The sequence below is a fragment of the Polypterus senegalus genome, chromosome 14 (genome assembly GCF_016835505.1).
Source record: "Polypterus senegalus isolate Bchr_013 chromosome 14, ASM1683550v1, whole genome shotgun sequence".
NCBI classification, from domain to species: Eukaryota; Metazoa; Chordata; class Cladistia; order Polypteriformes; family Polypteridae; genus Polypterus; species Polypterus senegalus.
In genome coordinates, this window is record NC_053167.1 from 143,786,936 (window position 1) to 143,931,114 (window position 144,179).

General features: G+C 41.3%; 2 protein-coding genes across 7 annotated transcripts; both read left to right on the forward strand.

The window, feature by feature from the left end:
* The first annotated feature begins 1,522 nt into the window (after positions 1-1,522).
* Positions 1,523-60,202, forward strand: LOC120514418 (interferon-induced protein 44-like). Of its 2 annotated transcripts, none has more exons than XM_039734785.1 (12): positions 1,523-1,711; positions 10,610-10,693; positions 12,990-13,073; positions 16,947-17,030; positions 24,126-24,224; positions 28,427-28,525; positions 46,510-46,576; positions 49,809-50,007; positions 50,741-50,896; positions 51,268-51,439; positions 56,794-56,894; positions 59,730-60,202. In XM_039734785.1, exons 2-12 carry the CDS (start codon positions 10,651-10,653, stop codon positions 59,910-59,912), a joined length of 1,287 nt encoding a protein of 428 aa, XP_039590719.1. In that variant the 5' UTR covers positions 1,523-1,711; positions 10,610-10,650; the 3' UTR covers positions 59,913-60,202. The 2 variants fall into 2 exon arrangements, with proteins under 2 accessions (XP_039590719.1, XP_039590720.1); XM_039734786.1 differs by having other exon boundaries at positions 1,524-1,711; positions 49,812-50,007.
* A 25,537-nt stretch (positions 60,203-85,739) lies between these two features.
* Positions 85,740-118,976, forward strand: LOC120515000 (interferon-induced protein 44-like). Of its 5 annotated transcripts, none has more exons than XM_039735678.1 (8): positions 85,740-85,758; positions 92,882-92,927; positions 98,343-98,436; positions 106,513-106,702; positions 108,751-108,906; positions 113,882-114,053; positions 116,563-116,663; positions 118,307-118,976. In XM_039735678.1, the coding sequence occupies exons 2-8, from the start codon at positions 92,903-92,905 to the stop codon at positions 118,499-118,501; spliced, it is 933 nt and encodes a 310-aa protein (XP_039591612.1). In that variant the 5' UTR covers positions 85,740-85,758; positions 92,882-92,902; the 3' UTR covers positions 118,502-118,976. The 5 variants fall into 5 exon arrangements, with proteins under 5 accessions (XP_039591612.1, XP_039591608.1, XP_039591609.1 ...); XM_039735674.1 differs by lacking the exon at positions 85,740-85,758 and adding an exon at positions 87,037-87,190; XM_039735675.1 differs by lacking the exon at positions 85,740-85,758 and adding an exon at positions 90,373-90,414.
* The last annotated feature ends 25,203 nt before the right edge of the window (positions 118,977-144,179 follow it).

Here is a 144,179-nt window from a genome sequence, read left to right on the forward strand (position 1 = left end):
AAAAACCCAACAGGTGGCCATGGCCAAGGTCACCATGGATCCATGGACCTTCCAGTGTAAAAAATACCCGAGGAAAGTTCAGTCACGTCTGGGACTGTACAGCCATCTCAAGGCCTAAGAGAAGTGAAAGGAAATTTGTGAAAGTCGAAAAAGGCCTACATTGATGGTGATAATGATTCTAATAGTTATCCTTACCACTGTCCTTGTTAATCCTGTTTAGTTTGACTGGTTAACTTTTTAAAATAAAATGAATATTTAATTTTCTTAGTGATTGTATTTTGAGGATAGGCATTCCCTTGTTTTTACCCAAAGTTTGGACTGTGGTAGAATAATTCATCACAAAGACAAAAAACTAAGTTTTGGGGACCATCCCCATATATTGTTGTCCAGACAATTAGAAAAAAAAAAAGAAGTGATTCAAAGTCTTGGAATACAATGAATGATTTACTAAGACAAAATGGTGGTTATATATTAGAACAAAAACATGTGACAGGAAATGGTTGGCATGGTGTGACGCTGCAACAACGTCAGGCAGATGAGCCGGAAGTGAGGTGATTTGTGGGTGCCAGAAGTGACGTCATCAAGGTTGGCCGGAAGTGACGTCATCGCGGCCATTTTGGAACCCGGAAGTTGCGGGGTTATTTTTCTTCTTGTTTTTTGTTGATGAAAGAGAGTTCAGGTAAGTACCACGTGACAACCCCTTATCTCGTGATGTTTCACTCACCTTTAGGCTCTTTGACTGCCTCCTAATCGCACATGTGTGACAGGACACATTTCAAAAATTAAAATGTGACTCCATGATGTATAATGGCAGCAAAATAATGCCAAGCAGAGTGATGACCCTGTAAAATGGTTTAGCCCGTGTAAAACAATACACAAAATGGCAATGGGTTAGGATGTTGTAATCCTAACTCGTAGTCTATAACCAGAAATAATTTATTACTTGAAGAACATGAACACACTTGATTTGCTTTCCTTTTGAGAATCTGAAAACTTGGACAATCAGGAAATCCATTGGGACAACTTTTATACCCCTTTACGTGTGATGCCACACTGTCTGTGACTACTAAGATCAGCCCAATAACTGCTACATAAATCAGCACAAAATGGTGACAATACCTGTAGAAAACAAAATGGCATTGTGGGAAGACACAACATTAATAAACAACAAAATAACAAATAAATAAATAACACCAGGATTGGGTTTAGCCACTGCAAAAAAACAAACAAACATATAAAGACCAAAAAAAAATGAAAACATAAAGGAACACCGCCAGTCATAACAGGCAACACACAGACGAGGAGCAAACGAAATGTCACTGTGATGGTATCGAAATAAAACTGAAAATGAATAATGCAAATACAGTAACATTAATCTTGAATTAAACAACGAATACAGTAATTGAGGTTATTGTTCAGTGACTTCCTGAGAAATGTGAAACTTATCATAATATGAAACTGAAAGTCAGAAAACAGCCTGAGGCCAGAAACAAACGTCTGTGCCATTTGCTTTCAGCACTAAACCTGATTTGCAAGTGACGCTTTTGAAGCAGAATGTTGTCGTGTTTGTTTGCTGAGCACCAAACTCACACCCTACTCTGGTTACATTAACACGTCAAGGCTCGGCATGAATCGAGTGAAAGCGTCAAAGACACCAACGTGAGTGACAGAGAGTGAGTTTCACGGCTTTAAACAGTTTGGAACAACGTCGGTGAGTAAAGAATGGGCTGCTTGGCTCTGAGGGGTGATGGAGGGGTCTGCTTATTTAATTTTTATGCTGGACAGCAAGATATTGGCAATCTCTGTGTTACGTGTCAAATAGTGACGGGCTTAACATGTTGAATTCTGAGCTCCAGTGCATGTAATAGCTGACAAATATCTCAAGAAATTAAGAGTTGGTCATTTCATCAGCTTTTCTGTATCATTGTGAAAACTGGAAAAAGAATAAAACAAATGATTTTTAAGATGCAACTCTAACTATGTGTGCTAACTCATCAAATTCTTGTAAACTCATTGCTCTTATATTCATTTTTGTTTTTATTAATTCCACATTAACTGAAAGTAGAATTTTCTGAGCATGATGCCTATTTTAATGAAGCAGCAATAACAAAAATGGAGTTAGTGCCTGTTTGTCGCATTTCATTTCTGATCAGCGCAACATTTTCCTTCGCTCTGACTTCCTCCATTTTGTTGTGAGCTCCATGACAGATGATTAGTTAACCTGTGGACTGATTCTTGGCTCTTCTAGCAGCTCATTCAGTTTGCTCTCTTTAGTTTTCTTCATTTCCCTGTCACATATTCAGACTTTTCTTTCTCAACAAAAATGTAACAACTGTAACAGCCTAAATAATGACAACACCTGGAAATTCAGAATGAATATGATAATAAAAATAATGACGGAAACGTTTTCACTTGTTAGAGCTGACTCTGTTACAAAGAACAGGCTTTGATTTGAAGGCTGTAGGATCAGCGGCTGACCTTACACACATACTGTACCTGGCACAGATCGCTTTGATAGGATTCTTTAAGTCCCCTAAGCTTTAACTTTCAATCCCTTCTTCTTTGGGACGCCTTCCTGTTTCAGAGATCAGGTTTTAATTTGTGTCTAATAAACGCAGCAAGAATGTTTTTCAAGTTTAAGCATAAAGAGTGTTTAAATGGACTTTTCTGTGCAGCTATGAACTTGATATGTCACCCCATAATAAAAAATAGATATAAAATATTTGTATGTATCACAAATAAAAGCTTATCAAATTCCAATAAATTCAGCAAGTATACTTTTGAAATGTCTGGGCTGACACTCAAACATTGAAACTGGAAAATAGCAATTTGCTTAATTATGGTGGGAGTGCAATGATAAACTGACCTGCACCCACAGGACTAAACTTGAACACCACAGAGCTTGTAAATGATCACATAACACTTTTATTTCTAAAACAAATTCATCCCATTATCGACATAATATTGCTTAATTAACACTCATATTACTTCTTTTTTTCCATTAAATTTGTGCAGGCCAATTAATGACCCCATTCTCTGGAAAGAGCTGGTTACCCAATGACAGTATATGATATTATATATTATATTATATTATAACAATGTGAATTATATACAAAGGTTTAAACAATTTTGGAAAACATTTTGTGTAACAATTTCAGTGCATTTTCTCTAAAATGACTATATTACTATAATATATTAGTATTACTAAATACTATATTAGGGTGGCATGGTGGTGCAGTGGTAGCGCTGCTGCCTCACAGTTTGGAGACCCGAGTTCTCTTCCCAGGTCCTTCCTGCATGGAGTTTACATGTTCTCCGACAGTCCAAAGACATGCAGGTTAGGTGCATTGGCAATCCTAAATTGTCCCTAGTGTGTGCTTGGTGTGGGTGTGTGTGTGTATGTGTGTGTGCCATGCAGTGGGCTGGTGCCCTGCCCGGTGTTTGTTTCCTGCCTTACACCCTGTGCTGGCTGGGATTGGCTCCAGCAGACCCCCATGACCCTGTAGTTAGGATATAGCGGGTTGGATGGATGGATGGATATTAGTATTACTAAATACTATATTATGGTGGCACTGTGGTACCGCTGCTGCCTCGCAGTTTGGAGCCCTGGGTTTGCTTCCTAGGTCCTTCCTGCATGGAGTTTGCATGTTCTCCGACAGTCCAAAGACATGCAGGTTAGATGCACTGGCGATCCTAAATTGTCCTGCAGTGAGGTGGCGCCCTGCCCAGGGTTTGTTACTGCCTTTAACCCTGTGCTGGCTGGAACTGGCTCCAGCAGACCCCCGTGACCCTGTGTTAGGATATAGCAGTTTGGAGAACTATAACATCTAATTAAACTTAACTGTTTCTAACAAATGCTAACACTTTCTCATTGTCTAATTTGAGCTCTTACAGACCTAATTGTATGAAAGTTAAGTCATTTGTTCTTTTAAATAAACTTTAAAGTTGAAAATGTCAGACAATGTTCGAAGGTCTATGCTGTACAGACATGGGGCGTCATGTATAACGGCGGCATAGAACTCACTATAACATGGCATAAGCACAAAAGCGGGAATGTGCGTAAAAATCCAGATCCAGGAATCTGTGCGTACACAAACTTCCATGTTCTTCCACTACATAAATCCCAATCAGCGTAAAAAGTAACGCACATGCACGCACCTGCTGTCTCACCCCAACTCCTCCAAGAATTACGCCTCTTTGAATATGTAAATTAATATAAATAGCCTTTAAGATCAGCCTTCTTTGAAAAGACAATGGCAAAAGTACAAGGGAAAATAGAAGAATTTCAGAGAATACCAAGTGGAGGAAAAGAAATATGTATTATTTGTTGGTTTAAACAGTGGTATAAACAACAAAAGGAAGTCGATCGAGTGACATAGTGTGTCGGAGAAACTCGAAAGCTCAACTTCACAAAGTCGCACAGTGCCTGAAATAAAAAAAGAAGTTGTCAGATATCAAAGTCACCGTGTAAAGGTGAGTCGTAGCCCACCGTCTGAGTGACATATGAAAGCTTATTAGAGTAGAGAGAAAAAAATAAATAAATAGGCACACAGTGGGAAAAAAGCACAAAATGTCAACTTTAATCTCGAAATTTCCACTTTAATCACGTAGTTTATTTTGTCATTAAAGTAGAACATCATAAACTTCATCTTAAAATCGTTGAATTTACTAGTTTCTCAAATCCCATCGTAACTAAAGTAGTACGTTAAATCTTTGTTTTGTATTTGATATTCTATGTGCTCTATGTGTGTGAATCACTACGTGCTTCTTAAATGGGCTTTCTCTTCCTCCATTACATTTGTGATATTACAGCTCTCTGAATAATTAAAATACTGAGATATATATACGTGATATCTTTTTCATGAGGATTGGAGTTAAAGCATGTTATTAAACATGGGAACACAGTGGCGCAGTGATTGTGCACGACCTTCGATGAATTTATTTTAGCAGTACTGTCTCTTTCAAACGTACTAACCTCCAATTCCTGTCCTTACATTTCTTTCTCCAAATACTCAATCGCCACACAATCAGCTTTGTAATAGATGTTAAGACATCTGTAAGCTTACAATGACGATTCTTCAGAACTTTTAAGGAACACTGAAATATCTTCGTAGTACGTGTTTAATTATTCTGTCCATCTATCCTTCCAGTGTCGCGCCAGCCCAGCAAGAATACAACATGAGGTACGAACAATCTGTGAACTAGCTAGCGCTGCGGCACTGTGTCCTCACATGTTTAATTATTAACAATATAGATTATTTAAATGAAGTTAAAGTTTTATCTTTATAATATAATCAACATATTTTGGTGCATTTCATCTTAAAAATCGTAATATCATCATCATATGTAAATACACAGTTTATAAAGTGGCACAGGTTGTGTAATATTATAACTGTATCACAAGTTTACAGTGAGGTGATTGTACTTATAAGGCCTAACAGTTCTACAAGGAGCACTTGATGGACTGATTGAGTGCATTTAGAGTTCTTGGGATGAAACTGTTTGTGAACCGCAAGGTTCGTATAGAAAAGTCTCTGAAGCATTTTTCCATGGCTGAGGCAGCGTATGCTTGATGCTGTATACCGATAATTCTCTTTCCAATCAGCTACTGCTGTCATTTCCCACTCAGATACAGTGATAGAAATACTCCGAGTGGTGCAATGAGAGTAATATGGAAGAAGATGATCCGCTGTTGCAACACCTAACGGGAGCAGCTGAAAAAAGAAAAAGAAGGTGTAGTGAGAGTAACAACGCTAAAGCAGTTATGGTATTGGAATACTATTCCAATGGCTATTTCCTGGACCATTATATTGTTACAAATTAATTACAATCAGATGCATTACACTAATAAACAATATGTGGTTAATTTCAGTGTATTTATAAAGCCGCATCAGTAATGTGGATCTGAAAAAGAAAGGGAAACCACACAGGAACAGGAGCACTGCTTTGACGTTGGGTGCCTCCAGTCTGCAAAACCGAGCGGAGAACTTGTGTACGACAGGGTATGAGGTACCGTGGAAATGTGCGTAGCTTTATGCCAAGTGTAGGTTTTATACATTGCGATTTGAACGTGGAAACGTTCGTATGCAACATTTCTGTGCGTACGCACCGTTTATACATGAGGCCCCTGTTCTTCACCTCCTTATGTTTTACTAGAATTCTCTGTTCAAGGTGTATCAAAGAAAAAAATTAAATCTGCAGGGGGTCTGAGGCCACGAGATCACCCAGCCCCCTCTAGGCATTCTACCTAACATCAATGACCTCAATCAGTCCTCATGGTATTTAGGGTTCTCATGGAAGAACTTGATGATGATGGTCATGTGAACTTCTGGTCTTTAATCCATCAATGTAGGGACATCATGGTGCTCTGATCAGTTGGTGGTGTTGCAGATCACCACCACAGAAAACCGGAGAAAGAACAGAAGAGAAAGTAGGGGTTAGTATGGATTTTAGAGCCACCATGAATAGTAATGATAATTAATTGAATATACAGAGCATCAGGATTAAACTAAGATGAAGCTATGAGAAAGCCATGTTAAAGTAATGGGTTATTAGCAGTGTTTTAAAGTGTTCCACCATCAGCCTGGCGAATTTCTATCAGTCTGCTATTCCAGATTTGAGGTGCATAACAGCAGAAGGCCACCCGCCTCACCACTTCTTTTAAGTTTAGCTCTTGGAATTCTAAGCAGATAAAGATAAGAGATAAGATAAAAGCCAAGCAGCTTGCGAGAAAGTGGCGCTATAAACCGTCGGTGCCTTCTGTGATCCTGGGAAATGTGAACTCACTACCAAATAAGATCGACGAACTGGCTGTGCTGGTGAAAAATGTCAGAACCTACAGAGAATGCAGCTTGCTGTGTTTTAGTGAAACGTGGCTAACAACTACCATCCCAGATGCTAACGTGGAGCTACCCGGTTTAGCACAGTTAGAGCGGACAGAGACGCAAGTACCTGCGGAAAGAAGAAAGGAGGAGGACTCGCTCTCTATGTCAATACAAAGTGGTGCAACTCAGGACATGTAAACGTTAAAATCTCCACTTGCTGCAGGGACATCGAACTGTTGGCCGTAAGTCTGCGTCCCTATTACTTGCCCAGAGAGTTTGGACACGTGATTGTTGTTATTGTTTACATCCCCCTCAAGCTTAACGCGAGATAGCGAGTGACATCATCCATTCCGCAGTTGCTAAGTTACAAACGCAGCACCCTGAGGCACTTGTGTAATCTGGAGACTTTAACCATGTAACGCTGGACAAAACATTACCTGCCTTCTCCCAGTATGTGGATTGTAACACTCGGGGAAACAGGACTATCGACCTACTGTATGCAAACGTTAAAGACGCATACAGCGCCACCCCGCTGCCTGCGCTTGGGAAAGCAGATCATAACCTGGTTCTGCTTCAGCCTCAATACAAACCAAGAGTGAGGGCGCTACCTACAACTACACGCTCATTCAGGAAGTGGTCCCCTGAGGCAGAGCAGGCTCTGAGAGACTGCTTTGGAACTACAGACTGGGATATATTGCTGGGTCACATAGTGAGAACATTGAAGAGGCTGTTGAATGCACAACTGATTACATCAACTTCTGTATGGACATTGTAGTTCCAGTAAGAACAGTACGCTGCTATGCTAACAACAAGCCATGGATTACAAGTGACATCAAGGGCCTTTTGAACCAGAAGAAAAGGGCTTTTAAAGGTGGTGATCAGCATGAGCTCAAGCGTGCAGAAGGAACTCCTAGTCCAGCTCAGGGCGACGAAAGAGCAGTACAGGAGAAAGCTGGAGCAGAAGTCGCAGTGTGGGATGGGATGAAGATTATCACTGGATGCAGCTCAAAGCGGGGTGCCACCATCGAGACAGACGTGGAGAGAGCAAACCAAATGAACAACTTCTTTAATAGGTTTGATCACCCTAACCCACTCTCACCTCGGAGTACTGCATCCTCCAACCATCCTTCTGCTGATACCAGCATAGGTGAGACATCCCCACCCACAATTACAGCAGCCCAGGTGAGCAGAGAGCTGAAGAGTTTGTGCCAGCAAAGCAGCGCGTCCAGATGGTGTATCGCCACGACTGCTGAAGGCCTGTGCGTTGGAACTGGGGAGTCCTCTACAGCGCATCTTCAACCTGAGCCTGGAACAGGGAGAGTCCCAAGGCTTTGGAAAACATCTTGTATCACCCCTGTCCCAAAGGTATCACGTCCTAGTGAGCTGAATGACTTCCGGCCTGTTGCTCTGACGTCACATCTGATGAAGACCATGGAGCGGCTGCTGCTTCACCACCTGAGGCCACAGGTCCGCCATGCCCTCGACCCTCTGCAGTTCGCATACCAGGAGAAGGTGGGAGTGGAGGATGCCATCATCTATATGCTACACGGATCCCTCTCCCACCTGGACAGAGGCAGTGGTGCTGTAAGAATTATGTTTTGGACTTCTCTAGCACCTTCAACACCATCCAACCTCTGCTCCTTAGGGACAAGCTGACTGAGATGGGAGTAGACTCACACCTGGTGGCATGGATTGTGGACTATCTTACAGACAGACCTCAATATGTGCTCTTGGGAACTGCAGGTCTGACATTGTGTCAGCAGCACAGGAGCCAGGGGACTGTACTTTCTCCGTCCTGTTCAATCTATATACATCAGACTTCCAATATGACTGAGTCCTGCCACGTGCAAAAGTTCGCTGATGACACTGCTATTGTGGGCTGCATCAGGAGTGGGCAGGAGGAGGAGTACAGGAAGCTAATCAAAGACTTTGTTAAATGGTGCGACTCAAACCACTTACACCTTAACACCAGCAAGACCAAGGAGCTGGTGGTGGATTTTAGGAGGCCCAGGCCCCTCATGGACCCTGTGATCATCAGAGGTGACTGTGTGCAGAGGGTGCAGACCTATAAATATCTGGGAGTGCAGCTGGATGACAAATTGGACTGGACTGCCAATACTGATGCTCTGTGTAAGAAAGGTCAGAGCAGACTATACTTCTTAGAAGGTTGGTCCTTCAACATCTGCAATAAGATGCTGCAGATGTTCTACCAGACGGTTGTGGCGAGTGCCCTCTTCTACGCAGTGGTGTGCTGGGGTGGCAGCATAAAGATGAAAGACGCCTCACGCCTGGACAAACTTGTTAAGAAGGCAGGCTCTATTGTAGGAGTAAAGTTGGACAGTTTAACATCTGTGGCAAAGCAACGGGCATTAACTGTCAATCATGAAGAATCCACCGCATCCACTGAACAGGATCATCTCCAGGCAGAGGAGCAACTTCAGTGACAGACTGAGCAGATCGTTCCTCCCCCACACTATGCGACTCTTCAATTCCGCCCGGGGGTGTAAATGCTAACATTACTCAAAGTTATTGTCTGCTTTTACATGCATTTTTATTAATATTTAATTTAATATTTTTTTGTATCAGTATACTGCTGCTGGATTATGTGAATTTCCCCTTGGGATTAATAAAGTATCTATCTATCTATCTATCTATCTATCTATCTATCTATCTATCTATCTATCTATCTATCTATCTATCTATCTATCTATGTACGTGAGAACCAGTTTAACTAGGCACTTCATGGCAACTGATGTGAGTGCCACTGGCCTGAAGTCATTTAGGGTGGATGTGTCCGGTCTTTTGGGGACTGGTATGATGGTGGAGGATTTAAAAATACGGGGGACTACTGCCTGGGATAATGACAGGTTGAAGATGTCAACATACACACCAGCTAGTTGTTCCCCACAGGCCTTCAGAACTCTGGGAGGAACTCCATCAGGTCCCACAGCCTTGTGGGGGTTCACCTTCTTCAGAGCTTTCAGGACCTGCATGTGTGTCACCTGAAAAACAGTATCCGTGGGGTCACAGGGGGCCTTTGAGGGTGTGTCTGTGTTCATCCTGTCGAACCTGGCATAGAAGGTGTTAAGGCTGTCTGGAAGGGTGGCATCTCGGGGGTCTATGGTTGTTTTTATAGTAATCTTATTGTGTCCCACACTAATCTACACTCTACGGGTGACAGCAGGGCCTTCAGCTCCAAAGCACCCAGACTTTGGAATGACATTCCGAAATTAATGAGATCAGCCGACTCCATTCATCCTTTTATAAAACAACTTAAAACTCATCTCTTTAGGAAGGCTTTTAACTTAACTTCACATTCTGCCCTTTCTTTCAGTTTACTTCTCTGTCCAGGTGCTCAGGATAATTTGTGTGTCTGTTATATCATTATATATATTATATATTATCATTATATCTTTTAGTATTGAATTTAGTATTTTACTCGGGTTTATTGTCCTTTATTCTATTTAATACTTTGCTATTTGTTTCATGGGTCTATTCAGGAAAACATTTGTATCCAATGTTACATATACCCTGCTTCTTTTTTTTTCTAAGACTAATGCCTTGAGCATGGGAAAGGCGCTATATAAATAAAATCTATTATTATTATTATTATTATTATTATTATTATTATTATTATTATTATTATTATATCTCATCTGCTTGTATTTCGTAAAGGTTATATTTTTCCATTGTGTTGTACTCATTGTCTGTTGTTTTTATTATACTTTTGTCCTGAGTCTACTAAAGACATCACCATATTGTGATTTTCTCTAAATTTACTTTAGCATCTCAAGAAGCTGGTGACAATCCTTGCAACACTGTGGACATGGCAAATAAGCCCCATCATAGACGCCCATCTCAAATTGCACGTAAGAATTTAATTTTACTATGTAGATCTTAAACTTCCAGAAGTATGCAATATTACACTTAACATTATAAAGCCTGTCAGCCTTTCAGTTTATTCTGAGCTTTCTTGGCCAGATTGTGCATAATGTTTGTATTGTAAGTTTTACCAGCATTTGGGACTTTGTTGTCATCATCTCCATCATTCTCAAGAAAATGAAGAGACTCAGAATGAAATGCTGGTGCAGCCCAACTTCTACCTGCATTCCCATTGAAATTCTGTGATACACGGAGACCTACAGTGTGGGACTAAATTTAAGAGTATGTGAGAGGACCTGGAGGTTTAGACTTTATTACAATGTTTGGGAGCAAGTGGTTAGAGTATAGATGGAACTCTGTAATCATTTGTATATATATATATATATATATATATATATATATATATATATATATATATATATATATATATATATATATATATATATATATATATAGTGGAACATGGCCCGGACACAGACAGACGGACATCGTTTTGTCACCCAACACACACATTTATTATATACAATATTTACAGTTAATTCATGCACAACCCAGTGCCTCCAGCACCGATCCCCCAAAGTCCAGGCCTCACTCTCCAGTGCCTTTCTTCTGGCCGCCTCCACTCCGCTCTCTCTCGTCTCTCGTCCTCTTCCACCCGACTCTTCACTCCGAATGAAGGGAGGCGGCCCCTTTTATACCACCCTGGATGGGCTTCAGCTGCTTCCCGGCACTCCTCCACAGACACGCCCCTGTGTGGCGGAAGTGCCGGCTGCGCACCCAGAAGCCCTCCGGGTGTCCCCAGTCTTCTTCCCCCAGCACTTCCTGGTGTTGGTGCTGAGGTCCAGGGTTCTCCAGGCACCGGGGTGCCCCCTGGCGGTGGCCAATGGCCCCTACAGGGTTGGGCTTCCAAGCCCTCTACCCGTGGCCCCCAACACAACCAGGGCGGTCTCCCCCTCGTGGTCTGGGTCTGGGTCCTCCTTGGTGTCCCGGCAGGGTACTGCCACAACATATATAGTTACAGAGGATATAGTTATATATTACTACAGTTACTACTTTAATTTATTATCACTGTTTTACTAAATATTGAATGAATGTAGTCTGCTCATTAGAGCCAAACTACTTGCCTAAGTTTCTAGACGCAGTTGGCACTTCCCTACCAACTAATACTAATGAAATCTTTTTCTTCCGCTAATGTAAATCCCAAAGTCAACTTAGCTCTGACCACTGTACTTTTCAAGCAGGGCAAGGACTCAAAAGAGTGTCTCATTTTGCTGTATTCTTTGATGAACGATGATGACAAGTTACTTGTAAAACTCTTGGCAGGATAACACCAGCAAGTTTTACCAAGCTGTGATCAGTCTGATTTCACCTGGGCATGACAAGCTGCAGACGGTATTAGACGTCTTGTGCATATTGTAGATGCAGCACCTTTGGCTCCTCTTGTACACAGACATTACCTGACCCGTAGAAGATGATTTGCTGTGGGCTGACCTTAGATCTGTTCTGCTCTCTTTATCCAAATAGGGATCTAGAAACTGTGGCAGAAAATGTTAACCAAAGAAGACTCTTGAGCCATCATTGTATGTGAAATTCAAATGGCCATCCTTTATTTGCACCTAGCGGTGGAGCCACCATGTGCCTTCTTCAAAGTATCATGGCAGCCTAGAGAAATCTAACAGAAAGCTTCCTTTAATCATTTAGGTTCATTTATATAACATATATCAATATATTTTACTTTTCACCCTTCAGCTTTAGGCAAATGGGATACTCCAGAAACACACCTCTGAATTAAAACTTATATAAAGTCCCAAACTAGTTAAACATATTAAATGTCTAATGTATAAGAAATAAGACTTTTCATATGTAAAGTGTTTTCACACAGCAAACACAAAGTTAAATGTTACATATGATCTCCAAATGATTTTCAAATAAAAAAGTGTGCTGGTAAAAATGAAGTCTGGATGTCATCATTTAACAGGAAGTTTTAAGCTCTTATTTTTTGATCCTTACAGAACCTTTCTTCATATGTTTGAATGCCCCACTATTGCTCCCCTTTAGTCTAAAGATGCTACCTTTATGTTGTCAGTCCTGGGTCAGTTTTTAGCTACTAAACTGCATGAGTGAAGTAGACATGTTCTTCTTGTATATATCTTATCTACTTTGTATTTCATTACGGTTATGATTCATTTATCCTTTGTGTTGTACTCATTGTTTGTATTATACTTCTGTCCTGAGTCTAGGAAAGACATCACCATATAGGAATTTTCTCTTAATATTTTTCAGCATCTCAAGAAGATGGAGACGATTCTAGCAACACTGTGAAAGTGGCATTTAAACGTCCTTTTAACAGCGTAACTGTATTTACATGTAAGAATTAAATTTTACTATGTACATATGACAACATGATGTTAAACTTCAGACGTATGCAGTATTACACTTAACATTATAAAGATTGTTATCTTTGCAGTTTCTTCTAAGCTTCTTGTCCATCTTATGTATAATGTCAGTATTGTACGATTTACCAGCATTTGGGTCTTTGCTGTCATCATCCCTTATCATTCTCAAGAAAACAAAGAGACTCGAAATGAAATGCTGATGAGGCCCAAATTCCCCCTTCAAACAGAGGTCCACATTCCCCTGGAAGTTCTGTGACACACACAGGCTTTACAGTGTGGGACCAATTTAAGAGTATGTGAGAGGACCTGGATGTGTAGGCTTTATTACTATGTTTGGGAGTGAGTGTTTAGAGTATAGATGGAACTCTGTGAAAATTCTCATATATATATATATATATGTTTATACAGGATATAGATATATATATATATGACTATAGTTACTACTTTAATTTATCATCACTGTTGTAATAAAAACTGGGAGATACTAATGGGCCTCAAGTTATAATGTGTTACTCACGTAATAATGATGCAATAGAAATTAAATAAATACAGTGCATACCTTGATAGATGTGTAAATGACTGAATCACATTCAGTGTTGGAAATGGTCGCTGTCTTCTTCCAAACACAGATCGACACGCTGCTCCATACTAGGAAAACATTGTAGGGGTGATGGCAGCAATTTCCCATTCAGTGTTTCACTGTAATTGTTCCAGTGTACGAGGCATGTTCTTGTACACTTTTACTTTCAGTGTTCCCCATAGGAAGAAATCCAGAGGTGACAGGTCCTGGGAAAGAGGTGGCCATTGTCCCTTTGAAACTGACAGAAAAACAATTCAATTTGTGCCATGCTGCAAGCTGATGTGTGACAGGTTGTCCCATCTTGCTGGAAATAATCTTCACTGATCCATTTATCCAGGAATACTTGGGCGTGTGATGGATGAGAAAGAAGATTTTGGAGTGAGTTGGATGAAGTGATGAGCAGTGTACCCAAGGGACAGAAAGTGGTGATTGTAGTGGATTTCATTGGACATGTTGTTGAAGGGAACAGAGGAGACGAGGAGGTGATGGGTAGGTATGGTGTCAAGGAGAGGAATGATGAAGGTCAGAGGATAGTGGATTTTGCCAAAAGGATAGACATGGCTGTGGTAAATACGTATTTTAAGAAGAGGGAGGAACATAGGGTGACGTACAAGAGTGGAGGAAGATGCACACAGGTAGATGACATCTGATGAAGAAGAGTTGATCTGAAGGAGACTGAAGACTGCAAAGTGGTGGCAGGGGAAAGTGTAGTTAAGCAGCATAGGATGGTGGTCTGTAGGATGATGTTGGGGGTCAAGAAGAGGAAGAGAGTGAGGGCAGAGCCAAGGATCAAATGGTGGAAGTTGAAAAAGGAAGACTGCAAGGTGGAGTTTAGGGAGGAGGAGGTGAGACAGGCACTGGGTGGCAGTGAAGAGTCACCAGACAGCTGGGAAACTACAGCAGATGTAGTAAGGGTGACAGCAAGAAGGGTGCTTAGCGTGACATCTGGACAGATGAAGGAGGAAAAGGAAACCTGGTGGTGGAATGAGGAAATACAGGAGAGTATACAGAGGATGAGGATGGCGAAGAAGAAGTGGGATAGTCAGAGAGATGCAGAAAGTAGACAAGAGTACAAGGAGATAAGGCGCAAGGTGAAGAAAGAGGTGGTAAAGGCTAAAGAAAAGGCGTATGATGAATTGTATGAGAGGTTGGACACTAAGGAGGGAGAAAAGGACTGGTGGGCTACAGAGGGACCGAGCTGGGAAAGATGAGCAGCAGGTTAGGGTGATAAAGGATAAAGATAGAAACGTACTCACAAGTGAGGAGAGTGTGTTGAGAAGATGAAAAGAGTACTTTGAGAGGCTGATGAATGAAGAGAACGAGAGAGTGAAGAGGTTTGATGATGTGGAGATAGTGAATCAGGATGTACAACGGATTAGCAAGGAGGAAGTAAGGACAGCAATGAAGAGGATGAAGAATGGAAAGGCTGTTGGTCCAGATGACATACCTGTGGAAGCATGGAGGTGATTAGGAGAGATAGCAGTGGAGTTTTTAACCAGATTGTTTAGAGGTGGAGGTGGGATTACATCAGGGATGGTGATGGACAGGTTGACAGAAGAGATTAGACGGGAGTCCCCTTGGACTGTGATGTTTGCTGATGACATTGTGATCTGTAGTGATAGTAGATAGCAGGTTGAGGAGACCCTAGAGAGGTGGAGATATGCTCTGGAGAGGAGAGGAATGAAGGTCAGTAGGACCACCAAGACAGAATACATGTGTGTAAAGGAGAGTGAGGTCAGTGGAATGGTGAGGATTCAGGGAGTAGAGTTGGCGAAGGTGGATGAGTTTAAATACTTAGGATCAACAGTACAGAGTAATAAGAATTGTGGAAGAGAAGTGAAGAAGAGAGTGCAGGAAAGGTGGAGTGGGTGGAGAAGAGTGTCAGGAGTGATTTGTGACAGACGGGTATCAGCAAGAGTGAAAGGGAAGGTCTATAGGACAGTAGTGAGACCAGCTATGTTATATGGGTTGGAGACAGTGACAATGACCAGAAAGCAGGAGACAAAGCTGGAGGTGGCAGAGTTAAAGATGCTAAGATTTGCACTGGGTGTGACGAGGATGGACAGGATTAGAAATGAGTACATTAGAGGGAAGAGGAAAAGAGGAAGGCCTAAGAGGAGGTTTATGGATGTGGTGAGAGAGAACATGCAGGTGATGGGTGTTAAAGAACAAGATGCAGAGCACAGAAAGATACAGAAGAGGATAATCTGCTGTGGTAACTACTAACGGGAACAGCCGAAAGAAGAAGAAGACTGTGATTTTAATTTCTTTGGGATTGCTTCATTTTAAAGGCAGTAATACATCATAACTCAGGGCCTGCCAATTAGAATCAACTTGTATTAAATGAACGTAGTCTGCTCATCAGGGCCAAACTGCTTGCCTGAGATTCTAGATGTAGCTGGCACTTCCCTAATATTAATGGAATCTTTTTCTTCTGCTAATGTAAATCCCAAGGTAAACTTAGCTCTGATCACTGTACTTTTCAAGCAGGGCAAGGACTCAAAAGAGTGTCTAATTTTGCTGTATTCTTTGATGAACGACGATGCCAAGTTACTTGCAAAACTCTTGGCAGTCTGAGTTCGCCTGAACATGCCAAGCTGCAGACAAGGCTACGAGACCACCCGCCCAGCACCCACTGGGCATTCTACCTAACATCAATGTTCTCAATCAGTCCTCATGGTTTTCAGGCTTCACGTGAAAGAATTTGATGATGATGGTCATGTGGACATGTGGGGTGCTGCCTCCAATCCACCAATGTAGGGACTCTATGGCGCTCTGATCAGGTGGTGGTGGCACAGATCGCCTCCACAGAAAACCGGAAAAAGAACAGCAGAGAAGAGTAGGGGTTAGTATGGATGACGGAGCCTTAATGAAAATGATAATTCAATGCACATATAGCTTCACAGGGATACACTAAAATGTAGCTATGAGAAAGCCATATTAAAATAATGCTTTTTAAGCAATTTTTAAAGTGCTCCACCATATTAGCCTGGCGGATTTCTTTCAGTAAGCTGTTCCAGATTGTATGTGCATAACAGCAGAAGGCTGCCTCACCACTTCTTTTAAGTTTAGCCATTGGAATTATAAGCAGACACTCAGTTGAAGATCTAAGGTTATGATTTAGAGTGTAAGGTTGTTACAAAGGTTATAAAGGTTGTATTCATCCCTTGTGTTGTACTCATTGTCTGTTGTTTGTATTGTACTTCTGTCATGAGTCTAGAAAAAGAAATAACCATAACGGAATTTTCTCTACATTTATTTCAGCATCTCAAGAAGCAGGAGAAAATTGTAGCAAATTTGTGCCCATGCCATCTAAATGTCCTTGTCATGGCTTAACTCTATTTGCAAGTAAGAATTTAATTCTACTATGTACAGTAAATATGACAACCTTATCTTACACTTCAGAATTATGCAATATTACACTTAACATCATTAGGATTGTTAACCTTGCAGTTTCTTCTAAGCTTTCTTGTTAATCTTATGTATTGTAAGTTTTAATAGCATTTGTGTCTTTGCTGTCATCATCTCCATTATTCTCATGAAAATTAGCAGACTCCGAACAAACTGCTGGCGCAGCCCAATTTCCACCTGCATTCCCATGGAAATTCTGCGTTACACAGATGCTTACAGTGTGGGGCTAAATTTAAGAGTATGTGAGAGAACTTGGATGTTTAGACTTTCTCAGTATATTTGGGAGCAATTGCTTAGAGTTTAGATGGAACTCTGTGATAATTCTTACATATATATATATATATATTTACAGAGGATATAGTTATATTTTACTATGGTTAGTACTTTAATGTATCATCATTGTTTTAATAAATATTAAATGAATGTAGGCTGCTCATCAAGGCCAATGGAGCTACATACAAAATGTAATTGACGCATCTGTCAAGGGCTTGTCCGTCGCTGAGACAACCACAGGTTCGTTGCCTCCCCACATAACATGTATGTCATCCAATGGGTGCTGCAGGGAATATTATAACCTGGCCTGGCCCTGTCCCTGCTCATTTGCTGTGTCTGTGTGTAGTGAAGTGGTAGCTGCCATTTGAATAAATACCCTGACTGTTCCTGTCTTGACAGAATAATAAAGTTGGTTGTCTGGAAGCCATCTTCTCTCATGTGTAGGACAGTGATGCATGCACCACATGGTACCAGGAGTGGGGTCCTGCACTGATGGATTATCAGTAGGCGCATGATGCTCCGCTCCCACCAGAGCCAAATGACAAACACCCCTGCCCGGCCTCATTCCAGAGATGTGCTGGTGAAGATGGCTCCCGCCGATGACCCAGAGTGTTTGCTATTCTGTTTTGAACACATGGCAGCACTGATGCGCTGGGACAGGAGATCCTGGGCAGCTATTTTGGCCCCCTATTTAGCCAGGGAGGCCTTTCAGATCATGTGAAACCTTCCTCCTGAAAGGCTTGATGATTATGACTTCCTGACAAAACAGATCCTCCTCCATACAGCTATGAGCCCTTTGGCCAAGGGACATCAGTTTGGACTGTGGCAGATTAAACTAGATCGGCCCATCCGGAGACAGCTCAAGGACTTATTGGATCTGATCCAAAGCTGGTTTCATGGACACTCCTTTGAGCACACTGTGGAAAAGCTCGTTATTGACACAGTTTTGTCAGAGATAAATGAAGACCTTTGTCATGCGATGCTCCGAAACGATGTCCAGTCACTGCTAGACCTGACGCACAGACTGGAGGGTGCCCAAGCCCTCTGGAAACAGAAGAACGATCCTGACTTGGTACCGACTTCGACCCAGCTGTCATGCCTCTGGCCGATGTCCAACCACCGCAGCTATGGGTCACACCCTTTGCCTTCACCTCGTCCTCTCCTTTCCTCAGAGCAACATCTTCTGCCATGCCCTGCATTGATGTCTCCTGCCCAGACCTGGGCTCCTGGAGTCACGGACGCCATTGCTAGGGGCACAGGAACCAACACCACAGACAGAAGGTGCTGTCATTGGAACTCCACTGTTGAGATCGAATGCAGGTGCTTTACTGTGATCAACCAAGGCATTGGACTTGGGAGTGCCACACTCTGCCTGGACAGCCAATGGAGTTCGGTCTCGCCCTGGTATGCGTGTTGCAGGTTCACCTGGGGTGTTGAAGAAAGACAATTTTAAGATCTCTGTTAAGTTGCGAAACCCCTGCCCTGCGAAACCCCTGACTTGCTCCGGCTGACTCCCTACACAAAGACGGTTTGGGTGAACATTCGCTGTGTTCATGGAGACATTGAAGAATATGAGGTTATTTTACTCCCTCTGAAGTTTGAAGAGAGGAACTTTAAAGTTTGGACTGCTGTTTCAGACACGTCACCCTGCCCTCTTTTAATTGGGAAGAGGAATTCCCTCTTCCCATGCATCCTAGCCACCTGCAGAGCAACTCTGTCTATAGTAGACAGAGAGGAGTTCTCCACTGACAAGGTCGGGCAAGCAGCCGGCTTAAAAATTGAACCTGATTTGTCCAGTGAGGTAGGGGGTCAACCACTCCCCTGATTGTCCGGAAACCACTGGAGGACTCACTCCTTCAACCACCAACAAGCCAGCTAACAGCTATGGACTCTGGAAAAACAATGGCTGAAGAAGAGTAGTGTACTGCGTCGGACACTGGGGAGGCATACAGACACTCCGACAAAGTTTACACACCTTCACAGGGCGACAGCAACCTAGACTTTACATTTAAACAAGCACATGTCGCAAACGATGCTTACTATATGGAGCAGGAGGGTCCGAATTTCAAAACACCACACTTTTTGATTAAGGATTTTTTCTCATATTGGGTGATTTCTGATTGCATAAGGGAAGGGCAGATTGAGCAGTTGGTGGTTCTGAGCGGGCAAAAGGAAGACAGTTTTAAAAGTTGTTCACACCCATGTCTTCAGGGACAAGAAGGCCAAGAAGACAAGGGATTGCATTTCAAAACTCTTTTATTAGTTGAATATGGGCTGAGATGTGGAGCAGTGTTGCAGAGCCTGCCCTGACTACCAAGTTGTTTCCGTACATAGAACTGCCAGGGCTCCACTCTCACCAATGCCTTATTTGGATGTCCCCTTTCAGAGGGTTGGATTAGATATTGTGGGCCCACTCCCCAAAAGTAAGAATGGTTATCAGAACATGCCTGTGTTGGTTGATTATGTTACAAGGTACCCCAAGGTGGCCATTCTGCAGAGGGCCAATGCCCAAGCTGTTGCTAAGGTTCTACCAGAAATATTCATGCATACTGGCATTCCTTGTGAGATTTGAAAACCTTGCATGAAACGATTGAGCACTTCTGCTTATCACTCACAGATGAATGGCCTAACTAAAGCGATGAGGAAGGTGATATGTGAGGAACCGAAGCAGATGCTCGCACTGGGTGATATTCATGAAAGTAAAAGTGAAAAAAAAACCCAGCCACAAGGGATGTACAAACCAGTGTGTTTCTTTGTGCCAGTCCCAAGCCCAGATAAATGGAGAGGGTTATGTCAGGAAGGGCATCCGGTGAAAAACTGAGGTTGAGGCCTGGGTTAACAACGGCTGCCGTTACTACAGTTAGCTAACAGGGTGCTGGCGGAAACTGGGCTACTATTGGCTGAAGAAGGAGAAGAAGAGGGGGGAGACGTAACCAGAGGTAGGAGGAGAGGAAGAAGATAAAGAGAGTGGAACTGAGGGAATGTTTGCAGTATGACTGGTACTGCAAAAAGTTAGCCAAAATAATGGAGAGAAGGAAGGTTGATATATTGTGTGTGTAAGAGACTAAATGGAAGGGGAGTAAGGCTGGGTGGATCAGAGGTGGATTCAAATTGTTCTATCATGGTGTGGATGGGAGGAGAAATGGAGTAGGAGTTATTCTGAAGGAACAGCAGGTCAAGAGTGTTTGGAGGTGAAGAGAGTGTCAGGCAGAGTGAGGATTATGAAGCTGGAAATTGGAGGTGTGATGATGAATGTTGTTAGTGCAAATGCACCGCAACGGGCAGTGCTCTCTCAGTGTTTCGATGACGAGGAACATCCCATCACTTTTCTGAATGTGAGATGACTTCCCAGGGAGTGTAATTACTCCACCACTGAGAAAGAATGTTTGGCTATTAAGTGGGTGGTGGAGATCCTTTCTTACTACTTATGGGGTTGACAGTTTACCCTGGTGACTGACCACACTTCACCTATTGGCTCTACAGACAGAAGGATATAAATGCTTGGCTCACTTGGTGGTTTATTAGCTTGCAGCCATTTACTTTTGATGTTCACCACCATTCTGTGGCTGCGCATGTCAACAAAGCTAAGGGAGGGGATGTGAGAATTTTGAGTTCTTTTGAGATCTTCCCCAATGGGGCTACACACCGAAACGCAATTGACGTGTCTGTTGAGGGCTGCTTGTCCGTCGCTGGGGCAACAGCAGGTTCACAGCCTCCCCGCGTAACACATCATGTTGTCCAATGGATGATGCAGGGAACTTTATGACTCAACCACTGGCCTGACCCAAGCCCTGCTCGTTTGCTGTGTCTGTGTGTAGTGAAGTGGTGGCTACCATTTGAATTAATACTCTGATTGTTCCGGATTGGATTGAAAAATAAAGTTGGTTTGCTTGAAGCCTTTGCACTCAGCATCTTCTCTTGGGTGCAGGACAGTGACTCACGTGTCACAATATATATTTACAGAGCATATTGTTATATATTCCTATAGCTTCTATTTTTATTTATCATCACTGTTTTAATAAATTTTGAATGAACTTTGTCTGCTCATCAGGGCCAAACTGCTTCCCTAAATGTCTAGAAGCAGTTGGCACTTCCCTACCAACTAATGTTAATGAGATCTTTTTCTTCCGCTAATGTAAATCCCAAAGTCAACTTAGCTCTGATCACTGTACTTTGCAAGCAGGGCAAGGACTCAAAAGAGTGTCTCATTTTGCTGTATTCTTTGATGAACAACGATGCCAAGTTAGTTTCAAGAATCTTGGCAGGATAACTCCAGCAAGTTTTACCAAACTGTGATCAGTCTGATTTCACCTGGGCATGACAAGCTGACATTTTGTGCATATTGTAGATGCAGCTCCTTTGGCTCCTCTTGTACACAAACATTATCTGACCCATAGAAGATGATTTGCTGTGGGCTGACCTTAGATCTGTTCTGCTCTCTTTGTCCAAAATAGGGATCTAGAAACTGTGGCAGAAAATGTTAACTAAAGAAAAGTCTTGAGCCATCATCCATCCATCCATCCATTATCCAACCCGCTATATCCTAACTACAGGGTCACGGGGGTCTGCTTGAGCCATCATTGTACAGTATGTGAAATTCAAACCTGGCCATCCTTTATTTGCACCTAGCAATGGAGCTACCATGTGCCTTCTTCAAAGCATTATGGCAGCATGGAGAAATCTAGCAGAAAGCTTCATTTTATAATTTAGGTTCATTTACATAACATATATCAATATATTTTACTTTTCACCAATCAGCTTTAGGCAAATGGGATAGTCCAGAGACACACCTCTGAATTAAGTATTTTATAAAGTCCCAAACTATATACTGTAAGAAATAAGACTTCTCATGTGTAAACTGCTTCACAGAGCAAACACAAAGTTAAATGTTATATATGGTCTCATTTTCTAATATAAAGTGTGCTGCTACAAATGAAGTCTGGGTGTCCTCATTTAACAGGCAGGCCGTTTTAAGCCCTTATTTTTTGTTTTGTACAGAATCTTCCTTTATATGTTTTTTAGAAATCCCCCCTTTTACAGGGGAAAACGTCTTAACAAAGGGAGGTGTTGCAGCAGTGTTCAGCTTTGGTAGATCTGCAAGTAAGAATTCAGTGGAAAGTATGCATCATTACAGCTAAATTATAAAGTTTGCTAAGTTTTCAGTTTCTTCTAAGCTTTCTTGTCTAGCTTGTGCGTAATATAAAAATTGTAAGACTTACCAGTGTTTGTGATTGAAACATGCAAGCACTTCCAAAAACATGCAGAGTCATTTAAAATATCACCCAGCGTCAGATTACCTTGATGACACCAAGGAGGGTATGTGTGTGTGTGGTGTTATGGGTCCACAGCTCGCTGAGCAAAGGCCATTTTTTAAATAATCACCGCTCTCGCGGCTTAGTGAGGGGGCGTTGGGCCATAGCAAGCCACGGGGTGATCTGCAGTGAGGGTGTTTCTCACCGAGTGCACAGGTGAGGAACTGTCCACATCCGTGATTGTTCCCATGGCTAATGTGTGCTGCAGCTGCTATGGCCCCTCACTGTAAAAAAGAAGCGCGAGTCGATCAGGGAGGGGAACAAGAAAAAAAAGAACTAAAAAAAACTAAACGAAAAGGACGGAGGTTACAAGGAGCGAGAGAGCGAGAGAGCGAGCAAGTCGGTGCAAGCGAGAGAGAGAGAGATACACGTGGAGCGTGTGGGTGAGCGAACGAGCGCTTGCGGGCAGCTGCGAGGGCCTGGGTGTTAGGCCTACACCCAGGGGTTGGAGTTGATGTTGCTCCCGCTGAGCGACCAGATAGCGGGAGTGACCAAGGGAAGGCGACTGGCCGCAGAAGGCCGGAAAGGCAGCGGGAGTCGGGAGGCTTGGTCGGGGAATGTCCAATGTGAGCGTCCTGGCCATTGGATTGAACCAAGTCTCGAGTGCCAGACCGAAGCCAGGGATCGGGAGGTCTCCAGTCTCGTGTGTGTGAATGGAAAAGGGCAGCTGCAGAGAGAGCGTCTCGCCTGCTGCAAAGCCTAGTCGGGAGAAACAGGTGAGACGCCATCATAGAAGAAGCACCGAGCTTGGCATTGTCGTTTGTTTTAAAAACTGCTTCCTGTTGAACGTTTTAACCTCTGATTTTAAAGGATTGTTTTTTTATTGTATTTTTTAAACCTCCACGTTTTCTTTTATGGATTATTTATTTATAAGACTTTGAAGCACTGCACTTTATTTGGACACTTTGAACATTTTTGTTTTTGTTGATTTGATTTTTAATAAAAGCACTATGCACCTTTTTGAACCATCCCCTTGCTCAAATGTTGTCTCACTGTCTAGCTCATCGGTGACATTACCGACGGTGTTGGGTTCAAGGGCTCCTGAACAGCGAATGGGAGCATGGAGTTGAGCCCGCATCGTCACAGTGTGGTGCACTCCAGTTACAAAAGGACTTTAACAATACTTTAAGTTTAACCGTAGAACGCACCTTTTTACTGTTTTAGTTATCCTACACAGAAAATTTTCAAGCTCTTTCCTTCTGGAAAATAGAACAAGACTCTTAGCACCCAATGAGGGTCCGTATTTATCCCGAGATCATAAAGCTACTTACAGTAACTGTGTGAGCGGACTAGACGTGTACTTCTTGTATATCTCATCTGCTTTGTATTTCATAAAGGTTATATTTATCATTTCTGTTGTACTCATTGTCTGTTGTTTGTATTATACTTTTGTCCTGAGTCTATGAAAAACATGACCATATTGTGATTTTCTCTAAATTTACTTTAGCATCTCAAGAAACTAGAGACAATCCTCGTAACACAGTGAATGTGGCATCAAAGCCTTCTTCATTCACGTCTCCTTGTCACCGCCCATCTGCAAATCCACGTAAGAATTTAATTCTATTATGATCTAAGATCTTAAACTTCAGAAGTATACTAAGACTATAATGTTTAACTTCACATGTATTTAGTATTACACTTAACATTATAAAGATCGTCAACCTTGCAGTTTCTTCTAAGTTTTCTTGTCCATCTTATGCATAATGTCTGTATTGTTAGATTTACCAGAGTTTGGGTCTTTCCTGTCATCATCTCCATCTTTATCATGAAATGAAGAGACTCAGAACAAAATGCTGGTGTAGCCCAACTTCCACCTTCAAACAGAGGTCCGCATTCCCATGGAAGTTCTGTGATACACACAGGCTTTACAGTGTGGGACCAATTTAAGAGAATGTGAGAGGACCTGGACGTGTAGACTTTATTACTATGTTTGGGAGCGAGTGGTTAGAGTATAGAAGGAACTCTGTGATCATTTTATATTTGAATAAATATATATATATACATACGCACAGTATATATATATATATATATATATATATATATTGTGAACGATAGGGGGCGCCCTCGCTCCCTTGAACCCCTGTCCACGACTCCAGACACCAGGTAAAAGTCCTCAAGTTGACTTTATTTTGTCGCCACAGTGCACAAAGCACACTCTCCACCACAATACTCATATAAATCACCATAAATCAATAATACACAATCCTCCAGCTCCCAGACGCGTTGCCACCCTTCCACCCAGCTCAGCTCACCCTCTGGGAGCTCCCACAGTCCTTTTATAATCCCTGACCCGGAAGTGTTCTCAATCCCCAGTCCATGTGATCCTCAATCACTTCTGGGTCAGATAAAAGTTCTTTTCTTCAACCCGGAAGTCCGTCGCTCTTCCTATGACGAACCTCCGGGTCACAGGGCACGAAGAAGCCCTCGGTCCTCCCTGCAGCTCCCTCCTGTGGCCCCCACGGCATCCAGCAGGGCTTTGCATAACAACTCCATTGTCCATGATGCCCTGCTGGTCTTCTGGGGACCTCCATGCTGCAAGGAGGGCTCCACCTGGCGGCTTGGGGGTATTGGCCGGGATAAATGGCCGGCCATCCTTCACAATATATATATATATACAGGGTGACACAGACAAATGGGAACTTTTGAAATGCGTAGTGGCAGCCATGTACAGTTGGCAGCACTGCGGAACAGGGATCTTGAGCTGTAAACAATCTCGCCATTTAGTAATCATGGATCAGTGGAACGGTCAACAGCATGCTTTCGCCATAAAATGTTTTACAAAAACAAAGATAGTTTGGAAGGTGACATTCCCTGGCCCTCAAGATCACCGGATTTGTCCGTTTGTGATTTTTTTCTTGTGGGGCTACCTTAAGAGTTGGGTCTACACGACTCGGCCAAGGACACTGAATAAATTCAAACAAAGAATTGAAGACGAAATTCGTGGTATCCCAGCTGAGATGTTGCAGCGATCAATGGGGAACCTCAACAGCAGATTGGAAGAATGCATACATACAGGAGGACGCCATCTACAGGACGTAATTTTCAGACATTGATAATTTGGATTACTGTCTCTTAAAAGGCAAGTTGTAGTGGTTCAATCGCTGTCAATAAAAGTGTCACCCTGTATATGTGTCACCCTGTATATATATATATATATATATATATATATATATATATATATATATATATATATATATATATATATATATATATATATATATATATACACATATTACTGTAAAAGAAACACAAACAAGCATAAAGGTTTGGGTTTTTTTCGGCCCCGTATACTGTAAGTTCTTTGGTCAGTTTCGCTTCTCATAAGCACAACAACAGACAACAATGAAATGCGTACAGGGACAATTTATGGGGTGGGACTGGAAACTGGCAGATGGAATGCTGGTAAAGAACCGTGGTGATGGATGGGAGTCATGATGTCATCAGAAAGGGGCAAGAGGGAAGGAATGCAGAAGTGGTTGCACGTTGTTAGGGAGTCTGGGTAAATTCAAGGCAGTGGTGCTTCGGTCTTTCTGTGGAAATAAAGAAAGAGAGGTTTGTACCCCGACTTTGTCCCCTGGCACGATATACTACATTGCTCATTGGGTCTTTAAGTGGCTCCCTATGCACGTGTGCGTGACAGTATATACACAGTATATATATTTATACACAATATAGTTACATATTACTATAGTATTACTATAGTTACTATTTTATCATCACTGTTTAAATAAATTTTGAATGAATGTAGTTTGCTCATCAGAGGCAAACTGCTTGCCTAAGTTTCTAGGAGCAGTTGGCACTTCTCTACCAACTAATATTAATGAAATCTCTTTCTTCTGCTAATGTAAATGCCACAGTCAACTTAGCTCTGATCACTGTACGTTTCAAGCAGGGCAAGGACTCAAAAGAGAATCTAATTTTGCTGTATTCTTTAATGAACGACGATGCCAAGTTAATTTCAAGACTCTTGGCAGGATAACTCCAGCAAGTTTTACCAAGCTGTGATCAGTCTGATTTCACCTGGGCATGCTAAGCTGCAGACAGTATTAGACATCTTGTGCATATTGTAGATGCAGCACCTTTGGCTCCTCTTGTACACAGACATTACCTGACCCATAGAAGATGATTTGTTATGGGGTTGACCTTAGATCTGTTCTGCTGTCTTTGTCCAAATAGAGATCTAGAAACTGTGGCAGAAAATGTTAACTAAAGAAGACTCTTGAGCCATCATTGTATGTGAAATTCAAATGTGGCTATCCTTTATTTGTACCTAGCAGTGGAGCCAGCATGTGCCTTCTTCAAAGCATTATGGCAGCATGGAGAAATCTAACAGAAATCCTCCGTTAATCATTTAGGTTCATTTACATAACACATATCAATATATTTTACTTTTCACCAATTCGTCAGTCAGTTAGTTATCCACTTTCTAACCTGCGTTGTCCTGAACAGGGTTCCGGGAGTCTGTTGGAGCCAATGCCATCTAGCACGGGGCACAAGGCAGGAACAAACACTGGACAGGGTGCCAGTCCATCACAAGGTGAACACAAACACATGTCCCAGTCACACACTAGGGCCAATTTAGGAGATCCAGTTCATCTAAAATGAATTTCTTTGGATTGTGGGAGGAAACTGGAGCAGCCTGAGCAAAGCCATGTGGACATGGGGAGAACATGCACACAGGAAGGACTCAGGTCATGAACTCTGGTCTCCTTACTGCAACATCTTAGCATGATCACTGCACCACCATGCTGCCCTTTACACCAATCAGCTTTAGACAAATGGGATAGTCCAGAAACACACCTCTGAACTGAGTATTTTATAAAGTCCCAAACTAGTTAAACATAATAAAAGCCCTATATATAAGAAATAAGACTTCTCATGTGTAAAATGCTTCACAGAGCAAACACAAAGTTAAATGTTATATATGATCTCATTTTCTAATATAAAGTGTGCTGCTACAAATGAAGTCTGGGTGTCCTCATTTAACAGGCAGGCCGTTTTAAGCCCTTATTTTTTGTTGCTTACAGAATCTTCCTTTATATGTTGTTTTAGAAATCCTCCCTTTTACTGAGGGAAACGTCTTAACAACGGGAGGTGGTGCAGCAGTGTTCAGCTTTGGTAGCTCTGCAAGTAAAAATTTAATTCTACTCTGTACATATGACAAGAAACCTAAACTTGAATTTGGAAAGTATGCATCATGACACCTCAATTATAAAGTTTGCTAGGTTTGCACTTTCTTCTAAGCGTTTTTGTCCAACTTGTGCGTAATGTAAATATTGTAAGACTTACCAGAGTTTGGGACTGAAACATGAAAGCACTTCCAGCAACATGCAGAGTCCCGAGTGATTTAAAATATCACCCAACGTCAGATTACCTTGAAGACACCAAGGTTGGTATGTGTGTGGGTGCCCTACAATTACAAAAGGACTTTAACATTACTTTAAGTTTAACCTTTGAACACACCTTTTAACTGTTTAATTTATCCTGCACAGAAACTTTTCATATTCTTTCCTTCTGGAAAATAGAACAAGACTCTTAGCACCCAATCCAGGGTCCGTATTTATCCCGTGGTCATAAAGCTACTTACAGTAACTGTGTGTACTTCTTGTATATCTCATCTGCTTTGTATTTCGTAAAGGTTATATTTATCATTTCTGTTGTACTCATTGTCTGTTGTTTGTATTATACTTTTGTCCTGAGTCTATGAAAGACATGACCATATTGTGATTTTCTCTAAATTTACTTTAGCATCTCAAGAAACTAGAGACAATCCTCGTAACACAGTGAATGTGGCATCTAAGCCTTCTTCATTCACGTCTCCTTGTCACCGCCCATCTGCAATTCCACGTAAGAATTTAATTCTATTATGATCTAAGATCTTAAACTTCAGAAGTATACTAAGACTATAATGTTTAACTTCACAAGTATTTAGTATTACACTTAACATTATAAAGATCGTCAACCTTGCAGTTTCTAAGTTTTCTCGTCCATATTATGCATAATATCTGTATTGTTAGATTTACCAGAGTTTGGGTCTCTCCTGTCATCATCTCCATCTTTATCATGAAAATGAAGAGACTCAGAACAAAATGCTGGTGTAGCCCAACTTCCACCTTCAAACAGAGGTCCGCATTCCCATGGAAGTTCTGTGATACACACAGGCTTTACAGTGTGGGACCAATTTAAGAGTATGTGAGAGGACCTGGACGTTGAGACTTTATTACTATGTTTGGGAGCGAGTGGTTAGAGTATAAAAGGAACTCTGTGATCATTTTATATATAAATATATATATATACACTTATATACAGGGTGCAGCAAAAATAACTCGAAAAATCACTGTGGGGTCCCCAAAGCAGGCAGAGGGGTGCGGTCTGTTCCGTTAGGTACGGTACATAATAAAGTTTTCAGTCGTCACCATGCCGTGGTCGGGTGAGCATCGAGGCTTTGTAGTGGAGGGTTATTTCAAAAATGGCAAATCTGTAGCTGCGACGCAAAAGGTTTTTCACACGTGGTTCGGTTTACGTGCTAATGAAAGTGTTCCAGACCAGAAAAAGATTTTGCTGTCGGCTCAAAGAGTAAGGGCAACAGGATCTGCACTGAAGAGAAAACCACCCGGACGTCCCAACTAAAGGAGGCTATTCAAGAAGAAATCGAAGGAATTTTGCCCGACTTGTTAGTAAGAGTGATGGAAAACTTCCAAGAATGGCTCCAAATGTGTATCAGCCGTCAAGGCCACCATTTGGACGATATAATTTTTAAAGCTTAAAGTAAAAAAAAAAATTTTTATATCTGCATTTGGGAAATAAAAAGTTTTTGGTGATACCTTGTAGCATTTTTTTTCAATCCCCCTTTGAAATGTGGGAGTTATTTCTGCCGTACCCTGTATATATGCACTGTGACAGATAGGGAGCGCTGTCGTCCCCTTGAACCCTCAGACTAGACGCCAGACACCAGATTAAAGTCCAAAAATTGACTTTATTAAAGCAAATAAGTGCACAAAGCACCATCCTCTCCACAATACTCATTCAATACAATCAATAATCACAATAACAATAATCCTCCACTCCCAGACGTGTTGCCACCCTGCCACCCAGCTTAGCTCCACGACTGGGATCTCCCTCAGTCCTTTTATATTCCCTAACCCAGAAGTGTTTCCGTACGCTCAGTCCATGTGACCTCCTATCATTTCCGGGTCAGATCCAATGTCTTCTTTTCATCCTGGAAGTACATCATGCCTCCTGTCACCGTGACTAAGATGTATTTCCGGGTTATAGGGCACGTAAGAGTGTCTGGGCCTCCCTGCAACATCCTCTGTTGGCCCCCATGGTATCCAGCAGGGCTGTAAAGGAAAACTCCACTGTTCATGAATCCCTGCTGACATTCAGGGAACCTCCATGCTGCAGGGAGGGCTCCACCTGGCAGCCTGGGGGTATTGACCAGGATGACTGGCCGGCCATAGTCCACAACACATATATATATATATATATATATATATATATATATATAGTGACAGTGAGGCTCTTGTCCACCTATCCAACCCTCAGGTACGACTCTAGACACTGGATAAAAGTCCAAGACTTCTTTATTTAATGCCAATAACGTGCACAAAGCACCCTCCACACTACTCATACACTCAATAAACACTACAATAATATTCTCTCCTCCTCGCCCAGACACTTCGTCCCTCTACCTCGCAGCTCAGCTCAGTGTCAGGGCTTCCCCACAATCCTTTGTCAAGGATGCCAGGGGAGACGACCCAGCCTTCAGGGACCGGAAGTGGGCGTGCACCCAACTGGGATCACGTGGGGGCCGCCATCCTGGTTGCTTTGGGGGCCACGGGTAGAGGGCTTGGAAGCCCAACCCTGTAGGGACCCGTGGTCACCGCCAGGGGGGCGCCCCAATGCCTTGGGGACCCTGGACCTCAGCACTTCCGCCACACCAGGAAGTGCTGGGGAAGAAGAAGAGGGACACCCGGAGAGCTTCCGTGAGAAAGTTCCCCAGTGTGGTGGAAATGCCGGGAAACACCTGGAGCTCATCCGGGATCATATAAAAGGGGCCGTCTCGTTTCATTCGACACTGGAGTCGGGTGGAAGCAGGACAATGCAAGAGCAGAGAGTGTGGAGGCGGCCTGAAGAGAAGGCATTGTGTGGCCAGGACTGTATTGGGGTTTGTGTGGCACTTAAAACATTGTAAATATTGTATATAATAAACGTGTGGTGGTGCATATCAACATGTCTGCCTGTCTGTGTCCGGGCCGAGTCCACACCTTTTATACACCCTGACCCGGGTCAGGGTAAACAGTCCTTTTCTTTAACCCGAGAGCACGTCGTTCCTTCCTGTCATGTGACCGTGACGTATTCCCGGGTTATAGGGCACATAAGAGCCCACGAGCCCCCCTACAGCGACTCCCGGTGCCCCCCAAGGTATCCAGCAGGGCTGTGTATAAACACCACATAGTCCATGAGGCCCTGCTGGAATTCGGGGCATGATCCTGCTGTCGGGAGAGCTCCTCCTGGCGGCCTGGGGGAGAGGGCTGGAGCACGAAGCCGGCAGTCCTCCACAATCCCCCCTTAGCGACGACAACTGGACCAGAGCGTCCAGCCCCCCGAGGGACGTCCTCCTCCAGGAGGACACATTAGCCGGGCCTTGGCTGCGTTGTCCATGCCCCCCAGTGAACCTTGGGGTAACGGTGTATCTTCTGTTCCCCCGCTCCCCTGTCCTCCGGGAACAATCTCGCCACTCGTGGCCCGGCTGACGGCAGTTGTAACACCGACGATGTCCTCCTAGTTGTCTCCCTCTGCGAGACCAGAAACATCTTAGAAATTCCGTTAGCGTCATCTCTGCCCCTTTCTCTGCCAAGGAGGGTTTTACAGCCACTTTGCTGCTCTCAGCCCTTTTTTCTGTTATGTCAGAAGACCCATGTTTTATTTTAGGGATCTCCTGCTTAATCTGGGGCTTGTGCTCAGCTTGAGGTTCTCTATTGAAAAGAGAGAGCCTCTTTGCTGTCTGCACACCCGTTGTCCTACGTTTACTAGGAGGTGGCGTCATTAGCACCGCATCGCTCCGATGAACAATACTGATCAGCTGCACCGGTACAATAGGCGCTTTCCTCGGCCCTCCTGTCACCAAAGATAATCTGCACCTAAGATCGGTCAGGGTCTTGAGGTCTGCACCGCTCCGGAAAGCCACGTCACACGCATGCCCTGGTTCGCACTGTGTCCCTTTATGCTCTACGATACGGGCCAGACTCACCTGTAGTCCCGCATTGATCACCCCTGGAGCTTCACAGCCCTGTCGCCGCACAAAGTCCCTCAGACCATTCAACGGTGCTTCGGCCGTCGCTCCCAATTCTTCCACACGTTTCTTCAGCTCCTATAACTCCTGTAAGAAACAGTGTAGGGGCACGAGGTATTCCTCGAGTCCCTGCAAATCCACACAGTTAGTTAATACAGATGGTGGTACTTGCGCTTCCGCCTTTCCCTTATCGTCCGGCCGGGAACCAATGAGCACATCCCTCCCTGGCACGTGTTCAGCTGGGGAGCGTAAAGGCTCTTGGGTTCTGTAGTCCTTCGGGGATCGGCTGGCCATTGTCAGCCAACTGCCTTCCTGCCCTCCTACTGCAACAGAGGACCGCTCAGTCCTCTCCCGCTCTTTGTTGGCTGTTAATTTTGTTGGCGCTGCTTTGCTCGCTTTCCCCTCCCCTTCCAGGAGGCTCGGACCAGTCGGGGAACGGACGACCTCACTGGAGGACTCCGAGCGTCCTTCACCTTCCCGGCATCCACCGTGGGTGACCAGGCTGTTGTCCTTGTATGGGGGCGTCGCTAGCCGTCTCGCGTCCTGGCTTGCTTTCCAGGAAACGCAGCCATCTTGCCGGAACATGTGGTAGGCGTCCGATACACCGCTGATTTTCTGGACGCGGGTGTCTGAAAAACAGGACAAAAAACACCCTGAAACGTCGGCCATTTTCCTTGCACCTACCTCCGGACTAGGCGGTGGAATCCCCGGTCCACCTAGGGAGTCCGACGCACTCGATAGCAGTCCGCGTCCCGACTGTTGTGCCATTCAGGCTCGCTCGGCCCGAATTAGCGCCCGGTCTTCCTCGCTCCCATTCAGGTATGTCCAAGCCCTCTCGGCATCCGTCAGGTGTTGTACCCAGCTGGAACTGACCTTTTTCTTCCCGGACATCTTCCTCATCATTCTCCAAGGTAGAATGCAGCTTGTAGACACAGCACTCTTCGTAGAGATGTTATTGCAGGTCCGTGTAACGAGGCGTGACCCTCCTGGGTTGTCTGCCACACAATATTTAATTTTAATGTGGGTTCCGACCCAAATAGACGGACCGGAATCCTGCCGACTACGCCAGATGTGACAGTGAGGCTCTTGTCCACCTCTCCAACCCTCAGGTATGACTCCATGACACTGGATAAAAGTCCAAGATTTCTTTATTTAATGCCAATAGCGTGCACAAAGCACCCTCCACACTGCTCATACGCTCAATAAACACTACAATAATATTCTCTCCTCCTCACCCAGACACTTCGCCCCTCTACCTCCCAGCTCAGCTCAGTGTCAGGGCTTCCCCACAATCCTTTTATACACCTTGACCCGGAGGTGTTCCTGCCCAATCAGTCCACAGTTCCTTATTCCTTCCAGGTCAGGGTAAACAGTCCTTTTCTTCAACCCGGTAGCACGTCGTTCCTTCCTGTCACGTGACCGTGACGTACTCCCGGGTTATAGGGCACATAAGAGCCCACGAGCTCCCCTACAGCGACTCCCGGTGGCCCCTGTAACAGATGGATCGCCCTATGTTGGGTGCCATTGTGGAAGCTGGCCCGGACACAGACAGGTGGACACGTTCATTTCACCCACAAACATGTTTATTTACAATAGTATCAGTCACAAGTGCACCACAAAACTCCCAAAGTCCCCAAAGTCCTGGCCACACAATGCCTTACTTTCTCTTCTTCAGGCCGCCTCCTTGCCTCCTCCAGCAAGCTCAGTCCACTCCACTCCCGACTCTCGCCTCAAATGAAGGGAGGCGGCCCCTTTAATTATCACCCAGATGTTCCGGCAATCACCTGCCGACACGCCCCTGTGTGGCGGAAGTGCCGGCTGCATCTCCTGAAGCACTCTGGGTGTCCCTGCTCTTCTTCCCCCAGCACTTCCTGGTGTGGCGGAAGTGCTGAGGTCCAGGGCTCCAAAGGCATGGGGGCACCCTCTGGCGGTGACCACGGGCCCCTACAGGGTGGAACTTCAAAGCTCTGTACCGGTGGCCCCCAAAGGAACCAGGGTGGTCGCCCCCAGATGGTCTGGGGAAGGCGCAAGCCCTCCTCCGGTCCTCCTCCACAATATATAAATATATATATATTGTAAAAGAAACACAAAGAAGCATAAAGGTTTGGGTTTTTTCCGGCCCCGTGTACTGTAAGTTCTTTGGTCAGTTTCACTTCCCATAAGCACAACAACAGACAACAATGAAATGCGTACAGGGACAATTAATGGGGTGGGACCAGAAACAGGCAGATGGAATGCTGGGAAGGAACCGTGGTGATGGATTGGAGTCATGATGACATTAGAAGGGGAACAGAGGAAAGGAAGGAATGTGGAAGTGGTTGCACGTTATTAGGGAGTCCGGGTAAATTCAAGGCGGTGGTATTTCTGTGGAAATAAAGAAAAATTTTTACTTCTGTGAAAATTCAGTCTGAAAAGGAGAAAAGATTCATTGTGGCGCATATGCATAACAGTCTATAAAATGCAAGAGAAATCTTCATTCAATACTGCTCACATTTATAAAGGTTCTTCTGACTCCAGCAATATTTATATAAATTATTTTATTTATCTAATGTATGTAAGATTTATAACCGAAGACTGAAGTATTTTCTGTTATTTACACAGAGGCTGCATTAGCATACTGTATAACTGATAAAATTCAAATCTGCGGTAAGTTCACACCATAAAGAGAGAACTAGGAGGATCTAAAGCTTTATTTATCTGAGAAATTCTTGATGCTGAACCAACGTTAGAGGCTGCAGGTTTGGGGGGGGGACACTCCAAAATAGAAAAAGCTTACTTTGAGGAATACAGGCCCAAGTCAGTCTAAAGCTTGTGTGTTTGTCACTCTTCTAAGGACTAGGACAGCACCACCGCACCCAGAGAACCACAATAGCTTATTTAAGGCAGATAAAAGAGTCCACAATGCAAAAGTGCTACAAAAAAGATGTGATGCTCTGCGCAGTGGCACCTTTGCACTGATTGAGACTCTGGGTATCTGGAATCACAACCGAACAACCAGTTTGTGAGACACTGAGACAGAAATAGAATTGATGCTGTAAAACAGAGATTCTGGTTTAATTCCAGATTTGCCAAATATATTTAAAAAATGATGCCTTGTAATTATTATACACAGCTCACTTCAAGAACACAAGAAAATACATAGAAAAAAGTAAAAAATAAGTCCATCCATCTATTATCCAACCCACTATATGCTAACTGCGGGGGTCTGCTGGAGTCAATCCCAGCCAACACAGGGCGCAAGGCAGGAAACAAACCCCGGGCAGGGCACACACACACCAAGCACACACAAACACACACCAGGGAAACTTTAGAATCACCAATACACCTAACCTGAATGTCTTTGGACCGTGGGAGCTCCTGGAGGAAACCCACGCAGACACGGGGAGAACATGCAAACTCCATGCATGGAGGACTCGGGAAGCAAACCCAGTTCTCCTGCGAGGCAGCAGCACTACCACTGCGCCACCGTGCCTCCTGTAAAAAATAAGTGCATGTGCTATATACAATAATTAAAGGGTGAAACAAGAAAATGAGACAAACAAAAAAGTTTACATCCTTCTTCCACTAACACAGTTCATGAAAGACGGACAGAAACCTAGTCAAAAATGAAAAACTGAAAAATACAGCCACCTCAACCACAGCTTCACTCCACAAAAATATACAAAAGGAAGTGAATCTGATGATAGCAATATAAACAAAAGAAAGCAGTTTGGGCTGCAGTTTTACAAGGCCATTCTTTTCCTCTGGACTAATCCACTCGTGTGTCTTCTGGGAACTACCAATCAAGAAAGACATAGAGATGCAGACCTCCAGGTCAGAGTGCAGCTCATGAAGGGGGTAGCCGGGCACTGCTGTGTCTTTGCATTGCCACCGCGTTGTCTCTCATTGAAGCTCTACTTGTCAAAACAGTAGGTAAGTGCAATTACTCAATAAGTAATTGTATTTTTATAGTAATGCTATAAATATCTTTTAAAATCTATACCAGATTAAGTTAATTCAGTGACTTGGCTTGCCACATACAGTTCCTTCCATTTTGTTCTTTTAGAACAGCAAATACAAATAAAATTTATAAGTGTAAAAGTCACTACCTTCTTTGGTATACTAAGCCATCAGACTTAAATCTTTCTTTATGTTGCCTTTCTTCTTCTTCTTGATCATCATATCTGGTATGGAGGCATTCTTTGGCACATGGTTAAGCAGCATTTAAATAGGAATTTTGTTATAATTATTGCAATCTTCTTCTTCTTTCAGCTGCTTCCATTTAGCGGTCACCACAGCAGATCATCCGTCTCCATCAATTCCTGTCTTTTACATCATTTTCTGCCTCTCCGACTGTCCTCTCTTACCACATCCATAAACCTCTTCTTTGGCCTTCTTCTTCTCCTCTTGCCTGGCGGTTCCATCCTCAACATCCTTTCCCCGATGTACCCCTCATCTCTCCCCTGCACTTGCCCAAACCAGAAGAAACATAAGAAATGTGACAAATGAGTGAAGACCATGCAGTTCGTCAAGCCTATTTTTTTTAGCTAGAAGCTAAGCTGTCCTAAAATCTCATCCAGATTTTCTTAAAGGTTGTCAAGATTTCTGCTTCAACTCCATGTCTTGATAGTTTTTTCCCATAGTCCCAAATCTTTTTGCATAAAGAAGTGCTTCCTGACTTCAGCTTTAAATGTACCTCCTCTTAACTTCCACCAATGTCCTCAAGTAAGTGATCACCCTTAAACCAAAAGAATATGCTGGATCTACTTTATCAATGCTTTTGAGGATTTTAAATACCTGAATTTGGTCCCCACACAGTCTCCTCTGCTCAAGACTAAGCAGTTTAATTCTTGGAGAATGTCAGAGTAGGACATGGCCTTTAGTCTTTAGGATGTTCTTGGTTGCTCTCCTCTGCAGAGCTTCAATTGCTATTATGTCTTTCTTATACCGTGGTGACCAGAATTGCACACAATACTCCAGATGTTGTCTCACTAGTGGATTACAAAGTTTGAGCATAACGTCCCTTTACTTAAATTCAGCATTTTATTTGCCTTTTTATTTGCTTAAGTGCATTGCTTAATTGACGAAAATGTTACATCAACATGTACCCCAAAATCCTTTTCAGAGGTTCCTTCCTGTAGCTCAGTGTCTCCCATCTGGTATTTATAATCGATGTTCTTTTTGTGCAAGTGTAGCACTTTGCACTTTTCTACATTAAACTCCATTTTCCGGGTGTTTACTCAGTTCTGAATCATTTTGAATTTTTTTTGCTGCTTCCTCAGTGTTTGCCGTCCCCCCAATTTTAGTGTCATCTGTGAATTTGACAAGTATGCTAACTATACCAGAATCAATGTCATTATTATAAATCAGAAAAGTAATGAGGGTCCAAGGACAGACCCCAAAAGGACTCTACTGATGATCTTGCTCCATGTGGAGAATTCTCTTCTTACCTGTACTCTTTGTCTCCTGCCAGTTAACCAACTAGAGACCCAGTTTTGTAGGTTACCTCTGATGCCTACACCTTCTAGTTTCAGAATTAATCTTTGGTGTAGTCAAGGTAAATTATGTGCTATGATTTGTTTTTGTCAAATATTTTGGTTAACCCTCCAAAAACTCGAAAGGATTGGTTTGGCAGGACCTTCCTCCCATAAACACATGCTGGCTATTATTTAGAATATTATTTTCATTGATGTCATTTTCTAATTTATTCCTTATTATAGTTTCCATAATTTTGTATGGCACAGAAATAAGATTAAATGGTGTGTAATTGCTAGGATCCATCTCATCTTGTCTCATATTTACTTCTGGATGAGGCCATTCCATTTGTTTCTTCCACTGCAAATACTTGAGTGAACTGTTTGTTCAGTTTATTTGTCATTTCCTTCTCATTGTAAATGATTTCTCTCTATTATAAAAAAAAATCCTGGAGAGAAACACAAGGGCGTCGAGATGTATCTTCACATTAAGATCGCGGAAGACATTTAAATGAAACCACAAGATGAAAGAGACTGGCCACAGAGCGTCTTAAACATGAGACTTTGTGCGAAGAGATTGACCCAGGACCGTCTCGCAATGACGTGGAACATGAGATTCTTGCAAGACACGCCGTACTTACAACCAATATCAAATAAGCCAAGAGGCAGCAAAACATTCAGTCGTCTAAAAAATTTGAGCAGACACCATGCATCTATGATATATCATTAATTAAAAAAGAACAAATTGGTATTAGTGGGCTCCTTTCAAAAAAATGTTAGGCGGGTGTGATTAAAACTGTTATGAAAACTCGGGTCGCAAATACGTGAAGGTTGAGAAACGCTGCTATACAGCATAGCTGGTTTGACTACTGTTTTATAGACCTTCCCTTTCACTCTTGCTGTCTTGTTATCATTATTACAATCAATATGGCAATAATCAATAAGGCTAGTGAGTTCAGATATAAACCCTTGACACATATTTTTAGGAAGTCACTGCACACTGGAGAGATTCCGAAGGACTGGAAAATGGAAAATATCATCCCATTATATAAAAAGGGTGACAGGGCAGATCCAAGCAACTATAGGCCAGTAAGATTAACATGAAACATCACAGGAAAATTAATGGAAGGAATTATTAAGGGTAAGATTGAGCAACACATGGCAACGATAGGAGTTATGAGGAGCAGTCAGTGTGGGCTCAGAAGAGGGAGGTCGTGTTTTACTAACATGTTGGAATTCTATGAGGAGGCAACAAAAGGATACAATCAAAGTGGAGCAGAAGATATTATTTATCTGGGCTTTCAGAAAGCATTTGATAAGGTGCCACATGAGAGGTTGGGCATCAAGTTAAAAGAAGTGGGAGTTCAGGGTGATGTTTTTAGATCTGTGCAGAATTGGCTCAGACACAGGAAGCAGAGGGTGATAGTGTGAGGAACCTCATCAGAATTGGGTGATGTTAAAAGTGGTGACCAGCAGGGGTCAGTGCTGGGCCGCTGCTATTTTTAATATCTATAAATGATTTAGATAGGAATATAAGTAACAAGCTGGTTAAGTTTACAGATGATACCAAGATAGGTGGATTAGCAGATAATTTGGAATCCATTATATCATCACAGAAGGACTTGAAGAGCAGACAGGCTTGGGCAGATTTGTGGACGATGAAATTTAATGTCAGTAAATGTAAAGAATTACACATAGGAAGTAAAAATGTTAGGTCTGACTACACAATGGGGGTCTGAACATCAAGAGTCCACCTTATGAGAAGGATTTAGGAGCCTTGACATGTGGAGTACAAGTCACAGGAGGTGACGCTCAGGCTTTATAACACACTGGTGAGGCCTCATCTGGAGTCCTGTGTGCAGTTTTGGTCTCCAGGCTACAAAAAGGACATAGCAGCATTAGAAAAGGTCCAGAGAAGAGCGACTCGGCTGATTCAGGGCTACAGGGGTTGAATTATGAGGAAAGATTAAAAGAGCTGAGCCTTTACAGTTTAAGCAAAAGAAGATTAAGAGGTGACCTGACTGAAGTGTTTAAAATTATGAAGGGAATTAGTCCAGTGGATCGAGACTTGTATTTTAAAATGAGTTCATCAAGAACACGGGAACACAGTTGGAAACTTGTTACGGGTAAATTTTGCACAAGCATTAGGAAGTTTTTCTTTACACAAAGAACGATAGACACTTGGAATAAGCGACCAAGTAGTGTGGTAGACAGTAAGATGTTAGGGACATTCAAAACTCGACTTGATGTTTTCTTAGAAAAAATAAGTGGATAGGACTGGCGAGCTTTGTTGGGCTGAATGGCCTGTTCTCGTCTAGAGTGTTCTAATGTTCTAATCATAAATTCAAGTCCTTTCAAGCAGCCAGGTATAAAGTTCATCAAGCTGAAGAGCCACTGATCACAGTTTTCACCATCAAAGGGCAGGGTTTTCTTTGAGTCATGCAGTGAGTTGCAGGTGTGTTCAGCTAATGATGTTAACTTGGAAGATGAGTCAGGGATATATGTACAACACTGAGGACTGACTACTGCACAAGTCCCACCTTGACGGTGACAAGCAAGGAGCATCTTCAAGGCCATGAGGTTCTGGAGTGTTGCCATTCTTAAGGCTACCATTTCCACAGATATCTCATTCACAGCATTAGCTGTCAGGTTCACTTCAGCTTGTAGAGCTTGGGCCATTTCATTAATCCTCCGGCCGCAGGGTAATGAGGCAGAAGCAGAAAGATGATTTCCATCCCCACGACTCATTCTGGGACTGAATGTATGGTAGGTGCCAAATACCAGAGCTACACTTCTTCAGCAGGGTGTCTGTGGGAGTTTCTGATGACTGTTATGTAAGGGACCACATATGCTAAATAGCAGGTAGCATACCACCCTTTCAGAAGCCATAAATTACCTGGCTAATCACAAACAAAAGTGGCATTGCTTGAAGTAACAGGTGTATCAGTTAGGTGCTTTTATACAGAGATGCTGTGGTTTGCTGGGATTCTTACCCAGCTATGCCTGGAATGTATCTAAAGGTACAGGAATTAGGGGCAGTTCTGGGTGAGAGGCATGGGGAAATTTTAAACAGACCCCAGCAAGGGCTTTGCTTGCTTGGTCTTGTTTCACCCAGTAGTGTGATAAGGCCGCCTCAAAACTAGTTCCAAGAAAGAGATGGGTAGTAATAGTTGGCGGCTCAGTCATTTAGGGGATTGAAGCACAGGCTTGCTCCAGAGACAGAGAGTCTCGCAGGGTGTGTTGCCTTCTGGGTGTGCAGGAGATCTCCCTGGAAGGCTGTTTAGGCTGTTGGCTAGGGTTGGGGTGGATCCAGTTGTCATTCTCCATGTTGGAACAAATGACATACATAAGGTTAGTCCGTCAGTTCTGTGATCCAAATTTGAAAAGTTAGGTGCCAGGATGAGGAGCAGAATGGACAAGGTAGCCTTCTCTGAAGTTCTGTCTGTGCCAAGTGCCAGTCTAGGTAAGACTGAACAGATTGGAAGGCTTAATTTTTGGTTTATGGGGCAGTGGGTCTCCTTTTGGAACAGATGGGACCTGTTCTCCCATGACTAGTTACATCTGAACTGGAGGAGCACCAAGGTATTGGAGAGGTGTATCAGTATGTTAGTCGAGGTTTGTTCGAAAGAGGAAATGGGGGTGCAAGGAGTTTAGGACAGGCCAGTTTTAGAACTATACATGGAGGAACAAACAATAGTGCAAAAATAAAAAAAACATAGTAATGTAAACTCTAACCCAACATTTAAATATAAAAATAAAAGGAGTAAAACATTAAAAATAACTTGTCTTAATGCTTGAAGTATCAAAAATAAAATAAGTGGGTTGGAGTTGTATGTAGCGGAGCTTAATTATAATATTATAACAGTAATGGAAACCTGGCTAAATAACAAAGATGGGGATGAGTATACAGTAACATAGAAGGACACCCATTTATTAGGAAGGACAGACAGAACAGATTTGAGGAATACATTGAGGTAGCCTGGAGACCAAAATTGCACCCAGGACACCAGATGAGGCCTCACCAGTGTGTTATAAAAGTTGAGCAGAACCTCCTGTGACTTGTACTCCACATGTCAAGGCGCTATATAACCTGACATTCTGTTAGCCTTCTTAACGGCTTCTGGACACTGTCGGGAAGTCGATAGCTTAGAGTTCACTACGACTCCTAAATCCTTCTCATAAGGTGGACTTTTGGTTTTCAGACCACTCTGCATGTAATACTTTATATTTACAGATATTAAATGTTTCTACTGTCCAAGTCCACCTGTGATGATTCAATTGATTTTTAATTACCTGCCAATCCACCTAGCTTGGTATCATCTGCAAATTTAACCAGGTTTTTATTTATATTACAATCCATATCATTTATATATATTAAAATAGTAGGGGTTCTTGCAGTGACCCCTACTGGACACCACTCTTAACATCAGCCAATTCTGATAAGGCTCCTCACACCATCACCCTCTGCTTCCTCTGTCTGAGCCAATTCTGCACCCACCTGCACACAACACCCTGAACTCCCACTTCTATTAGTCTGATGCCCAATGTCACAGCAGATGATGTGAGACTCTGATGATGGAAGATGAGTTTTGCCTGTTATTACACACTTTAACAGAACAACAAGGGTCATTTGGAGTGTTAGACCAATTGATCAAAAGCAGAGAAGGAAGAACAAGCGGACCAGGAAGGACCAACATGATGAGCAGATGTATTTCACATGTTTTTGTATATCCTCATTGCATTTTGATGACCAGTTGTGTCATATTTAGCCCTTGATTCATCATTCTGGTACCCATGTAGCCAGCCTCTTCTTGATTACACCATTTTGTACATAGAGCACTGTGCCCAAATTGCTGCATAATTCTAAAAATTTCCATGTGCATCACGCAACAAAAACTCCATGTCTTCAAGTCCAACTTAATTTCTGTCACACAGCTTTTGTGCCCAGTGCAGATGTGTCAAGTGTAAACCAGGCTTAAGAAGGGATGCTCTTAAATAGAAACCACCCAGTGAGTGGGCACCTCCTTTGGTAAGCGGCACAGGAATATGAGTGATTCTCAGGTTTGAAGACAACATTGGATCTGCATGTGCCAAGTAGAAAGTCTCTTCGCTATGTAAGGTGCAAGTAAGCCATACACGTGGAGTGCTATAAAGCAGATCAATCTAATATTCATACACACATCACAACAAACAGAGGGTCATCCATGATAATATGTAATCATAATCAAAATTTTTCCAATATCTTATCTGAATAATTATTTCTTTCTGGAGTATGTGAATTTTTCCTTGTGCTTGTTACCAGGTTGAATGGGGAGGCCTTTGCTTTTTGTTGTGTTCTCCCCATTCCTGTTCATCCTGAAGTTTTCTCTTCCTCCTTGGGGCTTCATGGGTACGGGCTTTTAAAGTGAACCCTTGATTCATTTTTTATTGTGACACAATTTAAAGGGGTTATGAACTTGCACATCTCACCACTTCAGTGTAGTTGTTGCCATTATGATGAATTACACAATTACTTACACACAATAACATTTAGCACTTTGCCCATTGAACAAAATGTGAATATTTAAGAATATTTCATTGTTTCTCTGCTTTCAGAGTTGAGCATTTGAATGTAGAGTAAAGCCAAGCCAAATGACCCCTTTTATTGGCTAACTAAAAAGATTACAATATGCAGGCTTTCGAGGCAACTCAGGCCCCTTCTTCAGGCGAGATGGAATACAGAAACTGGAGTTCCCTGTGTTTATATCCACACACTAGGACAAGAAACAACATTGGTAAATCTTTAAAATGAAAAATCCTAAATGTAAAAATTAATAGATTCCTTCAGGCTAAGATTAATTTAACAAGAGAGAGAAGAACAATGCATATTGTAATCTTTTTAATTAGCCAATAGAAGGTGTCATTTTGCTTGGCTTTTCTCTACATTCATAATGGCTAACACGGTACAACACCCTAGTACTACAGTTAATATTGAGATATTTTTAGTCCAGTCTTGCAGCGAATGCACTGTATGGCAATAAGTTGATAGATCTAAATTTTGAGTATTTTTGTTTTTATGGCATTGTTCGGCTGGCATTTTTTCTTCACCAGTCCTGTTAGCCTAATACCTGGTGACATTAATTGCCTTTCCTTCACTCCCTCATACAAGGTTTACTGGAGTACATGTTCTTAATTGGCCATCCACCAACACTATTGTCACACATCCCATGATCCTGACTCTGTTGTCTTCACTTCCTGCACATATACACCACCAGGTCCACCTCACTCTGCTCACTTGAGGTCAGACGCAACACCATCTGCACTCACTTTCCCCAACTCCGCGAGCTCATCAAACCAGAATTCTTTCCAAGATTTGCATATGTCCATTTATCCAGGCTGCTGGATTTAAGCAGAGGAGTTGCTCTCGTAAGTGTTGCTCTTTAATCACTCCATCATCTCTCTGTCTCTCTTGCTCTCACACACACACACACACAACCACTTCACGTTTTCCTTTCATGGGCAGCTTCTCAGGACAGCTCTGCTCCTTATATCAGTCCGTGGACATGTTTGTCTCTCACTCTCTCTCTCTTTGGTTTGTGTGGCCCCACTAGAATTTTTATGCCAAAAGCAACATTGGTTTAAATATTTTTTGGAGAAAGACACATTGATGCCACTGCCAAAAAGTATTATGTGTAACCTAGAATTTCTTCTCTGATTAATTCTTAAATTTCTTTTTTATCTCGATTTTGTTAATTTTTGATTCTTTGATTATCATTGTTTATGTTAATGTTATTTTGTTTTTATTATTTGCCTAATTATGTATTTTATTTCAGATTTGTCAATTATTTAATTTCTATATTCTTAAATTTGTTCTGCCATGTCCTTTAAATCTTGTGGGGCTATCTGAGAATCTCCATTGAGGGACTGATCCCAGCCCTATAAAGGCTCATGGGAATTGTAGTCCCTCTATGGTACATTGTATGCAGGGGGTGGTTGGTGAGCTCTCCTGTTATTGTTGGTGGTTATTTCTTTGTTTTTTCTGGATTTTTGACATTTTTGCCTCTGATTTAGGATTTTTGCTTTTTTTAGGCAACTCCTTTTAATACTTTGTTATTTTGCTATTTAGTTAATAAATTCTCCTTTTATAAATGTTATTTTTTTGCTTTGCTCTGTACTCACTAGTAGTGTTGTTCAGTGAATTTCGCCACAGCGTTATTTGCAGCAAATTTGCTCCATTCGCATTCTCCCTTGTTCATTGAATTGTTTAATGATAATTCAGCCGGTTTAAGAGATTTTTTTTTTAAACCAGCGTCGAAGCAAGCTCGACATCCCCTCAGGCTGTGACAGTCAATAATGATTAGACCGCCCCTCAGGTATAAAATGGTGATCATTTGAATTACAGACTCTGTGGGACGAGTTATCTGTGCTTGTAGCCAAATGTGCAGGTCGATCTGCCGATCAACTGCCACGTCAATATAAGAGAAGGAGGCTCGTGCCCTATGCATGTGTAATAATTAGCCACTTGCATGGTGCGGCGAGAGTGAAAACAAGCCGTGAAGGATCCTGACACTCCCCGCTCCAAACACAGGAGACTCTATGAAATAATAATAATAATAATAACACAAGATTAATTACTATTTACATGACATTTCTTTCTTTTTGATAGAAGAAAAAGTTCAAAGCATCAGCACTGACAGTTTGGAGAGCCTTCAGTGCGACGTCAAAAAACAGAATGTACCGGTGGCTTCAACCATGACACGCCACTTTGAATTTTCTGCCTTTAAAAGACCTACGTGTTTTTTCTGACCTTTGACTACGATTTCCCCATTTCTGCTTTGTTTTGTTGACACATGTGAATGAGCATCTCTGACTGTGTTCTTTCATTTTTGATCTCACAGAGGCACGGTGGTGCAGTGGTTCGCATTGCTGCAGCACCGTTCAGGTCACTTATTTGACCACAATAATAGGTCCAGTACAAGGGTCATTCAAAAAGTTCCTGCACTTTTATATTTTCGTTTGAAGGTGGGAGCAATTGGTCATGTCTGAGACTAGTTCTGTCTGGCAAGCCAGCTGCCCTTGCAGTTTAGTATAAGGGTTAACCCTAACCCCGTGGTGAAGATGGCTGCGAAACTTATAAATTGCCCCAAAGAGGAACAGCATTCTGTCATACGCTTTTTGTGGGCAGAAGGAGCACAAATTCATCTCCGCATGTGTGCTCAATATGGGGACAAAGTTCTCTCTTGTAGAGTCGTCTATGAGTGGATTGAAATGTTCAAAAATGGCCGTACCAGTGTGATGGATGCAGAGCACTCCAGACGGGAAGAAGATTCATGTGACGATGATGTGACAGCAGTGGTGCATCAGAGAAAAAAAAACGTTTTTTGCTGATGGCATTAAAAAGTTGGTGCAACGCTGGGAAAATTGCATCGTAAAGGAGGGTAACTATGTAGAAAAGTGATGTAATTTGTTTTTGAAATTCTTAATAAATAGAGTTTAGAAAAAGTGAGGAAACTTTTTGAATGTCCCCCGTATATTTGGCAGATGTTTCCCTTTCAGGAACACATTAAAGACGACTGCACCATTATAATCCTGTCAAATCTAGTTCAGTTAGTCCTTCCCCATTGACTTCAATACATTTCACCGGGTTTGGTGATGTTTGCGCGAATATGCAGACACTTCTGTGAAGCGAACACCGTGGAATTCACTCATCACTACTCACTAGGGATTGATGGTGATCACCATTTCGGCTATGTCTGGTGAGTAGATAGATCACTTCAACAAGACCCATGCAGAAGAATTCGACAGCAACTACAGCAAACAAAATTTTAAAATAAAAAAATACTAAAAAAAATGCTGAAAAAATGATTTATTAGCACAATGACAGACCACTGAATATCTAGAAATTCTACTCTTCACATTATGTCTTAACCCTAATTGTCACCTGCATCCTGGTCCATGTATAGCTGAACTGGAGACAACATGACATGCAGTCTGGGCACCTGCCACATGTGTCTGTCAGCCAGAGCTTTGTGTGACGTGATGGTCACTTGACCATGTCAGGCACTCACAGCTAACAGTGACGGTATAATGTGACTCTTTTACAGAACACAAAGAAGTGCCTCACGACCCTTTTCTTGAAAAGCCTTGGAGAAACCAGCATTTCAACACCTTGTGAGTATCTTATTGTCTTTAGAAGGTGATCGGTCTTGTTTAAGAGTGTGGATGAAGACGCAGAGGGCATGTAATGAGGTGCTGTGGTGGCAGAGGAGCCTGCCTGCCTTTATTCCCAGGATGGTGTAACTTGATTCCAAGCACAAGAGCAGCACATTTGGTTTGTCAGCTGACTTTGAAAATGTATTTGAAGTCTAGGAATGCAAAGTTGTATGATGTAGGGAAGAAAACCACAGGCCCAGTTTTGTACCATGAGTCTTTAATCTGTTTTAATTATATACATATATTGTGGAAGTTGACCCGGACACAGACAGGCAGACACGTTCATGTCACCCACAAACACGTTTTATTTACAATATTTATAACAATTGGTCACTCAGACCCAGTCCAAATAGTGCACACAAACCCCAAAGTCACAGTCCTGGCCACAATGCCTTTCTTCGGGCCGCCTCCACAGCTCTCCTGAGCTTCGTCCCTCCTCCTCCCGACTCCAGCCCCGAATGAATGGAGACGGCCCCTTTTATTCAGTACCCGGATGAGCACCAGGTGTTCCCGGCATTCCTCCCTTGGTCACGCCCCAGTGTGGCGGAAGTGCCGGCTGTCCTCCCGGCAGCTCTCCGGGTAACGTCCAAAGTTCTTGGTGTGGCGGAAGTGCTGGGTTAACAGGTCCCCAAGGCATTGGGGCGCCTCCTGGCGGTGACCACAGGCCCTTACAGGGTGGAGCTTCCATGCCCTGTACCCGTGGCCCCAGAGCAACCCGGAAGGCAACCCCCACGTGATCCAGGGTGGGCACAGACCCACATCCGGTCCCTCATGACGTCCCGGCCGGGTCATGGCCCCTGGCATCCCTGACAATATATTTTGTTTTCAAACTGCCTTATGATGGTGTGCTGTCTGAATGGTTCTATGTAACCGTGTTAACTTTACTCTGTGCCAACTGGAGACTTTAGCCTGGTATTAGTGGCCTCATAATGTATTTGGTGTGAAAAGTGGGATCCAAGTACTTGCATTTAAATGGTCATTCTTTTATATTTTCTGTAAAACCAACAACACAAAAAGGAGGCCAACAGTTAGTCTGCAGGCAAGTCAGCTGATGTGACTAACAGAAGGACAACCGAGAAACTGAATCCTTTAAGAGAAGTTGGCTTATGCTGTACATTTAGACTTTGCAATGCAGCACACAGAGTTAGGCCGGGTTTATACTTCACGTGACGCATGCTCCGGCGGATGCTCCTGCTTCACAAGTGTTTTACTGTTTACACTTGCGTGTGTACTTTACATAAATCTGGAAGAATCCACCAGGTGGCAGTGTGAGATATTATAGTGGTGAGAACAGGTTCAGCTTCGCTGTGTTGTGAATTGCCTGGAACATCCATTAAATTCCGATGACACCTTACCACAATATCTCTGAAAAGGATGTACGTTTAATGATTAAATCCACCAATCCAGGGATGTGCCCATTCCAGCAAGCTCTGGGCACGAGGCAGAAACAACCCCTAGACGGGGCATCAACTCATCACAAGGTGAATACAAGCACACACATGCACTGGGCATCATTTTAGTGTCACCAAATCTGCATGTCTTTGGAAGGAAACTGGAGCTCACTGTGGAAACTCCAGACAGGGAATACCAGCGACGTGACTCCCTGAGAGACAGCAGTGCCACCGCTCTGCCACCGTGTCACCCCCATTTGTGTAATTATTGACAGTATTCATTATTTAAATGAAATTAACGATTTATCTGTAAAATGTAACATACATACTTTAATGCATTTCATCATGAAAGTGATATCAAATATAAATCTAAAGATTAAAAATTTGCAGAGAGTTGGAATATCAATATTTAATGTGTTCTGTGTGGTGATCTGTTGCTGCCTGCCACTGCTGTCAGGTCAGGAGGATGTCCCAGAAGCTCATAAAGATTAACAACTGGGATGACGTTTACGACAGTCTGCTTTAATGATAAAGTAAACCGCAAGGTTAAAGTGGCCATTTTGAGATTAAAGACGAAATTTCTACTTTAATCACAAAATACACCTTTTCACCATGTCCTTAATTTTTTTTTCTTTGTGACTGTACATTATTTTGCTCTTATGAAGTTGCAAAAAAAAAAAATGGCACAAAAGATGGTACGTGAGACTTTTAAAATGTATCGTGCCATTACGATGGAGAATATGCGACGCTTAAATATAAAAGCACCACGAATGCATCTGTATGTCGGCATTTTGCTTCACCACATCGAACCATACATTAAACATCGATCCCATAGGACTTTCTGTCACCAGTAGATAGTAAACAGACACTCTGACGTCACATTCCGACTTTTAACACACTGTGCCCTGCGACTTTTTTTGCTGGTACTGCAACTCGCTCATAATTAATTTCTGAGGACCTGCTCAGAGGACACATCAAAATGAACGCTGGAAACGCGTGGCAGTCATGACGCGTGCGCATTCTGAGTGTGAAGTATAAATGAGCCGTTAGGTGGAGTGCAGTAGTTAGCGTACAGTAGAAGTTCACAGATGTAATCAGTATTGGTCATTTATTCAGTCTGTCAAATCTTCAACATGAGGAAAAGCTTTAATAGACTGAATATTTTTTAATACTCCAGCCAGAATTCAGAGTGATAAAAACTGAACTGTTAAGATCAAGAGTCTATAATGTAATTACTTTCAAAGTGTTTTTGCAGATGCAAAAAGCAAAACGTAAAACTTAATTTAATCTCAGAAGTGGACATTTCAAACAACTGCAACAAAGGCTGGAAGAAATAAACTGAGACAATTGTCTAGAGGTGAAAATAACTGAGGTGCAAATTTGAAACAACCAATGAAATCCAGTTGGGAACATAACAGATCTCCTTCAAAGAGTTAGGAATTATATTTCTGAGTAAAAGTAACTATGTATTAAACATAAGATTAATAGTACCATCAGTAACTATAGGCCACACTAACATGTGGGAATGATAAACAAAAGATAAATCAGAAGTGCACAGATACCATGGAAAAATACTGATAATGATGGAAAAAGCAACACAAAAAGGGTCTCTTCCGGTGTGACAGCAGTCAGAGAACGGTCAAGGAGCAGACGACATACTCCTGTGCTTGTGAAGGAACAGCATCTTGAGAATAGCAGATTTTCATTCAACATGACTGGGTGACTTTGAGATGTGAAAACCTTACGTTTTCCTTTGAATTCCCAAATGCTCTCTCTGCTCTTTCTTACTTTGTCACAAGCAGCATAAAGGATGACCTTCTAAAAGACATCCGAAACTACGAGAGTCTGACAGAGTCAGTGGAACAGCCCAGAATCCTCCTGGTCGGGCAGATTGGAGCTGGTAAAAGCAGCTTCTTCAACTCGGTGAACAGCGTCTTCAGAGGTCATGTGATGCTGCAGGCTGCAACTGGGTATGGAGAGACCAGTGTGAGCAAACAAGTAAGTGTGGGGCAGAAGGAAGACGAACACTGTGAAGGTTACATTGGCTGTTGGGACATGTAATGCTAGCCATGTAGTCACTCAGTGTCTTCAGCTCATTTATTTAATGCTGCTGGTCACTTCTGGACCCCGACCCACATCATGTCTCAATGTAGCCCTCATAGAATGCAGGAAGCTCATTATTATTGGACGTGTGAGCTGCCAGTAACGACAAATTTACACTTAATGTGCATTTGAAAAAGATGTCCAAAACTAAACTTCCCATAAGTGGGTTTCACTTACAATTACAATACAATACAATGTATTTTTGTTTAGCCCAAAATCACACAAGAAGTGCCACAATGGGCTCTTGAAAGACACCAGAGGAGGTACTACGTAATGGAGGACAATAGGGGTCACGCTGCAAAGAGAACTGAGCACTCTGGTTAGGCTGCTGCTCTGATCTCATTTAGGACCACAGTTCAAACTCTGCCTCGACTGTGGAAGATTTCACTTCTTCTTGCATCCCTGAGTACTGCTCACCTCTGGCACAGAGGACATGTGGGGTGGCCAGGAACAGGGTGAGGCCGACAAGTGCTGTTCCTGCATTCTCCCACTTCCCACGTGGTCCTTGATTTGCATGGTTATGTCCACTTATAGCTCCCTAGGTCTATAATTTAAATAAGAGGTGAGAGTGTATGTGTCTGAAGACAGGTGGCTTGGCACTCACTGGATTACTTCTTCTCAAATTTAGTACAGGATTTATACAGTTCACGATGGGAAAGGCGGAAGGAGGCTACCATACACCCTTTGTGACACCATGGGCCTGGAAAGCAGTGATGATGACGAAGGGATCCACGTGGAGGACATCATAAGTGTCATTAAAGGCCATGTCCCAGATATGTATGAGGTAAGACTCACCTGTCATGTCACTGACATCAGTCCAAGTACACAAAATAAATCTGAAGCATTTTCTAGAAGAATAAAAAAAACTGATTGAATTCAGCTGTGTGTACAGGGACTGCTTTTGATGCAACAATAAATAAGAGGACTCTCTACTTGCATGTGCCATAGTGCAACTGTGAAGTTAACGTGACCAGTCTAGGATAAGCACTCAAGTGTGAAAATCCTACTGAGAAGCCAACAATTGCATGCCTGTTTTGTGTTACAGTATAAAGACCTGGAAATGACAAACATATACTGTAGGCACCCAGAAAGAACTGTAGATATGTAAGTGAGGGCAAGGAGACTGTCTCATGTTAACTGACCATTTCTCTCCAGTTCAATCCCAAGGCACCAATAACAAGTTACGACAAGCGTTACAGAAAGTACCCCAGTCTGGCTGATAAGGTGCACTGCGTTGTCTTCGTAGTTGAAGCAGACAAAATCAGCTTTGTGGATCAAAATCTGCTCAAGAAGTTTAAGACTATTAAGTCAGAGGTGAACAGAATGGGTGAGTAACCACGTCCTGGAAAAGCATGATGGGACATTAGTCATAAATGAGTCAACTGCGTCAGTAAAGAGAACTATGCATCCTCCCAACGCATTAAATGAAGAGGGCTATTCTGTGGTGCCTTCTAGTGTCACCCTCCATACGCCTCCTTTCCACTGTGTGTAGCGATACGACACCCTGAGTAGTAAGTGAAGTGGTGTGACCCGGTGGCTTTTGTCACTGGCCAGCACAGGGCTTCTCAAACTCGGTCCTGGGGGACGCCTGTGGCTGCAGGTTTTTGTTCCAACCAGATTCCTAATCAGTGACAACACTTGATAGCACTGATCTCATTTAATTAGCTGGGATTATTTATCTTTGATGATTTTTACATTTATAAGAAACTGTGCTATGGATTTAAATGCTTAACTCTCTTTTTATTATATTTCGCCCTTTCTCTGTGCAGTTTGCTCCCTTCATTGAATCTTAATAATGACAATTAAAAACAAGCAGAGCAGAAACCCAAGCAAACAACACTCAATTGTGAAAGGCAGCAACTACTTTAGCGTCAGCTCCACAAAGTAGTAAATAACAGATTAATTAATTAATTAGAACACCTAGAAAAGTTGAATGACAATCAAGATGAAAATACTGTTAAAAAGAAGAGATAAACATTAAATCTTTTATGTGTCTACATATGTTAAAAAAGGAAAAACATTTCATAGAGCGTACTTACTTTTTCACATTTATTTCATGTATATGATTGAATTCACAAATACACCGCTATAAGAATTTTCGTATTATATATGGTGTTTGTATATATATATTCTGTTTTTATATATATACTAGACATTAAGCCCGTTACAATAACGGGCGCTAGAACAGTAGCACATGAACATTAGTAGGAAGAGTCGATATTAAATGGCAAGGACCTTGACCTCATTCTGTTTCTTGTCTTAAATTTTTTTTTTGTCAAAAATATTTTTTCAAGAAGCCTAAAGTAAAATAATAATAAAAATAAAATAGAAACGTACATGACAATACAGTAAGTATAATTAACATTGCCTTAGTGTAAAACTTTGTAGCAATCTGTAAGACACAATATCTGAAGAAGATATTTAGGCCAAATTTTCAATTTTTTTACCTCATGAAATTTTTCTGTACAATTTCATTATAGACAACATTTCTTGTAAAAATTCTGTCTGAGTTTGGCAACAGTTTGCCTTGTTCAGGAATCTCTACAACCTTGAGAACAACATCTGGAAAACTTCTACCTCTTGATAATGCAACATAAAACTGACCGTGGCTGAATGCTGGTTCTGGCAAGTAAATGCCATCTTTTTCTAAGGTTTGCTCTTCTGAGTCTTTCTCTTTTAGTGTTTTTCTGACAGTCATTTTCTTTTTCTTCAATCGATCTATTTGCTCGTATTTTTCTTTGTCTTTCAGCCTTTCTTTTGTTGATGTTTACTTGCTGAGCTGACCGTTCTTCCAGGAGATGTTGCTTATATAGGATTTGATTGTCTGTGTCTTTTGTTCTACTTGACGTGTCCTTTTCTTTTGGCTGGCATGTTGTTAGTAGATACCTCCGTAATATTTTCTCCTACAGTAATACTGGCTTGTATGTGGCTGTAATATGCATCCTTTAATATGTCTTTAATTTTCTCTCACAATAATACTGGTTTGTATTTCCATAAAATGCCTGTAATTTTCTCTGACAGTAATACTGGCTTTGATGTCCGTAATATGACTTTAATTTTCTGTCACAACAGTGGGCAATCAGCAGAGTGTCCCCAGCAACTGATGTAATGTGTGGCGTCTCCCCAGCAAGTATTTTAATCTGTGGGGGCGTGCAACTGATCATTTTGTGTGGCGTCTCCCCAACAACGGATTTTATGTGCGCTGCCGCGACTACCCAATCAGCACTCTCCCCAGCAATGGTCTTCTGTATATCTTATCATGCGCGGCCGTTCACTGCGCGCCCAGCTTCCAGTGTGTGTGCGTCCACGTGCCGAGCGCATGGGCGGGGCACGGTACAATGTGCGGCGCGGCCCGCGCATGCGCACTTCACCAGAAGACACACACACGCACACAGGGGTTTTATTAAAGAGGATATTTATATGGATATACAAAGATATACAAAGCACAAACAACCTTAATGTGCGTATTAATTTGTTGTTTATTCTTCCCAGCGATCTGCTTTTGCCTTTAATATTCTCTCTAAAATTCTTGAGTTTAGATTTGTTTATCTATATAATAAAAGCCCAGTGCCGTGTCCGGGAACACGTTCATTTTGGCTGTATAGCCGCCCCGTAGAAAAGCCCCAGTCCGTCACCTCTCAGAATTCCTGCTGACCCCCCTCCGTTCTTTCCCCATTTGCTTTTATTTTTCCTGTTTCCAAAAATCTTTTCAAAACAAAAGTAAAGAAATAGACAGAGCGTCACGTTAACGTCTTCTCCCCTCTGCCTATTAAATAATGAGTATTTCGAGCCCCGTGTCTGAGTCGGATGGTTCCCCTGGTCACCAATTCGTGTGTGTCACTAGGCCCACTATGCCTTTCCGTCTTCAGCTACCCATGTGCACTTGTACGGAGGAGACCTTACGGAACAATGCTGAAACGAAACGCAACTAAACCCGCTGCTGCGAGAGATGACACATTACAGCGTGATCACGAAGCAAAGAGGCAAAGGCGTGACAGTCGCTCGCATTCACACAGATTAGCTCAACGACGCGTCTCTGCCGCACAACGAAAGGCGACTGAAACCCCTACAGAGAGAGAAGACAGATTACGCCGTGATCGCGAAAGAAAGAGCTAAAAGAGTGCCAATGAGACACCCGACGAGAGGTCCTTACGATTGAGTCCTTCAACTGTGGTCATCCAATGCGCAGCGTAGCGCACGTCAAGTTGCTAGTTGATTAATAACAGGACGGATTTTTGGTTTCAACTCACTGCTCATTTTATGGTCATATATACATTTATAGTAGCCTATAATTTTCCTGTCTGCAGTAATTTTTCCTCATATATTTCTAAAACATTTCCCCATATTTCTGAACATAAAGATTTTTAGCATTCAGTTATTTCTGTTACGGTGTGACACTTTTGCTGACAGACGTTTATGACCTTTTGTGCAATTTAAAATCTTTCAGGTTTCAAATCAGTTGAACTTACAATTGTTTTTTTGTCTTTATTTCTGGCCATGCTTTTGGTTGAGTCATTTCTTAGGTTTGTTTTACGGGTTTTGACAACATTTGCTTATTGACTTTTGGTTCATCTTCTGACTCATTGTAAACATTTTCCCTGCGGTCTGCTGTGTTTCAGCTTTTGGCAGAGCACCTGGTACAAGTTTAACAGTACAATTAACAGGACACGTGTCTTTTAAATTGTCAGAGCCTGATATCTCGACCTGCTGTAATTGTGGGCCTGACTTGGGTGGCCACTCTATTTGTATCAATCAGGTTTCTTCCACAAATGGTAGATACATGTGGAGTCCTAGAAGTTGTCTAGCCTTGTATTTGGTGGTGTCTGCTCATTTCTACATTAAAGATGATCCTCTATTAAAGGTGTGTGTCTTTCTTCTTCATATCTTGGATTGAATGTTTTCTTAACCATCACACCTCCGTATCATCCTCAGTAACTGTTCTTCCAGGGGTGCTGCTATGGTAGTACTCTTTCTGTTGAAGTTCCTTGTTGATTTACATGTTGTAAATTTGCCCCTGGTTATATGCACATTTTTTAAGTGTTTTAATATAAACTTTCCCACTCACCCAAACTTCCTTGTTTGATCTATAATAATAAAAGGCAAAGCCCTCACTGACTGACTCACTGACTGACTCATCACTAATTCTCCAACTTCCCGAATTGGTAGAAGGCTGAAATTTGGCAGGCTCATTCCTTACAGCTTACTTACAAAAGCTGGGCAGGTTTCATTTCAAAATTCTACGCATAATGGTCATAACTGGAACCTATTTTCGTCCATATATACAGCTATAGCCTGCAGCTCGGTCGCCATGTGAGGTGGAGTTGCGTCCACGTCATCACTCCTCCCACGTAATTGAGTGCCTGCCCATATAAGGTAAATATTCGCAGGTGAAGGACTGTGCTTAGCATATTCATAAGTGCAGCTACTGCAGAAATCAGCACGCCTCCCACGTAATTGAGCTAAATATTCGCTACCACACACTTGGTATACGAACAAGCCAGTTTCCCTTTCGGTTTGTACATGTTCAGTCTCTCCGGTGCATTTCCTGTGCAGCGAGCAAGAGAGAGAGCGCGAGACAGCACGACACACACACACACACACAGGCAGTGCGAGAGATGGACGCAGACACACAGTCAGTGCGACAGAGATAGCGCCACACACACACACAGAGGCAGCGCGAGAGAGAGCTGGACGTATTAAGGTAGGAAGGCAGTTAAAGATTGCACTGGTCTTGATTTTGTTTTCACTTCTGTTTCCAGTGATCTGTGCATTGTTGCAATGTTATTTTTCTTGGTGGTTTATTAAATTACGGATTTTTTCAAGTGTTCATTTTCCCCCTGTGCTTAAAACTCATTAAAAAAAGTGCTTTTCACCAGCGGTTGGTAGCGCTATAGCGCGAACTACTGCAGTGTTACTTTTCTCTGTTGTTCAAGGTTTTCTCAGTGTTATTCAATGTTTTTACATTTAGTTTACTATTACGCTGTGCATTCTATGGTATAATTATATTTGTGCTTAAAAAGTAAAAAAAATATATATTTACATACAATTCATATGGTCTGGAACGGATTAATTGTATTTGCATACAATCCTATGGGGGGAAATTGCTTCAGTTCACGCCCAAATCGGTTTACCTCCAAATACGAACCTGATTGAAAGAAATAATGATGATCAAATCCTTGATGACAGCAACACTCATAACAGTGACAAAACAATTATACTGACAATTATGTTACGTTATTTTTAAAATGTTTCCTTTTCTTTTTCATAACTTCTTTAACACACTACCTACTTCTCTGCTGCGAAGCGCGGGTATTTTGCTAGTGTTTAATAAAGTTCACTCAGTGACACAAAATCTTTGACAGTGGGACTGCTTTGCTGTGAGTTATAAAGTAACCAGTTGCCTCAACTCAAATCCAAACACAATTCATTGTGATTTCCTAATTTTGCCTTTGATGTGATCAGATTTATTGTGAGGTTGTTTGGGGCAAATACAGGTAAAAAAAAATCCACATTAGTTAAGGAGAGCTGCCTCAGTCACACCAGAGACAACCACGATGAATCAAACTACTTGAGGAAAGGAAACAATAATGTTAGGATATAACATGAAGTAAGATGGAGATGATGTGAGAAATAGGAGGTAGAAGTAGAGTTTCATAAGAACTTTCTTCTTTTACCCTGCAGGCATTCCTCAGCTTGTGCTCATCACTAAGATAGATGAGGCCTGCCAAGAAGTGTATAAGGACCTTACCAAAGTGTACTGGAGCAATTATCTTCATGAAAAGGTAAGTTGAAGGAAGGAAATAGAAGACAGGATCAAATAAACAAAATAAGAAAATCACACAGTGTCTGCCTCACAAACAATAAAGCAGTAACTGAACCCTTACAAATTCTCAACAATGCCGTCTGTTTTCTAATTGAAGCTTCATCCATGCAAAATTCATTGCGCTGTGATGGTGTAGGTGAGTCTAACCAATCAGGTGGATGATGCCTCCTGTAGGTCTCTGACCACGCGCCCGGCTCTCTCCTCACTTCTACTTTCAGTGCTACTTGCTGTCAAGATGCCAGAACGGTTCATTATCTGATACTGATTAAGTGGTTCTTGTTTTTACTTGTTATTCATTTACACTTAAAGTGACAGGATGCCGGAGGGGTGGAGGAGATGTGCCCTGGTACCGATTTTTAAGAATAAGGGGGATGTGCAGAGCTTTAGTAATTGCAGAGGGATAAAGTTGATGAGCCACAGCATGAAGTTATGGGAAAGAGTAGTGGAAGCTCAGTTAAGAAGGGAGGTGATGGTCAGTGAGCAGCAGTGTGGTTTCATGCCAAGAAATAGCACCAGAGATGCAATGTTTGCTCTGAGGGTGCTGATGGAGAACATTAGAACACTCTAGACGAGAACAGGCCATTCAGCCCAACAAAGCTCACCGGTCCTTTCTAGTTATTTCTTCCAAAAAAACATCAAGTCAAGTTTTGAAAGTCCCTAACATCTTACTGTCCACCACACTACTTGGTCACTTATTCCAAGTGTCTATCGTTCTTTGTGTAAAGAAAAACTTCCTAATGTTTGTGTGAAATTTACCCTATCAGCCTAGTCGCTCTTCTCTGGACCTTCTCTTGTGCTGTTATGTCCTTTTTGTAGCCTGGAGACCCAAACTGCCCCCAGTACTCCAGATGAGGCCCCACCAGTGTGTTATAAAGGTTGAGCAGAACCTCCTGTGACTTGTACTGCACACATCAAGGCGCTATATATCATGACAGTCTGTTAGCCTTCTTAATGGCTTCTGAACAATGTCTGGAAGTCGATAGCTTAGAGGCCACTATGACTCCTAAATCGTTATCATAAGGTGGACTCTTGATTTCACGACCGCACATTGTGTATTCAAACCGAACATTTTTAATTCCTATGTGTAATTCTTTACATTTACTGACATTACATTTTATCGTCCACAAATCTGCTCAAGCCTGTCTGCTGTCCAAGTCCTTCTGTGATGATATAACGGATTCCAAATTATCTGCTAATCCACCTATCTTGGTATCATCTGCAAACTTAACCAGCTTGTTCCTTATATTCCTATCTAAATCTTTTATAAATATTAAAAATAGCAGCAGCCCTAGCACTGCCCCCTGCTGGTCACCACTGTTAACATCAGCCAACTCTGATGAGGTTCCTCACACCATCACCCTCTGTTTCCTGCGTCTGAGCCAATTCTGCTCCCACCTAAAAACATCACCCTGAACTGCCACTTCTTTTAATTTGATACCCAGCCTCTCATGTGGCACCTTATCAAATGCTTCTGAGAAGTATAGAGAAGGCCAGAAGGAGCTGCATTGTGTCTTTGTGGACCTGGAGAAAACGTATGACAGGGTGCCTCAAAGGGAGCTGTGGTATTGTATGAGGAAGTCGGGAGTGGCAGAGAAGTATGTAAGAGTTGTACAGGATATGTACGAGGGAAGTGTGTCTGTGGTGAGGTCTGTGGTTTCAGTGATGGATCCATGCATCATAGAGGTGGGATTACATCAGGGATCGGTTATTAGCCTTTTCTTATTTGCAATAGTGATGGACAGGCTGACAGATAAGATTAGACTGGAGTCGCCGTGGACTATGATGTTTGCTGATGACATTGTGATCTGTATTGAGAGAAGGGAGCAGGCTGAGGAGACCCTGGAAAGGTGGAGATATGAGAGGAGAGGAATGAAGGTCAGTAGGACCACCATGACAGAATACATGGGTGTGAATGAGAGGAACGACAGCAACAAGACAACAAATGATTCACAGTTGTGCTTCTTGAAGAATTACCTTTCTCTGTTAAAGCTGTAAGATACACCTTGTAAAAATGATAAGTCACTTAAACAAGATTGGGAAGATTGTCACCCAACATCCATTGCCTTCTGCAGGTTGTATTTTTAATGCCCTGGGAGTCTCCAGCTGCCTTCCTGACACTTCCTAGACTTGTAAGGTGCAATGAAAACATTCCAGGGGTCGCTGTAATGCAGAGTTCAGCACACGTGTGAACATTTTGCTGTCAATCACCCCTGCAGCCCCACCTGTCTTGAGGGTGATATGCTGACTACTACAATATACTGTCACAAAAGGACAAGAGAAATAATAAGGGTTTTCAGCATCTTCAAGTGGTCCCCATATATCTGAAAACAAAACAATAAAACATTTCACTGAAAACCAAAACAACGTCTTTAGAGACATGAGCCGTAAGCTAGACTGACTGACCCGGCTATGAAGTGTGCAGAGTGGAACAGGTGGGTGCATCTGTGCGGGAGAAAGAAGTGACGTCACTCAGCAGCCCACCGCTGATCGCTGAATGTGGAGGTAGAATGAAATGAATGGCATTAAGTGACAGCACCAGCCCTCTGCAGGGAATTGTATTACTGGTTGACAAGTCCTGAAGTTGTCTCTGAAATGTATATGTTTGACAATGAATATATTTTGTTGTATTCTGTTAATTTGGAAAAAAAAAGTGATTTTCAGGACCTTTTTATCTGGTTCATAATATCACGTTCAACAAAGTTGACGTATATTACAGACTCTAAACACATTTGTATGTGTTCATTATGGTGATGTACTCAATGTCCCTGTAAAGTCATTTTTCTATTTTTTTCAGGTGATTCAGCTGAAACAGATGCTGGGAATGTCTGTCTCTGCTGTCTCCCTGGTTAAGAACTACTCAACAGAGACAGAGATTGACCTGAATGTAGACATTTTGCTCCTGAAGGCCCTACAGCAGATGCTGAGAGCAGCTGATGCCTGCTTTGATGAGATGAAGCTGAAAGGCCTCACTAAGTGAAGCAGCTCTCGATGATCTTATTCTGCAATTGTGTAACAAATTTTCTCCATTCATTCATATTCTAACATTTCTATATTAATCAAAGGGTCGGTTAATTGATAACCCCCAATCCCATCCCATCTGAGGATAGATTTAGGCAAACACACACATACAGTCCAGTTACCCTAAGGCTGTGGCCAAGACCAGGAGAAAATCCACCCAGACATGGAGAGATCATTCAGACTTTAACACCAACAGCATTTATTTCTGTAGCACATTTTCATACAAATGATGGAGCTCAAAGTGCTTTACAAGATGAAGAAAGAAAAAAGAAAAACATAAAAATAAAATTAGACAATACTAACTAACATAGAATATAGTTAGGTCTGATGGCCAGAAGGACAGAAAAAAAAAGTCCAGGGGCTGGAGAAAAAAAAACAAAAACAAAATCTCCATGGGTTCCAAGGCCACAAGACCACCAAGCCCCACCGATAATGAGTTAAACTTGCTACAGCACTCTAAGCCCGTGCACTATACTAAAGAAAGAAAGAAAGAAAGAAAGAAAAACTGAATTTGAGCTATACATGTGGAAATATATCTCCACATGACTGTGTTGCCTCTTATAATCCCATGAATTAGAAATGTGTCAGGGTCAATATTGTGAGGTTTTTCTTGGTGTGTATAATACTCCCTTCCGTCAGGTCTTTACACGCAGAAGTAATTAGTAATTTGTAATGTACTATTTTCTTTGAGTAACTAACACAACTCTGTGTGTAAACAGAAGTCTTTATAATCTAATCAGGTGGCTGCGGCCCTTATGACTGTAGCACCTGAGAGTACTTAACGTTCTTTAGGCCCTGACTGCACTCACACAATTGAAAGTCAACAAACAAGAGGAATAGGAACAAAGGGGGAAAGAAAAGGCACAAAGAAGAAGGCCAAGGCCCAAATGCAATCCTGACTCTACGTTCAAATTTAAAAATATAATTTTTTAGAAATTTAATTTTAAATTAAAATAGAGGTGACGTCATTTGATCCATTGCTATCAGACCTTGAAACACATTGCCCATTCTGTAACATTATGTGAACTTATTTATCATAACAAAATCAATATAAACATTGAAGGTATATTCCACTCACAAAGTATAGTTTTTTATATGTTCCATACTCCACGTGGTGTGTAGTGATGGCCAAGATGTTACTAAGGAAGGTGGCGAAGTAAGCCAATGCTGGACCACATTGCTGGACTTTATCTGTGGATTATGTGACGTGTGTAATGTGAGATGTTTTCACTGATGTTTTTATTTTATTTGCTGTGGTCTGGTGTTTCTTTCTGTAGTCACCCATCTTATCAGGAAGTTTGTTATCTCTGTTCACTATGAAAACATGATATTAAAAACTTTTCTCAGCCATCACTACAAACCAAATGAGCTAAGTAACATACTAAAGTATATTATTCCTTTAAGTAGATTTGTTTCAGAGATATGGCATTTCTCATTGGTCAGGTTAGCTGTTACTTTTAAAGAAATGTAGGAATATCTAATATTTTTATCTTTTAATTTGGATTAGTACTCTCAGTATGCCTTTTAAAGAGCTTTCCTGTTAAATGAAATATTCTCAGCTCATGCCTGTTTATATATTTGCCTTGCTAACTTATGTCTTTCAACTTTCAGAATGTCTCCCATTGGGTTAAACCAAAATGAACTTTTTTCTTCTACTTCGATTCTGGTTTGAGGAACACAACTTTATCTAATGATTCTTCATATACGAGTAGGGGATGTTTGACAGCTCATTTGTATATCTACTTCCAGTCTTGGATTCATTCTTTTATAATAATTAATCTTATAGCAAATCAAAGGTAATCAAGGAACGATTTCGAATGGTTTCATTCTTGGTAAATTTTTAAACTAATTCATTAATGGAAAAGTTTTATTGATGGTGGACAACATGGATGATAATTAAATCTAAAGTATGATTACAATGGTGTGTGGGATCTTTCACAATCTGGAGAAATCTAAAACGTTTACTAAGGGTGTCAATTAAAGTCAGCACATCAACCACGACATTTATTTCTATAGCATATTTTCATATAAATGATGTCACTCAAAGTGCTTTGCAAGATGAAGAAAGAAAAGTTTATAAAAAAGAAAAGTATAAAAATAAGATTAGACAACGCTAAGTAACAAATAATAAAGTAAGGTCCGATGGCCAGGAGGAGAGAAAAAACAAAACAAAACAAAAAAAACTGCAGAGGGCTGGAGTGAAAAAAGCAAAATCTGCAGGAGTTCCAATGCCACGAGACCGTCCAGCGTCCACCAGGTATTCTACCTCACATAAATGATCTCAATCAGTCCTTATGGTTTTCAGGCTTCACGTGGAAGAACTTGATGATGCTGGTCATGTGGACCTCTGGCTTTCAATCCATAAATGAAGGGACTACACGGTGCTTTGATCAGGTGGTGGTGGTGCAAATCACCATAAAAAAAAAAAAACGGAAAAAGAACAGCAGAGAAAGTAGGGGTTACCCAAGAATCATACTGCTTATCATAATTATCTCCTAATGTCAGACATAATTTACAAGAATAAATAAAAACCAATGTAAAAGGTCATTCTGATGACATAGGGGATATAAAAGAGAGTTGACGGGCAGTTTAAAATAAAGCGGGTAAGCGACTGATGTGTAGCAGGTCTCTGCAGCTGTGTGTCACGAGCCAATAATATAACAACCCTTGTAAGCGAAAAGAATGCTGTGCCTGTTTGTTATTCTTCTCCATCATCACGACATCTGCTTAGAAGGAGGAATCAAAGGTGGAGACCATCAAACATCCATGAAACATCATGGTGAGTGGCTCTGGAGCAGCTGTCTTCAGTAACATAAAGGTGGCAGCGTACGTTGGTGGCAGTGTGGTCAGTTGTATTTTATTATATACTATATTTACAGCAGATTCAGGAAGTATTCTGACCCCTTCACTTTCTGCACATCTTTCTCATGTTTTCAGAAAGATTTCTAAATTTACTAAAATTGGAAAATTGAAATCGCATTTTTCCAGGCTGATCTTCTCAAGTGCCATTAGTTTGGATGGGAAGTGTCTGAAAACTGCCAACATCCAGTCTCTCCATGCTTGTTCTATAGGGTTCAAGTCTGGGCTTTAGCTGGGCCACTTAATGACACTCAGAGACTTCTCCCAAAGCCATTCCAGTGCTTTCTTGGCTGTATGCTTTGGGTTGTCATCATGCCGAAAGGCGAACCATCATCCCAGTCGGAGGTGGCATGAACTCTGGAGCATGTTTTCTTCAAGGACCTCTTTGTATTTGGCTGCATTACTTCTTTCCTCAGTTCTGAGCAGTTTCCCTGTTCCTGCACTCCCATAGCATTGACCTTGTCATCACTATGATTCACCATATGGATGGTGTTAGGCAGGTAAGGAGCAGTGCTTGGTCTTCACCTGACATAATGCTTAGAGCTCAGTGGTCTGATCAGACTGGGTCATTGGTGCTTATCTCCTCAGAGCATAAATCTCTGGTCTCATGCTGTCAGGAACTTTACATTTTATTTGGTAAACTCCATGCCAGCTGTTATATCCCTTTTAATCATGAGTGGCTTCCATCTGGCCACTCTACCATAAATGCATGTGTGATGGAGTACTGCTGAGATGGTTGTTCTTTTGACAGGTTCTCTCATCTTTACAATGGCCTTCTAATGCTCTGTTAGATTGACCATCGGGCTCTGGGAGAACTCTCTGATCAAGGACCCTCATGTTCAGTTACTCGGTTTGGCATCGATGGCCAACTACTCTATGAAGAGCCCTGATGGTTCCAAAAGTCTTGCATTTCACATTTATTGAGGTCACTGTGCTCCTGAGAACACTCAAAACTTTAGAAAGGGTTTGTTTCATTTATCCTGATCTATGCCTCGCTATAATTTAATTGCAAAGGTCTACAGAGAGCTCCTTGGACTTTACGGCTTTGTTATTGTCCTTACATGCAGTGTACTTTGTGGGTCCTCTTTGTGGTGCACAAGAACACGCGTGACTTTCTAAAAGCAATCAGGATACACCTGTCCACAATTTGGAGTATCACAGCAAAGACTCTGAATACCTTCTTAAATGAGAGAGGTTGCAGTTTTTGATTTGTAATAAATTTGCCAAAATTTCTGGTCATATATTTTCACTTTTTCATTATAGCTTATTGAGTGTAGATTGATAGGCAAAAAGAGCACATTTATACATTTAATATAAAATCTACAACACATTACAATGTTTAAAAAGTACAAGGGTCTGAATTATTTCTGAATTTGCTGTATTCATTATACTGGCCGGTAGCTTAAGCTTTGTAACAGCACTGACTTTTTTGTATTCTTGCTCAGCATAGTAAACCTTTTGGTTCTTTCATGGCAAGTTAAGCTACACAGAGCTGGAGGATGGCAGATGACAAACTACTATGTGCAACGTGGTGGCATTCAGAACGACGACATTTCAGGTTTTATGTGGATTGACGTCCTCCTGTCTACACTGTTAGTAGTACCTGGATATAACATTTTGAAGTGACTATGGATGTTGCTGCAGTAGCTATGAAGAAGACAAACGTTTTGCCAGCCTGATTAAGTGGTTCAGCTTTTTCATACTTGCAGACTTTAGCACCAGACATGAAGGCCGGCTATGCCTTAATGAAAATGAATTTGAGTACAATTTTTGGACAATTTTAATAGTTATCCATTTTCCAAACTTGCTTGAATGACTCTCCTCATCATACAGCATATGCAAGTATATGCAAAAACGTTAACCACCTTAACGAATGAGGCTTTTCCAGCATATCTATACTAATAAAAGGCAAAGCCCTCACTCACTCACTCACTCACTCACTCACTCACTGACTCATCACTAATTCTCCAACTTCCCGTGTAGGTAGAAGGCTGAAATTTGGCAGGCTCATTCCTTACAGCTTACTTACAAAAGTTGGGCAGATTTCATTTCGAAATTCTACGCCTAACGGTCATAACTGGAAGGTATTTTTCTCCATTAACTGTAATGGAGTTGAGCTGGAAAGACGAGGGGGGGCGGAGATTCGTGTGACATCATCACGCCTCCCACGTAATCACGTGAACTGACTGTCAACGCAGTGCGTAGAAAACCAGGAAGACCTCCAAAAAGCGCTTAAGAAAACATGTATTATAGAATTGAGAAGGCAGCGAAACAATAAGAAGCGAGCGAGTGACATATACTACCATATTCATGAGTGCTGCTACCTCGGAAAGAAAGCACGGTGTAAACCTAAACTTTAAATTAAGTTCATAGACAGGCTACCGCTGGCGTTTGTCATGCCCACAGGTAATGCGGGATACAAGTTTAATGAGAGGACGCAGGATATAAACGAGTTTTGATCACTTTGTAACTAAGTTAAAATTGTAGGTGAAGGGTGTGCTTATGCAAATTCGAGAGACTGTGTTTGTGGGGATTGACAGTTAAGGCGGGTGGGGAGTCACGTCATCATCTCCTCCCATTCACCTCATTTCGCTCTGAGCTGAGCTCAGCTAACGCTGTCTTCCGAAGCAACTTCGTCACACTGCCACCAAATACTCACAGAAAAATCCACAAGTTAATACACACGCTATCTCTAGCGTTTCAACACACTGAATCCTCCAGGCACTACTTACAAAAGGTCACATTGACAATCGTGTTACGTTATTTTTAAAATCTTTCCTTTTCTTAGCACAAGCACAGCTGAGAAGCTTCGATGCATGTGCTCCATAACGTTTTAAAAATAATGCATTTAATCACACTTTGCATTACAAGCAAAGGGAGCTTTTGTCAATGCATGATTTCCTGGTACACGGATTACATTGATCAGCGCATCCCGATTCATTTTACCCTCGCACCACCTTAGTTTGAGAAGAAGTCTGAAAAAATATGAGGTTAACACAGAAAAACAGATCACCAATTCAAGCTTTATGAATAATCGATTCGCCATCAATAATTGTTTTGGTAAAGCCATCCTCCTTCCATTTTATAATTTTTCCGCCACTAGCCATGATTAAATGAACGGTAAAAAGTAAGAGCAAAGCGAGGGTGACTTATTTAGGCAGGCATATATATGACAGCAACACTCATGACAATGTCAATCATGTTACGTTATTATTAAAATGTTTCCTTTTCTTTTCATTACTTCTTTAACACACTACTACTTCGCAGCGTAGCGGGTATTTTGCTATATATATAATATATAAATGACCTCCAAAGAGCACTGAGACTTTTGATATCATGAACGTGTCTGTAAAAACTGGGGTCTCCTGCCCAGCAAAAGTCGAGCAGCCAGCGCGCGTGCATAGCTGTGCCGCCTTTGAGACGCTGACTGCGCTTCTGCTTTAAGTCAAAGTGAGCACTTTTAATTTTTTTCATCCTCCCCCTGCGCTATAGCCCAGACAAGTGCAAACACGGGACCCCTTTTCTACACCACGGCAAAATAATATTAAGGCGATTCACACTTTCTTTTGCACGTATACGATTATGAGATGCTCAGCTCGGATTATGAAGACACGCACACGAGTGGAGGACTGACTGTGCCATCACAGCCGATTAATGGCGGGGACGTCTCACCAGTCTACACAAGACCCACCGCGACTCTCCCCAAAAGGCGATCATAACGTCAGCGAACACATCTCTCTATACTTTATAAAAGAAAAAGGCAACTTTCCTTTCTTTACACCTTTTTTCCTTTTATCCCAAACCAAAGCCTTTCTCTCTTAACACTGCAGAGGACACAAAACTAATTTTCTTTAAATGCCGGTAAGGCACATTACCAGAGGCACAAATTTGAACGTTCACATAGAAAATGTAATTTCAATGTACCTGTACTTCTTAAAACGTTAATGTTTTACTGTTTAATAACTTATAGACTATAATTTATTATTTTTCCCTTGCACTCAGTGACCAAACCTATACACACACATATAGACACATACAAACATACACACAACTATATGTATGTATATATATATACACACACACACACATACATACATACATACATACAACACATATATATATATAATTTGTGTGTGTGTATGTATGTATGTGTGTGTATATATGATGTAGATATGTATGTGTATATATATGTATGTATGTATGTATGTATGTATGTATGTATGTATGTGTGTGTGTGTGTGTATATATATATGACAGCAGCAATCCAAGCTGTGAGAAAACAGTAAAAGGAGGCGTGTCAGACGTTGTGGTACATTTTCTGATGCAGCTGACGAAAACAACTTTGTGACGCTGCCGCCAAATACACAAAACAATTACTTTGACAATCATGTTACATTATTTTTAAAATGTTTCCTTTTCTTTTTCATAACTTCTTTAACACATGACATCGCTGCGAAGCGCGGGTATTTTGCTATATATATATATATATATCACAGCGACACTCATAACAGTGACAAAACAATTACATTGACAATCATGTTACGTTATTTTTTTAATTTTTCCTTTTCTTTTTTGTACCTTCTTTAACACACTACTTCTCCTCTGCGAAGCGCGGGTATTCTGCTAGAACTTTATATATGAAGCAAAACAATGTGAATGTTTTGCAGATTTGTTCCTGGACTTAATTACTCATTTTAACTCAAAATACACAAACACAAAGCAGAGTGCATTGCAAATGAAATCAAATCAATTTTTGTTTGTCACATACACATTATACATGCAGTGCTATTTGTGGTGAAATGCTTTAATTACTCCATTACAAAATAAAAGGACAATAACAATAATACATGACTTTTTAAATATCAATAGAAACCATCATGTTGAAAAGGTAATAAAGTATTTATGTGTTGTTTCCTATTAATTAAGTTGTCATCCACCTTGAATTCATTAGTCATTGTGATTGGCCTGTGCTGAGTTGGAACTTGGCCAATCAGAGTGCTACACTTTGAACCTTATAGATTAGTTTGTCCAAAGTGAAAGTCAGTGTAATTAGATATATAAAGCAAGTAGAATTTAATTGTTTGTCCTTAAAGTATATTGTTTATATGTTTAAGTTCATGATTTGGGTATATATAATATTTCAGTACAGTTTCTAAAATATAGACATTTAGAGGAAGCTAAAGTATAGCTGAAAAGACGCTATTTGGAGTTTCACACAAATTGTTTGATATGGAATTACATTATTATAGTTTACTTATGTATAATATATGCATATATTAAGAATAATTTAAATTTTTCAGTTGAGTACAATACTTTATAGTTTTAACATTCTAGCAATGGCCTGATATTGATGTATACTGAATATACTACACCATCTAGTGGATAAATGAAGTACCCTGTTAATAACTACTGTTAACAGTGACACATTTAAGAGAAAGAAAATATAATAGCTAATTTATGTTTATTATTTATTTAGACCATACCTTCACATTTGTGTAATATTGGAATAAATAAAGAAATTAATAAATAGATTTTGGACATCTTCATCTCTGTCCGGATGTGCGTAGCTGTCATAATTTAATCCTAAACCAGCTAAATTCTTCACTACACATTATATTACATAATGGAAAAGTACAGTATGCATTATGTTAGAATTACACAATATGTGATTAATAAATTATAAATGAATTATAGCTTAATAAGTTAGGCAGACAGTGTGTTATAGTAGTAAGGCTTTGGACCTACCATCTCTAAATCTGATGTTGTGGGTTCAGATCCCTCTACTGACACTGTGTCACCATGAACAACAACAACCTTTATTTCTGTCGCACATTTTCATTTAATTAATGGAGCTCAAAGTGCTTTACATGATGAAGAAAGAGAAAAAAAGACAAAAAAAAGAATTAAAATAAGACAACACTAATTAACATAGAATAAGAGTAAAGTCTGATGGCCAGGGAGGACAGAAAAAACAAAAAAAAAAAGACGACTGGAAAAAAAAAAAAAAATCTGCAGGGGTTCCAGGCCATGAGACCACCCAGCCCCCTCTAGGCATTCTACCTAACATAAATGTCCTCAATCAGTCCTCATGGTACTCAGGGTTCTCATGGAAGAGATTGATGATGACGGTCACGTGGACTTCTGACCTTTAATCCATCAATGTAGTGTGGCATGCGGCTGGGGGTGGAGCCTAGCCGGGACGCCCAGGAGGACCGGAGGAGGGCTTGTGCCTTCTCCAAACCATGAGGTGGCGACGGCCATGGGTAGTGGGCATGGAAGCCCAACCCTGTAGGGGCCCGGAGCCACCCGGAAGTGCTGGGGAGAAGACGACTAGGAACACCCGGAGGGCTTCCGCGAGTGCAGCTGGCACTTCCGCCACACATTGGCGTGTCCGTGGGGGATTGCCTGGGAAGCAGCTGGAGCCCATCCAGGTTGGTATTTAAGGGGCTGCCTCACTTCCGTCATCAGCAAGAGTCGGGTGGAAGTGGACGGAGCTCAGAGAGAGGAGTGGAGGCGGCCAGAAGTAAGGCATTTAGTGACTATAAGGCCTGGACTTTGGGGGATCGGTGCTGGAGGCACTAGGATGTGCACTTAAAAACAATTGTAAATATTTCTTGTAAATAAATGTGTGTTGGGTGAACAACGATGTCCGTCTGTCTGTGTCCGGGGCCAGTTCCACAGTAGGGACATCACGGTGCTTTGATCAGGTTGTGGTGGCGCAGGTCGCCACTCAAGAACAAGTTGCTTGACATACCTATGCCCCAATAAGAAAAAGAAAAGAAATGTAACTAGTTTTATGTCAAATGTTGGAAGTTTTCTTACATAAATGTGTAAGCCAAATAAAAAGTTAATATAAGAAAATTAAAACAAGGCCATTATGTGGCTCATGACTTTCTCATTCAAGATATAGATGGACTGTGGGCAGAAGCTCATCCTCATGGCTAGAATCACTGATAATTTCATTTTTCCCGGTCCATCATCACCTGGGGCCTCATGTATAAACGGTGTGTAGGCAGAAAAATGTTGTGTACTCCCGTTTCCACGCTCAAATCACGATGCATAAAACCTAAACATTTTCACGGTAGCTCAATCCCTTTACGTACGCAAGTTCTCCGCTCGGTTTTGTAAACTGGCAGCACCCAGCGTCAAAGCACTGCTACTGTTCCAGTGTAGTTTCCCTTTCTTTTTTCGATCCACATCCCTGATGGCTTTATCATATACATTGAAATTAACCGCATATTGTTTATTATTTAAAGGCAGCTGATTGTAATTAACCTGTAACAATATAATGGTCCACAGAATGACCAAACTATTCCAAATACCATAGCTGCTTTAGCGTTGTTACTCTCACTGCACATTCTTCTTCTTCTTTCAGCTGCTCCCATTAGGGGTTGAAACAGAAGATCATCTTTTTCCATATTACTGACACTGCACCACATGGAGTATTTATATCACTGTATCTGAGTGTGGAATCACAGACCTATAGCAGCTGATCGGAAACAGAATTATTAGTATACAGCATCGAGCGCACGCTGCCTCAGCCATGCTGCCTATTGAACTGATCTCATCCGAGAAATGTTTCAAAGCCTTTCCTGTACGGACCTCGTGGTTCAGAAACAGTTTCATCCCAAGAACTCTAAACGCTCCTTGTAGAACTGTCTGGACTTATAAGTACAATCACCTCACTGTAAACTTGCGATACAGTTATAATATTGCACAACGTGAGCCACTTTATAAAGTGCGTATTTATATATGATGACGATATCATTTTTAAGATGAAATGCAGCAAAATATGTAGTTATATTATACAGATAAAACTTTAACTTCATTTAAATAATCTATATTGTTAATAATTAAACAAGTGAGGACACGGAGCCGCATTGCTAGCGACGAGCTGGCGCCCCGTTCATGGATTGTTCCTGCCTCGCGCTGTTTTCTTCCTGAGACTGACATGACACTGGAAGGATAGATGGATAGAATAATTAAACATGTACTATAAAAATATTTCAATATTCCTTAAAAGTTTTGAAGAATCAGCATTCTCAGCATACAAATGGCTTAACATCTATTACAGAGCTGATTGTGTGGTGATTGGGTATTTGGAGAAAGAACAGGAAGGACAGGAATTGGGTGTTAGTACGTTTGAGAGAGACAGTACTGCTGCAACAAATTATATCATTGAAGGCCGCGAACGGCACAGCAAACATCTTGTGTGAGGCAAGAACAATCACTACACCACCATGTTCCGATTTTTAATATATGCTTTAATTCCTATCATCATGAAAATGATATCACGTATACATCTCAGTATTTAATTTATTCAGAGTGCTGTAATATCACGAATGTAATGGATTCTGTGTCCTGCTGGAGGAAGAGAAAGCCGGTTAAAGAAGCACGTAGTAATTCACACATTTAGAAGTTCACATACAGAACAAAGCATTTAACGTGTTACTTTAGTAACAATGGGATTTGAGAAACTAGTAAATTAAATGATTTTAAGATGAAGTTTGTGATGTTCTACTTTAATGACAAAATAAAATACGTGATTAAAATTGGCATTTCGAGCTTTTTTCTCACTGTGTCTTAATTTTTTTCTCTGTATCCTATTAACCTTTCATATGACACTCAGATGGTGGGCTATGACTTGCATTTTCATGGCGACTTTGATATCTGACAACTTCTTTTTTATTTTGGGCACTATGCGACTTGTGAAATTTAGCTTTCGAGTTTCTCTGACAATCTATGTCACTCAATCAACTTTGTTATACCAATGTTTAAACCAACAAATAGTACGTTTTTCCTTGCCTCCACTTGTTATTCGCTGAAATTCTTCTATTTCCTCCAGTGCTTTTGCCATTGCCTTTTCACAGAATGCTGAGCTTAAGGGCTATTAATATTTATTTGCATATTCAAAGAGGTGTAATTCTGGGAGGTGTTTGGGGAGTGGTGAAGGCATGTGCATGTGCGTTTCTTTTCATGCTGACCGGGATTTATGGAGCAGAAGAACGTGGAAGTTCGCAAACGCACAGATTTATGCATCTGGATTTTTTTGTGCATACGAACATTTACACTTTTCTCCATATGCCATGCTTGAGTTTGAATTCTAGGCAGTATCATATGCTGTCTGGTAACTCCTGCTTTTAAAAGACCTACATATTTGTTCTGACTTTTGACTACAACTTCACCATTTCCACTTTGTTTTGATGAAATAAATGATTGAACATCTTGGCATTCTTTCTTTTTAGATCTCACAGAGGCACGGTGGTGCAGTGGTTGAAACTGTTGCCGCACAGCTCAGGTCACTTTTTTGGCCACAATAATCGGTCTAGTATAGTTGGCATACGTTTTCCTAGCCCCCTGTAACAGTTTAAAGATGAATGCACCATTATAATCCTGTCAAATTTAGTTCAGTTTGTAGCAGTGCTACCATTAGTTAGAACTGCATCTCCCAGCAGTCCTTGCAGGGGCTGTTGGGGTCAAAGGTGGCCAGAGGGGTTTAAAAGGAGGGCAGGGGTCGAAGAGAAAAAAAAGTTTGTTCTTGTTTGTTTGGTGCTTGTAATATCTGTTGAACTGCCTGCCGTTTTTCTGCTATACATCTTCGTGTCCTGGATTGTATTGTTGTTGGGGTCTGGAATCATTTGTCTACCTGTTTACTTTTACTGAGGACGTTGTCTGGATTCATTGGCTTTCACGGAGCACTCCTGAACCATTCATCGGTCATCATACTTCAGCAATTACTGGTAGGACTGTGTTTTTCCATTTCCCTCGCTTCATACAAATCACTGGACATAACTTCACTGCTGATCATTTCATACATGGACTTTACTGCGTGTTTGTCGTGTTTATCTGTTAAATGTAACATCGCCGTAGGGATCAGGGGTGGTATTATTGTTTTCATTTAGTTAATTTAATTTCATTATACTTTTTTATCGTTTAAGTTTCCAGCGTGTTTTCTTTGTCTCTGTAGTGTGTGTGTGTGTCGTGCCAAGGCTAGGGTTGTCCCTGGTAATCCTCGTATAAAATAAATAAATCACCGTCACTCACGACGGTGTGAATCTTAGCGGCTTCTGACCGCTACAGATTTTGGCGAGCCGGGTAGGAGCCAGGGTTATTTGAGACACCTTCTAGTGCGACTTCACTAACACTCTTTCAGAAGCATGTCTGTTGTAAGCGCAGTGCAGGGCAAGGAGCCTGAATTAAGTGAGCCGCTGGTTGATGTGCGTCCGCTGCCTAGGTCACGTCACGTTACGGTCAGAGCCCCTCTCGAGGAGGAGTTGAGCCTGCTGGATACCCTGTGTGTCTCCAGTCCGGAGCAGCCCGAGAATGGCGAGGGACAGCTTCTGCAAGACCTGACGCTGCACCTAGAACAGCTAGAGACGCGGGTTGATGACATCGCCCGCAGTTTTCTCAATCGTGATGAAACTGTTCATGACCTTATCGATGCCACAGCTGCCCGAGTTTCCGGAGAGGCAGTTGTGAGGGTGCAGCGTCTGCAACAGTCCTTCGCGAAGTGTGTGCAGTGCCTGGAAGCCAATATAAGAGAGGAGATCAGGAGGCAGGTGCAAGAGAGCTGGCGTGCCGTCACGCAGCCACTGGGGCAGTCAACTCCTGTAACGGGAGTGAGGAACGACTGGGGACAGTAGTCCTTGTCCGTTGCGGTGCCGCGAATGGAGTTTCCAAAGCTGGCCCCTCAGTGTGCACCCACGGGCATTGTCGACTTTGTAGAGGAGGTCGACATGTTCGTGGAGCTGCATCCTCTGAGTAGAGCCGAGCTGCGGGGATTCCTGAACACGGCACTCAGCGGGCTGGCACGCTCTTGGTGGTTTGCTGAGCGGCACAAGTACAACACCTGGGCGGAGTTTCGCGCTGCTTTCCTGAATGTGTTCCTCTCTGACGAATACCAGGCGCTGTTGGAAGAAAAGCTCCGGACCTTTGTGCAAAAACCATCGCAGAGCCTCCGGGACTTTGTCTTTGAGTTCTGTGCGTTGTGTCTGAAGTAGCGATCTGACATGCGTGAGGAAGAGATATTGCGACGTGTCCTTGATGCATGTGACCCTTGCGTGGCCGCTACTCTGAGGGGGGTCGTGAAATCGGTCGATGAGTTGGTGAAGGTGGGGTCCCGAGTGGAAAAGGATTGGGCGGCTATCGGACTTAGTGGGTCTCGAAAGGGTCCCGCATCTCGAGATGTCCCCTGTCCGAAACCATGAGGGAAAGCTCCAGGGGATCCCCGGGCCGATCTCACCCTGGTGCAAGCCACCTTGCCCCTCTTAGTGGTGCCCGTACAAGTGCGGGGTGTTACTGGAGAGGCGGTTGTAGATACAGGGAGCACTTATACCCTTATGAAATACAGCTTGTGGGAAAAGCTTAAAGTGCCTCATGAGCAGTTAAGGGAAAGTGCAAAAGTAAAATTCTTTCTTGCGGATGGAAGGGCGCACGGGGCAAAGGGCAGGGTTCCTATGAGGTTCTGCTTACATGAGACACACTGGGAGACAGAAGTTTACATCCTGGAAGATGACCACCTGTCAATGCCCTTGTTACTGGGAATGGACTCTCTTGTGTCGGTAGGTCTTACCATCCATCTGTCGCGGCTGGAGTATGAGTTGCCGGGGGGTGGAGTCCATCGGTTTGGGACGAAGGCTCAAGGTAATCTGGTTTGGCCTAACTTGTGTTATTATCTTGCGCAGTTGGTGGACGAGCCCAGCCCAATAGAGAAGGCTATTCTTGAACAGCCGGAGCTCGTTCGGCCACTGCTTAGGAGGTGGCACTCCGTGTGGACGGACAAATTGGGTCGGACTGAGATGGTGTATCACCACATTCACACAGTCGACCCTGTCCCTGTTCGGCACAGAGCTTACAGAGTGTCGCCTCTGAAAAGAGGAATGATCAAGGAGTGGGTCGACCAGATGTTGGCGGATGGGGTCATTGAGCCTTCCACCTCGCCTTGGGCTAGCCCTGCGGTGCTCGTTCAGAAGGCCGACGGGACCAACTGATTCTGTGTGGACTATCGGGAGCTGAACAAGAAGACTTTGGATGATGCTTACCCCATACCCCTCATTCATGACATCTTGGAGTCTTTGCATGGGGCAGCGGTTTTCAGCTCCCTTGATCTGAAGTCCGGGTATTGGCAGGCGAGGATGGGGAAGAGTAGTATTGAGAAGGCCGCCGTCATCACCCCGGAGGGGTTGTTCCAGCTTCGGGTGATGCCCTTTGAAACTTAAAAACACTGGGGCGTCATTCCAACGGCTAATGGAGCAGGTCCTCCGGGGACTCATTGGAAAGACCTGCTTTGTGTACATAGATGACATCATCGTATTCTCCCCATCTGTCTCGCAACATCTGAAGGACCTAGACCACATCTTCCAGCGACTGCAGAAGGCTCATCTAACACTCAACACCAAGAAGTGTAGATTTCTACAGGACCATCTGAACTTCCTCGGCCATGTGGTGTCGGCAGACGGGGTCCGGGTAGACCCTAAGAAAATTAAGTCCATCTTGGACTACCCAGCGCCCCAGGAGGTAAAAAGTCTCCAGCGCTTCCTGGGGATGGCTGGGTGGTTCCACAAATTTGTGCATGGGTTTGCCAACATTGCCGCCCCTTTGTTCCAGCTGCTGAGGAAGGGATCCCCCTGGGAGTGGTCACCAACGTGCCAGGACTCCTTTGAAAGACTCAAACAGGCATTGATATCACCTCCAGTCCTGGCACAGCCTGATCCCAAATTAAGTGACCTCGGGCTCGGCGTCGTTCTTGCTCAAACGAATCAAGGAGAGGAGAGAGTGGTGGCCTATGCTTCACGGTCACTGAAGGGCGCCGAGTATAATTATTCCACCACCGAGAAGGAATGCCTCGCTGTTGTGTGGGCCGTGGAAAAGTGGCGTCACTTCCTGGAGGGGACATCCTTTGAAGTCTACACCGACCAGGCTCTGACCTGGGCATTCAATTGCCCAAAGACCACGTCTAGGCTAACAAGGTGGGTTTTGCGCCTCCAACAGTTCACGTTCAGGGTGTGCTATCGGGAGGGTTGTGCTAATGTGGTGCCCGATGCCTTATCCCGGGTGCACGAGCCCGCACCGATGGTATGTGCGGTATCAGTCTCTAACCCTTGGCCTGATCTTCCCCTGAACATGCAGGAAATCGTTCAATCTCAAGCAGCCAGTCCTGTATGTCAGGGGTTGAGAGAGGGCTCAGGGGGGAGGCCTGACCGCATACATTATAGGGAACTTCAAGGGGCACTCTATCGCTGTGTTCCAACAAAAGACCGGGGTTACCATTATCAGTTGGTAGACATGTGTGTCGTGCCAAGGCTGGGGTTGTCCCTGGTAATCCTCGTATAAAATAAATAAATCACCGTCACTCACGACGGTGTGAATCTTAGCGGCTTCTGACCGCTACAAGTTAGTCCTTCCCCATTGACTTCAATGCATTTCATCAAGTTCAGCGATATTCATATAAACATGTGAACAATTCAGTGATTTCTCCAAACCTGAGGCAAAACAAACACTGTGGATTTCACTCATCACTATTATTTAGTATCTAGGAGGGCATCATGAAATCCCTGAGGCGTCTGTCGGGGTAAAGACACTGTCGTACCTTCTTCACCAAGGTGTCAATGTGCTTGGACTAGTTTAGGTCCTCTTTGATCTGGACAACAAGGTATCTGCAATTGTCCAACGTCTCTACTTAAGTGCTTCCATACTACTTTCAGTATTAAAGGGGTGGCAGTGCCCCTGCTGTTTTCTCCCAAAGTCTACAATCAATTCCTTTGTCTTCCTTACATTCAGGAGTGGGTAGGTACTCTAGGCTTGGTTAGGTAGTTTTTTCTAGGGAAATTTGTTTGCAGTAGGACATTACAAAAACATAAGAGAATTGTTACACAGATACAAGAAAATAACAAAAGACACAACATTTGACAATCAGTGTTATCATAAGTACACACATTCACAATTAGTACTAAGAAGACTATTTAGCCGTTTTTTTATTGAATGTAATATTAGCGAGTAACATTCCATACAAACAAATCAAACAAGTCATCACATATCACCCTTCAGAATCAGGTGCTACATCTGATAATACAAAGGAAATTGTTCTATGTATTAAAATTCCCACACCTCTAGTTTTCTTTGTATAGCTGGAGTGGAATATTTGGACAGTCCAATCTCTTTGCAAGCGAAACTGATCTTTTCTTAATAAGTGGGTCTCCTGTAAAAATATTATCTTGGTGTTTAGACCTGTTAGGTGAAAGAATACTTTCTTTATCTTTAATTTGTGATTGAGACCTTTGACATTCTAGCTTACAAAGTTCACCATTTGGTCATAGAGACATTGCTTCTGAACTTTTGTTGGAATTTTGTAGTCTTAAATGAAGGTACTACATTGTTACATAAGATAATTTTAACCTAAATTTCCAATTTTGCCAGGAGTTATTTCAATGAGGCCTATTGTTGTGTTGGCACTTAAAATTGTAAGGGTTAAAAGGACAGATTAGAATTAGCTTGTTCCCTTTCTCTCCCCCTAAAGCTTCCCAGTCCCCCATTTTGCTTCTCCACGTGAGACTACACCCCATAATTAGTACTAGGCTGACCTGCCTTTTAAGGCGACCGACTTTTAAGTTGACCACTTCTTAAGGCAATTCAATATGTAGATCAATTTGATATTTTATACAAACTCTTTGATTTGGTTATATTGCATTTTTATTACTTTAATACTCGTAGTTTCTGTTATTTTTTTGATGAAATTTAAACTTATTTTCTATATTGAGGTCGCCCTTTTGAACCCCCCTGATTTTACTACGCGTTGAGGCATTTGTACTCCATCAACATCAATTATTTCCAGAGACATAATTTTTTCTATTTTTCCAGCGCATCGTGCACAAAAGCAAGGTAACGATGGGAGCACCAGAACTCTGCTCACTTCATGTCGCTTCGTACCGCAAGCTGCAAGTAGTAAGTTTGTGATAAGTGGAACATTGCTACACTTTCCACTCACGGGACGGAAGGACAATCCCGACTGCTTTTATATAGTAAGAAAGAAGAATAAGATATCGCACAGTCTGGAGTAGAAAATCATCTTTTACCTAGAAAAACGAAACTACAAATCCCATCCTGCATTGCAAAATGGACGGGGCGTGTGTGAAACTCCGCGCCTGCGTAGCACTCACAGGACGGAAGGACAATCCCGACCGCATTTATATAGAAGGATAATGCTGCCTACTTGGATGATATTTTCATCTATTCCAGCAAATGGGAGGAATGCCTACAGCAGGTTAAAGTTGTATTACGGACGCTAGAAAATGCCAGTCTTCATATTAATCCAAAGAAATGTTCCTTTGGATTGGTTGAACCCAAATATTTAGATTTCCTAGTGGGCTATGGTATAGTCAAGCCACAATGCTCCAATATAGATACCATAGTGAATTGGCCCCGTCTGATAACCAAGAGGCAGGTACAGGCATTTCTATGCTTAGTGGACTACTATCGGTTTTCCGAGAAACCTAATCCTATTGTATGGGATGATGTTACAGACACTGCATGTAGTTTCCTTAAACAGGTCCTTACGTCAGCTCCTATTTTGAAAGCGACTAATTTTTCTTTGCCTTTCATTCTCCAGACGGACGCATCAGACACAGGTCTTGGTGCCATGCAGAGCCAGAGCGTCAATGGAGTAGAACACCCTGTTATGTACCTGAGCCGGAAACTGTTGGTTTGTGGCAGTGGAGCAGGAAGCTTTGGCAATTAAATAGGCGATTACTCAGCTGAGGTACTACTTCTTGGGACGATAGTTCACCCTGGTGACTGACCATAAATTTTTACATTGGATGGTGTTACACAGGGATTCGAATCCGCGAGTCACGAGGTGGTTTTTAAACCTACAGTCTTACACTTTTTCGGTTATTTAACAACAACAACAAAATTTATTTATAAAGCACATTTTCATACAAAAAGTAGCTCAACGTGCTTTACATAATGAAGAATAGAAAAATAAAAGACACAGTAAGAAAATAAAATAAGTCAACATTAATTAACATAGAATAAGAGTAAGGTCCAATGGCCAGGGTGGACAGAAAAAACAAAAAAAAACTCCAGACGGCTGGAGAAAAAAATAAAATCTGTAGGGATTCCAGACCATTAGACTGCCCAGTCCCCTCTGAGTATTTATTGTCGAGCTGCACTGCAGGCCAATACTGATGCCCTTTCCCGAAGCCACAACCTCACGGCCAGGTACGCCTGACCTGATGGGTCTGGGCTGAGGGGGTTTGGGGCATGTCACACAATTGTCACTAGGAGTGAGCTGAATGGACCAAGTGGAGGTAATCACCCGCCAGACCTGGTGGTGGCAGGGTGCACTAAACCTACTTCTGTTATCTCTGCAGGCCAAATATGGGAAAACCTACCTGATTCAATGTCACTTCCGGTTCGGGTGTCCAGACTGACGTCACTTCTGGTTCTGGTGCCCAGTCTGACAAAACTTCTGGTTCTGGCCTTCAGACTGACGTCACTTCCAGTTCTGGCACCCAGATTGATGTCACTTCCAGTTCCGGCCAGATGACAACACTTTCGCCTATCGGCTTATAAAGCCGCCATCTTTCATTAACTATTCAGTTCAGTTCAGGACTCAAAACAGTGCACGTGAGTGCTGTGTCAAAACCCTTTTGCAGCCAGGGACAATATATGGGTGGGTGCCCCAAACCCTTTTACGTGTGTCAAGGCTATTCATTTCACAACACACAGAGTACATAGAAGACGCAAAGAATACAAAGCATTTAACGTGTTATTTTAGTTATGATAACATTTGAGAAACTAGTAAATCAAACAATTTGAAGATGAAGTTTACAACGTTCTTCTTTAATGACAAAATAAACTATGAGATTGAAGTGGACATTTTGATCTTTTTCTAACTGTGTCCCTATTTTTTTCTTTTCTCTGTACCCTAATACATTTCCGTATGACACTTGGTGGGCTACAACTCGCCCTTTTACAGCGACTTTGATATCTGACCACTTCTTTTATATTTCAGGCACTGTGTGACTTTCTGAACTTGAACTTTTGAATTTCTCCGTCACTCTGTCACTCGATCAACTTCGTTTTGTCATTTATACCACTGCTTAAACCAACAAATAGTATGTTTTGCCTTGCTTCGCTGAAATTCTTCTATTTTCCCTTATGCTGTTGCCATTGTCTTTTCACAGAACTGTAAACGTAAAGGGCTGTTTATATTGATTTGCAAGTTAAAATATGTGAAATTCTGGGAGGAGTCAGGATTGGACGGCAGTCGCGTGTACGAGCATTACGCTGACCAGATTTATGTAGCGGAAGTGCATATAAGTTGGCGTACGGATGGTTTTGTGCATCTGAATTTTTTGTGCACATTCGCACATTTCCCCTTTTGTCCATATGCCATGTTTTAGTGTGAATTCTGTGCTCAGCGTTATACATGAGGCCCTGGGCACAGCTAAACAAAGCTGTTTTCTGTTCTCCTGGACTTCTTTCTTGTGAAGCCTGGTAGCCAGGTGCATCTGGGATGGATAAACCCAAGATGAAGTCCATTGCTTTTGCAATCGTATGATACAGCAGAAAATGTTTGGGTTCAAGTAGTTGTGACTGATGGTTTTAGTTTTTTGGAGCAGTTCAACAGCCTGTAGTGGAGTGAATGATGAGGCAGGGAAAAAGCCAAATGCTTGGACTGTCAACCAGGCAAAACCTCATTTAATGCCGACCAAAGATTAAGAAAAAGCCAAAAAAGGGTGGACTTGTATGCACTCTTTGCGAGGGACAATTCTCTTTAGCCATCACTTGGCAGCATACTCTAGTCTCGGTCTGCATGTTATCATGCTTAGCTCCAAAATGAGATGCCACCTTCCCAGAGCATCTTTCTTTTACACCTGGTGGACAGAAACACGAGGGGCTTCCTTGGCATTGTTGCACACAAGGTGCAGATTTTCAAGGTTGTGAGGGAAAAAGGAGACAAGATCATTAAGAGACAGTGCCTTCGTCTTGTCCTGGGGTGGTACTACTTACTTTAAATGAGCCCGGGAGGTGAACTCCTGAACACATGCATTACAAGCCAAATGCAAGCAAGAAAAGCAATAAGCATCTTTCAGCAACTAAACAAAAAACGAAAAGCATCATGGAAGACCTAAAAATAAGTTGGTCAATAAATAGATAATCAAACAACAGACTTCTAGGAAGCTGGGGAACCAGGACGTTTACAGAAAAAGAAAACCTAAAGTCAGGCCCTCTTTCAGACAGGAATCGAGGAGTTCACTTTCACTTTCATATTGAGTCAGCCCTCCTGGCACACAGAGATATGTGACACCTCTGATTTAGAGCGTCCCGGGACATCAGAGCAGATGAGTGACCGAGGGTATGAGCAGTGCAGAGGGGGGTGGCAGTGACTTGGCTTCTGCTTTATCACATGCTGTCTGACAGGACATACAGCAGAGGTCTGGAGGCAACACTTGCCTTTTTGGTATTTTATTTTAATTGAAGTCCAGGGATGTTATATTCAGTTTGGTGAAAAAATATAAATAACACTTTATGTACTCAGATAGCAGTCCTACCTGTCTAAGACAAATTGAAATCCCAGTAATCAAGGGTATTGTTGTGGAATTTTGGCTTTATTAGGCCACTTTATAGCGCCTCACATGTACGGCCTTATCTGCATGTGGACATCTGATTTAAGTAAAGAGACTCACAGGCTACACCTGTGCCAGTCACCAGAGAAGGTGCCCACTCACTGCACTGCTTTATACTGAAGACGTCGCTTCTCAGCTGCTAACCCCTGTGGTAACACGGTGGTCACCCACACCGGGGGCCTAATGCATAAATGGTGCATATGCACAGAAATGTTGCGTAAGAACGTTTCCACGTTCAAATCGTGTTGTATAAAACCTACACTTGGCGTAAAGCCACGCACTTTTCCACGGTACCTCATACCCTGTCGTACGCAAGTTCTCCGCTCGGTTTTGCAGACTGGCGGCACCCAGCGTCAAAGCAGTGCTACTGTTCCTGTGTGGTTACTCCTTATTTTCCTGACGCGGCTTTATAAATACACTGAAACTAACCGCATATTGTTTATTAGTGTAATGCATCTGATTGTAATTAACTTGTAACAATATAATGGTCCAGGGAATAGCCATAGTATTGCAAATACCATAACTGCTTTGGCGTTGTTACTCTCACTGCACCTTCTTCTTCTTCTTCTTCTTCTTTCAGCTGCTCCCGTTAGGAGTTGCCACAGCGGATCATCTTTTTCCATGTTACTCGCACTGCACCACTCGTAGTATTTATATCACTGTATCTGAGTGTGAATCAAAGCAGCAGCTGATCGGAAAGATTATTTTTGGGATACATCATGAAGCGTGCACGCTGTCTCAGCCACGGCAAAACATTTCAAAGCCTTTCCTGTACGGACTTCGCGGTTCAGAAACAGTTTCATCCCAAGAACTCTAAACGCACTCAATCAATTGTTCCTTGTAGAACTGTCTGTACTTATAAGTGCAATCACCTCACTGTAAACTTGCACTACAATTATAATATTGCACAACTTGAACCACTTTATAAAGCGCGTATTTACATATGATGACGATATCATTTTTAAGATGAAATGCAGCAAAATATGTTGATTATATTATACAGATAAAACTTTAACTTCATTTAAATAATCTGGATTGCTAATAATTAAACATGTGAGGACACAGTGCCGCAGCGCTAGCAAGTTCATGTATTGTTCCTACCTTGAGCTGTATATTTGCTAAGGCTGGCACGACACTGGAAGGATAGACGGATAGAATAATTAAACATGTACTATGAAGATATTTCAATGTTCCTTAAAAGTTTTGAAGAATCGTCGTTGTAAGCTTACAGATGGCTTAACGTCTGTTACAGAGCTGATTGTGTGGCGATTGGGTATTTGGGTAAAGACAAGTAAGGACAGGAATTGAAGGTTAGTACGTTTGAAAGAGACAGGACTACTACAATAAATTATTTCATCGAAGGTCACGCGTGGCACAGCAGCATCTTGTGTGAGACATGAACAATCACTGTGCCATCGTATTTCCATGTTTAATAACTAGCTTTCATTCTAATCATCAGGAAAATGATATCACGTATACGTCTCAGTATTTTAATTATTCAGAGAGCTGTAATATCATGAATGTCATGGATTCTGTGTCCTTTCATTCACACACAGAGCACACTGAAGATCAAATACAAAACAAAGCATTTAATGTGCTACTTTAGTTACGATGGGATTTGAGAAACTAGTAAATTAAACGATTTTAAGATGAAGTTTATGATGTTCTACTTTAATGACAAAATAAACTACATGATTAAAGTTGACATTTCGAGATTAAAGTTGACATTTTGTGCTTTTTTTCTACGGTGGTCTACAACTCGGCTTTTCAGTGCGACTTTGATATGTGACTTCTTTTTTATTTTGGCACTGTGCAACTTTGTGAAATTGAGCTTTCGAGTTTCTCCGACACGCTATGTCACTTGATCAACTTCCTTTTGTTGATTATACCACAGTTTAATTTAAATAAAATAGTAAGTTTTTTCTTTGCCTCCACTTGGTATTCGCTGAAATTCTTCTATGTTCCCCCGTGCTTTTCCCATTGTCTTTTCACAGAAGGCTGAACTTAAGGGCTATTTATATTGATTTGCATATTCAAAGAGGCGTAATTCTGGGAGGAGTTGGGGCGGGACAGAAGGTGCGTGTACGAGCGTTACTTTTCACGCTGACCAGGATTTATAGAGTGGAAGAACGTGGAAGTTGGAGTACGCACAGATTCCTGCATCTCGATTTTTCTGTGCGTAAGCACATTTCGGCTTTTTTTTTGCTGTTGTAGTGCAAATTCTACACACGCCATTATGCATGAGGCCCCAGGTACTCTTAACAGTATAACCTGACACAATCAAACTGTATAAAATGAAAATTACTATAAAGAAACATTAATAAACGACACGGTAAAACCGATCATATCAACAGTAGGAAATATATTTGATAAGAGAAATGTATTTGAAAAAGAGTCTTATTAAAAATGCTTATGTAGAAAATGAAGATGATGGAAGATGAGTCTTTTCAAGCCTGAGTGCAGAGCTGCTTCAGACTGGTGTTCAGTTCACAAAGGTCCTCAGTTTCTTTGGGGTCTTCTCCTTCTTTGCTGAGCATGCACCCCAAACTTAAAGGCCTCAATTCAGGTGGAGTTAACAAGAATTAGGAGGATAATCAGGAAGTGTTTGCCGTTCTCATGCTGTTTTTTTTTTTCCATTCAGATCCTAATTATCCCAGGTTTCATTAACTACAAAAAAGTATTTTTTTTTATTTAAGATTCTAAAGGAATGATCTAAAAGATTCAGGGTTCAAGTCAGGACAGATGTACAATTTAAGATCAGTCTACAGCAGTCATTAAAAATATACACAGAGTCAGTTTAACGTGAGTTTAAAAGATTTAGGAGACTCCACTTAAGTGAAAGTCAAAAGGCGCAGCTTTTCTAATTGCTGGCTGTTTACTCAGGTGTTCTTATTGCCGGCAGGTTAATCAATTTTAGCTCACTCAGTTCACATTTTTACTATTGTTTGTAGTCCAAGTTCTTATTTTATTTATTATTTAGTACACAGTTCAGTATTGTGAATTTTAAACATTAAAATCTACTGTAAGTTTAATTTTTATGTCATACTCATCAATGTAGCCCTCAGAGTTAATGTTCGCAGTGCACCATCTAGTGGAATGTATTTGAATAAAATGCATTGTAGTTGTCATTCCAACAGATGGCACCTCACAAACACTTGTAGTAATAAATTGCATAACTAAAACTGTTTGTGATTCACTCAGATGGACACAGACACTTGTCCTTTTATTAAGGTGGATAAGCAGACTTCTGTCTGTCGGACGTATTCAGCATTAACATTTGCAGTCCAGTGTGTTCTTTGGGTTGCTATGTCTCAGTTACATGCCATTTGGTACAAGATTCATCAAAGCAGTGCTAATGTTTGTGATACACCATCTGTTGGAATGGAAGAGACATAGTAACCAGATGGACACACAGATAAACCGACACACAGACACTTGTCCTGGTATTAAGGTGGATGAGCTCATTTATGTCCCAGTGACATTTCCTGTCCATTGGACGTATTCAGTGTTGGCATTTATAGTGGATTGTGTCCTTTAGTTCGCTATGTCTGCGTTACATGAAGTTTGACATGTCAAAGTAGTGCTAATGTTTGGATAACAGGGACACAGCGACTGGATGGACATATGCATAGACACACACAAGGACATGGAGATGAGTGTGCTGAGGGTACTGTAGCAACCCTTTATATTGGAGTACTTCTCAGAAAAGCAGAGAATGTGGATTTCACTTTCACTTTCACATTGAGTCAGCTCTACTGGCACAAGGGGGGTTCCTGAGCTTCACAGACCTCGTCCCACCCTAATCTCTCACAGGCTACATAAAGAGAGAGCAGCTCAGCCTCTGAGTGAAAACATCTTGGGGCATCGCTGCAGGTGAGTGACCGGGGGTCTGAGGGGGTGGCCGTGGTCGGACCTTTGAATTGCAGTCTCTCATCAGCCTTTGCTTTATCACACACTGGCTGAGGTAGGACATCCAGCTGATTTCTGTGGGCAGCACTTTAATGTCTGGCTTTTTATTTCAATGTAAGCTCATCTAGTCCTGGGGTGTCCAATTCAATTTTATTGAGGGTAAAAATAATCCTTTATGTACTCAATATGGGCACCAAAAATAACAAACCAAATGTCCTGCACAGAAGTGACTTACTACATTTTGTTGTACTGGTTTGGACTCATGTGGTCTTATTATGTTCAATTATTATCCTGTTCCTTATGCCTCCATTCTTTTGGGCAGAAATCTGAGCAGGCTGGCATGACATCAGCTCATCGCTCATCTGGCTCGATGCCTTCTGCTACAGCCACTTGAAATATAAGTATGAAGTATGTGTGCTTTGAATTGTTGGATCAAATCAGTGAAAACAACTCTTCAGAATTAATATGCACTCTGAAAAGACAGGAGCCGCATGAAGCTGGAAATACGTCACTGTGTCAGGAAGTGAGAAACAAAGATCGGAACAGGAGTCGACCCCGGGTGGTTTAGTAGCTCAGTCGGGTCAGTTTGAATTGTTATGAGCATCGCTGCACGTGCCAACAGCAAACAGATTAGGAAAAAGATGAAAAGCGAACAGCTCTAGTTTATCATCAGAAAAGAGTCGCTCAGAAGAGTTAATTTGATTCCATCTGCAGCAGCTTAATCTTTGGCACACGTTCTGCATTGGAAAGGCTGCACTGAGCTATTTAGAGATCACTCAGTAAAGACGGCAATGGACACGGATATCTAGCTGCTGTGGTGACTCCCACAGACTCCATTTTAGGTGGAAGGCTTTAACGGCACTCTGCACCTCTGCAGTCTTAGATTCAGAGCACTGACCTCACACGAGAATGTAATGTTAAACAACACGTGACAGCTCCATGACATCCTTACTTTGGTCTCACACACAAAGTGCTATTTGTTTCTAACAGCTTGACAAATCTCTTGAATGTGCCACCACAACTTTGTCCAAAGCACATCTGTGTAGAAAGGTGCATCAGTGAAATGTAAATGGCGAACATGTAATACTTTTCTGATAACTTGCCTGCCGTGCATTTACTAGGGTGTACATAATAAGTACAGTTTGACACTCAATTACCAGCGCAGTTCTTTCTGTTTATAAGTGTGTGGATGTCCATTCACTGTATGTTATTAATATTCCTCTACTGCAGGGGCCATCAACTCGGCTCCAGTCCTGGAGGTCCACAGTGGCTGTAGGTTTTCGCTTTATTCAAATTCTTCATGAGAACAATTTATTTACTACTAAACCACAGTGCTTTTTTGGGACTTTTAGTTAACTCATTTGATACGATTCAGAACCCTTAACTGCTCAATTTTAGTTTTAATCAGCTGTATTTAGGTTTTAATCCTTTCTATCAGTGCTGCTTAAATGGACTACAAATCCCAGCAGGTTTGGGAGCACTTTGCCTTTGGACAGATTTAGGTGTTGCCAGGGGATTGCTGAGACTTTAAAAGTGACCAGAAGAAGCTGGCAGCTTTGTGATCATTTAGGTCTACTTGTTTCAATGCTTCATCCTCAGTCAGATCACAAATACAACTTCCCTGCGTTACAGTTTTTCTAGATTTATGTTCTTGTCCTGCTTGTTTTTGCAATGTCATGTTGGTTACGTCTTCGTCTGGAGACCACTAGCTCCCAATCACTTCAAGTCTTCACATAACAAATGGAACTCGGAAGGACAAAATGTTCCTAACAATTAGGAGGCTGTTAACTTGATTATCATCGCTCATCTTTGTGGAACTGGAGTGTCTGTGGACGGCATTGTGAGTGTTTACCGTTTACCCTTTTGTGCTTAGTGTTTTGTTGGGTTTGATTTGTTCAGCGCTAGTTGTGTCATTATCACTGTTGGGGAAATTGGGTGGGATTTGTGTGCGTGTTGTTTGTTCATTTTTTTTTAACTTAATTACTTGTTATTGATTTTCTAAACATTCATTTTAAGTGTCTCTGTCTGTGAGTGTATGAGCCAGGTCCAGACTGGGGGTGTTCCTGGGGTCCCCAAAATAAAATTTGCAAATCACCATTTAACAGTGGTGTAAACTCGAATGTTCATTGAAATCTCAGTACATGAAGTGACTGCGTTAGCAAAAGGTTTTGAAATAAATGAGGGAGAAAGAAAGGACCAAAAAGTATAAATCTGTTCCAGGCAACAAAACATAATAATGATGTCCTCAGAAAATGAAAAATCTACAATATGATAAAGATTTGCAAACCAGCAACCTATAAAACTAAACAGAATTGATCTGCTAGGCCTGCCTTCTAATTAGAAAACTGGTTGGAATGAAAATCCCCAGGACTGGAGTTGAGGACCCTGCTCGACTGTATTGCTATGTACCTTCTGCTTACACTTTCCAAAGTACAACATGAATAATGAAGGATCTATATATATAATTCACTAAGGCAAGACATCCATGGAAAGCACGCCGGAAGAGGCATGGATTCACTAAGCTGCCGACAAGTGAGACACCTATGGCGCACACAGGAAAGAGCCACGCCCACCAACTCCAAGACCATTGGATACGATGACAACTCGCAGGGCCACACCCACCAACTCGGACGCGACGACACAGAAAAAATGGCATCATTAATATTCGTCTGTCGTAGAGGCCACATGCAGTGCAGGTCAGGTTAATGCCATGCACCTCCGAGCTACGTTGACTGTTCATAGAGGCATGTTTCTAGCGGAGGTGAATCGCCATATGCAGCGTGTGAAACGGTTTGCGAGGGGTATTCCATGGGATCCTTAAAACATTCCTTTACAACTGAGGTTGAAGCATAATGAAGTAAGCAGTCTTTAAAAACCAACTTTCGGTTACGACGCACAACCGCATGCACCATAGCAAACTGTTTTACACGCTACATACAGCTATTCGCTTCCGCAACAAACATGCATCTTCTTAGATGCTCCTGCAGGAACACGGAAGACGTTTTCCTGCCCACCAACGCTCCTTTTTCACCGGCTGGCGTCTACCCTCGCTCTCTAGGCATTCACACTGCCTGCCCATTTGCCCGGACGCAAAAACTCACCGACCACTCAGTTAGTCCCTTTCCTAAGAGTCCGCATGCACGTTTGAGCCACGCGGCATTTGTTATGCCGTGGATTCACTATTTTAGTTGTATTTTGCTCTCTCTAGAGTTCCATCTTTTCATTTACTTACTGTTGTATTCTCACACCAACCCGTTTTAGACATCCGTGTCTTTCCAGAAGTGTTTAGCATTCAATAAATAATTATGCATGACATTGACAGTGTGTCTACCCAGCGCAGAGAAGCGTGGGTAAGCCATTGAACCCCATTCGGGCTGCAAGCCGTGTAATTCCCACTAAATGGGACTCATGCACTCCCACTCATTACGTCCCTACACTTTGTGCACACCCCTGTCCTACCGTGGTCGGGTATCTTGGTGGATTATATATAGAAAAGCAGCCAAAACCGAGGGGTATCCCATGGGGTCCTTAAAACATTTCTTTACAACTGAGGTTTAAACACAATGAAGTAGGCAATCTTAAAAAAAAAAAAGAGTTTTCGGTTACGACGCACGCCTTTCCTCCCGTTCCACACTCCGCGCCGTGCACCCCCATCCCTCCGTCTGGCAGGAGAAGGCACGAGGATGGTGCGCCAGTTTCCAGTCACTTCAGACGATTGTGTGTTGGTTCGTTCCGTGTATTCTTGCTGATTTATTACATTATCGATTTTTCAAATGTTAATTTTCTCCCTATGCTTAAAAATCATTAAAAAACCGGCGTGATTATGCGGCGTATGGTACGCCGCGGGTTGGCTAGTGTTTACTAATTTAGATTCATTCAGAAGTAACTAAATTGTACTTTTACTTGAGTAGTTTGTCATGTACTTTTACTTAGTAAATATTTGCCGAATTATTAAACATTCAACTATAATTGTTCAGTACTATCAGTAACCCCTGATATCTGAGGTGTCTCAAACCTGCCACAGTCTTGTGTTCAGTTATAATGGTGAATAAATAAATGCGACCCAAACTAACACTCAGCTCTTACAATGGCCCACAGATCCCTCTTGTATGTTGTCAATTTCTGTACAAACCCGGTCAAGTTCTGGCTGGCACAGGCCACTGCTTTCTCTGTGCCATCCTCTGCCAGCATTGCCCCGCGTAGTCAGAAAGCAATTCCACAGCACAGAGGAAATGTGGATGTTTAAAATCAGCCATTACAATCTCTGGCTCATTCAATGCAGGCAGTCATATGATGCTGACATTTGTCCTGAAGGGATTTTCCAGACATAGCTCTGTGTCTTTCTCTTCTCTTCTTTGTCACTGCCTCCTCCACTCCTCTATGAAAGCCTTGTCCTCCTTTTCCCAACTCTGGATCCCCAAGCAGTGGCAGACAGCTCCTTATAAGCACTTTGGGTATTCTGAATCCGTAGTTTGGAAATACTTCCTGGTGAGGCGAGAAGCTGACAAAGTAGGGGTCCTCAGTCTCCGTGGCATTCCCCAGTGGCACCCACAGAACCCAAAACTGGTGTAAGCGACATAAGCTTTGTAAAGCTCTTGATAGCTGGTCTTTAGAAGGACTGTTGGTTTCTTCTGCGACTGGATCTGCTGCTTCCTTCATCAATTCTTCTAAGTCTTCTGCAGGCATCTTCATCTCAGTGTCTGCCAGTACACATCACCAGCCTTACACAGAATGCTAAGTCCATTCCTCCATCTCTTTCATGATCTCGTCACTTTGCATGTAGACAGATTCACGTTCTTTTGAAGGGCTGTGTTTTCAAATATCGTTTTGTTTGAAGGCTGTAATATTCACTCACCACTTCTCAAGCTTTGGAGATTCACCTCAAATAAAACAGAAAAATACTATTAATAGTTTATTGAAGTGCAATTCCATGGCACACATTTTGTAAAAATGTAACAGCCATGATAAACAAGAATTCTTTTAACATATGCAACTTCATTTTAATAGGCAGAAAACAAAAAATCCCATGGAAACCACAGAATGACTTTGAAATGTGGATCTAAGGTTGGTTCTCTGCAGTTACAGGATAAGAATTTTCAAAAATGGTTGAAGTGGTTGAGAGCAAGAATAAGAAGTGGTGCAGCAGTTGGGATGTTTATAATGATTTATATGTTAGCATTTTGTTTTCTATTTTCTAATTCTCTGCTACCATTTTTATAATGTCAGGAGTACAACGAATGTCCATATGTTTCTCCAAAATCCTGTACATATGAGCTGCCTCTTCAATTCAATTCAGTTTATTTTTGTAGAGTGCTATTCTTGGAGCTGGTCGTCTGTGACGGTTCCTCAGGTAAAATGCAAGTAGAGATGTTACAAATTATTAAATATAGAATTAGTACAGTTAAAGACACAGATTTGTTAAAACATACAGAAAACAAAATAGAAACGTATTAACATAAATGAAAACCAGCAACACCTGTCCATTAATTAATTTTTGAACTACGGCCAGTTGATAACAGATGTGAGGAAAACAAAAACTCAGTCAGCAGCATCAATGGGGAAAGTAAATCAGTCAGTCAGAGGAGAGAAAGTCAGAGTCAGACACAGTGACAGTCCTGGAGACCTCAGCTGACTGACCGCCCACTCCCTGCTGGTCATTTTATAGTCACATCTGTGATGGTTGTCCAGTTTGATGAGAGAATCTTTCCATTCAATGATTTCAAGGCTCCCACTATCTTAGATGACTTTTCTATGGGCAGGAGAGCAGTGGCACCAAGTGGACATCAAGATAATGAGAAGAGCAGCACAATAGAGGAGAGTTATTAATGGTTTATACACAGTTTATTGTTTCTAATTTTGTACAAATGACTAACAAGCATAACCTGCAGTCTGCACAGCTTATCAGCAGCTCTACTCAGGGTATCCTAAACTGAAGCTGTGAGGCCTTAGACTGGGAATGGAGGGGCATCTCTTATATTAGCAAGCAGATCATTCCACAGCTTCAGGGTCTGGTAACAAAATGCTCAAACTTCTACTGTTATTTCATAAATCGTTGGAATCTTTAGCAGGCCAACATCTTGAGATCTCAACATGCGCTCTGATTTGTTAGTAGTGATAGGTTCAGATAAATAAGCAGGGCCTAGTCCATTTAAGGCTTTATAAGTTTAAAGGAGGATTTTGAAATTAGACCTAAACTTAACCAGGAGTCAGTGACAGGATTTGAGAAGTGGAGTTATGGGTTGTACTTTCTGGTTCTTCTAATAATTCTTGTGGCAGCATTTTGAATGAGCTGAAAGCTGCCTGTAGCACAATTTGAGCAGCCAGTGAGCTTCACATTGCAGTAGTCAGCCTTACTAGAAAATAAGGCATGAAGTCATTTCTCAGTATCCTCAATAATTAGGAAATGTTATAATTGTTTGACATTTTAAGATGAATAAACATGATTTAAATAGTTTTTATCAGTTTTATTTAAAGGACATGCTATTGTTCAGTAATTGAGTTAAAAAGTGACAGAATCTTGCTATGGTCTCATCATTCCCCAAGTAAATAGCATTGGTGTTTTTTTCTGTATTCAGAGTCAAGTTGTTCTCATACATCCACTCCTTTAGCTCACTGAGAGAACTAATGAAGGACAACATCAGGGAAATGTCACTTGGTTTAGATGAAAGGTATAACTGAGTGTCATCTTCCAAATAGAGAAAATGAATGTGACGTTTTCTAATGAGAGTTCCCAATGGAAGCACATAAAGTCAAACAGTTGAGATCCCAGTACTGATCCCTGTGAGACACCATATTTAACTATGGAGTGTAATGATGGAGTCCTGAAAGCACATTTCTATACGTATTCAAATTGAGCTCATAAAGAATAACTAAGCCAGATGAGGACGTCACCCTGCTATTAGTTCATGAGTTTCACCTCCTTCATCTTCATTCTCACCCATTATCTCTGAAATACCAAGAACATATACTTTTAGTCAACATGCTTCTCCATATTGTAATCATTGAAGACCCCACAATTTTCTTTGACAATTCAACAGGTTGTCTTTTTTTCCCCTTTTGATAAAATGTTTCCACTCTGGCAGTTTTTCAAATCAGCACTATTTAGTGCTCACTGACCTCTAGTGGCCCTTGAGAGTATTGCAGGGTTGGCAGGTTTTTATGCATAGTATAAGAAATAAAACAGGCACGCATTGCAGGCCAAATGAAAAGCCTGGGCAGCTTGTTTGGACAGCCCTGGTCTACACAGACAGTGAGCAGACATTGGTTTGAACCTGCAGCTCCGCAGCTATGAGGAGGAAGAAACATCCATTTTGTACTGAAACCAACAGAAGCATGCTGTTTAAAATGACATGAAACAATTTAAATTGGAGGATTCACATTTTTACTTACCATTGCACACATATGTTAATTTTCCCTTCAAGGCGAGTGATGTGGTAAGTCATAAGGTGTGTGATTCTGAGGAGATTACATGTCGTTGTTACCTATCGCCATGTTCCTCACTTCATTGCCTTTCTCTTCTTTCTAATTCCAGCTTTGAAGTACATTGACAGACATGGAATCTCCACTATACAAACTAGGTGAGGCTCGCCACTCTAATCTCCTTTCTTTTATACTTGTTAAGTCTTGTCTGTGTCACCAGCAGTCAGATTACATTCAGGAGAAGAGGCAGCCATGATGTTTCTCTTCAAAGAGCTTCAGTGTCAAGATATTTTGCTAAGCTGGACACTTCTGTGCTCTCACAGGGCCTTTTCAACATTCAGTGGTCATCTGCCTAAGTGCCTACAGTTGAGCACATGAAGACCACATGTGTTTATAACTTGCTGGTTCAGTAAAACTGATGGTGACTCCAACTGAGTTAAAAAGTGTCAGAATGGTGCTGCATTCCCCCATTAAAAACAGAGAGAAGTCATTCTCATCCATCACTGACACAATTAATTAAAGACAACATTGGAGGAAGGTCATTTGGTCTAAAACAAAAGTATTGTTGGGTGTTTTCTGCATTTGAGTGAAAACTGATGCTGTGTTTTCTGCAGACTTCCCAATGGAGGCTTGTAAAGTGGAAACAGTAAAAGTCAGAGCACTGAGCCTGCAGTACACCATATTTAACTTCTGAGTGTAATGATGGAGTCCTGTCAGCACATTTGTGAATGAACTAAAATCATATTTGATAAATAAGAACTAAAACAGCGTAATCAGTAGGTGGTGCCACCATAACCCCAAACCCCAGACTCAATAATACCCACCATAGTCACAGGATCAGTCCAACAAGCACCAAAACAATGAAACCGACCAAAAACCACACAAACAATAAAGAGTTTCCTCTCCTTTTGCCTTCAGTTGAGTATCACCTGCTGCCTCCCAACAGTCTCTGAGGTAAAGCAGTGGGCTCCTTTTAAAATGGACCCAGAACAGCTTCTGGTGACCCAGCATGACTTGTGGGGAGTATGTCTGAGCTGTTTGAGATCCAGGATAGTCCTTCTCTGACAGTGCATCCTTGTGGCACTCAGGGACCCTGTCAGAGCTGCACTTCTGGACTCCAGTTCCCATGAAGCCCTGCGGGTGTTCAAGCTAGAACACCTCCAGCGGACATCTGCCACCTAATGTATAAGGGGTGGAACTTCTCCTGCCCTCTGGCTCATGCTTGCACATCCCCTGGCACCTTCCATTTGATTCTGAAGTCATGCCGTTGTTCAACTGGGATGCCCATCTGCCCTCTGTATCAATCACAGGCAAGCTCTGCGCCCGAGAGCCCAATGTCATCTGCCAGATTATGTAACAGAATAGAATGCTAAAAGTTGTGAAAGCAGAGGATATTAAGATGTTATTTATAATACATCTTCAGGTATGTTTGATTAGTCACTGGAGATTAATGTGACATTAGAAATATATTGTGTGATGGGGTTGACAGTCACAATGTAGCAGAAATTTCAGTCTCTTTTCATTTTTTTCAATACCAGACTCATAGAAAACATTATCCAACCTGCTTAATATAATTCAGATTTGTAGGATGGCACCTCTCTTAGCAGCATTAGACACAAGGCAGGAACCCATTCTGGACGGGGTGTCTCAGTCATACAAACACACATACTGTACGTGCATTCAGACTTACACAAGGGCCACTTTGCAATCACCTGCTAACATTAATACTAACATAATTTTCATTCTTCCATGTCTTCCGTGTCTTGGAGAAAAAATGCTTGAGAAATTTTCTCCCCAGACAATGGTAGATAAGTTTTAAAAATCCTTTGAAGTTAATTTTTTGAAATCTCTAATGTGGTTGCTCTTATGGTGCACTACAGCATTCCCTGCTTGATTTTAATTTTTCCTGAAGTGTTTCCTCATGCAGGCATCCATTTGATTTAGAAGACAACAGCTGCTAAGCTGCCATCAAATGGGCCGCTTAAAGCAAATAATTTATTCCCTTCATTGAATTTTTAATATCTTTGACTAATGCAGCATGCAAAGGTTAAATTTTGAAGGCAGTAGAAAAACTCTCTAGCACATGCATACCAAAGGCAAAGACTGAGACGTTCACGGTTAATCTGGTTGGCTTCTGCGCCTCCTTTCCTCTCCAGTGTGATTAGAATATCAGTACGTTGAAGTGAACAGTTCAGACACGCAGTTGTACATTTGACCGTCACATAAAGAGTGCCCAGAGTGGGCTTCACTAAGGACTTCCTTCGTATCCCAGGCACGTAATGGATGTGATGGTTTTAACCAGGTTTCCATTCTTGGTCTCTGTTTTCTTTTGTTGATATTTTATTCTTTATTTGCTATTGTTTTGGGCTATTTTTGTATGTCAAAGCATTTGACAATTATTGTCCTTTGATTTAATGTATTTTGGGTTTCTACTTATTGTCTTGTTTTTATGCATGGTAAGCCTACAAATTGTTGGTAAGTGTTTCCCAAGCCAAAGGATTGGGACCCACCTACTACTGCAGCTGGGATGGTGTCCTCAGCCTTATGAAACACCCATGACGCCTCAAGGCCTTTGCTCAGGTATCAACGCACCTTCCTGGCTATTGTTGTTTGGCTCCCCTTTTGTGCTTCCCTGTTGGGAGTTCATTCTGCTGTTTGATTTTTAACTCTTGACCTTTGCTTTTGTTCTTTGTGTTTTTATTATTTTCCACTAGTTTTAAATCCTACCTTTGTCAAAATAAACTTTGTTGTCAGTTGGTAATACAGGTAAAATTCCATTACAACGAACTGCAAGGGACCTAAAAAGTATATCTTTGTAATGAAAATTTCATTATAATGAGATTTTGTATTTGTTGCTACAGTGCTTTCTTTAACTTGTGTCCAGGCGTTTGCAATCATTTCAATAGCTTCTTTCTCATTAATTTTAATCTTCTCCTGTCTACAAGTTATGCTGATGAGAATTTTTCTCAGCATTTCTTTGCGATAATACACTTTCAGGGTGCGAATGATGCCCAAACCCAATGGCTGAAGCACTGCCGTGCAATTGGGTGGGAGGATTTCAGTGCGAACTTTATCTAAATGTGGAAAGCATATTGTGGGCAGCACAGTTATCAATCAGAAGCTGAATCATCCTTTTCTTCTTCTTCATATCCTGAGGTTTCTGAACTCTTTTGGGATCCCCCCCACCCAAAGGGAATGTCACGCTAAAGTGCGTCCTGAAACGCGATTGCCGCGTCTGTGCAAGATTGTTTGTCCGTTGCTGGGGCAGGGCAACAGCAGGTTCACAGCGGTGCAGTAAGGCGCCACAAAAGTGAATCCTAAAAGATCGGGGTCGTGCTATAAGTCCCTGTCTTGCACCCCAAAACACAAGGCAGAGTCTCAGTACTTTAGCAAAACCAGCTTTATTCATCTTGAAACAGGAACAGCAGGGTTATTTATTGTAGCGGGATCTGCCACTCTCCTATACAGATACAGCAGTCAGGCAGGGTCGCGGCCAGTTAAGTGGCCTACTAATCCTGTTACCTGCATTTACAATGCTCCTTGCATCACCCATCAAGATCTTTTCTGTTTTCTTTGGCGGAGAAACACAGCAGAGCTGTGAACCTGTTGTTGCCCCGGCAGCAGATAAACAGTCCTCCAGAGACGGGGTGATCGAACTTCGGGACACTCTTTGGCGTGTTGTCCAGTTCAGGGAGGTCCCAAGAGAGTTTAGAATCCTCACATTTTCTTGAATGAGTTCTGCATTAATAGGACTGTTCCTTGAACGAGCGTCACTGAACCACATAAAAATGGCTTTTTAGACATCTTCAAATGCAGCAGTTTGCATACGTTTGCATTCCAAGATTTTTCTTCTTTTTTTGCTCGGTCTTTCAAGAAAGTTGACAGTGTCGTTGGTGAAATTCCAAACTCACTGGCAATGTCTTTTTTCTTTTTGCTGCAATTGAGAGCTGCAAAAATGTAAAGATTTTTTTTTCTAGTATGAACTGTTATTTTTACGTGTCTGCAATTTCTATAGGAAGGTGACATTGAGTTAAATTCCAATGGATGTTTTTCAAATGTTGACAAGCAATAAGCTAAAGGTATCACTGAAAACCACCAAAAACAAAAACAGCAAAAAAATCAGTACGAGGAAAGTTCGAAGAAAGAATTTTTTTTACAATCTTTCTGTTTGGGGATCATTGTACACAACTGAGCTGCGACCACAGAACTAACTGCTCTGTGGATGATTCATTCAGGCATTTCAAGGTCTTTTGGGCACGTTGTTGTAATGAAAGTATCTGCTGAATGTACTTTGTTGTAACGAGATTGCTATAGATTCGTGTCATATGGGGAAACTGTTGGGACCATAAAAACACTCCGTTGTAATGAAAATTTTGTTGTAAAGACATTCGTTGTAACGGAATTTTACTTGTAGTTTAACCGTTAATTAGTGGAAAGATACTGCTGGCCTCCATTTCTAGTTTTTGTTTTCCTGTTTGTTTTAAGAATCCTCACACCAGAATGCCTTTCCTTATATCCGTATTTCAAGAAAATGTCTATTTTGTAAGAGGCAGGCTAGCTTATGTTCACAACTCTTGTGATGCAATAAGAAATAATTAATCATTCATCTAATTAACCAAATGAAATATAATTGTGGAGTCACAAGGGTACCATCTGTTTCCTATCCACCTTTGTTTCACATCTTGAAATGTGTGTTGCCAGCAAAAGAAATTCTGTATCTTCGATTATGTGAGTAAGGTAAGGGAACTAAACCTTGATACCTTTATAATTACAGGATTAATTCATGATTTCAATAAGGATTATGTTCACATTAATTTAGTAAATACAGAAAAAAAAAAATCAGTTTCCAGTGTTGTACTGCTGCTCCAAATAAAACCACTTCAGTATTTACTCTAAAACAAAAACAACACATCTCAATCACTTGGCAATATAAAATAACAAATGAAATAGATAATTTTTGAGGAATTTGCAGATTAAAAAATATCACAATTTTTACATATTCCTGTGGTTTATTTATTCAAACATTTGAAAACAACAAGCGTTATAAAAACAGTACGTATCAGGAGTCAGCACAGATTCCTGGTGTCTTATATCTTCAGCTCCCATGTATAAAATGACAGACTTTATATGATTTTATTTTTTAGCCTTATATTTCTTCCCACCTGCCACTGTATTGCTACTGTCAGCAAGAGAGACCTGAAGGGGTGTTGTGACAGGAGCCATTTACTCATTGAACACTGTTCTCAGGCCATTTTAACCCTTCCACCCAGCTTGGTTAGTATGGTCACAAGTGTCCCTGTTGCTGCGGTTCATTATATTGAAACACACAGACGTCATCTCTTACCCAAGTGAAATACCTGGACTGATTTAAGGAGTGTGAAGATCAATATAAGTCTGTGTGTGTATTACACAAATGTCACCCTGCTGCCACCATGAGGGCATGTGCCCATTTGACCACAAGCTTGCTAACTCTGACTTTACAGGTGGTGACTGTTCCAAAAAACTGATTGTGTGTTAAGTTGTGAATGTCATGAATGCCAAAACTAACAGCTAAAACTTTGTTTAATTTGAAGTGCACCAACTGTTACCACCACCACCACCACCATCGCCTCCATCACCACCACCTTTGCTTGAAAAGCCATGGAGGGAGCAGGAATTTAACATAAGGTGAGTATCTTCCTGCACACTTTGCCCCTTTATTATTCCTTTAATCCAGCTTTTCATGATCTGTCTGTCTCTTATACAGCACCTTTCATGATCTGTCTATCTAATAATTTGACATGGACCGCGCTTTGAAATTCAGACATGCTTACTGCTGCCACCAGGATTTTTAACTAACACTGGTATCTTGATTTTCGACTTCTTTGCCTAATATTATTGACATGCTTCCCAAGTATTGTGAGGTATTTTTGATTTTACTTTTTATTAATCAGAAGGTAATTAACCAGCCATCACAAATAATAAAGAAGACAGTGGAAAGTCAGCTAAACTATAGACATTTTCACCTTCTTGTTTGTGCCTTTAATAAGAGATTGACGTCAAAATAGAGAGAGGGACCTTTTCACCATTGCCAAAACATTTTGTTGTTTTTTTGCCATAAAAGTAAAATATTGGCTAAAATTAGTTCTGATGACTAGCGATACAAAGAGCTCAATGTTTAATTTAAAAGGCAGTTTCCAGAAATCCTAACTAAGAAATTAGCTGAGCCAAAAGCCGGTAACCACTGCCCACTTCTGCAGTAGATGGCTGGCCAGCCTGAATATGAAATACCATTTGTTTCAAAATGAAATAAATAAAATAGCAATTAGATAGATACTTTATTAATCCCAAGGGGAAATTCACATACTCCAGCAGCAGCATACTGATAAAGAACAATGTTAAATTAAAGAGTGATAAAAATGCAGGTATAACAGAGAATAACTTTGTATAATGTTAACGTTTACCTCCCGGGTGGAACTGAAGAGTCGCATAGTGTGGGGTCTCCCAGTCTGTCAGTGGGTGAGGTAATTAATCATATAAAAGTAAAGCGATATATATAAATGAGTCAATAAATTGTAAAAAAAAAAAAAAACTCTAAATTATGGAATTTTTAAAGTCATCATTTTATTTTGGTTATAGAGTGTAGTTACCTTACATTTAAATATCAAAGTGTTTATTTACAAGTAGCCTTATTTAACAGGGGGACTTTTCCAAACGACACATTTTCAAATGGCTCTTTCAGTGCCAGTGCTAATTTATTTCAGTTTGCCTCTTTTCATGATGGTTTTGCCACTTTTGTCAATCAATAGCTGAACTTTTACCTGTTGGTTAATCTTTTGCTGTCAAATGCTTGTGCTTTTTCCTGATTTTAGGCTGCATGACTGCCAAAGATCTTTAGTGCTACTTTACAACTGGCAAAGATGTGGAGGCAGTCAAGATGATCCTTTAACACATAATTCCTTTTTGAAATTAATTGATAAAATACTGCTCATTGATTTTTATTGCATCACACAGCCTCTACACTCATTCACTATTCAGGAAATGGATGAGGAGGTGGTGCACTGCTGTAAGAATTTGGGGGTCCACATCATTGATAAGCTGGACTGGTCTCATTAAACTGAGGAAATAGAGAAGAAAGGGCAAAGTAGACTCTTTTTTAAGGTGTCTGCACTTCTGAAATGGGGGTAGCAAGGTCCTTTATACTTTTTGATGACCAGTGTGGTGGCCTGGGGCCTCCTGTATATAAACAGTGTTATGTACGCCCGTTTCCACAATCACATTGTGATGTATAAAAACTAAACTTGGTATAAAGCCACACACATTCTCACGCCAGCTCAATCCATTGGATATGCAAGTTATCTGCTGGGTTTTGCAAACTGGCGGCACTCAGCATCAAAGCAGTACTTCTGTTCCTGTGTGGTTTCCCTTTCTTTTTTAGATTCACATCCCTGACGTGGCTTTATCAAATACACTGAAAATAACCGCATATCATTTATTCATTTAAGGCATCTGATTACTATCAGCCTATAACAATATAATGGTCCACGGAATGGACAAAGTATTCCAAATACCATAGCTGGTTTAGCGTTGTTACTGGTAGTGCACCACTCAAAGTATTTTAATCCCATGTAGTTGAGTGTGGAATCACAGCTGTGCAGCAGCTGATTGGAAAGCAGTGTGATAGTTGCATGGAGAGCGCAGAGGATTATTGAGATACAGCATCTAACCCTAGAGAACATTTATAGCACGTGCTGCCTCAGCCATGAGCACAGTCTATTTGAACCTCTCCCACTCAACAAACGCTTCAGAGCCTTTCCTGTAGTGACCTACCGGTTCAGAAACTGTTTAATCCTAAGAGCTATAAACGCACTCAATTAGTCCATCAAGTGCTCCTGGTAGAAATGTTTGTTTACCTCACTGTAAACTTGAACTAAAAGTGTAATATTGTACAACCTGAGCCACTTTATGAACCATTTGCACTATTTGCACTATATGTACATGCATATTGTACTTATGCTTTCATATTGTATATTTTTCATTTGTTTTGATTGTATTATTATTATTTTTATTCTCATTTTATCATTTTATTGGAAAATACGTTTATGGAGGCTTTGCATATTGAATCTCATTGTACCATACAATAACAATAAAGGAATTCAATTCAGTTTAATAGAAGAGAGTGCGTATTTACATATGAAATGACTGGCTTCTAAGTCAATTTAGATTTCCAAGAGCTATCTTCTTGGAGCTCTTGATATAATTTTTAAGATGAAGTGCATTGAAGTATGTATTTTACATTATACAGTACATTTACATTTTAACTTCATGTAAATAATGTCTACTGTTAACAATTAAATGTGTGGGCATGGTGGCGCAGTGCTAGGTCAGGGATTGTTCCTGCCTCACACTGTGTGCTTTCTATGACTGTCACGACCCTGGATGGACAGATGGATGGAATACTTAAACATGTACTATGAAGATATTTCAGTGTTCCTTAAAAGTTTTGAAGAATCAGCTTTCTAAGCTTACAGATGACTTGACATTTATTAAAGAGCTGATTGTGTGGCGATTGGTTATTTGGGAGAAAGAAAAGGAAGGAAGCAATTGGGGATTAGTATGTTTGAAAGAGACAGTACTGCTGCAATAAATTATTTCATTGAGGGTCGCACACGTCCCAGCATCAATGCAATCTGTAGACGGGTCGTCAGCTCATTGCTACCACTGCATCACCATGCAGCCAAGTTTAATACAAGTTTAAATTAATTTCATCGTGAAAGTGATGTCAAGTATACATCTTAGTATTTAAAATTGTTCAGTTTTGCACAAACATTAGGAAGTTTTTCATTACACTTGGAATAAACTACCAAATAGTGTGGTAGACAGTAAGACTTTAGGGAGTTTCAAAAGTCGACTTGATGGTTTCTTTTAAGAAATAAGTGGATAGGACTGACGAGTTTTGTTGGGCTGAATGGCCTGTTCTCGTCTAGAGTGTTCTAATGTTCTAGCTGTAACGTCATGAATGTAATGGATTTTGTGTCCTGTCAGCGTAAGAGAAAGTCCATTTAAGAAGCACTTAGTGATTCACACACCTGGAGCACATAGAAGAACACATAGAGTACAAATCATTTAATGTGCTACTTTAGTTATGATGGGATGTGAGAAAATCTGGTAAATTAAATATTGATTTTAAGATGAAGTTTACAACGTTTTACGATTAAAATGGACATTTTGACCTTTTTTATTTTTCTTTTTATTCTTTTCTCTGAACCCTAATAAAGTATATATCTATCTATCTATCTATCTATCTATCTATCTATCTATCTATCTATCTAATATGCTTCTGTATGGCACTTAAATGGTGGGCTATGACTCGCCTTTTCACGGCAACTTTGATATCTGACCAATTCTTTTATATTTTGTGACTTTATGAACTTGAACTTTCGAGTTTCTTTGCTATGCTGTATCACTCGATCAATTTCCTTTTGTTGTTTATACCACTGCTTAAGTCAACAAATTGTACATTTTTCTTGCCTCCACTTCGCATTCCCTGTAATTCTTTTTTTCACGTGCTTTTGCCATTGTCTTTTAATGAAACAATGAATGGAAGGTGATGTTTATATTGATTTGTATATTAAGATATGCACATTTATGGGAGGAGTCGGGGTGGGGCTGCAGGCGCGTGCTCTAAGCGTTACATTTCATGTTGACCGGGATTTATGGAGTGAAAGTGCGTGGAAGTTGCCTTACGCACAGTTTTGTGCATCTGAATTTTTTTTGTGCATCTGCACATTTCCACTTTTATCTGTACGCCATGTTTTAGTGTAATAGCATCATTGTATGGCTGACAGACTGCTGTTCAGATAGGTGGGCTTAAATGACAGTAACACATTAGACAGGGGAAGGGAACCCTTGCATTCCACAAGCTTTGAGAACATTTAGGAAGACAGGAGGAGACTATCAGAGAGGATACATTGTAGCCACATGTAGAAGTGGACCTTGGAGAGTGACAGTGAAAGTTGGGCATCAGGGATACAGGCAGTGTTATGTTAAGGAGTGAGAATGGCACAAGATGACCAGTATCTTCTTATTACAGAGTGAGCAAAGAGGTTTAGAAGAATCTGATGGCTACCTATAGTAGTACTTAAAAGTTAATAAACCCTTCAGAGTATTTCATACTCTTTCATAAATGAGACCTACAACATCATCAGATTTACACACTTGTCCTTAAAGTACACAATTAAACAAATGAAACACAAATATCATACTTGGTCATTTATTCATTGAGGAAAATTATGCAGTGTCACAAATTTGTGTGTTACAAAATCATGTGAACCTTTGCTTTTAGTATCTGGTGTGACCCCCTTTAGCAGCACTAACTGCAACTAAATGTTTCCAGTAGGTCTTGATCGGTCCCGCTTGGAAGCATTTTAACCCAGTCCTCCATACAGAATTACCTCAACTCACGGATGATGCTGGGTTTTCTCAAATGAACCACACACTTCAGGTCATTCCACAACATTTCTATTGGGTGAAGGTCAGGATTTTCATTTGGTCATTCCAAAACCTTTATTTTATTCTTCTTCAAACACTTTTTGGTAGAACAACATGTTTGCTTGGGGTCTTTGTCTTGTTGCATGACTAAGTTTCTCTTGAGATGTAGTCCATTGGACAGATGTCCTTACATTTTCCTTTAGTATTTGCTGGTATAAATCAGAATTCAACAATAGCAAGCTGTACTGCCCCACAAAAACAGGCTCAAAGTCTGATCCTACTGCCACCATGGGATGAGGTTCTCATGATAGAAGGCAGTGGTTTTCATTCTACAAACATTAAGCTTCTCATTGGAACCAAAAAGGTCTGTTTTGGTCTTATCTGTCCATAAAACATCACTCCAATAGTTTTCAGGCTTGTCTACATGCTCTTCAGCAAACTGTAGACAAGAAGCAATGTTTTTATTGGACAGCAGTGGCTTTCTCCTTGCAACCCTGCCATGCACACCACTGTTGTTCAGTGTTCTCCTGATGGTGGACTCATTAATATTAACCAATGTGAGAGATGCTTTTATTTGATTAGAAATTACCCTTGGTTCTTTTATGACTTCATTGACAATCATACATCTTGCCCTTGGAGTGATCTTTGTTGGTCAACCACTCCTGGGGAGAGGAAAAATACTCTTAAACCTCCTCCATTTTTATACAACCTCTTTAGGGCTGGTTTTCTAGCCTTTCCCAGCACGATGAGCATCAATAATCTTTTTTCTAAGGTCCACTGAAATGTCCTTTGAAAGTCACATGATTTACTGATACTCCACAAACAGGTTTGAAGATGAAGCCCTTGACAGAAACCTAAAGAAGGTGCCCATTAACACCTGATTGTCATCACATTGATTGACAACACTTGACTCTAAGCTCACCTTCAACTTATCTGATAAGTTCACATACTTTTGCCACTCAGAGATTTTCCTCAATAAATAAATGACTAAGTATGATATTTTTGTCTCATTTTTTAGCTGGGTTCTCCATATCTACTTTTAGGACTTTTGTGAAAATCTGATGATGCTTTAAATCATATTTATGCAGAAATGTGGAACACTCTGAAGGGTTAACTAGCTTTCAAGCACCACTTTAAGTCTAAAACATCTGAGAAAGAGCAGCTCATCTGAAGATGGAATGAATAAGGTGCAAAGATACAAGTCAAGTGGAAAGTACTTAGAATACAACACAATACAATTTATTTTTGTATAGCCCAGAATCACACAAGAAGTGCCGCAATGGGCTTTAACAGACCCTGCCTCTTGACAGCCCCCCAGCCTTGACTCTCTAAGAAAAAACCTTTGTAGGGGAAAAATAGAACAATCCTTGGGAAAGGCCGTTCAAAGAGAGACACCTTTCCAGGTAGGCTGGGCGTACAGTGGGTGTCAAAAAGAAGGGGGTCAATACAATACAATACAATACACAGAACAGAACAAATCCTCAATACAGAATACAAATAAAAATGTTAGAAGGACATAGCAGAATGTAACAGTAGATGATATCAATTTATATGATTTGGACATGTTTAGAGTCCTGGAGACCTCATCCATCAAGCTGCCTCTCCCATTTGGCCATTCCACAGCTGAAACAGCACTGGGCTAGGCAGTCCGATGAAAGGACCCCTCTTTCCCACGATTCCTGCGATCCTCCATCAGGGATGACTTTACCATAGACAGGCAAAACAACTTGGCAGGTGGGCCATGGCACCAAGTGCCACATTTGAGTACCAAGAAGAGAAACAGAAGAGGTGAGGGTTAGTGCAGTGAAATATAATGGTCAATGGTGTCAAACGCTGCACTTAAGTCTAACAACATCATTACAGTGGAGTTTCCTTCATCAGAGGATATCACAATGTCATTTACAACCCGCGTTAGTGCTGTTTCTGTACTATGACCAGTGCGGAACCCAGACTGGAATTTCTCAAGTAAATTGTAATGCGTAAGGCGTGACTGAAGCTGATTGGCGACTACTTTTTGTAGTATTTTAGAGAGAAATGGTAAATTTGAAATAGGCCTATAATTATTAAGTATGTGTCCATCTAGGTCTGACTTTAAGTAAAGGTTTAATGACTCACACTTTTAGTGCATCAGGTAATGTGCCATGCAGTAATGAACTACTGATAATGTTTAAAAAAGGCGCTGCAAGAACATCCATGGCACTTTTTACTGGTTTTGTTGGCACTGGATCAGTAGTATCAAGTAGTAGGCTTCATTTTAGAAATTAAAGTTAAGACTTCCTGCTCAGTTACAGGATTAAAATGACTAAATTGCTGAATGCAATGTGCCTGCTAAGCTAGTATTTGTTTTGTACTGTGATGATGAGTTCTGGGATCTTATATTTTTAATTTTCTCCTTGAAGACGTTCATAAAGTCTGTCCTGCTAATATCTGTTGGTATTTTGCACTGTTGATCTGAATTACCATTTGTTAATTTAGCCACTGTTCTCAACAATACCCGGGGATTTTTATTATTTCTATCTATCTATTATTGTAGAAAAGTAAGCAGCAGTTACATGCATTCAAATCAGCAAAATGACAAGGTGACCCAAATATTTGCACAGCCAGTTTTTCACATTTGATTTAATTTCATACAACTAAATACTGCTTCACTAAAAATCTTTTCGCAGTACTCAGATGTTCCTAGGAAATGAAAGACTTACCACTGTCATCTTTTTTGTTGAAAGTAATTTATTATGCAGGCTAAGGGGGTTCCCAAACCTTTTCATATGACTGTAAGTAGCCCTGGCATGAAAGTGGCCATTCTGAATTGTGTCATTCTGAGAAGTCCCAGCATGATCGCCATCAAGTGCAGGCCCAAGCACTCCATATAAGATGTGACTTTTCTCACTCTGCACCATTGCCTTTTCTTCTTTTTCTGCAGCCGCTCATATTTTTTGTCTGCCAATTTGTGCTCTTTTTGTGAGTTTGAAGAGTCTGGGTGCTTGAAAGTACACTGTAAGTGCTAAAGGGTTGCTAAATGGCACTGACATTTTCATTGTGTAATTAGCTGAATGGCTGAATGAATAATGGGAGTGCAGAATGGCTGGCTGTGGCCTGTGAGTGCTAATATTACAAACATGCCATCAAATGCTGGGTGTAATGGGGACAACAGTTTCTATCAACATGAGTGTGGACCTTTGACATGAATGTCTTTTATCCTGAAGTTAGAATTCCTCAACGTCTCCAATGAATTCTCAACCACTCTCTTTACTTTATATTACTTTATCATGCAAGGTATGAACTTCTGGAAAGAATCAGGAACTACAAGACTCTGACAGAGTCAGTGGAAGAGCCAAGAATCCTCCTGATTGGGCAGATTGGAGCTGGTAAAAGCAGCTTCTTCAATTCGGTGAACAGCATCTTCAGAGGTCATGTGATGCTGCAGGCCATTGCTGGGTATGGAGACACCAGTGTGAGCAAACAGGTAAGTGAGGGTCAGAAAGAAGAGTTGAGCTGTGAAGACTCTGTAAGACTTTTGGCCATCAATTGCTGGCCGTACTCAGAGTACCCTACTTATTTATTTAATGCTGGGAGTCACTTCTGGGTACAGAGCCAGATCAGGCCTCAACATGGCCTACAAGTCATATGGGGTGTGAAAGTAATGGGACATGGAACTTACAAGAAGCCACAAGCTATGCCTGTTTGTGCTCTGCTGAGAGAGATGGGTAGATCTAAAGTAGCAGATCCCATCAGCCTACTGCTCTGTCAATATTCCTATCGAGAAAGCAAACTTCAATGGCACCTCTTATTTGTGACATGGCAGCTCCTCTGTTCACCATAAAGCAGGAACTCCTGCTGCTCATTTTTCATTTCATTTCATTTTCCTCCACTTATCGAAGACCATGTCACAGGGGCAACAGTCTTAGCAGTGAGGCCCAGATGTCCCTTTCCCCAGCCACGCTTGCCAGCTCCTATTATGGGATACCAAGGTGTTCCCATAGCATCAGGGAGAGATAATCCTCCCAGTGTGCCCTGGGTCTTATCCATGGTGGCCTCCCAGCTGGCTGTGCCTGTAAAACCTTCACAGGGAGGTGTCCAGAAGACATCCATATCAGATGCCTGAACAACCTCAACTGCCTCCTCTGAATGAAGAGAATCAACTGCTCTGCTCTGAGCCTCTCCCCAATGTCTGCACCTCTCACCTGATCTCTAAGTTAGAGATCAGCCATCCTAAAGACAAGAATCTCATATTGGTGACGTGAACCCAAAAAGTCATCCTTTCAGTCATTACCCAAATCTTATGACCACAGGTGAGGGTAGGGATGTAAATCAATTAGTAAATCAAGAGCTTTGTCTTCTGGCATAGCTTCTTCTTCAGCACTACAGATCAGTATAGTGACTGCATAACTGTGCCCACTGCCCCTATATTTCTGTTGATCTCATCATCCCTTTTTCCCTCACTCATGAACAAGACCCTGAGATACTTAAACTCCTCTACTTGGGACAGTAACTCACATCCTACTCAGAGAGGACAGTCCATTTTTCTTCTACTGAGGACTGTGACCTCAGATTTGGAGATGCTGATCCTCATGCCCGTTGCAAACTGTCTTAATACAAGCTGGAGTTCACAGCCCTGTGTAGCCAACAAGGCCATGTCATCTGCAAAAAGAAGTGAGACAATTCTAAGGCTTCTGGCTGCATCTTACTATCCTGTTCATGAAAACTGGATATGAGACTAAAATCAGCCCTGGCAGAGTCCCATACCCACTTAAAATGATGGTGATGTTTTTCTGGGAGCTGTGCACCTGGAGTGGCAGACTGGAGAGGTGGCCATCATTTTAAAAAAAGGAGCCGGAGGTTGTACTCCTACTACTGGGGAGTCACACTTCTCAGCCTCATTGGAAAAGTTTATACCAGGGTATTGGAAAAGAGACACTGCTCAGTCGTGGAACATCAGATCTAGGTGGAACCGTGAAGTGCATTGAACAGTGGACCACCTATTTAACCTCTGGAGGGACATGAGGCAACATGCAATCAGCTTACATGTGTTTTGGGATCTTAGAGAAGGAATATAACTGTGTTCCTCCAGGGGTTCTTTGGTGAAAGGAGAGTATGGGATTCCTGGATCTTTAGTTAGAGCTATTCGATCCCCATATAATTGCAGTCAGTTCTGTGTCTGTATATCCTCAGATAAACATCAGCACTTCCTGCTGCTGACGTGATAAATGTGGGGTGACCAATGAGTAGGACAAGGCTACTGAGTGGCTTTCTGGCTTTGTAATGACTTTGTATTTGTACCTCCAGTCACAGGTCATTCATGCATTTATTTTAAATAAGTTATGGGAGTTTGAGAATGAAGATGGACAGACAGACATGTGGCTTTGCACTCACTAGATTCCTTCTTTCTTTTACAGACAGTTGATCTTTAGTTTTTTTACTTATTTTTGTAGGTGTTTTGTAATGAATTTTGTACTACTTAAATGTATGACAATGTGCTTTAGGAATAAATATTATTGTTGCTATCACACACAGTACAGAACATATCCAGTTCAAGATGGAAAAGGTGGAAAGAAGCTGCCATACATCCTGTGTGACACAATGGGTCTAGAAGACAGTGACTGTGATGAAGGGATCCACGTGGAAGACATCATCAGCGTCATTAAAGGACACGTCCCAGACACGTATGAGGTGAGACTTGCCTGTCATTTTACTGATGTTGTCTAAACTCATGATATAAAATACATATATTTCTGAAGCAAAGCCTAGGAAAATAAATAATTACTGAAAGTGAATGTGCCGACATGTTCTCCTTAAAGTGTAGTGAAGATGGTCACCATCAACAGGTTTCACAGATGGACTGTGTGTACAGCTCTTTACCATTTACACAGAACATATTCAGCTTTATGTTTGATACAAAGTCCATCACTAAGGTCAGGCTTGAATGAAGACAAGGTAGCATCTGGACTGTGATGGCATTAAGACAGAGCTTTACAATGTTGCTCAGTCCATCTTCTATCCATTTTTTCTCCTTTTTGCCCTAAAATTCCACTCACTGCTATGACCACAAGCAGGAATACAAATGACCTTTTGTAAAATGTGTAGGAACATGTCTCATGCTGGCAGGATCATCACAAGACACCTTCAATGGGGACCAGAACTGAGAATATCCACTCAATATGGCAGCATGGGTGTTAAGCACCTTGCATTAAAAAGTATTTGTGGTATATGCGGCCCACAGTGACCACTGGTTTTTTCAACTCCTTTTAACATTCATTTCATATATAGATCATATCCTGTGGTAGTTTATAATGTGGGGAGCTGTGGCACTGCCCATATAAATATTTTAATAATTCTAATAATTAGGTAATGTGAAATAATCATGAAATCAATATGTTTATCTGCACAATGTGCCTTGTGTCAGTGCATGTGAACATCCATTCAAAATTAGTTACGACCATGTAAGTTTATCTAAGTCATTGATCTTTTAGCAAGCAGGTGACCTGAGGCTGCTATTTAATTGGTTGCTTTCAGATTATTCCAGGGATGCAGGACACACCAACATTTATTGGCAGCGAAGTGGTATTGCTTTAGATTTATTTAATCTAATGTGATTGGACAATCGTCGATGCACTATGTCATGTTGACATCAATGGTTCACAGCTCACACCCGCCATTAACGTAAGATGGCAACGTCAAGCAGAATTTCAGAAATCAAAGAAAATTTGATTATTTCTTTAATGGAACACCCCTTTATAAATTGTTCACTTGAAGGAAACAATAAGATAAAGTAGCATGGACTCAGCTGACCTGACTTAAGCTTACGAAAAAACTCATAAATCCAGCCCACCTTATATCCGCTCGCACCTCTCTGTCAGTGTCTTTTGTGTTGTAAATGTGTCGATAAGCCCAAGCAGCAAGCAGCCTGCTATCCCATCCTTCCCCTGCCGCTGAAATGGCAAAAACCTGTCCCAGCTCAAGCCTTGTTTATCAGGGAGTGAGGTACCCAGAGCTGTATAGACTAAAAAGTATATTGTTATTTGGAACACATGCATTTCATGTGTGTTTTGTGTCTACAAAGATATATGTAAGTGTAGGATGAAAGGAAATGCAAGAAATGTTAAACACATACCTAAAAGACAAACATTTTCCATGTTTTAGTACTAAAGACAAAATTTTGACATGAAGTATATAATGTGTGAAGACTGAAATCTTTTTATACATTGTGTTTCTTATTCCCTTAGTGTGCTTTAGTCATAGGCCTACTGTTTGTTCAGGTCATGCAGGTTAAGAAGGTTGAACTTATAGCGCTCCGGTTGCCGCTAAGATTCACACCATCGATGAGACGGTGATTTATTTGTTTGTCTGGTGGAGATTCCAGGGACGCACCCAGCCTTAGGCCTGACCTGTACACACTCACAAGCAGAGACACAAAACCAAAGAATGAATCAATAATAATATATTAAATGAAACCCCAAAACACAACAACAACAACAACCGGACCAACCTCCTCTTTCCCCTATGGCGATACAGTTATAAAATAACAATGAACCACAACAATAAACACTCACAACAATGTCCTAATGCAGTCCAATACAGCAAAAGCAGGTGAAATGGCATGGTGTGAAGATGAAAATCCCGAGAACAGCTTCCATAGAAAATGAGTGAAATAGTCATACCAGTATACTTGGGCGGCAAGGGGTGAGATTTCGCAGAAATGCACCTTTGGAAGACTCATGGCGATTAATCTACCACTATACACACGACAGGCAGGCACGAGACAGTTCATTCATCCAAACGGGAAATGATCAGGACACAATTGACTTTTCAGACAGAATACACAAAAAAAACAATCTTCCTTGTTGCTCCGCCAGGCTCCCCTTTTCAACTTTCCCAATGGCCTCTTTCATACCCACCAGCCCCTACTTCCGTTTCTGTCATCCTATACGGGTAACACCCTTGGGCTGCTGGGAAATGGAGTGCTTCCCACAGTAGCATTGCTACAAACTGAGTGAGAGCTCGAGAGAGAGAAAAACATTCACTTGACAGTGTTGTTCACTGTGTGACCCGACATTTGCGCGATAGACATATGCGCGCCGACAAAATAGTGGCTACTAAAACACGGCGTCAAAATCGCGCCAATAAAATCGCGAAAGTTTCATTAAATATGAATTACTAGTTTAAAGCATATATAATAATGTTTATTTTAGAAGTAAATATTATGAGACACGGCACGCAGATAGTCCTTAAGATCACGCCCTGCATATGTAGGAAGAATGTGTACATAATGCGCACGTACGCGTCCGACTCTCTTGGCCTCTCTCGCGATTTTGTTGGCGCGCATTTGTCGAAAACCAGTTAGCGGGTTTGTCGGCGCTCATTTGTCTATCGCGCTTTTGTCGGTGAACCGTTCTCTGTAGGCTGTTATTGGTGTCTATACATTGGGTGATGTCATACCAGTTAAATGTTTTTTTGTTTTGTTTTGTTTTTTGCATCATCGTAAGGCCATACTTTTAGTTATCTTCTTTATAATAGCCATGAAGGACAGAGTTTAATTTTTTTTACGGCTACGTCTTTGAATTTGTGTACGTGTGTCTTCCAACATTGTGTGCATTACTGAGCAGGACTTTACTAGAGGATCCCCCTCTCTCAGGTGCTGATGGTCAACTTCTATAAACCATCTTATCAGGGTGAAATTTTATATGCCCACCTACCAACAGTTTTTTGGCTATGCTGCTACTACTACTAATAACAATAATTCTTGACATTTATACAGCGCTTTTCTCACTACTCAAAGTGCTCTGTTTGTAGGCAACATTACAGTTTATGCGTTTTTTCTTTTTTTTTTTCCTTTTTTGTTGAGTTAAGAATTCCTTCATCAGTTTGTGCCCCCAAAAGCTGAGCCCCCACCCAAATATTTTTTAAACAAAGATATCACAATCTCATGAAGAACACAGATAGATAGATATATAGATAGATAGACAGATAGATAGATAGATAGATGCCACTCCACTGACTTTTTAAAGCTACACAGGTGCCATGGCTGCCCACCTGTCCACAGCACTGACCAGTCTGTCTTGTCTGTGATTTTGAGAACCGACTCTAAGCTTCTCGACTCACACACACTTTTTTGTGGTCTACGGTGTATTCACGATACCAAATAGGCATTTTTCTCTGTAAAAAGCCCAGTCAGTATGAGGAGATTCAGGAATACAAACGTATTGCTCTGTCAGTGGAGTTGGCTGTTTGTTCTGTAGCACATGATGCTGTTCACAGAAGTCATTTATTCATTTTGATAGAAATTGTTACGTGAAACATCAATAAGCATTGAAAAGTGAAAAAAGAAGGAAGAAGAGGAAAGAGGGAACAGCACATATGAAAAACGTGCTTTTGTTTTTCATTTTTCAACTCTGAGCATCTTATGAGCGATGCGTCCAAAGCACATAAAGAAACAAAAGCTGCAAAATTATTAGAGGTGACATAAGAACACCTGAGTCGGCCAAATACCAAATGAAAATGACGAAAGGCTGTGCAGCGTACAGGAAAAGACCCAAAACTGCTTAGATGCCTCTGTAATTCACCAACATGTTCAGCATTCTGAAATGCAACAAAACATTTTTATAAAGTAGTCGACAGTTTTGTGCAAAGAAATAAAAAGGGTTACTGTGTTTCTTATTTCTGTGCATAGCATACATTATAAGACAAGATGATGGACCATCTGTTGGGCAGGCTGCACTTTGTGAGACTCAAGGACTGTATGACCAACACTGGAGGTCCACAAGGAGCAGGCCTGTCACATTTTCCCTTCACTCTTCACCCCCGACCATAAGTATAACAGCAGGTCATGTCACTTGCAGAAATTCTCAGATGGTTCTGCACTTCTGGGGTGTGTTAATAAAGGGGGATGAGACAAGGGAGAGGAGTCAGGGGGAGAACTTAGTTTGTTGGTGCAGAAAGAAATGTGTGTCACTTAACATCAGCAAAACCAAGGAACTGGGAATGACTTATTCAAGGTGGGATGTGGAGGTGGTCCAGTCCTATCAATACTTGTGGGTCCACACCAATCACAGGTTGGACTGGTCTCATAACACAGAGGAACTATAGAAGAAAGGGCAGAGTAGAATCTTTTTCCTTTGGAGCCTGTGCTTCTTGAATGGTGAAGTGACATACTTCACATCTTCTACAATTCTGTGAAGGCCAGTGTGGTGTGCAGGGCTGGTGACATCACTTCAAGAGAAGCCCACCAAATCAACAAGCTAATTTAAAGGGCAGGCTCAATTATGGGATGCACTTTGATCCCCCTTGAGGTCACAGAGGAGAAGAGAATTAAATCAAAACCGAGTGTCATTATGAACAATTTATGTGACACGCCAACACTGAGGGCTTTCAGTCAATGAATTATTATTAAGTGTATCAAGAAACTTTACACTAGAAATGTGCTTGTATATCTTCTCACTGAGGCTGGGACTGCCAAATCAGATATTTTCTTTGTTATTTTTAATTTCTTTCCTTTTATTCAGTCTGGCACTTACACATGAGCACTCAAGGTGGCGATGCACTATAAAGAATTGGTAATAACAAGCAGGGGGGGCTAATGAAGAACTGTACATGTATGTGAGTGAGGGGAGTGTGACTGTCTCATGTTAAACTGATCGTGTCTCTCCAGTTCAATCCCAAGGCACCGATAACCAGAAATGACAGGCGCTACAGAGAGGAGCCCAGCCTGGCTGATAAGGTGCACTGCGTCGTCTATGTTGTTGAAGCAGACAAAATCAGCCTCCTCGGTCAAAATTTGCTGAAGAAGATGAAGTCCATCCGGGCCAAAGTAAACAATATGGGTGAGTACCTGCAGCTTGACAGAGGATTATGGGACATTAATGAGACATTCTGAGAGCGTTTTTATTTCTCCCACATAACTAATACAATTAATAGTGCGCATTGCTGATGAAAAGTCAGTTGTTAATACCAGTAAGACCATTTAGTGAAGTTCGAAATGTTTGTTAAAATGAAATGCAATCAGCAGTTTATAATGCATGTTTATTGTATGAAAGCAGTGATTTCCTGGCTTTGCTTCAGACCACAGGATTACACATTAAATTTATTTAACAGTTTGTGTCTTTGCTTGATTAGTTATATAACTATTATATCTCCCCAGCTGTAAAGGTTGTATAGCTAAGGGGATGATCTTCAGGACAGCTGTGGCCATTCATCTCATGGTGACCCCTGCTTTGAGATAGCTAAGGGGATGATCTTCAGGATCTCCTGTGGCCATTCATCTCATGGTGACCCCTGCTTTGAGACTCTGCTTCACCTCCCGTCCTGCACCAGCTTACTTGTCCCTCTTAGTTTATGTAAATGTATAAAATATAATTCATATTCACCAGTCTACTGTTGCTTCTGTCCAGGCCCGTATCCCCACTATGGCTCTGCCATGGTAGTAACAGGCGGCCCTCAACTGGATTAACTAGTTACAGTTCACCATGTAAGTCACAAAGGATAATCATTCAAAAGACAGGCCAACACTAATCACTGGTTTTTGTTCCCTCGTCCTCAACTTGAATAAAATATATACTGTATATTGTTCTTTGTCAATGGAGCCTATCGCAGCCAGAATAGGACACAAGGTAGGAACTAACATTGCCAGTCCATCCCAATGCAGGGCAAACACAAACACTCACTGGGCCAACTTAGCATCAGCAATTCACCTAGCAGACATGCTTTGGACAGTGGGAGGAAAACAGAGCAGCCAGGAAACCCACCGAGACATGAAGAGAACATACACACTCCACGCAGGGAGGACCTGAACGTGAACCTGGGTCTCCTCACTGCGAGGCAGAAGCACTACCACTGTGCTCACCGTATGATGTAAGTTTAATGATTAATTAAATGGTCCCAAGTATTAAAAAATACAGTGTGAAAAACGGTTATAAGCAAGTACTAAAACCAGGCTGAAAGTTTACAGGACACAAGAATTTTATATACATATAAATCACAGAGATCAATTTTTGTGACAAAGAATACCATAATTACAAGAAGAAGAACAATAAGGATAGTGCTGTCATACACAATGCAAGAACAACAAAGACCAAGAAAGGCACACCTGTAATTGTGCAGAGAGTTCACTGTTGTTCATATCTGGCCTTTTGTTGGGTCACACAACCCGCTCCTATAAGAAGACAACACGCTGAGCCACACTGACAAGGAAGACGTAACCCTAAATATAGACTAACTGAGCACAAATAAACACAATGTCTCACAGTCATGCAAGACAAATTCCAGGTGTGACCATTTATTAGCACAAATACCTTTCAAAACGACTTCAACAGTTACATAAACAAAATACAATCTTTCCTTTCTTCTTTTCTTTCTCCTTCCTATCATCCAGGTGAGTTTTGTCTGTCCTCCACAAAATGAGGTAAAGCGGCTTCTTTAATGTTGGGCCTAGGAGTACTTCTGGTGCCAGGGCATAGCCCGTTGGAAGCACTTCTGGATGTAACAGTAGCACCACAATCTAGGGATTACTAATCTTGGCAGCTCCCCCCAGTGGCCCTCACGGAACCCAACAGGGCTGCCCTATGGGACTCCAGGTTCCAGCATGCCCTGCAGTAATCCAGGTGGGAGTCCTGACCCAGGGATGTTGCCATCTAGCATATCGGGGGAGCATGTAGTCCTGACAGGTTGTATCCCCTTTCATGCATTACACTGCCCGGGTATTGTTCCTTATCTCATCCTGGCCCATGCGTGCTTTCCATCACAAAGGATACAGAATGTAAGAATGCTCCACAGACAGAAAAGCACTGCAACAATCGAGAAGATTGTCAATTAGTTGAAAATGATCCTTTGAAGACCACTACTTAGCAAAGTTACATCAGCGTTATGAATGTCAAGCTGGATTTTTTCATGTTGACTTCCTCAACCTGGCACTGCTGCTTCTTTGACACAATGCTACTTTTATGTGAGTTATAAAGTAATTGGTTATCATAACCACAATCCCGGGTGAAATTGATTTTAATGTTAATAATGTCAGATCAGTTGTGAGGTTCTGCAGAACAAATGGAGGTAAAAAATCCACATCAGTGCAGGAAAGCTGACTCAATGGGTCTTGAAACCAAAGGCTACTGAGATTAATCAAACTACTGAAGAATCAGCAATGAAGTAATAATGTTATGAAATAAAAATGAATAATCTATTACAATATAAAAATTTAATAGTGTTAGATTGAAAATGAAGTCTTTCTGAGACACCTTCAGTGGATCAATGGTGTCCTCGTCATTCTGTTAGACAGGAATGTAAGAAATAGCAGACAGAATCGGAATTTCACTCAGACTCTCGTCTCTTTTCTTGCAGGGATTCCTCAGCTTGTGTTGGTCACTAAGATAGACAAAGCCTGCCCTCAAGTTAGAAACGACCTGACCAAAGTGTACAGGAGCCGCTACCTTTATGAGAAGGTGAGTCAAAGGGACCGACCAGGGGTCTGGTAGTGATGAGTGTGATGTGATCAGAAGAAGTAGTAAAACGTGTAAAATCAGCCTACCAGACAAGAAAGGGGCATCTGAACCGCTAGACATTCTCTGTCTGTTTTCTTCTTTGCTACTCATCAGGACAATTGATTATCTGAAACTGATAAAGTGTTTATTGGCTATCATCGTCTCTTTTTTGTAGTTTGATATTATTAAATTTAAGTCTTTTAAATAGTAAAGTCTCTACACGTATTCAAGTGTCCTCCTCAAGCCCAGATCGACAGGCTGTCTCTTGTGTCTGATGCCATGTGACTATCATGTGGCAGTTCTTTAGTGCCAGAGAACCAGCGAGGGAGTGTGAAGGGGACATAATTTAGACCATTGAGAGACAGAGGAGAGTCACTGCTGAAGATTTGTTTGGCCCACCTGTCTCTGTGCTATCAGTCAAAAATGTGTCTGTATAACGGGTTTGCTCTGTCAGTGCCAGTTGTGCTCTAACTATGCAGCAAACTTTTGTAACTCTAACATACAAATCCTAATGCTGCTGTGCAGGAAACAGGAGGCCAATGTGACAGAAAGTAGGAGGCGAGTGCAGCAGCAGAAAGCAGAGAGTGTTTGTCTTCTCAGACAGTCCTTTGCCATCCTCCTTAGTTAGCTTTATAAAGACAATCCCTGTAAGTTGTCACCTTTTTCTAGTTATATACCTTTTATTTAAGTAACTTCTGGTTAGGGAATGTTCAAGTAAATGTTATACTTCAACAAGTAAATTTACTGAGCTTTCGACTGTTAGGCTTTTAGTTATAAATGCGTCTGTACTTACCTTGTGTTTGTATATGACACTTATACAAGAACTTAGTAGTGTTTGTTTGTATTTGTGTTTACAGTTTCACTCCATTTCTGTGATTAGACAAACTCAACATCACTTCACGGTTCTGGAAATTATTTCATAAAGGTGTTTAGCTTCCTGGATAATTGAACAGAAGATTCACTTAGGCCAGTACAGGGTTCAACCACAGCCTTGACTTACTGTATGCGTGTGTCTCTTTAGAAAATCTCCCAATGTGTCCCTTAGTCAATGTAAATGAGAAACACAAAAACTGAAGATGGGCTCCCTGTCTGCCACTGAATACAATCTGTTCAGATCATCCTGAATTAGTGTCACCGTCACAGGGTTCATCACGTCTCACTAGCTGTGCCTGTCTTCTACATCTCTACAGTCTATAAAAAGCAGTTGTGGTCCTAACGCCTTACACATTTGTGTCCTTCTGCACTTGCTTTTCTCAGTTCAGACCGATTCTCTTCCTTCACATTGAAACAGACATCCATGTTGAACAAACATTTCTTCAGTCAAATCTGATTGACGTACAAGACAAATTTTGGTTTGTTCATTCAGTATTTACACAATGTGTCTCCATGATTAAGTCACTTAACCAACTTGTATTGTCAGTGTCAGCAGTGAGATCGTCATCAAGGTTTGCTAACATCCATCTTAGCTAGGAAAGTTTAAACACTTAAAGATGAAAATAATCAGGAAACTCAACCAGCAGCAGCTCAGATGTTTCCATCCATCATAAATCAAGTCTCACTTGAGTTTTCCTCTACTTTACCCTTTTTTTCCATTTTGATTCCAGGTGACTCAGCTTGGACAGATGCTGGGAGTTCCCGTCTCCTGCATCTCCCCAGTTAAAAACTACTCAATAGAGACGGAGCTCAACCTTCATGTGGACGTTTTGATCCTGACGGCCCTGCAGCAGATGCTGAGAGCTGCTGATGCCTGCTTTGATGATATGAAGCTGAAAGGCCTCGCTCAGCGAAGCAGATCCTGATGTTTTTTTATTTTGCTATTGTTCAATAAGTTGAGTGCATTTGAAAATAATTTATTTTTTACAACATCTTAATCCATAACAGGGTTGGTTTAATGGGAATCCCAGTCCTCATGCACATTGAGTTGCACCAATTAATCCAAGGATGTGGGATGACCTGGAGAAGTCAAGTAAAGTCCACGCAGGCCTTTACAATCATGAGAGAGCAACGCTAATCTACACACCAGAGTGCCAGCCGTTTCGATCAAGTGAAGTTGTAATGTAGAGATGTACAAATTGTTTGATGTTAGTTTTCTAAATATTTGACACGTTTATTGTCTTACTTTGTTATCTTTCCCATTTCACATTGTTTAACATAGACGTGTAGTATTATGCTTATCTTGTGATCTCAGGAATTAACTAATAAAGCATCTTGTATTAGAGCTCATTGTACAGGAGAACAAACCGTGTAAATAAATATAAACTGATATTTCTAGAATTCTTCCAGTGTCTGAGTGGCTTTTTTCACAGTTTTCTTGTGCTTCACAATGGCGTCCAGTTTGTGTTCAGTTAATTGCCAACTCCAGACTGACTCACTGTGATTGAATGGGCCCAGTGGTGGACTGGCATCCTGTCCAGGGTTCATTCTAATAAAGACTCCGCCTCCTGTCTAATTAGTTGGTTATGAAACACCCGGCTGGCATGTGAACTCATTTGGCCGACTCAGTCTTGGTGCCCCCTGGTGGCTCCTGATTTGTATTTTCTCCAGATGAGCCATTTTTCTAACTTTGAAGGAACACTTCACATAATTAAGTTTTTTCCTTTTTTATTTCTACATGTTATATGTTTGTTCAAAAATATATATTATTTGAATCTGTTGTGTGGTTTTTAGAAAATATCTGTGCACATTACTCACAAAAGATATTATTTATATTTTTTGACTTCATATATATATATATATATATGTATATTGTGAACGCGGCCCGGACACAGACAGGCAGACATGTTGTTTTCCACCACCACACGTTTATTTACAACAATATATACAATTCAAAGTCAGTGCACAAACCCCAAACACAGTCCTGGCCTCACAATGCCTTTCTTCGTGCCGCCTCCACTCTCTCTTCTCTTGGCTTGTCCTGCCTCCTCCCGACTCCAGCCTCGAATGAAGGGAGACGGGCCCTTTTATATCATCCCGGACAAGCTCCAGGTGTGTCCCGGCATTCCTCCCAGGACACGGCCAAGTGTGGCGGAAATGCCGGCTGTTCTCCCGGAAGCTCTCCAGCTGGCCCTCTTCTTCTTCCCCCCCAGTACTTCCTGGTGTGGCGGAAGTGCTGAGGTCCAGGGTCTCCAAGGCATTGGGGCGCCCCCTGGCGGTGACCACGGGTCCCTACAGGGTTGGGCTTCCAAGCCCTCTACCCGTGGCCACCAAAGCAACCAGGAAGGCAGCCCCCATGTGATCCAGGGTGGGCATTGACCCTTTTCCGGTCCCTCACGGCGTCCTGGCCGGGTCGTTGCCCCTAGCATCCCTGACAATATATATACAGTATATGAGGGTGAGTCCCAAATTATCCACACTCCGGTTATATTAAAACATCTTTTGGCAGCACTGACTTATTGGAGCTTTCTGTACGAGGTCCCTGTCTCCCCAGTCACTGCTCTGCAGGTGTGAACGTGTTACGTCAGATCATTTGCAAGAAATAATGGCTGCCTCACTTGTGATTTGCACGAAAGAAAAGCAACATGCAGTGATTCAAGGGTGTGCCTGGTGCCGATATTTATCGAAGACTTTGTGCACAGTATGGAGAAAGTGTGTATGAATGTGACATGATTTTATTGAATAGACGAGTGACAGTAGACGATGTGGCAAATCATTTACAAATCAGCGATGGCTCTGCCTATGCAATAATCCACGACAGACTAGGGATTTGAATGAAGCCCTACGAGGACAAAGATTCACGTCTGATAAAGAGGTGAAGACAGCGGTGTATTTGTGGCTCGCACATCAACCTAAAACATTTTTAATGAAAGAATACAAAAGCTTGTTGACAGATGGACAAAGTGTATTGAAAAGCAGGGAGATTATGTCACAAAATGATGGATTTGTCTTTTCTGAAAGTTGATTAAGATAAATTCTACAGTCGAAGTGCAGATAATTTTTAACTCGCCCTCATATAGAAAATGCTAACAGTTGTGCCTCTGCGTCACACGATTACTAGGTCTAAAATTGGGGCTTCTTCTTGGTCTTAACTGAAGTTTATGGCATGATACTCACTGATGTAGCACAGCGTATGGCTGGCAGGGACAAAGCCTTTCAGAAGCTCGGCACACCCAAATGCTTCTATGTGACCTGTGTAGGTCCAATTGGGATCCTCCTCACACTGAGACGTCAATGAATCGAGCCTCTCTAATCTCCATGGGGCACAACCCCCCTCCAGAACTCGCCACTAGTCCAGAAAAAGTTTCTGATTTCAAGAACAGCTTATATCTTGACCACCCATTTGTTTCCAGGCTTCATCACTTTGCAGTTTCTGGCTTAGACACTGGTGGCTGGCAACAAACTTCATGAAGTTATCAGGGGTCTCATCTTTTCTATGTAAAATTGTATAGGGAAACTGATCAATAAGGCAGTATGACAGTAGGACGAGCCACAACATCTGCTGAGGATGAGGCAAGTTGCGTAGGCCAATGACTTAATAGGAACATGAAAAATGACATCCCTGGATTCCACTGTGTGTGACGCACTGAGACTTGTGACATGTGGCTAGCAGCCACATGCATAAAGTTAATGGGCTTTGCATCCTTCTTATACAAATGGGATGGAGAATGCAAGCACGACAAACACAGATGTAAGCATGTGCAAAGCAAACTGTGCTCAGGTATTCACATCTATGTGATTTTATACAGAACAGAATGATACACATCATTACAGCACAAAGAAGAACAAGGGCCACAAACAAAGTTATCAAAGTGTGGGATACACAATGCAGGCGTGACAAACACGGACAACTGCCTGTGTGAACTGATGTCTCCTTAGGTCTGTGCCACAGACTAGTTGTTTTCAGCACAAACTAAAGTCAGACACTTTGATCGTAAACACAGTCATCCACACTAAAAACCTTAATGTAATATACGTGATATGTTTAATGTGCTTACTGTAACATGCACTGATGTAGCACACATGTGGCAGGCTGAGGCAAAGCCATTCACAAGCCTGGTCCACCCAAACGCTTCTATGTGAAAAGCCATGAAAAGCAACAACATCTGCCAGGTCATCTCAGCGTCACTCCAGATGTAGGAGCCGTTTCACTGAAGATGAATGACAAATGATGAGACAACAACCAAAGCAAGAGGTCAGTCTGAACTCAGAGCCATTGAACTGCTCACTGGCACTGCCGACCATCGCCTTACCTGCCAGCCTGCAGGGTACAGAGGCATGAAGTTAAAGAGCAGCTTCCAGAAGAACTCTATGAGAGTAAATTGGAAAAAAAAAGTCCATGGACTACCTTATTTTGAGGACCGGTGGTCAGAGAGTTTCTTAGCCTTTTATTAATGTATTATGGTGTTTAATGAGTACATTTAATATGAATAGCACTAAGTAACATCTAATATTTAGGACACACTGCCATTGTCACTATTGTGTGCTGTGTTTTAATTGTCACTTAAAGAAAAGCTATTGAGAAGTCATTAAGCGTGATAGGATTAAGAATTGATGGAAAAGGTATTTTGAACAGCTGTTATTTGAAGAAAATCCAAGGGTGGTATTTGGGAATGAAGTTCTAAATGACAGGCAAGTGCCACGAATAAGGAAGAAGGAAATAAAGGAGGCACTGAACAGAATGAAAAACAGAAGGCAACAGGACTGGATGAAATACTAAAAGAAGTGTGGAAGAGTTTAGGAGAAGAGGGAGTCGATGTGTTGTGTGATCTGATTCCCATTTGGTATTTTGAAGATACTTCCTCATCCACGTAAAGATTGCTTTCCTCAAGTTATAAGTCTTCATTGTAGTGTACAGTTGTGTACATTTGTGTGTTTTCAAAGATTATCTCAGATTTGACCATGTTGTGATCACTGTTGCTTAAAGTATCAGTAACTTCTGTTCTTGTTACTCCCTCGTTATCATTTGAAAACATCAGATCTACACAGGACATGTTGTGCTTGAGACAAACTGGGTGAAAAGACAGTCGTCTGTCATCTGCACCATTTCTGTTCTGTTCTTCTTTTGTGTTCCTCATAGGGTCTTACCAATCAATGTTCAGAAATGTAAAATTACCCATGACCACTACGTCCTCTTTGTTGCATATATATTTTATTTGATTAAATAATATGTTATTATCTAACTTATTAGAATTTTTCAGTCTCCAATATATTGGCAGAATATTGGCAAACTCCAATAAGCAGATCTCTGCCTTTTCTTCCTCACTAGCTTAAGCCCCAGTGATCTGATGTTCCTCCTATCTCAATCGAGTCACTCCCGTGTTGTCACCAAACTGTGTTGTCCCTCTAATATATTCATTCCTAATCTTGTCTGACCTCATTACTCTGAGAGAATATCGTAGGATCTTAAACTCTGCCACTTCCAGCTCTGCCTCCTGTATTTTTGTCAGTGCCACCGTCTCCAAACTATGCAGCAGTGATTCTCAACCTGTGGGGTGGGCCCTCCTAGGGGGGCACGAAGTAACAAAAAGGGGGGCGTAAAGATGTGAAAAATGGAAAACAAGAATTAAAAATATGAAAAATACATCTATTGAAACCAAAACAAATTAACTTAAACTACATTCTGATACTAGAAAATTAAATATAGAGTTAGATAAATGTCGACAAAAGTTAAGTAGGTATAATAAAATATGCATCTATGATATATCATTAATTAAAAAAGAACAAATTGGTATTAGTGGGCTCCTTTCAAAAAAAAGTTAGGGGGGCGATTAAAACTGTCATGAAAACTTGGGTCGCAAATACGTGAAGGTTGAGAAACGCTGCTATACAGCATAGCTGGTTTGACTACTGTTTTATAGACCTTCCCTTTCACTCTTGCTGTCTTGTTATCATTACTACAATCAATATGGCAATAATCAATAAGGCTAGTGAGTACATATATAAACCCTTGACACACCCTTGACACATATTTTTCGGAAGTCACTGCGCACTGGAGAGATTCCGAAGGACTGGAAAATGGAAAATATCATTCCATTACATAAAAAGGGTGACATATTTATGATTAGAACATTAGAACATCAGAACACTCGAGACGAGAACAGGCCATTCAGCCCAACAAAGCTCGCCAGTCCTCTACACTTATTTCTTCCAAAAAAACATCAAGTCGAGTTTTGAAAGTCTGTAACGTCTTACTGTCCACCACACTACTTGGTCTCTTATTCCAAGTGTCTATCGTTCTTTGTGTAAAGAAAAACTTCCTAATGTTTGTGTGAAATTTACCATTAACAAGTTTCCAACTGAGTCCCCGTGTTCTTGATGAACTCATTTTAAAATCACAGTATCGATCCACTGGACTAATTCCCTTCATAATTTTAAACACTTCAATCAGGTCACCTCTTAATCTTTTACTTAAACTGTAAAGGCTCAACCCCTGTAGCCCTGAATCAGCCTAGTCGCTCTTCTCTGGACCTTCTCTTGTGCTGTTGTGTCCTTTTTGTAGGCTGGAGACCCAAACTGCACACAGGACTCCAGATGAGGCCTCACCAGTGTGTTATAAAGCCTGAGCGTCACCTCCTGTGACTTGTACTCCACACATCAAGGCACTATAAAATCTGAACACTGTCAGGAAGTTGATAGAGTTGGGTCCACTACAATTCCTAAATCCTTCTTATAAGGTGGACTCTCGATTTTCCGACTGCCCATTGTGTATTCAAACCTAATATTTTTACTTCCTATGTGTAATTCTTTACATTTACTGACATTAAATTCCATCTGCCACAAATCTGCCCAGTTCTGTTTGCTATCCAAGTCCTTCTGTAATGATATAATGGATTCCAAATCATCTGCTAATCCACCTGTCTTGGTATCATCTGCAAACTTAACCAGCGTGTTCCTTATATTCCTATCTAAATCATTTATATATATTAAAAATAGCAGCAGCCCTAGCACTGACCCCTGCTGGTCATCACTCTTAACATCGGCCAGTTCTGATGAGGTTCCACGCACCACTTCTTTTAATTTGATGCCCAGCCTCTCATGTGGCACCTTATCAAATGCTTTCTGAGAAGTATAAAGAAGGCCAGAAGGAGTTGTATTGCGTCTTTGTGGACTTAGAGAAAGCATATGACAGGGTGCCTGGAAAGAAGCTGTGGTATTGTATGAGGAAGTGGGGAGTGGCAGGGAAGTATGTAAGAGTTGGACAGGATATGTACGAGGGAATTGTGAATGTGGTGATGTCTGTGGTAGGAGTGATGGATGCATTTATCATAGAGGTGGGATTACATCAGGGATCGGTTATGAGCCTTTTCTTATTTGCAATGGTGATGGAAAGGTTGACAGACGAGACTAGACAGGAGTTGCTGAGGACTATGATGTTTGCTGATGACATTGTGATCTGTAGCGAGAGTAGGCAGCAGCCTGAGGAGACCCTGGAGAGATGGAGATATGAGAGGAGAGGAATGAAGGTCAGTAGGACCACCACGACAGAATGCATGTGTGTGAATGAGAGGAAGGACAGTGGAGTGGTGAGGATGCAGGGAGTAGTGGTGACGAAAGTCGATGAGAGTTAAGCCTGAGAATGGGCATGTTCATTTACAACAAATGATTCACAGTTGTGCTTCTAGAAGAATTACCTTTCTCTGTTAAAGCCGTAAGATACACATTGTAAAAATGATAAGTCACTTAAACTAGATTGGGCAGATTGTCACCCAACATCCATTGCCTTCTGCAGGTTGTATTTTTAATGCCCTGTGAGTCTCCAGCTGCCTTCCTGACACTTCCTAGACTTGTAAGGTGCAATGAAAACATTCCAGTGGTTGCTGTAATGCAGAGTTCAGCAAACGTGTGAACATTTTACTGTTAATCACCCCTGCAGCCCCACCTGTCTTGAGGGTGATATGCTGACTACTACAATATACTGTCACAAAAGGACAAGAGAAATAATAAGGGTTTTCAGCATCTTCCAGTGGTCCCCATATATCTGAAAACAAAACAATAAAACATTTCACTGAAAACCAAAATAACGTCTTTAGAGACATGAGCCGTAAGCTAGACTGACTGACCCAGCTATGAAGTGTGCAGAGTGGAAAAGGTGGGTGCATCTGTGCGAGAGAAAGAAGTGACGTCACTCAGCAGCCCACCGCTGATCGCTGAATGTGGAGGTAGAATGAAATGAATGGCATTAAGTGACAGCACCAACCCTCTGCAGGGAATTGTATTACTGGTCGACAAGTCCTGAAGTTGTCTCTGAAATGTATATGTTTGACAATGAATATATTTTGTTGTATTCTGTTAATTTGGCAAAAAAAGTGATTTTCAGGACCTTAAAGAAGAGATTGGATTGATATACCGTAGATTATCTTGAGTGATTTGTGTAATTTATTCATATAAGTGTCTATAGTAGCATCTGGTTCATAATATCAAGTTCAACAAAGTTGTCGTATATTACAGAACCTAAACACATTTGTATGTGTTCATTATGCTGATGTACTCAGTGTCCCTGTAAAGTCATGTTTCTATTTATTTTCAGGTGATTCAGCTGAAACAGATGCTGGGAATGTCTGTCTCTGCTGTCTCCCTGGTTAAGAACTACTCAACAGAGACAGAGGTTGACCTGAATGTAGACATTTTGCTCCTGAAGGCCCTACAGCAGATGCTGAGAGCCGCTGATGCCTGCTTTGATGAGATGAAGCTGAAAGGCCTCACTAAGTGAAGCAGCTCTCGATGATCTTATTCTGCAATTGTGTAACAAATTTTCTCCATTCATTCATATTCTAACATTTCTATATTAATCAAACGGTTTGTTAATTGGACCCCCCCAATCCCATCCCATCCCATCCCATCTGAGGATAGATTTAGGCAAACACACACATACAGTCCAGTTACCCTAAGGCTGTGGCCAAGACCAGGAGAAAATCCACCCAGACATGGAGAGATCATTCAGACTTCAACACCAACAACATTTATTTCTGTAGCACATTTTCATACAAATGATAGAGCTCAAAGTGCTTTACAAGATGAAGAAAGAAAAAAGAAAAATATAAAAATAAGATTAGGCAATACTAACTAAAATAGAATATAGTTAGGTCTGATGGCCAGAAGGACAGAAAAAAAAACTCCAGGAGCTGGAGAAAAAAAAAAAAAACCAAAATCTGCAAGGCCACAAGACCACCAAGCCCCACCGATAATGAGTTAAATTTGCTACAGCACTCTAAGCCTGAACCCATGGAAGTGCACTACAGTAATCCCTCCTTCGATCGTGGGGGTTGCGTTCCAGAACCCCCCGTGATAGGTGAAAATCTGCAAAGTAGAAACCATATGTTTGTATGGTTATTCTTATATATTTTAAGCCCTTAGAAACTCCCCACACTGTTTATAAATGTTCTCCGCACAGTTATACAGTAAACATTCGTTTATCGCGGTTAATCCGCTCCAGACAGATAAATGAATTTCCACAAAGTAGGATTCTTTATTTATAAATCTAATATTTTCACAGTTAGAGCATAGAAAACCTGTTTACGACCTTCTAAATACGTTTTTTAACATTATTAGAGCCCTCTAGACATGAAATAACCCCCTTTAGTCAAAAGTTTAAACTGTGCTCCATGGCAAGACAGAGATGATAGTTCTTTCTCACAATTAAAACAATGCAAACATATCTTCCTCTTCAAGGTGCGCGTCAGGAGCGGAGAATGTCAGAGAGAGAGAGTAAAGTTAAAAATCAAAAATCTATAGGGCTGTTGCACTTTTAAGTATGCAAGCGCCACAATGAAAGGATCAATGTGAAGGTAGTCTTTCAGCATTTTTTAGAGGATCGTCCGTATCTTCTAAGCAAACAGCCTCTGTGCAAACAGCCCCTCTGCTCACACCCCCTCCGTCAGGAGCAGAGAATGACAGAGAAAATCAAACAATGAACAATCAATACAGGCTGTTAGAGCTTCTAAGTGTGTGAAGCACCGCGTGGGAAGCATATTGTATACCATTGAGGAGTTTTATTTAATATGTAATATGTGCTCTGATTGGGCAGCTTCTCAGCCATCCGCCAATAGCGTCCCTTGTATAAAATCAACTGGCCAAAGCAACTGAGGAAGCATGTACCATAAATTAAAAGACCCACTGTCCGCAGAAATCCATGAACCAGCAAAAAATCCAGGATATATATATTTAGATATGCTTACATTTAAAATCCGCGATGGAGTGAAGCCGCGAAAGTCGAGTCGATATAGCGAGGGATCACTGTATAAAAGAAAGAAAGAGAAAAAGAAAGAAAGAAAGAAAAAACTGAATTTGAGCTACAAGTGTGGAAATATCATCTCCACATGACTGTGTTGCCTCTTATAATCCCATGAATTAGAAATGTGTCAGGGTCAATATTGTGAGGTTTTTCTTGGTGTGTATAATACTCCCTTCTGTCTGGTCGTTACACGCAGAAGTAATTAGTAATTTGTAATTTGTAATGTACTATTTTCTTTGAGTAACTAACACACCTCTGTGTGTAAACAGAAGTCTTTATAATCTAATCAGGTGACTGCGGCCCTTATGACTGTAGCACCTGAGAGTACTTAACGTTCTTTAGGCCCTGACTGCACTTACACAATTGAAAGTCAACAAACAAGAGGAATAGGAACAAAGGGGAAAAGAAAAGGCACAAAGAAGAAGGCCAAGGCCCAAATGCAATCCTGACTCTAAGTTCAAATTTAAAAATATAATTTTTTAGAAATTTAATTTTAAATTAAAGCAGAGGTGACGTCATTTGATCCATTGCTATCAGACATTGAAACACATTCTGTAATGTTATGTGATCTTATTTATCATAATGAAATCAATATAAACATTGAAGGTATATTCCACTCACAAAGTATAGTTTTTTATATGTTCCATACTCATCGTGGTGTGTAGTGATGGCCAAGATGTTACTAAGGAAGTTGCCGAAGTAAGCCAATGCTGGACCACATTGCTGGACTTTATCTGTGGATTATGTGACGTGTGTAATGTGAGATGTTTTCACTGATGTTTTTATTTTATTTGCTGTGGTCTGGTGTTTCTTTCTGTAGACACCCATCCTATTAGGAAGTTTGTTATCTCTGTTCACTATGAACACATGATATTAAAAACTTTTCTCAGCCATCACTACAAACCAAATGAGCTAAGTAACATACTAAAGTATATTATTCCTTTAAGTAGATTTGTTTCAGAGATATGGTATTTCTCATTAGTCAGTTTAGCTGTTACTTTTAAAGAAATGTAGGAATATCTAATATTTTTATCTTTTAATTTGGATTAGTACTCTGAGTATGCCTTTTAGAGAGCTTTCCTGTTAAATGAAATATTCTCAGCTCATGCCTGTTTATATATTTGCCTTGCTAACTTATGTCTTTCAACTTTCAGAATGTCTCCCATTGGGTTAAACCAAAATGAACTTTTTTCTTCTACTTCGATTCTGGTTTGAGGAACACAACTTTATCTAATGATTCTCATATACGAGTAGGGGATGTTTGACAGCTCATTTGTATATCTACTTCCAGTCTTGGATTCATTCTTTTATAATAATTAATCTTATAGAAAATCAAAGGTAATCAAGGAATGATTTCGAATGGTTTCATTCTTGGTAAATTTTTAAACTAATTCATTAATGGAAAAGTTTTATTGCTGGTGGACAACATGTATGATAATTAAATCTAAAGTATGATTACAATAGTGTGTGGGATCTTTCACAATCTGGAGAAATCTAATGAAGGAGAGAAAACGTTTACTAAGGGTGTCAATTAAAGTCAGTACATCAACCACAACATTTATTTCTATAGCATATCTTCAAATAAATGATGTCACTCAAAGTGCTTTGCAAGATGAAGAAAGAAAAGTTTATAAAAAAGAAAAGTATACAAATAAGATTAGACAACGCTAAGTAACAAATAATAAAGTAAGGTCCGATTGCCAGGAGGACAGAAAAAACAAAACTCAAAAAGTGCAGAGGGCTGCAGTGAAAAAAACAAAATCTGCAGGAGTTCCAAGGCCACGAGACCGTCCAGCGTCCACTGGGTATTCTACCTCACATAAATGATCTCAATCAGTCCTTATGGTTTTCAGGCTTCACGTGGAAGAACTTGATGATGCTGGTCATGTGGACCTCTGGCCTTCAATCCATAAATGAAGGGACTACACGGTGCTTTGATCAGGTGGTCGTGGCGCAAATCGCCATCATAAAAAAACGGAAAAAGAACAGCAGAGAAAGTAGGGGTTACCCAAGAATCATACTGCTTATCATAATTATCTCCTAATGTCAGACATAATTTCCAAGAAAAAGTAAAAACCAATGTAAAAGGTCATTCTGATGACATAGGGGATATAAAAGAGAGTTGGCGGGCAGTTTAAAATAAAGCGGGTAAGCGACTGATGTGTAGCAGGTCTCTGCAGCTGTGTGTCACAAGCCAATAATATAACAGCCCTTGTAAGGAAAAGAATGCTGTGCCTGTTTGCTATTCTTCTCCATCATCACGACATCTGCTTAGAAGGAGGAATCAAAGGAGGAAGACCATCAAACATCCATCAAACATCATGGTGAGTGGCTCTGAAGCAGCTGTCTTCAGTAACATAAAGGTAGCAGCTTACGTTGGTGGCAGTGTGGTCAGTTGTATTTTATTATACAGTGAACCCTCGTTTATCACGGTTAATCCGTTCCAGACTCTACCGTGATAAATGAATTTTCGCAAAGTAGGATTCTTTATTTATAAATCAAATATTTTCGCAGTTAGAGTATAGAAAACCTGTTTACGACCTTCTAAATATGTTTTTTAACATTATTAGAGCCCTCTAGACATGAAATAACACCCTTTAGTCACCATTACACTCGTATTACCCAATATATTAGACAAAATAAGAGGTTACAAATATATTATTAGTAGGCTCACCCGCCTTTTAAGGCGACCGACTTTTATCCTCAATTTTTGTGCGCTCCATGTGTACATCAGGCATGTAAGTGTAGGGAATGAGAACATCAAAGTGCCCATTCATAACATCTCCCGAAAACCTACGTTTTTTTTTATCCCCTCAAGTGCCTGTCCAAAGTCGTACAATGTCAGCCCGAATCTGTACCGCTAAAGATGGAGTTTCATGCACTAAATAAGCTATAGATGAGAATAAGCGAGCACCATCTCCCCTGATATTTACTACGCGGTGAGGCATTTGTACTCCATCAACATTAATTATTTCCAGAGACATAATTTTGTCTATTTTTCCAGCGCATCGCGCACAAAAGCAAGGGAACGGTGACAGCACCAGAACTCTGCTCACATCGCGTCGCTTCGTACCTCAAGCTGCAAGTAGTAAGTCTGTAATAAGCGGAATACCGCTACGCTTTGCACTCACAGGACGGAAGGACAATTCCGAACGCTTTTATATAGTAGATTATTGTACTGTACATTTAATTGCACACAACCACTAACCTATGAAGGAACGACCTCAGTAGGAGAGTCTTCAGAGGTGGTGCAGCATCTTCAGCAGGTGCGTTGTTGTCTTCAGTGAAGAAGTACTAGGAGTAGGCAGTGGGTGTCTGGGTGCGCGGCTGAAGAACATCTTGATAGCCAGTTGCTGGCGCTGTCTTTTCATATGCGTGAGGAGGCTTTTGTAGGGTATTGTCATCTTTAATCATATCCAAGAGTTTCATCTTCTCCTGGATAGTAAGCATCTTCCTCTGGCGCTTAGTTTTACTGTCAGAAGGCTTAGAAAAAGCAGCACGTTTAGGAGCCATCGTAGGGCTTAGATAAAAGTTCTCAGAAAGCGCATGTGTAGTGACGTAAGCATGTATGAGAAAAAAATCCCGATAGAGTGAAGCCGCGAAAGTCGAAGCGTGATATAGCGAGGGATCACTGTATACTATATTTACAGCAGATTCAGGAAGTATTCTGACTCCTTCACTTTCTGCACATTTTTCTCATGTTTTCAGAAAGATTTGTAAATTTACTAAAATTGGAAAGCTGAAATCGCATTTTTCCAGGCTGATCTTCTCAAGTGCCATTAGTTTGGATGGGAAGTGTCTGAAAACTACCAACATCAGGTCTCTCCATGCTTGTTCTATGGGGTTTAAGTCTGGGCTTTGGCTGGGCCACTCAATGACACTCAGAGACTTGTCCCAAAGCCATTCCAGTGTTTTCTTGGCTGTATGCTTTGGGTTGTCATCATGCCGAAAGGCAAACTATCATCCCAGTCGGAGGTGGCATGAACTCTGGAGCATGTTTTCTTCAAGGACCTCTTTGTATTTGGCTGCATTACTTCTTCCCTCAGTTCTGAACAGTTTCCTTGTTCCTGCACTCCCATAGCATTGACCTTGTCATCACTATGATTCACCATATGGATGGTGTTAGGCAGATAAGGAGCAGTGCTTGGTCTTCACCTGACATAATGCTTAGAGCTCAGTGGTCTGATCAGACTGGGTCATTGGTGCTTATCTCCTCAGAGCATAAATCTCTGGTCTCATGCTCTCAGGAACTTTACATTTTATTTGGCAAACTCCATGCCAGCTGTTATATCCTTTTTAATCATGAGTGGCTTCCATCTGGCCACTCTACCATAAATGCATGTATGATGGAGTACTGCTGAGATGGTTGTTCTTCTGACAGGTTCTCTCATCTTTGCAGAGGCCTTCTAATGTTGTGTTAGATTGACCATTGGGTTCTGGGAGAACTCTCTGATCAAGGACCCTCGTGTTCAGTTACTCGGTTTGGCATCGATGGCCAACTATGAAGAGTCCTGATGGTTTCAAAAGTCTTGCATTTCACATTTTTTGAGGCCACTGTGCTCCTGAGAACACTCAAAACTTTACAAAGGGTTTGTTTCACTTATCCTGATCTATGCCTCACTATAATTTAATTGCAAAGGTCTACAGAGAGCTCCTTGGACTTTACTGCTTTGTTATTGTCCTTACATGCAGTGTACATTGTGGGTCCTCTTTGTGGTGCACAAGAACACGCGTGACTTTCTAAAAGCAATCAGGATACACCTGTCCACAATTTGGAGTATCACAGCAAAGACTCTGAATACCTTCTTAAATGAGAGAGGTTGCAGTTTTTGATTTGTAATAAATTTGCCAAAATTTATGGTCATATATTTTCACTTTTTAATTATAGCTTATTGAGTGTAGATTGATGGGCAAAAAGAGCACATTTATACATTTAATATAAAATCTACAACACATTACAATGTTTAAAAAGTACAAGGGTCTGAATTATTTCTGAATTTGCTGTATTCATTATACTGGCCGGTAGCTTAAGCTTTGTAACAGCACTGACTTTTTTGTATTCTTGCTCAGCATAGTAAACCTTTTGGTTCTTTCATGGCAAGTTAAGCTACACAGAGCTGGAGGATGGCAGATGACAAACTACTATGTGCAACGTGGTGGCATTCAGAACGACGACATTTCAGGTTTTATGTGGATTGACGTCCTCCTGTCTCCACTGTTAGTAGTACCTGGATATCACGTTTTGAAGTGACTATGGATGTTGCTGCTGTAGCTATGAAGAAGACAAACGTTTTGCCAGCCTGATTAATTGGTTCAGCGTTTTCATACTTGCAAACTTTAGCACCAGACATGAAGGGCGACTATGCCTTAATGAAAATGAATTTGAGTACAATTTTTGGACAATTTTAATAGTTATCCATTTTCCAAACTTGCTTGAATGACTCTCCTCATCATACAGCATATGCAAGTATATGCAAAAACGTTAACCACCTTAGCGAATGAGGCTTTTCCAACATATACTTTATATATTATGCAAAACAATGTGAATGTTTTGCAGATTTGTTCCTGGACTTAATTCCTCATTTTAACTCAAAATACACAAACACAGAGCAGAGTGCATTACAAATTAAATCAAATCAATTTTTGTTTGTCACATACACATTATACATGCAGTGCTATTTGTGGTGAAATGCTTTAATTACTCCATTACAAAATAAAAGGACAATAACAATAATACATGACTTTTTAAATATCAATAGAAACCATCATGTTGAAAAGGTAATAAAGTATTTATGCGTTGTTTCCTATTAATTAAGTTGTCATCCACCTTGAATTCATTAGTCATTGTGATTGGCCTGTGCTGAGTTGGAACTTGGCCAATCAGAGTGCTACACTTTGAACCTTATAGATTAGCTATTTGGATTTTCACACAAAATGTTTGATATGGAATTACATTATTACAGTTTACTCCTGTATAATATATGCATATATTAAGAATAATTTAAATTTTTAAGTTGAGTACAATACTTTATAGTTTTAACATTCTAGCAACGGCCTGATATTGATGTATACTGACTATACTACACCACCTAGTGCATAAATGAAGTACGCTGTTAATAACTACTGTTAACAGTGACACATTTAAGAAAAAGAAAATATAATAGCTAATTTATGTTTATTATATTTATTTTAGACCATACCTTCACATTTGTGTAACATTGGAACAAATTAATAAATTAAGAAATTAATAAATAGATTTTGGACATCTTCATCCATCTCTGTCCGGATGTGTGTAGCTGCCATAATTTAATCCTAAACCAGCTAAATTCTTCACTACACATTATATTACATAATGGAAAAGTACAGTATGCATTATGTTAGAATTACACAATATGTGGTTAATAAATTATAAATGAATTATAGCTTAATAAGTTAGGCAGACAGTGTGTTATAGTAGTAAGGCTTTGGACCTACCATCTCTAACTCTAAGGTTGTGGGTTCAGATCCCTCTACTGACACTGTGTCACCATGAACAACAACAACAACCTTTATTTCTATAGCACATTTTCATACAATTAATGGAGCTCAAAGTGCTTTACATGATGAAGAAAGAGAAAAAAAGACAAAAATAAGAATTAAAATAAGAGAACACTAATTAACATAGAATAAGACTAAGGTCCGATGGCCAGGGAGGACAGAAAAAAACAAAAAAAACTCCAGACGGCTGGAGAAAAAAAAATAAAATCTGCAGGGGGTCTGAGGCCACAAGACCACCCAGCCCCCTCTAGGCATTCTACCTAACATAAATGTCCTCAATCAGTCCTCATGGTAATCATGGTTTTAACGGAAGGACTTGATGATGACGGTCATGTGGACTTCTGGCCTTTAATCCATCAATGTAGTGACATTACGGTGCTTTGATCAGGTGGTGGTGGCTCAGGTCGCCAGTCCAGAACAAGCTGCTTGACATGCCTATGGTCCAATTAGAAAAAGAAAAGAAATGTAACCAGTTTTATGTCAAATGCTGGAAGTTGTCTTACATAAATGTGTAAGCCAAATAAAATGTTAATATAAGAAAATTAAAACAAGGCCATTATGTGGCTCCTGACACTTTCTTATTCAAGATATGGATGGACTGTGGACAGAAGCTCATCCTCAGTCTCTCTCGTCTTCAGGCAGCAGTACCATTATCTTGACTACCACACAGAAGAAACTGCTATTAGGATGGCTGGAATCACCGATAATTTCATTTTCTCCGGTCCAACATCACCTGGGGCCTCATGTATAAACGGTGCATAGGCAGAAAAATGTTGCGTACTCCCATTTCCACACTCAAATCACAAAGTATAAAACCTAAACTTTGTATAAAGCCAAGTACATTTTCACGGTAGCTCAATCCCTGGCGTACACAAGTTCTCCGCTTGAATTTGCAAACTGGTAGCACCCAGCGTCAAATCAGTGCTACTGTTCCAGTGAGGTTTCCCTTTCTATTTTAGATCCACATCCCTGTTGGCTTTATCATATACACTGAAATTAACCGCATATTGTTTATTAGTTTAAGGCATCTGATTGTAATTAACCAGTAACAATATAAGGGTCCACGGAATAGCCAAACTATTCCAAATACCATAGCTGCTTTAGCGTTGTTACTCTCACTGCACCTTCTTCTTCTTTCAGCTGCTCCCAACAGGGGTTGCCACAGCGGATCATCTTTTTCCATATTACTGTCACTGCACCACTCGGAGTATTTATATCACTGAATCTGAGTGGGGAATCACAGGAGCTGATCGGAAAGAGAATTATCAGTATACAGCATCAAACGCATGCTGCCTCAGCCATGCTGTCTAAACTGCTTCTCATATGACAAACGCTTCAGAGCATTTCCTGTACGGATCTCGCGGTTCACAGACAGTTTCATCCCAAGAATTATACGCACGCAATCAGTCCATCAAGTGCTCCTTGTAGAACTGTTTGTACTTAGTACAATCACCTCACTGTAAACATGCGATACAGTTATAATATTGCACAACGTCAGCCACTTTATAAAGTGCGTATCTACATACGATGACAATATCATTTTTAAGATGAAATGCAGCAAAATATGTTTATCATATAATGCAGATAAAACTAAATTCATTTAAATAATCTATGTTATTAATAATTAAACATGTGAGGACAAGGTGCTGCAGTGCTAGCAAGGAGCTGGCGCCCGTTCACAGATTGTTCCTGCCTCGCGCTGTATTCTTCCTGGGACTGGTGCGACACTGGAAGGATAGATGGATAGAATAATTAAACACGTACTATGAAAATATTTCAATGTACCTTAAAAGGTTTGAAGAATCAGCGTTCTCAGCTTACAGATGGCTTTACATCTATTACAGAGCTGATTGTGTGGCGATTGGGTATTTAGGGAAAGAAAAGGAAGGACAGGAATTGTGTTTTAGTACGGTTGAGAGAGACATTACTACAGCAACAAATTATTTCATCGAAGGTCGTGCATGGCGTAGCAAGCATCTTGCGTAAGGCAGGAACAATCACTGCGCCACCGTGTCCCCATGTTTAATAACATGCTTTAATTCCTATCATCATGAAAATTATATCAAGTATACATGTCAGTGTTTAATTTATTCACAGAGCTGTACTATCCCGAATGCAATGGATTCTGTGTCCTGTCGGAGGAAGAGAAAGCCTGTTTAAGAAGCACATAGTGATTCACACACATAGAGCACATAGAAGATCACACACAAAACAAAGCATTTAACGTGTTACTTTAGTTACGATGGGATTTGAGAAACTGGTAAATTAAACGATTTTAAGATGAAGTTTATGATGTTCTACTTTAATGACAAAATAAACTATGTGATTAAAGTGGAAATTTCAAGATTAAATTTGACATTTTAAGATTTTTGCCCACTGTGTCCCTATTTTTTTTCTTTTCTCTGTACCCTAATAAGCTTTCATATGTCACTCAGATGGTGAGCTACGACTCGCCTTTTCACAGCGACTTTGATATCTGACAACTTCTTTTTTATTTTGGGCATTTTGTGAACTTGAGCTTTCGAGTTTCTCTGACAATCTATGTCACTCGATCAACTTCGTTTTGTTGTTTATACCAATATTTAAACAAACAAATAGTACATTTTTCTTTGCCTCCACTTGTTACTCGCTGAAATTCTTCTATTTCCCCCATTTTTGTTTTGCAATTTCCTTTTCACAGAATGCTGCGCTTAAGGGCTATTTATATTGATTTGCATATTCAAAGAGGTGTAATTCTGGGAGGAGTTTGGGGAGTGGTAGCAGGGACACGCACATACGTTTCTTTTCACGCTGACCGGGATTTAGGGAGCGGAAGGACATGGAAGTTGGCAAATGCACAGATTTATGCATCTGGATTTTTTTGTGTGTACGAACATTTACACTTTTGTCTGTATGCCATGTTTTAGTTTGAATTCTATGCAGGGCGTTATACATGAGGCCTCTGGTGTAGCTGTCCTGGAGACTGAAGAGTGCATACCCTGTGATGCATTTAGCCGACCGCACTACTCTCTGCAGTTCCTTGTGGTCCTGTGAATGCTGATTAAAAACCAGGCAGAATCACTTACAATCTGGATACTTTCAATGGTGGATGTGTAGAAGTTATTTTGTAGTGTTGAACAGCGAATTTCACCAATGCATTGCAAGGCCAGTGTGACATCATCCAGAGCTGTAACAGCCAACATTGATGTGTCCACCCCTCAGGTCTATAATGTTAATCATTTACATTACAGACTCTGTGGGACAAGTTGACTGTGCTTGTAACAAAACATGCAGTCGATCTTCTAGTTCCACGTCAATATAACAGAAGGAGGCACACACCCTATGCATGCATAGTAATTAGCCATGTGCATGGAGTGGCAAGAGTGAAAACAAAACCTTGTATGAGCCTGACATCCCCCACCCCCTGAACAGAGGAGACTCTATGAAATAATAATAAAAATAATAACGAAAGATTTATTACTATTTACAAGACATTTCTATCTTTTTAATAGGAGAAAATGTGCAAAGCATTAGCCCTGAAAGTTTGGAGAGCCTTCAGCGCAACTACAAAAAAAAAGAATGAGCCAGCTGCTTCAACCATGACACGCCACTTTGAACTTCCTGCTTTTAAAAGACCTACATATTTGTTCTGACTTTTGACTACAATGTCACCATTTCCACTTTGTTTTGACGAAATATATGATTGTACATCTCGACATTCTTTCTTTTTAGATATTACAGAGGCACGGTGGTGCAGTGGTTGAAACTGTTGCTGCAAGCTGAGGTCACTTTTTTGGCCACAATAATCGGTCTAGTATAGTTGGCATACGTTTCCCAAGCCCTCTGGGACACTTTAAAGATGAATGCACCATTATAATCCTGTCAAATTTAGTTCAGTTAGTCCTTCCATGTTGACTTCAATGTATTTCATCAAGTTTGGTGATATTCACATAAACATGCAAACAATTCAGTGATTTCTCTGAACCCGAGGCAAAACGAACACTGTGGATTTCGCTCATCACTATTATTTAGTATCTGGGAGGGCATCCTGAAATCCCTGAGGCTTCTGTCGGAGTAAAGACACTACGTACCTTCTTCACCAAGGTGTGAATGTGCTTGGACCAGTTTAGGTCCTCTTTGATCTGGACAACAAGGTATCTGCAATTGTCCAACGTCTCTACTTGAGTGCTTCCATAGTACTTTCAATATTAAAGAGGTGGCAGTGCCCCTGCTGTTTTCTCCCAAAGTCTACAATCAATTCCTTTATCTTCCTTACATTCAGGAGTGGGTAGGTACTCTAGGCTTGGTTAGGTATTTTTTTAGGGAAATTTGTTTGCAGTAGGACATTACAATAACATAAGAGAATTGTTACACAGATGCAAGAAAATAACCAAAGACACATTTGACAACCAGTGTTATCATAAGTACACACATTCACAATTAGTACTAAGAAGAGTATTTAGCCATTTTTTAGTGAATTTAATAAAAGCAAGTAACATTACATATAAACAAGTCAAACAAGTCATCACACATCACCCTTCAGAATCAGGTGCTACATCTGATAATACAAAGGAAATTGTTCTATGTATTAAAATTCCCACACCTCTAGTTTTCTTTGTATAGCTGGAGTGGAATATTTGGACAGTCCAATCTCTTTGCAAGCGAAACTGATCTTTCTTAATAAGTGGGTCTCCTGTAAAAATATTATCTTGGTGTTTAGACCTGTTAGGTGAAAGAATACTTTCTTTATCTTTAATTTGTGATTGAGACCTTTGACATTCTAGCTTACAAAGTTCACCGTTTGGTCATAGAGACATTGCTTCTGAACTTTTGTTGAAATTTTGTAGTCTTAAATGAAGGTACTACATTGTTACATAAGATAATTTTAACCTAAATTTCCAATTTTGCCAGGAGTTATTTCTATGAGGCCTATTGTTGTGTTGGCACTTAAAATTGTAAGGGTTAAAAGGATAGATTAGAATTAGCTTGTTCCCTTTCTCTCCCCCTAAAGCTTCCCAGTCCCCCATTTTGCTTCTCCACGTGAGACTACACCCCATAATTAGTACTAGGCTGACCTGCCTTTTAAGGCGACCGACTTTTAAGTTGACCACTTCTTAAGGCAATTCAATATGTAGATCAATTTGATATTTTATACAAACTCATTAATTTGGTTATATTGCATTTTTATTACTTTAATACTCGTAGTTTCTGTTATTTTTTTGATGAAATTTAAACTTATTTTCTATATTGAGGTCGCCCTTTTGAACCCCCCTGATTTTACTACGCGTTGAGGCATTTGTACTCCATCAACATCAATTATTTCCAGAGACATAATTTTGTCTATTTTTCCAGCGCATCGCGCACAAAAGCAAGGTAACGATGGGAGCACCAGAACTCTGCTCACATCATGTCGCCTCGCACCGCAAGCTGCAAGTAGTAAGTCTGTGATAAGCGGAACACCGCTACGCTTTCCACTCACGGGACGAAAGGACAATCCCGACCGCTTTTATATAGTAAGAAAGAAGAAGAAGATATGACCCAGTCTGGAGTAGAAAATCATCTTTTACCTGGAAAAACGAAACTACAAATCCCATCGTGCATTCCAAAATGGACGGGGCGTGTGTGAAACTCCGCGCCTGCGTAGCACTCACAGGACGGAAGGACAATCCCGACCGCTTTTATATAGAAGGATAATGCTGCCTACTTGGATGACATTTTCATCTATTCCAGCACCTGGGAGGAACACCTACAGCAGGTTAAAGTTGTATTACGGACGCTAGAAAATGCCAGTCTTCATATTAATCCAAAGAAATGTTCCTTTGGATTGGTTGAAGCCAAATATTTAGGTTACCTAGTGGGCTATGGTATAGTCAAGCCACAATGCTCCAAGATAGATGCCATAGTGAATTGGCCCGGTCCGATAACCAAGAGGCAGGTACAGGCATTTCTATGCTTAGTGGGCTACTATCGGTTTTCCGAGAAACCTAATCCTATCGTATGGGATGATGTTACAGACACTGCATGCAGTTTCCTTAAACAGGTCCTTACGTCAGCTCCTATTTTGAAAGCGCCTAATTTTTCTTGACCTTTCATTCTCCAGACGGAAGCATCAGACACAGGTCTTGGTGCCATGCAGAGCCAGAGCGTCAATGGAGTAGAACACCCTGTTATATACCTGAGCCGGAAACTGTTGGTATGTGGCAGTGGAGCAGGAAGCTTCGGCGATTAAATAGGCGATTACTCAGCTGAAGTAATACTTCTTGGGACGTTAGTTCACCCTGGTGACTGACCATGCACTTTTACAGTGGATGGTGTTACACAGGGATTCGAATCCGTGAGTCACGAGGTGGTTTTTAGACCTACAGTCTTACAAGTTTTCGGTTATTTAACAACAACAACAAAATTTATTTATAAAGCACATTTTCATACAAAAAGTAGCTCAAAGTGCTTTACATAATGAAGAATAGAAAAATAAAAGACACAGTAAGAAAATAAAATAAGTCAACATTAATTAACATAGAATAAGAGTAAGGTCCAATGGCCAAGGTGGACAGAAAAAACAAAAAAAAACTCCAGACGGCTGGAGAAAAAAATAAAATCTGTAGGGATTCCAGACCATTAGACTGCCCAGTCCCCTCTGAGTATTTATTGTCGAGCTGCACTGCAGGCCAATACTGATGCCCTTTCCCGAAGCCACAACCTCACGGCCAGGTACGCCTGACCTGATGGGTCTGGGCTGAGGGGGGGCCGTGTCACACAATTGTCACTAGGAGTGAGCTGAGTGGACCAAGTGGAGGTAATCACCCGCCAGACCAGGTGGTGGCAGGGTGCACCAAACCTACTTCTGTTATCTCTGCAGGCCAAATATGGGAAAACCTACCGATTCAATGTCACTTCCGGTTCCGGTGTTCAGACTGACATCACTTCTGGTTCTGGTGCCCAGTCTGACAAAACTTCTTGTTCCGGCCTTCAGACTGACGTCACTTCCAGTTCTGGCACCCAGATTGATGTCACTTCCACTTCCGGCCAGATGACAACACTTTCGCCTATCGGCTTATAAAGCCACCATCTTTCATTAACTATTCAGTTCAGTTCAGGACTCAAAACAGTGCATGTGAGTGCTGTGTCAAAACCCTTTTGCAGCCAAGGACAATATATGGGTGGCTGCCCCAAACCTTATTGCGTGTGTCAAGGCTATTCATTTCACAACACATAGAGTACATAGAAGACGCAAAGAATACGAAGCATTTAATGTGTTATTTTAGTTATGATGACATTTGAGAAACTAGTAAATCAAACAATTTGAAGATGAAGTTTACAACGTTCTTCTTTTATGACAAAATAAACTATGAGATTGAAGTGGACATTTTGATTTTTTTCTAAATGTGTTCCTATTTTTTTTCTTTTCTCTGTACCCTAATACATTTCCGTATGACACTTGGTGGGCTACAACTCGCCTTTTTACATCGACTTTGATATCTGACCACTTCTTTTATATTTCAGTCACTGTGCGACTTTCTGAACTTGAACTTTTTAATTTCTCCGTCACTCTGTCACTCGATCAACTTCCTTTTGTCGTTTATACCACTGCTTAAACCAACAAATAGTATGTTTTGCCTTGCTTCGCTGAAATTCTTCTATTTTCCCTTGTGCTTTTGCCATTGTCTTTTCACAGAACTGTAAATGTAAAGGGCTGTTTATATTGATTTGCAAGTTAAAGTATGTGAAATTCTGGGAGGAGTCATGGTTGGACGGCAGTCGCGTGCACGAGCATTACGCTGACCAGATTTATGTAGCGGAAGTGCATATAAGTTGGCGTACGGACGGTTTTGTGCAACTGAATTTTTTGTGCATGTTCGCACATTTCAACTTTTGTCCATATGCCATGTTTTAGTGTGAATTCTGTGCTAGGCATTATACATGAGGCCCTGGACACAGCTAAAGAAAGCTGTTTTCTGTTCTCCTGGACTTCTTACATGTGAAGCCTGGCAGCCAGGTGCATCTGGGATGGATAAACCCAAGCTGAAGTCCATTGCTTTTGCAATCGTATGATACAGCAGACAATGTTTGGGTTCAACTAGTTGTGACTGATGGTTTTAGTTTTTTGGAGCAGTTCAACAGCCTGTAGTGGAGTGAATGATGAGGCAGAGAAAAAGCCAAATGCTTGGACTGTCAACCGGGCAAAACCTCATTTAAGGCCGACCAAAGATAAAGAAAAAGCCAAAAAAGGGTGGACTTGTATGCACTCTTTGCGAGGGACAATTCCCTTTAGCCATCGCTTGGCAGCATACTCTAGTCTCGGTCTGCATGTTATCGTGCTTAGCTCCAAAATGAGATGCCACCTTCCCGGAGCATCTTTCTTTTACACCTGGTGGACAGAAACACGAGGGGCTTCCTTGGCATTGTTGCACACAAGGTGCAGATTTTCAAGGTTGTGAGGGAAAAAGGAGACAAGATCGTTAAGAGACACTGCCTTCCTCTTGTCCTGGGGTGGTACTACTTACTTTAAATGAGCCCAGGAGGTGAACTCTGGAACACATGCATTACAAGCCAAATGCAAGCAAGAAAAGCAATAAACATCTTTCAGCAACTAAACAAAAAAAGAAAAGCATCATGGAAGACCTAAAAATAAGTTGGTCAATAAATAAATAATCGAACAAAACACTTCTAGGAAGCTGGGGAACCAGGACGTTTACAGGAAAAGAAAACCTAAAGTCAGGCCCTCTTTCAGACAGGAATAGAGGAGTTCACTTTCACTTTTACTTTCATACTGAGTCAGCTCTCCTGGCACACAGAGATATGTGACACCTCTGATTTAGAGCGTCCCGGGACATCAGAGCAGATGAGTGACCGAGGGTATGAGCAGTGCAGAGGGGGGTGGCAGTGACTTGGCTTCTGCTTTATCACATGCTGTTTGACAGGACATCCAGCAGAGGTCTGGAGGCAACACTTGCCTTTTTGGTATTTTATTTTAATTGAAGCCCGTGAAGTTTGAAGTCCAGGAAAGGTTATATTCAGTTTGGTGAAAAAATATAAATAACACTTTATGTACTCAGTTAGCAGTCCTACCTGTCTAAGACAAGTTGAAATCACAGTAATCAAGGGTATTGTTGTGGAATTTTGGCTTTATTAGGCCACTTTATAGCGCCTCACATGTACGGCCTTATCTGCCTGTGGACATCTGTTTTAAGTAAAGAGACTCACAGGCTACACCTGTGCCAGTCACCAGAGAAGGTGCCCACTCACTGCACTGCTTTATACTGAAGACGTCGCTTCAAAGCTGCTAACCCCTGTGGTAACACGGTGGTCACCCACACCGGGGGCCTAATGCATAAACGGTGCGTATGCACAGAAATGTTGCGTATGAACATTTCCACATTCAAATCGTGTTGTATAAAACCTACACTTGGCGTAAAGCCACGCACTTTTCCACGGTACCTCATACCTTGTCGTACGCAAGTTCTCCGCTCGGTTTTACAGACTGGCGGCACCCAGCGTCAAAGCAGTGCTACTGTTCCTGTGTGGTTACTCTTTATTTTCATGACGCGGCTTTATAAATACACTGAAACTAACCGCATATTGTTTATTAGTGTAATGCATCTGATTGTAATTAACTTGTAACAATATAATGGTCCAGGGAATAGCCATAGTATACCAAATACCATAACTGCTTTAGCGTTGTTACTCTCACTGCACCTTCTTCTTCTTCTTCTTTCAGCTTCTCCCATTAGGAGTTGCCACAGCGGATCATCTTTTTCAATATTACTCTCACTGCACCACTCAATATTTTTATC

What these genes read in the sequence shown, in the direction of transcription:
- LOC120514418 (XM_039734785.1), top strand. Translation starts at nt 10,651, where the DNA reads ATGGCAAATAAGCCCCATCATAGACGCCCATCTCAAATTGCAC. An exon ending in ACGCCCATCTCAAATTGCAC is followed by an intron (nt 10,694 to 12,989) that starts GTAAGAATTTAA and finishes AATATTTTTCAG; the next exon opens with CATCTCAAGAAGATGGAGAC. An exon ending in GCAATTATCTTCATGAAAAG is followed by an intron (nt 56,895 to 59,729) that starts GTAAGTTGAAGG and finishes TATTTTTTTCAG; the next exon opens with GTGATTCAGCTGAAACAGAT.
- LOC120515000 (XM_039735678.1), top strand. Translation starts at nt 92,903, where the DNA reads ATGGAATCTCCACTATACAAACTAG. An exon ending in GAGCAGGAATTTAACATAAG is followed by an intron (nt 98,437 to 106,512) that starts GTGAGTATCTTC and finishes TTATCATGCAAG; the next exon opens with GTATGAACTTCTGGAAAGAA. An exon ending in GCCGCTACCTTTATGAGAAG is followed by an intron (nt 116,664 to 118,306) that starts GTGAGTCAAAGG and finishes TTTTGATTCCAG; the next exon opens with GTGACTCAGCTTGGACAGAT.